The 144179-nt window shown below is 42.7% G+C and overlaps 1 protein-coding gene across 1 annotated transcript; it reads left to right on the top strand.

Annotated features, from left to right (window-relative positions):
* Positions 1–41353: 41353 nt before the first annotated feature.
* Positions 41354–132738, top strand: HS3ST3A1 (heparan sulfate-glucosamine 3-sulfotransferase 3A1; the record flags this gene model as incomplete). Its single annotated transcript, XM_080680901.1, has 2 exons — positions 41354–41946; positions 132106–132738. The coding sequence occupies 2 exons, from the start codon at positions 41354–41356 to the stop codon at positions 132725–132727; spliced, it is 1215 nt and encodes a 404-aa protein (XP_080537027.1). The 3' UTR covers positions 132728–132738.
* Between the last annotated feature and the right edge of the window lie 11441 nt (positions 132739–144179).

The following is a 144179-nucleotide window of genomic DNA, read 5'->3' as shown; positions in this document are numbered from 1 at the left end:
AATCCCTGAACTCTGGGAGCAGATGTGAAACATTTGGTTCTGTTCTTGCTCACTTGTAAAGAACTAATGCAACTTTTTAAAAGAGGGAAAGGGAGAGTTGGGCTGAGAGAGGGGTGAAGGTGAAGGGGTAGAGGGGAAGGAGGGCAACGGGGTGAATTCCAGAAAGAAAGAAAAATTTACTTGAAGGGCTTTCTTTCATGGTGGGCAAAGTACTGCATTTATGTGAACTCCAGTCAAACCAAATGAGACAGGAAATTTAAAGTAATGTTAAAATAGTGAAATACCTGCAACTTGCAAAACAGACAATACTTACAGAATGCAAAGGCATGAAGGAGTAGATGGTGTCTCTCCTCAGGGGCTTCCAGGAGTCTGTGCTCTGCCTCGTGCCAACGCTTCACCTTCTGGGACTAGCATATTCTATTTCAGTCCCCAAAAATTTGCTTGACAAACTTATGGCACACTTCAATCATTTTATATTTAGAATATCATTTGAGAACTGAAATAAGTTTAAGTCGACACAAGTCATTGTTAAAAGGAATTTACCTATATTTCTGTGTATTTCCATTTTTCTATGGATAGAAAAATATGTATCGATTTATGGAGAGAGAAACAGATAAATAACTTCCAAAGCTGTCAGGCATTTAATACTGCTATTCCTGAGTGGTTCATTTGACGAAAGTGCCGATATTATTGATTAAATTGTAAATCTATTAATGACAACATTGATTCGGTGAAATATCTAGGTCTGTTTCCTACACTGTCATCAAGAAAATTCTTAGGGGGGAAAGACTTATGATGCATTTACTGATGGCAGACTGTCCCTCTTGCCCAGGATTTGTGGCCTGTTTAATGCATGCCACAGACATAGCCTTGACATCTGCAAAGCATGCCAACTCGAAATTGTTGACAGCCCTCACCCAAATATCCTCTACGTGCCACCAGCTAGCATCACTCACTTTCACAGTGCTGCTGTGTCCATAGGCTCTGCATGCAAAGTGTCCAGGCTTCCACCTCCCACCCTTGCACTAGTATCCTTCTCGAAGTCTCTTCTATCACCATTGCCCACATCTCCCGAATGGCGAGAATACCCTGCAGTGCTTGTTAAAGAACTTCTGGGCCCCTCCTAGAGATTCTTACCCAGTAGTTGGGCAGTGTCTGTAACAGGCCTAACGAGCGTCCCAGGTGAGTCTGGCCAGCAGGCGAGTCTGGGTCTCGTGGACTGAGTGTTTGTGAGCAGCCTCTGGGCGAGCAGGGCTCTGACAAATACCTGGGGCCCTGCCTTCTGCCCCTTTTCCCATGGTGCTGTCAGCCCACCTTCACAGTTGAGGTGTTGGGGGCTGACTTGGACCTTTGCAACCTTGGGGTCCTGTTTTCATTTTGCTGCCCTTACCTGAATCCTTGGCTGCCTGGCTCCTGATGTCTGGCACTCAGTTCTCTTCCCTGTAGGTGAAAATTCAATATAATTCCTAGACAGAAGTCATCATACATAGATGAATAAAAAGAAAAATGAATTTAAGGACATCATACATGATGAAACATATAATTTTAATAATGGTATTTTCTGATATATTTTAGAGTGCCTTTGCTTGGCTCTTTAAAAAATTGAAAAGAAGACACACACACACACACACACACAAAGCATACTGGATCCCTGAAACTAAAGATAAGAATAGGAAAACAGGATCATAAACTGAGATTAAAAGGGGGCCTTTGTAGAACAAAACAGAAACAAAAGAGGGGCTTGATAATATAATCTTTAAAAAATAATTTAAAAATCTGAAAGTCATTAGAAACAGTAAAAACAAAATTTAGCCTCAAGAATATAGAATTGGGAGAGGAACTAAGATGGCAACATAGGTAAATGCCTGTACTTGCTGCCTCCCACAACCACATCAAAATTACAGCTAAAATACAGAACAACTATCATCCAGAACCACGGAAAAGCTGGCTGAGTGGAAGTACTACAGCTAGAGAGGTAAAGAAGGAAGTGCATTGAGACTGGTGGGAGGTGCAGAGGCACGAAACAGGCTGGTCCGGTACCTGGGTGTGCCGCTTTTTTAATCGAGATGGAGATTGCCTCTTTGGAGGCTGCCTGGAGGAGCAAGGAGTCCCAACCCCACATCAGACCCCCAACCTAGGGTCCCAGAGCTGGGGAAAGAAGTCCCTACGGGCAGTAAGAACTACAGACTGTAAAAACCAGTGCAGATTGGGGCTGAGTGACCCACAGGCTGCTAGGGACCCAGCTGCTCCATTTAAAAGGCCAGCACTGCAAACTGAATTACAGGCTCTGGCTTGCTCTGAGCTCCAGTGCTGGGCGAGGCTCTGGGGGACCCAGACACATACGGGGAGAAACTGGACTGTCTGGCACTGGGGCAGGAATGTGGGGGCAGCTTTCTTCCAGATGGAGATGCTTGCAGTGGTCATTGTTCCCGTGCTGGGACCTCCCCAGTGCAGGGCTGATTGGCAGACATTTCTGTTCATTCAGCCTTGGATATTCCCTGAGACCTCACTCCACCCATTTACAACCCCACCCAAACTGTGCACAGTGGCTTTTGCATATGAATGGCCTGTCCTTTCTCAGCCTAAAACCCGTCAAACAAGCTGCAGCTGGGTCAGGGAGCCCCAAAGCTATCAATAAAAGGCCCAAGGCCAGCACCAGCATCAGCCTGCCTTGCTTCACAGCTGGGCCTCATCTGGGCACTTCCAAACCCAATACAAAGAGGAGGAATCTTCTGATCTCTCTGTAGCTCCTGCTAGGTGGCCCCAGGCAGTGGCTGACTTTGCACCTCCTTGGAGATCCAAGAGCCAGTGTACCCAGTGGTCAGTATGAGACCATACCAAATTACAACTCTTCACATACATAGGTGACACACTCAAGGGGCAGACTCAGTGAGCACCAAAGCCCCACTGAAGAAAGTCCTGTCCCATTAGGGTGTCTCCTGCACAGCAGCTATCCCATTGTAGTCTCAGCTGATCCCCACAGCCAATTGGCCTGGAGTTCAATTCCTCCCTGTGATACCAACAGCAATCAAAGCTCAACTACAACAAGACTGTGCACACAGCCCACAAAGGGGTGTACCAAGAGTGTACACCTTAGGCGACTGGGGAGGCTGAGCCACTGGGCCCAATACTACACAAGCCCACTCTATCAACTCAAGGAGACTTAGCAGCTACCCAATACATAGAAACAAACACAGGGAAGTAGCCAAAATGTGGAGGAGACAAACAGACATGTCACAAATGAAAGAAATGGAAGAAAGCAAACTACTGGATATGGAGTTCACAACCACAGTTATAAGGTTACTCAAAAACCTTCTAGAAACCTCCAAGGAACTTAGTAAGACCTTCAAGGATCTTAGTGAGAATGCCAAAAAAATGGAAAAGGACCAGTCAGAAATTAAGCATACACTGACTGAAAGAAAGAATAATATACAGGGATTCAGCAGTAGACTAGAGGATCCTAAGAATCAAGTCAATGATTTGAAATACGAGGAAGCAAAAAAGCACCCAACCAGAAGAACAAAAAGAAAAAGAGAATCCAAAAACAGAAGATAGTGTAAGGAGCCTCTGGGACAACTTCAAGCATACATCCGAATTATGGGGGTGCCAGAAGAAAAGAGAGAGCAAGATACTGAAAACCTATTTAAAGAAATAATGACAGAAAACTTCCCCTACCTGGTGAAAGAAACAGACTTACAAGTCCAGGAAGCGCACAGAACCCCAAACAAGAGGAATCCAAAGAGGACCACACCAAGACACATCATAATTAAAATGCCAAGGGCAAAAGACAAAGAGAGAATCTTAAAAGCAGCAAGAAAAAAACAGTTAGTTACCTACAAGGGAGTATTCATATGACTGTCAGCTGATTTCTCAACAGAAACTATGCAGGCCAAAAGGGAGTGGCAAGAAATATTCAAAGTGATGAATAGCAAGAACCCACAACCAAGAATACTCTACCCAGCAAAGCTATCATTTAGAATTGAAGGTCAGATAAAGAGCTTCACAGATAAGAAAAAACTAAAGGAGTTCATCACCACCAAACCAGGATTATATGAAATGCTGAAGGGTATTCTCTAAGAAGAGAAAGAAAAAGGTAAAGATAAAAATTATGAACAACAAAGTGACAACAAATACATATCTATCAACAAGTGAATCTAAAAATCAAATGAATAAAAAATATGATGAACAGAATAAACTGGTGAATGGAATAGAATCAGGGGCATGGAAATGGAACAGACTGATGATTCTCAGAGGGAAGGGGGTGTGGGGGGTTGCGGGAAGAGATTAGACAAAGATCTTATGCATGTACGCAGTACCTATGGACATAGACAATAGGGTGGTAAGGGCCTGGAGTCGGGTGGGAACCGGGTGGAGGAGAGCTATAGAAGGAAAAAAGAGGGACATCTGTAATAATCTCAACAACAAAGATTTTTTAAAAATAATAAAAAGAAGACTATAGCATTGGAAAATGGGAAGTGAAGTCATTATTCCAGGTGGCAGGAAAAAAGGAAGATAATTTAAAATACGAGGTGCTAGAAATGGAGATCAAAGAATTAAAAGATTGACTATGTAACTCTTCCAGAGTCGATGTAAAATAGGTGAGAATTTACAGGCGGGCTCTCTGGAGCAGGCCCACACCTTCCCCCCATTTCTTTCTCAGGCGTGCCTTCCCCCGCTAAGTTCTAGGGGTCGCCAGGAGAATGCAACCAGGACAGCAATGGGCAGCAGCAGCTCGTCCCAGGCTTCCCCCTGAACCTGTCTCCAAGGACCCCTCACCTTTTAGTGAGGGGACAGCAGCCCTGGCTCACTCCCCTCACTGTGCCTTTTACTCCTTAGTGAGCCATCAGCAGCCCCACCATTGCTCATCGCTCACTTCTCTCCAGCAGCTTCTCTAGCAGCCAGAGCGCCCCAGGCTCTCCTGCTGCTTCTTCTATGCTAAGCCCTGCCTTGTTTCACTGTCTCCAGCGTTCATCAAAGTGCACTCAAAATAAAAATAAAATAAAATAAACACAGGAGGGCTTTCTTGTGTTGCACAAAGCTAAACAAACAAAAGTAAATCTTCAGATTAAAAGAAGTAACAGATACCAGACAAGATTAATAAGAAGAAAATACCTGGATAAGTCTGGTGGAAGAGCAAGGCTATTTAAACACAGTGAAAACTCAGTCTCAGGCCAACTTTAAATACCCATTCAACTTTAAATATTGCAACTTTAAATACTAACAAAAAGTGGAGGGACTTTTAACAAGTATGAAAGAAAAACTATTTTAAATGTTTAAAGTATTATAAAGCTTTTTCCTGCAGAAGAGAAATATAGTTTTTTATATTCAAGAATCCAGAAAACGTATTTATGAAAAAAATCCATTTGAATAAAAAGTAAAAAGTAAATAGGAACTTTTAAAAAATGACTGGAGTGAGTATTGAAAAATGACTATTAAAAAGAAAAAAATTATATGTGGTTTGTGGATTAAAAAAAGGGGGAGGTAGTTTCTACAGAAAGTAACCTCACAGGGTGATCTGCTCATAAATCCCTACCTGGGCAGGTCAGTGTGGGAAAAGGCTTATCTTTGCCTTAAGCAAGTCCTGTCCACTGGTTCTGTTCATCTAGATTAACACATCTCTGAGATAAGCAGTGACCACCCTCAAGAGAGCACATAATCGTAGTATTCTGTAATCTAATCCCTGTCTTGCCTTTTTCCTCCTTCGTGTAATCTTCCTTACATTCCCTCTTTAATCTCAAATGCATAACAAGAGCTGCAACACTGTTATTTTCTGGAGCATTTGAAAGATCTTGCTCCCCTACATTTGTCATCAGGTTGGTCAAATAAACTCATTAAAATTCTCTACAGGTTTGGACGTTTCTTATGTGAACAGGTTAGAGGATTAAGAGGTGCTATAAAAATATAATTTGAAACTTTCAAATAGGATTTGACATACGTAGTAATCTTGACAACAAATATTGAGAAGTTTCATATGTTTAATTTTAAATTTAGCCCTAGCTGGTTTGGCTCAGTGGATAGAGCATCGGCCTGCGAACTGAAAGATCCCAGGTTCGATTCTGGTCAAGGACACATGCCCAAATTGTGGGCTTGATCCCCAGGGGGGACTTGCAGGAGGCAGTCGATCCATGATTCTCTCTCAACATGGATGTTTCTATCTCTCCCTCTTCCTTCCTCTCTGAAATCAATAAAAATATATTTTAAAAAGTAAAATAAAATTTAAACAATTTTGGGTGGAACTCCCATATACAGAACTGTCTGAAATAAATGTTTTAAAAAAGCAAAGATCAAAATCGGAATGTTAGATTAGATCTGATATATCCAAGTTTATTTCTAGAACGGGCCTAGGATCAGAAATTCATCTGTGTATAAGTCCCAAAGATTTTTAAGAAAAATAACTTCACTGAATTAAGAGTGTCTACATTTGGTGACTGAGTATTACATATGACTTAACAAAAGTATAATTCAAACAAAAGTATAATTTATACCTACTTTTCTCATTATGCCCATTTGGTGATGTAAATTTAATGGAATAAAACTTCTATAGCTGGAAATTGTATGGGAGATGACAATGCATTTCAGTTATAATTGTTACCTGATTGAAGAGTGCTGGAGGTAGACCAGGCAAGGTTAGTTCTACAATAGGAGCAGTGTGCTGGTGGAAAGGCTTGCTGCTCAGTGAAGCCATTTGTACTGGCCAAATTGATAAAGAACATTTGCTGAGAAGTCTTCTGGGGCACGCCTTTCTCCCTCAGACCTTTGCAAGTGCATGAGTCCAGTGGAAAATGTGAAGACAGATCTGGAATACATCCCTATGTAGACCTGTTCAACTTTCTGAACCCAGTCCCGCATTTCTAAGATCCTACAGAAGAGCTGAAAGGTGTAGCACTGATATAGAAATAGCATCTAGCATACAGTGAATACCTACTGCATGTTTTAAGAAGTAATACTGTATATTAAAATTAATGCATCACAATGAATAATAATTAAAGGCAACAAAAGGCAGAATTTACGTAAATTTGAGATTTGAGTTATAGAATGTTAGATATGGATCCAGCTGCACCATCTTTCTAGGTAAGTGACTTTGGTCAAGTTATTTTAAATATCTACCTCTCAGGTGTGTTTTTTTAATCTATAAATTGAGAATAATATCAGGAGGAGTTGTGATGAAAATAATTAGAAAAATACTCTGGTGAAAAGAATTAAAAAATGTGTAGTGTCATTAGCTGAATGTGTGACATAGTAAATGCTCTATAAAGGAGATGGCCTCCTTGGTTATTATCCTATATAATAAAAGACTAATATGGAAATCAACCAAACGGGGGAGCAACCAGTTGCTATGATGCACACTAACCACCAGGGGGAAGACACTCAATGCAGGAGCTGCCCCCTGGTGGTCAGTGCACTCCCACAGGGGGCATGCCACTCAGTCAGAAGCTGGGCTTATCGCTGGTGAGTGCAGCGGTGGTGGCAGGAGCCTCTCCTGCCTCCCCAGCCGGCACACATCCCCCGAGGGGCCCCAGACTGTGAGAGAGTGAAGACCAGGCTGAGGCCCCTCCCCCTCAGTGCATGAATGTCGTGCACCGGGCCTCTAGTATCTTATATGCCTCTTCCCCTCCATCCCTGCATAGTATCTATCTATATATTTTTATTCGTAGCACCTATTCAGTATTTTAATTTATTTATTTCTTATATTGCTTTATGTCTTTCTTTACACCACCTCTTTGGTGATAGCCAGGGTTGGCCCTTGTTCATTACTCTATCTTTAGTACCTTGCACATGTAAGGCACATAACAGATGCTTGTTAAATGAACAAATTATTATTATTATTATTGATCTGAAATACAAGACTAAATGAGTCCCTCAGCTTTTCATATATTTTACCTTTTTTGTATTAAATTGATTTTTCAACATTTCCACAATGCTTAATATCCTAAGGATCTTACATGGTAGCAAAACATTTACATGCTCTTTTGCCAAAAGTTCAGCAATTCAAAATTCATGTATCATGCTGTCTTGTTAACATGAAATGGGTCTTGACCTTCTTATACCTCAGTTCTCTAATAATAATGCCTGACATTTAATAACTGGGTATTGATGACAAAGAGATTCATGCAGGGATAGTTAATCATGGTGATAGGTAGGCAGCATTGCTCTCAAGAGATTACTGGAGCAATTACTATAAATACCAAAAAACTTGAGCGGAGGCCTTTCTTGAAAGTCTGCTGACATCAGCACACCCACTGGGAGGAAAATAGGACCATGGGAAGGAGAAAGTGCCCATAGGAAAGAAAGGGAAGACGTTCCAATTTTAAAATTGTTCCCTGAAAAAAAATGTTCAGTGACAATTTGGCTATTTTTTTTGGTCTTATTATGCCCCAAATTTCTATAATGTCACATTAAGTTTGGTGATATGTGTTACCATGTTTTTTAAATTGGTTTTACCATTTTTCACTGCTTGATATCCACATGTGCCTCTGTTTCCTCCCACTCAGCTTAGATTCCATGGTGTTTAAACAGCCCAGCACATCCCTTAGCTCCCTTTTGTTTTTTGGCTTCATAGTTTTTGTTTAATAAATGCTACCTTGGTTGGTCCTAAATCTTGATCTATTTCAGCCTGCAGGCAAACTGCTGAGCCTAGTTCAAGAAAATGCAACTGTACTTATTTGTTATATGTTAAGTTCATGACCACACATGCCAAGTGGGCTATCTGTACTCTGTTTCCCAGTAATTTCACTCTTCTGCTCTTAGAGAATACATTTTCTCACCATCTTCCCCTACCTCAAGATTCCTCCATAAACCCCCTTACTCTGCCTTGAAGAAATAGAAGTGAGAAGTGACAAAATGGAAAGAGAACAATGTGTTGTATGTCCTGAAGAGACTAAAGAAAGATTGAAATGGGTTGACTTAGGTGAGTTTGCATTACAGAAAGTGGTGACAGCTCAAAGTATGCGATACTTATAAGAATGCAATGCTTTATCGTCTCACCACCAAACATTCGATTCATCTGTACCTGTGCCCATATATTCTGCCTTAATGTCTGCTTCTGCCCAAGGTCATTTCCTTCACTTGGGTACCAGATCTCCTCCTTTCTCACCTACCCAGGCACTTTCCTATGGACTGAGTCATTCTCATCAATATAAAATATAACATATCTCACCTTTCAAAAACTATCCCCCACTTTCTCCAGTTCATGGACCTTTTCTCTATTTCTTTTTGTTTGCCTCTCTCAAAGGTTATGTATGATTATCTTTCTCTCTATTAGATCAGTTCCACCAGGAAACAAACATGCTGCATCTGTATAATATTTCCCATCTGAAAAAGATGAAACCCTCCCTAGACCCTATCAATCTAATGAACCATTCTTGTTAAGCTAAAAAATATATATATATATCTGGCCAATTCTCACTCTTGATTCTACTTGATCAACAGCACCATTTGATCCAGTGGACTCACTTGATTCTTCTCAAAACAAGTTTTTCCTCCACTTTATCATGCTAAGCTCATTTTCCTCCAACCCCACTGGATGCTTTTTCTCATATTTCCTTTTTGATTTCTCTTTCTTTACCCAGTCTTTATTTATAGAATGCCTCACATCTCAGAACTTTGTCTTCTTCATTTTTCCATTTATGTTCTTTCCTCAGGCCATGATTAAATATATTTCCATGGTTTTAAATGCATTCAATAAGCTGGTAGCTCCCACATTCTATCCTTAGTTCCAATTTCTCCTTTGAGCTCCATATTTATATTTGTCTATTTGACATTTCCATGTGGATGTCTAATAAACATCTCAAACTTAGCATGAAACTGTACTCTTGATTACTGTTTGCAAACCATTATCTAACTGATTTCCCTAAATATTCCTCATTTATTTAAGTGGCCCAATCATTTTCTGAGTTGCTTAGACCAAAGACCTAGGAGCCATCCTTGTTTCCTCTTTTTCTTATACCTCACATTCAATCCATCAACTGATCCCATTAACTCTACTTAAAAAAATATATTTCAAATATCCCTTCTCACATTGCCATCACCAATAACACCCTATTTCAAGAGATCATGATTTCTCTTCTAGAAAACTATAATAGCCTCATCTCTGGTATTCCTGCTTGTTTTCTACCCCCCACACATTACTAGAGTGACCTTTTAAATATATAGATCATATCACATTACTCTTACTCAATATCTCTCGATGATTTTCTATCACAACTAGAAAGTTCTCCATATTTCTTTTTCTGTCTTAAAAGACTCTAAATGAACTAGACCATACCTCTTCAATGGAATCCTATATAATAAAAGCCTAATATGCTAAGTGTTTGATCGTCCATTCAACCAAAGTGTAATATGCTAATGATATGCTAAGGCTGCTCAACCGCTTGGTATGATGTGCACTGACCACCAGGGGGCAAACAGTTGACCAGTCGACCAGTCTCTATGACATTGACATGCACTGACCACCAGGGAGCAGACCCTCTGACCGGTAGGTTAGCTTGCTGCTGGGGTCTGGCTGATCAGGACTGAGCGAGATGGGCTGTACATGACCTGGAGCCCTCCTTTGGTCCCTCCCCAGCTGGCCAACCTCCCATGTCCCTCCCTGGCCCCGATTGTGCACTGGTGGGGTCCCTCAGTGTGGCCTGCTCCCTCTCACAATCCAGGACCCCTCAGGGGATGTCGGAGAGCTGGTTTAGGCCCGATCCCGCTCAACACAGGAGCTGCCCCCTGGTGATCAGAGCATTCCCACAGGGGGAGTGCAGCTCAGCCAGAAGCTGGGCTCATGGGTGGCGAGCACAGCAGCAGTGGTGGGATCCTCTCTTGCCTCTGCAGCAGAGCTCAGGATGTCTGACTGACAGCTTAGGCCGGCTCCCCACAGGACATCCCCCAAGGGCTTCCGGACTGTGAGAGGGTGCAGGCCGGGCTGAGGGTCCCTCCCTACTGAATGCAAGAATTTCATGCACCGGGCCTCTAGTGTTTTTAATAAATGAATAAATAAAAACAAAAAACAATAGAATTTATGATTATGAGCTTGGGATCTGATATCAGATTACCTGTGGTCATATTTCCATGCCACTAACAGTTATGGGATCTGGGGGATTCAACTTTCTAAGGACTCTTGATTTTAAGTTATAGAAATCATCTCAACTATCTGAAATAAAAATTCATTGGCTCAGTTAACCAGGACATTCAACAGGGTGATTCTGTTTTCAGGTATATTTGGTTGTAGGTGCTCAGATATTACTGGGAATTTGTCTTATTTCCTCCATAAATCAGCACAGGTTCCCTTGTATATTTTTCAATCTCAGGCCAACTCTCTCCACAATGGGGCAAAGTAATCTGTTTTATTTTATTATATAGCTAAAGATTCAATAGTAAAGAGTATTTTTTTTTTCTGAGAGTTTTAGCAAAAGTCTTATGAATGACTCTAATTGACTGGATTTGGGTCATTTGCCTGGTTGTGAACCAATTACTGTGGCTAAGTCATGGATCATGTGCCCACCCCTCTACTGGATCCATGCTTTCTAAACTACATGGGCTAAGAATGGGGAAATGCTAGCTCCCCAAAAAGATGTTTTGGGTCCTTGACATGTAAAATGAGAAAAAATAGTGTCTACTTGTGTATAAGGCTCACAACACAATGCCCAACATATAGCAAGTAATTATTAGTTATATAGAAACAGCACATAGAAAATGTTTGAAATATAGATAAAGTTATACTTAGATTTAAGAAAAATTATAACCCTAAAAATTGTATCACTGAAAAGGAAAAATTAAGAATAAATAAAATATGGTCTTCATTCTTCCTCAAAATTCTAGAACAGCACAACAAAATTTATCTAAAGAAAGAGAAGAAAGGAAATAATGAATCAGAAAATAGAAAATGAGAGTTGTACTTCTCAGTTGCTACTTTGAACAACATAAATAAATTCACACTGGTAAGCTTAATTTTTTAAAAAGGGAGGATGAACACAGTGCACTAAATAAGAATTAGAATTATGGTATAAACACAATATTTTAAAAATTATAATTGAGTATCATACACAATGTGAATACCTTGATGAATAGAATTATTTCAACATGCTTTTAATGTTTATTAAGCAAATATTACACAAATGAAACACGAACATATTGTCATAGAACAAAATCGAACAAGTATAGCAAAAACAAGAATGTCCCCTTTCCCATATTCCTTCCCTTACACTTTTCTTAAAAGTAGGCAATCTCAAGAGTTGGGTGTTCATCCCCCCTTGCCACTGATTCATTTACAAATTTGTGTATTCATGTCTTCCATGTCATATAGGAAAATCTACATGAGATATAGCACTGCCCATAATGCTCTTTAACTTACTTTTTCACTTAAGCAAATTAGTTGATGACATATGGACCCATCTCATCCAATTTTACAGCCTCAGAGTGTTCTTGAGGAAGGTAGACTTTAAATTACTTAACCACTTCTCTATTGATGGACATTTAAGATAGCAATTTTGCTATGACAAAACAACATAAAAACTGAGTATCTCTGATATACATCTTTAGGCACAAGTGCAAGTAATTCTTTAGCATAAATTCCTGAAAGAACTTACCATTTCTGTTTTGACAGAGGGTGGCAACTTGGCTTTCTAAAATGTAACAACAATATGGTTTTCACATAACTCGTTTAGCTTTTCTATTTTCAGCTCATTCTTGAAAATATTTTCTATTATCAATATTTTTACCTTGCCAATTGGATGAGTTCACCAGTAATTCATTTTATGTTTTCACTGCTCCCCAGAAGCAATTTCTACTTGTTGATTAAAGGGGTCAAACAATAAAGCTGCTATCTCAGTTTTCATCTCTCTAGACTTGGGAATATTCATAACAATTCTCAGGATTATGTCCATTTAAAAGAATGGTTTCTGGGGACTGAAAGCAGCCATAGGAACAGAATCAAGCCTTAACCCAGCTCTGCCCTATTATGTTTCCACTCTTTGTCTTTATTTACTGATGAATTTTAGAATGGGAGAGAATTAAAGTATTTTTTTCATTTTTACTCTTTTTTTTTTTTTTACAATCACTGTTATTCTGTATTAGTTTTGGGTGTACAGCATAGTGGTTAGATAACCACACACTTTATAAAGTGTTCCCTGGTATTTCCAGCACCCTCCTGGCACCATGCATAGTTATTACAATATTATTGACTGTATTCCCTATGCTCTACATCACTGTGACTGTTCTGTGCTTCACAATCCCTTCATCTTTTTTAAAATATATTTTTATTGATTTCAGAGAGGAAGGGAGAGGAAAAGAGAGATAGAAACATCAATGATGAGAGAGAATCATTGATCGGCTGCCTTCTGCACGCCCCCTACTGGGGATCAAGCCCACAACCCAGGCATGTGCCCTTGACCAGAATCAAACCCGGGACCCTTCAGTCCACAGGCCGAGGCTCCATTCACTGAACCAAACCGGCTAGGGCGTCCCTTCATCCTTTTTACCCAGTCCACTAACACCTCACCCCTCTGGAAACCATCAGTCTGCTTATTGTACTTTGAGTCCATTTCTGTTTTGTTTGTTTGTTTATATTGTTCTTTCTATTCCATATTATTTCACTTGGCATAATACCCTCTAGGTCCATTTATGCAGTCACAAATGGTGAGATTTCATTTTATTTTATGGTTGAGTAATGTTCATCTGTATAATCTTCTTCTTCACCCACTCTTCTATTGATGGGCACTCAGGTTTGTGTCCATATCTTGGCTATTGTGAATAGCACTGCAATGAACTTAGGGGTGTCCATATTCTTTTGAATTAGTGTTTGGGTTTCTCCAGATATATATCCACAAGGGGATATGCTGGTTCATAAAGACGTTCCATTTTTAATTTTTTGAGGGAACTACATACTGTTTCCCACAGTGGCTGCACCAGCCTGCAGTATCACTAACAGAACACGAGGGCTCTCTTTCCTCCACATCCTCTGCGACACTTGTTTGCTCATTTATTGCTGATAGCTATTATGGCAGGTGTGACCTGATATCTCATTGTAGTTTTAATTTGTAATTCAGTGATGATTAGTGATATTGAGCATCTTTTCATAAGTTTGTTTGCCATATGTATGTCCTCTTTGGATAAGTGTCTATTCAGATCCTTTGACCAGTTTTTAATTGAGTTGTTTTATTGGTGCTGAGTTGACTAAGTTCTTCATATATTTTGGTTTTTATTTTTATCGAATTTATTGGGGTTAACCCCTTATCAGATGTGTCATTGACAAATATGTTCTCCCATTCAGTGGGTTGCCTTTTCATTTTGTTAATGGTTACCTTTGCTTTGCAAAAAGTTTTTAGTTTAACGTAGTCACATTTGTTTATTTTTTCTGTTGTTTCCCTTGCCCAAGGAGATATATCAGAAAAATTATGCTAAGTTCTGAGATTTTACTAGCTATGTTTTCATCTAGGATTTTTATGGTTTTGAGTCTTACATTTTTAATCTTTAATCCATTTTTTGTTTATTCTTGTATATAGTGTAAGAAGATAGTCTAGTTTCATTTTTTGTATGTATTGTTCAGTTTTCCCCAAACCATTTATTGAATAAACTATTTTTACCCCATTGTATGTTTTTGCCTCCTATGTCAAATATTAATTGACTATAAAGATGTGGGTTTATTTCTGAGCTCTCTGTTCTGTTTCATTAATTTACATGTCTGTTTTTATGCCAGTACCATGCTGTTTTGATTATTATAGCCTTATAGTATAGGTTGATAGCATGACATCTCCAACTTTGTTCTTCTTTCTCAAGATAGCTGTGGCTATTCAAGGTCTTTTGTGGTTCCATATACATTTTTAGATTATTTGTTCAAATTCTGTGAAATACATCACTGGTATTTTGATATGAATTGCATAACATCTATAGTTTTCTTTGGGTAGTATGGACATTTTTAATTATGTTAATTCTTCCTACCCTTAAGCCTGGTATATCCTTCCACTTATTTGTATCGTCTTCAATTTCTTTCTTTAGTGTCTTACAATTTTTTAAGTACAGGTCTTAACTCATTCATTAAATTTATTCCTAGGTATTTTGTATTCTTTGATGTGATTGTAAATGGGATTGTTTTCTTAGTTTCCCTTTCTTAAGTTCATTATTTGTATATAGAAATGCAACTGATTTCTGAATATTAACTTTGTATTTTACTAGTTTACTGAATTCATTTATCAGTTTTAGTATTTCTTTGGTGAAATCATTAGGGTTCTCTATATATAGTACCATGTCCTCTGCAAATAATGACAGTTTTACTTCTTCCTTTCCAATTTGAATACTTTTTATTTCTTCTTCCTGTCTGATTGCTGTTTTACTCATTTCTTTAGGTATTGGGAAATATATTTCCTGTGAATAAATTTAAATCTTAAGGTAGAAGTCTAGTTTATTTTTTCTATAAATACAATATTATCTTGATCCTCACTGATGATATTAATCTTACTTATTGGAGTGTTTTTGCTGTTGTTATTTCCTCTGTTAGTCATTTTACCTATAGGTATTGTGTTTTCTCTTAATGCAATTAAATATCATTTTTTCTGGTGGTTCAAATCATGTTAAGCCAAATGTCATTATTGATGTTTGGCTATTTTGTAAGCTGCAAAAACAGCAGTTTCATATTTGGCAAGTCTTATAAGAATCTGTTTTTTCTGCCTGTGCTTTTCTCTGTAGTTTGGTCACTGATAGCAGTTGGGAGCTGTCTCCAGGTGGGGTAGGCTGGGCTTTATAAACCAGAGCTTTGAGGGCTTCCCACTTCGGGGGGCCACACAGCAAGGTGGTTAGTGGGAGGGGCAGAGGGAGAGTGCTGAGTGTCACTTCCCCTTTCATCACCTTGAGGAATTCCCCTCCACTTCCTGAACTCTCCCTTTTACTACAGCATTAGAACTGCATGGGGCTACTCTCTTTTTCTGCAACAGTTTTTCCTACAGTGTTTTGGACAGCATTTGCCTCCATATACCTAACCTATTCTTCTGTCTTGCTTTCCTGCATTCTGCAACATTTCTGATATACTTGTTACACTCTCTTCTCTGTGGATTCACCTTGAGTGAATGAAAACGTGGATGACTGTGCTCAGTTAACTATCTTGATGTCATTTCTCATGAATTATTTTAAGGAATAATTACTGATTCAGAAAATGGTAGAAAACCCTGAATATAACAATCATGAAAAAAATTTGTCAATGAGTAGCCTTCAATATTTGGGCTCCAGATCTAAATTATTGTATGCATAATTTTGAAAAGTATTTTTATTTATTTCAGAGAGGAAGGAAGAGGGGGAGAGAGATAGAAACATCAATGATGAGAGAGAATCATCAATCAGTTGCCTCCCACATGTTCCCCACTGGGGATTGAGCCCACAACCCAGGTACATGCTCTGACCAGAAATTAACCATGATCTCCTGGTTAATAGGTCGATGTTCTACCACTAAGCAATACTGGCTTGGCTGCCTAATTTTATATTACCTTTAAGAAATATCTTCCCATAAATTATTTATATTCTTATAGAGCATGAAGAATACAAAGAGTTCTCATGTAATCCTAGAGAGCTAGCTTTATCACACTTAAAAAAATGATAAAAATTGAACACCACAAAAGGCTGGACTTTTTAATGTATATAGATACAAGTATCCCCAATAAACCTTAGCAAAACACATAAAATAGCAAAATAAAATAATAATAACAATACCACATTGACAAGGTAGGAAATGTGAGTGCACTGCAACATTAAAACAAATTCATGTATCCTATATAATGAAGAGCTAATATGCAAATGGTTGTCACACCATAACAGATCAGACACTCAACACTGGGGAAAGAGGAATAGGGATCAGCCAGACATAATGAGCTCGTGAGAGAGAAATGGGGACCAGCCAGGCTGCGGCCCAGGAGAGGGACAAGTTGCCCTCCCTGCAGTCCAGGGCACCAGCAGCTGCACCTGTGGCCCGGGAGAGGAACAAGCCACCTGCCCCATGGTCCCAGGAGCCAGCAGCTGCATCTTCACCTGTGACCTGGGAGAGAGACAAGCCACCTGCCCCGTGGTCCCAGGTGCCAATGCCTGTGGCTGTGGCCCGGGCAAAGCCACCCACCTATGGCCCCCTGTGGCTATGCTGGCCTAAGCGAAGCTGGCCTGGGTCCTGGGTTCCTGCGGCCAGCCAGAGGACGGAATCCTGGGTCCTGGGTATGGGGCAAGGCAAAGGCAGTTAGGGGTGATCAGGCCAGCAGGGGAGCAGTTAGGGGTGATCAGGCCAGTAGGGGAGCAGTTAGGGGTGATCAGGCAGGCAGGCAGAGGTGGTTAGGGGCCATCAGGCAGGCAGAAGTGGTTAGGGGCAATCGGGCAGGCAGGCAGAGGGGTTAGGGAAAATCAGGCAGGCAGGCAGGCAAGTGGTTAGGAGCTAGTAGTCCTGGATTGCGAGAGGCAGTTGGACATCCCCCGAGGGGTCCCGGATTGGAGAGGGTGCAGGCCAGGCTGAGGGACTCTCCCCCCAGCCCCCCGCATGTGCACAAAATTTGTGCACCGGGCCTCTAGTATGTATTATATATAAACAGAAAAAAAGAGTAAAAAGCAATTGCCTCAGTATTTACAAAAGGCATTAAACAAAATCCAACAGCTATTTATAATTAATGTGTATTCTTAATATTAGAAATAAAGTTAGTGCTTTTTTAATAAGATGAAGAATCCATATTGGAAAAAAGAACAGATGTTATACTTAAAAGATCAAACTATAGAAGCATTCCATTAATAATAGAAACAGAAGAAGGCTATCTGACATCTTGCCATTATTTTTTATAGTTTTAATCAATGTAACATGGCAGGAATAATTAATGAGTTAGATATTTTGGAAAGAGGATTTAAAAATTTTATCAATTACAGATTAGTTGATTGCCTACTGAAAAACATTGAAACTAATAGGAGTGCCTAGAAAGTGTTCTAGTTAATGTATAAGAAGAAGTTAATAGCTTGCTTAGATAACAGGAAAACCATGAAAACTATCACAGGAAAATATTCATTCACAAAACAGTAATACATCTAAATCACTTAAGCATACATGGCAAACAATACAGAAATTTTAGGAAGACAATGAAATATTTTCTTGTGTCATACAATAGAATAATTATACCCAGTATATAACAAATTACATAATAAACCATACCATGTTCTCTAAAGGGATTATATTATCTATATTATAAAAGGCCTGTTGCCCTAATGCTGTAACGACCAAAGACTGGCAGCAGGTGGGTGGGGCTGTGTGATTTCGGGTGCTGGGCTTCTAGTAAATATATAAATTCCTCCTTGAGCTATCAATAAAGATAATGAATGTCTAATAAAAATGTAAAAAGAATTTTTTTGGTGATTTGGCCTCATAAGCCTAAAATTTCTAGAAAATAAATATGTGAGAATGGTGAAAAAAATTTGAAATAGTAGTTTAGAAATTGGAGACTTTTGATAAAAGTATATAATGAATACTATGATAATAATATGTGGTACTGATGAAAATGACAAATTAATAAAACATAATGTCCCAGGAATGGTTCAAGTATGTATCAATTTTTTCATTTTTTTATTTTGTTTTATGTTGACACTGTTACAGACGTTCCCCATTTTCCCCACCATTGCTTCCCTCTGCTCAACCCCTGCTGCCCACTTCCCTGGTCTTCACCTTACTGTTGTCTGTGTCCTTGAGTTATGAATATACGTTCTTTGGCTAATCTCTTTACCTTCTTTACAGTCCCCCCCACTGTCCTCCCCTCTGACATCAGTCAATCTGTTCCATGTATCCATGACTCTGATTCTATTTTGTTCACCAATTTATTTTGTTCATTAGATTCCATATATTAGTGAGATCATATGATATTTGTCTTTCTCTGACTGGCTTATTTTGCTTAGCACAATACTCTCTAGGTCCATGCCGACTCAAAAGGTAAGAGTCCCTTCTTTTTTATAGCCATGTAACATTCCATTGTGTAAATGTAGCACAGCATTTTTATCCATTCACCTACTGATAGGCACTTGGACACTTTCCAGATGTTGGCTATCTATAATAATAAAAGCATAATATGCTAATTAGACCTGACATTGGAACAACCTTCTGGATGTCATCTGGACGTCCGTCCCGATGAAGACGTGGTGACAGGGGCTGAGGCAGCGGCAGTTAAGGGCAATCAGGCAGGCAGGCAGAGGCAGTTAGTGGTGATCAGGCAGGGAGGTGAGCAGTTAGAGGTGATCAGGCAGGCAGGTGAGTGGTTAGGAGTGATCAGGCAGGCAGGTGAGTGGTTAGGGGCGATCAGGCAGGCAGGCAGGCAAGCAGTTAGGAGCCAGTGGTCCCGGATTGTGAGAGGGATGTCCGAATCCTCTGGGATCGGGTCTAAACCGGCAGTGGGACATCCCTTGAGGGGTCCCAGATTGCAAGAGGGTGCAGGCCAGGCTGAGGGACCTCCCCCCCATGCATGAATTTTGTGCACCAGGCCTCTAGTTGTAAATAAAGCAGCATAAACATAAGTGTGCATAAATTCTTTCTTTTTTAAAAAATATGTATCTATTACATTGATTAGGGTGATATTGGTCAACATGAATATATAGGTTTCAGGTATGGGTTTGTATGTAGCAAGATCTGTGTATTGCACCATGTGCCCACCACCCAAAGTCAAATCTTCTCCAGTCACCTTATATTAGAATCCCCTTCTCCCCCCATCCCCTTCCCTCTGGCAACCACAACACTGTTGTTTGTGTTCACAAATTTATGTGGCATATATTCTTTCTGATTGGTGTTTCAGGATTCTTAGGATAAATTCCCAGAAGTGGGATCACTGGGTCAAAAGGCAGTTCCATTTTATAAGTTTTTGAGGAAACTCCATACTGTTTTCCATAGTGGCTGAAGCAGTCTGCTTTCCCACCAACAGTGCAAGAGGGTCCCCTTTTCTCAACATCTTCACCAGCACTTGTTGTTTGTTGATGTATTGATTGTAGCCATTCTGGCAGGTGTGAGGTGAAATCTCATTGTAGTTTTAATTTGTATCTCTCTGATTATTAGTGATTTTGAACATTTTTGATATGTCTATTGGCCATCTGTATGTTCTCTTTGAAAACGTGTCTATTCAGGTTCTTTGCCCATTTTTTTAAATTGGATTGTTTGTCTTCCTGGTGTTGAGATATATAAATTCTTTATATGTTTTGGAAATTAACTCATTATCAGATGTGTCATTGGAAAATATGTTCTCCCATACAGTGGGTTCCCTTTTCATTTTGTTGATGGTTTATTTTGCTGTGTAGAAGCTTTTTATTTTGATGTAGTCCCATTTGTTTATTTTCTCCTTTGTTTCCTTGCCGAGATATATTGGCAAAAATATTGCTATGAGATGTCTAAAATTTTGCTAGTCTATGTTTTCTTTTAGGATTTTTATGATTTTGCAACTTACATTTATATACTTTATCCATTTTGAGTTTATTCCTGTGTATGGTGTAAGTTGGTGTTCTACGTTTGTTGTTGTTGTGTTGTTGTTGTTTTTTTCATGCATCTGTCCAATTTTTCCAACATTGTTTATTGAAGAAGCTGTCTTTACTCCATTATATGCTCTTGGCTCATTTGTCAAATATTAATTGACCGTAAAGGCGTGGGTTTATTTCTGGGCTCTCTATTCTGTCCCATTGATCTATATGCCTGTTATTGTGCCAGTACCAGTCTGTTTTGATTATAATGGCCTTGTAGGTTAGGATTAGGGTTAGGGTTAGGGTTAGTTTGATATCAGGTATTTTGATAGCTCCAACTTTGTTCTATTTCTCAAGATTGTTGTGGCTATTTGGGGTCTTTTTTGGTTCAATATCAATTTTTGGAATATGTGTTCTAGATCTGTGAAATATGCCATTGGTATTTTAATAGGAATTGTGTTGAATCTATAGATTGGTTTGGGTAGTATGAAAATTTTAACGATGTTAATTATTCCAATCCATGAACAAATATGCTTCCACTGTTTTCCTCTGTTTTTTTCTTCAGTGTCCTATAGTTTTCCAATTATAGGTCTTTTACCTCCTTGATTAAGTTTATTCCTAGGTAGTTTATTTTTTGTTGTTGCAATAGTAAATGAGATTGTTTTCTTAGTTTCTCTTTCTGATAGTTCATTATTGGTGTATAAAAATGCCACCAATTTCTGGATATTAATTTTGTATCCTGCTACTTTTGCCCAATTCATTTATTAGATCTAGTAGGGTTTTATTGTGGAGTCTTTTTTATGTACAACATCATATCATCTGTGAATAATGATAATTTTACCTCCTTTCTGATTTGGATATCTTTTATTTATTCTTATTATTTGATAAATGTGGCTAAGACTTCTAGTACTATCTTGAACATGAGTGGTGAAAGTGAATATCCCTTTCTTGTTTCTGATTTTAAGGAAAATACTTTTTGTTTTTTGCTCATTGAGTATGATATTGACTGTAGTTTTCTCATATATGGCCTTTATTAAGTTGAGGTATCATCCCTCCATTTCCACTTTGCTGAGAGTTCTTATCATAAATGGGTGCTGGATTTTATTGAATGCTTTTTCTGTATCTATTGACTTAATTATGTGATTTTTATCTTTCATTTTGTTTATGTGATGTATTCATTTATTGATTTGCGAATATTCTACCAACCTTGAATCCCTGGAATAATTCCTACTTAGTCATGGTATATGATATTTTTATTGTTAGGTCCCATTTTCTAGTATTTTTGTTGCAGATATTTGCATCTATATTCATCAGGGCTATTGGCACATAATTTTCTTTCTTTGTAGTGTCTTTATCTGGTTTTGGAATTAGGATAATGCTGGCTTCATAAAAAGAGATTAGAAGTCTTCCCTCTTGAATTTTTTGGAATAGATTAAGGAGCATAGGTGTTAGTTCTTCTTTGAATGTTTGGTAGAACTCACCTGTGAAGCCTACCTGGGCCAGGACTTTTGTTTGCTGGGAGATTTTTTTTTTAATTACTGCTTCAATTTTATTATTTGTTATTGGTCCATTCATGTTTCTAATTCTTCCTGATTCAGTTTTGGAAGACTGTATGTTTCTAGAAATTTTTTTTCATTTGTAAAAGTTGTGTAATTTGTCCATATACAGTTGTTCATACTATTTTCTTTCAATCATTTGCATTTCTGTGATATCATTTGATACTTCTTCTCTTTCATTTCTGCTATTATTATTTGGGTCCTCTTTGTTTCTTGATGAATCTCACTAAAGATTCATCAATCTTGTTTATCTTTTCAAAGAAATAGCTCTTGGTTTCATTGGTCTTTTGTATTTTTTTTAATCTCTGGCACTTATTTCAACTGTGATCTTTATTATTTCCTTCTTCTACTTTCTCTGTTTTTTTTTTCTTGTTGTTCTTTTGATAGTTCTTTTAGGTGTAGGGTTAGATGGCTTATTTGAGATTTTTCTTGCTTCATGAGGTAGGCCTGTAATGCCATGAACTTCCCTCTTAGGACTACTTTTGCTGAGTCCCACACATTTTGTTCATTTTCATTTGTTTCCAGGAAGTGTTTCCAGGAAGTTTATTTTTATTTCTTCCTGATTCATTGTTTAATAGCATGCTATTTGGCCTCCATGTGTTTGAATGTATTTTTTATTGTAATTGATTTATAATATCATGCTATTGTAATCTGAGAAGATGTATCATTTAAATATAAGTAAGGTAAATGTGTCATTTTAAATAAGCAAGGAAATAATAGCTATTAGGAAAACGAATGCATTATTTAATTTTAAAACAAGTTGGGTGATTACCTCACAGCACATAGATAATTTGATTAGGTAAGAAGCATAGGCAGAATATCTCTTTCTTGGTAACTTCCCCTCAACTTGCTCATGATCTTTTAGGATATTTAGTACATTAGCTTGAATTTTCTTGTCTATGAACAAAAAAGAGAACTAACTGCCAAAACCGGTTTGGCTCAGTGGATAGAGCGTCAGCCTGCGGACTGAAGGGTCCCAGGTTCGATTCCGGTCAAGGGCATGTAACTTGGTTGCGGGCACATCCCCAGTAGGAGGTGTGCAGGAGGCGGCTGATCGATGTTTCTCTCTCATCAATGTTTCTAGCTCTCTATCCCTCTTCCTTCCTCTCTGTAAAAAATCAATAAAATATATTTAAAAAAAAAAAGAGAACTAACTAATCATATACAAGCAAAGAAGGGACTATTTTTTAAATAACTGTTTTTGTCATGTATAAAAACCTTATTTTGTCTGGGTAAATGGTCCATAAAAATCACAATCTTTTATAATCTGGGACTTGAGTTATTCTAAGTCCTTTAAAAGAGTGAAACTTGTGTCAGAGGTCAAGTTGCAAAAAGCTTGGAAGTGAGCTTGGGCTTTAGTGTTTGATTAGTAAAGATAAGCATTATCTTTGCAGTCCTAGCTAATATTATTCCAGCAGTTAAAGGGCAGAATGCTAAAGAGAAGAGGTAGTCAGATGGATAAAATACTTCTTTACCACTAGAGAAGTGACATTAGCAAAAATAAGTCTCTCTCTCCTCTCATTTCTCATGGTGGAAAAACTGTAAGAATTATGGAGGTGATCAAGGTTGCAAGAATATCAATTCCAGGTCTTTCTAGGAAATGACAATGATTGACAATAAAACAGAATGAGCAGATGCTCCTAGAGAGGAAAGTTTGTAGGAGTTCCAACATCTGAAGGTAGTTCTATTTGTCCTACAGGTGTTAACAAGATACAGCAGGATGCTGCAAAGCAAACTGGAAATGTGAATTCTGCGATTTAAATAAAGAGTTCTGATAAATTGTGTTGAAAAAAAATCTTTAAGTATGTTGTTTCATTAGGAGATGTCCAGCCTTAATGGTTAAGAGCATTGGCTTTGGAATTAAACAGATATGTTAGAGCTGATCCTACTACTTATGAGCTGTGCAATTTGTTTTCTTTGAGCTGCAATTTCTTCATCTGTCAAATGGGGGTAATGAAATGTACTCTCAGGGGGACCATGTGAAAACTTGAACAAGATCATGTTTGCAAGGAACTTAACAGAGAGTAAGAGCTCATAAATGTTAGCTATTATTATTAAACCAATCACTTTGATACATGTTTATTGTGGTATGAATTGTCTCCTCCCAAAGATGTTCAAGTCCTAATTTTTAGTACCTGTGAATGTGATCTTATTTGGAAATGGGGTCTTTACAGGTGTAAATAATATTTAAGGTGAAATCATACTGGTTTGGTGGGAGGGAGCTCGTAAGAAACACGGTCACACAGAGGAAGATGGCCTTGTGAAGACAGAGCCAGAAGTTGGAGTGATGCACATATAAGTGAAGGAATGCTGAGGATTGCCGACATCCACCAGAAGCTGGAAAGAGGCAAGGAAAGGTCCTTCCCTAGAGCCTTTGGAGGGAGTATTGCTCTTTTGACACGTTGACTTTGAGAAAATAACTCTTAAAGCCATCCAATTTGTGGTAATTTGCTATGGCAGCCCTAACAATATAATACAATGTGCAGTAACTAATATTGTACATTTAGTTGCTTAATAATATGACTGAAAATCTATATTATTATGTAGAAAATAATAATTAGAACTAAAAATATGCATTTATTTTACTGTTGTACTACATGTGTTTTTATTTTTTAAAAAGATGCAGTCATCCCTGGCTGGTGTTGCTCAGTTGGTTGGCCACTGTCCTGGGCACTGAAAGTTGCTGGTTCAATTCCCAGTCAGGGCACATGCTCAGGTTGCTGGCTGGATCCCCAGTGGGAAGCATTCAGGAGGCAGCTGATCAATGTTCCTCTCTCACATAGATGTTTCTCTCTCTCCCTCTTCCTTTCTCTCTCTCTCTAGAAACCCATAAAAATCTATAATAATAAAAGCATAATATGCTAATTAGACCTGACATCCTTTCGGATGAAGCCAAGGCTGTGAGGGGAGCCCCTCCCAGGTGCCAGAGGGAAGCTGGTGTTGGCAGCCAGGGGAAGGAAGGCCTACTCTTGCCTCTTGTATGATAGGCCTTTCCTGCCAGCCTGATACATTTGTATATTTGAATGTGTATATTATCTATACTAATAAAAGCCTTGGGGGCAATCAGGCCAGCAGGGGAGGGCAATTGGGGGCAATCAGGCCTGCAAGGGAGCAGTTAGGCGTCAATCAGACCAGCAGGGGAGCAGTTAGGGGGTGATCAGGCTGGCAGGCAGAAGCAGTTAGGGGCAATCAGGCAGGCAGGTAGGTGAGTGGTTAGGAGGGTTAGGAGCCAGCAGTCCCCGATTGTGAGAGGGGTCCCAGATTGGAGAGGGTACAGACCAGGCTGAGGGACACAACCTCCCCCCCCCCCCCCGTGCATGAATTTTGTGCACTGGGCCTCTAGTCCTATATAATAAAAGGCTAATATGCAAATCGACCGAATGGCTGAACAACCAGTTGCTTTATGTGCACTGACCACCAGGGGGCAGATGCTCAATGCAGGAGCTGCCCCCTGGTGGTCAGTGCGCTCCCATGGGGGAGCGCCAGTCAGCCAGAAGCCCTGAGCCAGGCTCACGGCTGGCGAGCTCAGCGGTGGTGGTGGAAGCGTTAAGGATATCTAACTGACTGCTGTCTGACTGACAGCTGTCAGTTAGACATCCCCTGAGGGCTCCCAGACTGTAAGAGGGCACAGGCCTGGCTGAGGGACTCCACCCTCCCCCTCGAGTGCACAAATTTCCTACACTGGGCCTCTAGTATTTAAATAAAATAAAAGGATGCAATCATTTTGTTTCAGAAGTTTCAGTACAACTTTTAAAAAACTAGTAGATGAGAAAAGAGAGAAGATGGAATTAGTTTTCTAGGTTGGCATCATTTGGGTCTTCTCGGATTGTAATGATGGGATGAAGGAGAAAGCAGTAAAGAAGGGTGTGTTTGCAAATCACATTAGCATATATCTGACCTGGAACAGAAACCCCCGGGGACAGAGAATAAAACATGTCCTATTGCTAGCCACTGTCTGCCTCCTTTGTAGCCACCCAGCTCTGTAGTGTGTGTGTGTGTGTGTGTGTGTGTGTGTGTGTGTGTGTGTGTGATTTTGCAGGTAATGCAGTATTTTCTACCACCTATGAAATTTTATTTATTTCTCCCCATCACCCTGTATTTTACATGCTTTATGAACTTAAGTAAAAGGCAAATTTATGTAAGTGGTATATTGCATAGCCTGAGGAGCATCTGCAATGAGTATTCTATGTCCAGTTATTACTCCTGCTCAACTGGGTTAGTCATTTTTTTTTCTTTTTGTTTTTTAAAAATCAATCACTAGCAGGGTAAATGAGATGGGTCCTAAGAGAACAATCAATTTAAATCTCATCTTATAAATATGAAGCTATTTATGTTTTTGTGTCTGCATGTTTATGTATGATATGCACATGTCTTATCTAGTTATTCCAGGGAACAATGGAAAGGAGACTATTTGGGCAAAGAGAATAGAAGCGATTTCTCATTTTGAATTTAAAGTACCAAATCTTAAAAGCCTGGTGCACATTTATTAACTTGATCAAGTAAGACCTGTTTATACTCCAGGAGATCAAAACCATCCAAACTTTAAAACTGTAAGCACTTAACTTTGACTATGTTTTATTTTCTGTTCCCCCTGGTGCATAAAAAATCAGCAGTAATCTTGCACTCCTAATTGATGAATAATATGATTGAAAAAAGCTATATGATTAGGTTGAAATAATATCACAACCGAAAAGAAAAATTAAAATAGCATTTGTTAAAAGAAGTGGTATCTGTAGGTGTTTTAAGGCATGCCTTACGTTTTCATGAGTAAACTAAGCATAGGGGCTTATACCTACTTCCATGAGTGTGCAGGCACAAAAGTCTCAGGCTGGGAAATTAGGTGTACAAATATAACTCTTTTGTGCTTTTGAAGACTGACTTGAATTTCCATTTTGATTGTGAAAAATGTAACCTCAGCCCACTCTTGGTAACCTCAGGGTCTCCCTGGACTCTCCCTGTTCCCACACCTTTATTAGTTCCTCTGCTCTCACTCTATAGCTCCAATATGGCTTAGAGAATTCCAAGACATCACAGGGAATCTGGGCTTTGACCAATGCTCCCATCCATGGGCACCTGACGAGCTGCACTTTTCCCACCTGTTTATGGGCAGCAGCTCATGCTATTACAGATGTGTCAGGGCGTGTTCCTGGCCCCCAGCTTCTCCAGTCTGTGCTCAGTTCTCCAGACCGGCTCCCTCTGCATCTGTCTGGGCCCTTTTCCAATGCCTCTGGGGCCCCTGGGGGAGCTGTGGCTGGTGTTTTCTGCTAAGGAATACACAGCCCTTTCCTCTTCCGCCTGATGCCACTCTGAGGTGGGGGATCTCTTTGAGGCTTGCCCCTTCCCTAGGCCCTCCCTGAGGACTGGGGTACATGTCTCCTTTGTTCTCAGGCTTACCTGGGAGGTCTATGTCTCCCCTCCCATGCCTGGTGGGCATATGTCTTGGGAGTGGGAGTGTCAGGACACTGGCTCCTGCTCAGGAAACCCCAGACTATCTCTCACTTTCCCTCTGACTGGCCTCTCTCTTCTCTAGCACAATGAATGTTTTAGAAATTGCTAGAGGTGGTGAACCATGGAAACTCACTCAGACTCCCCTTATTTTTCACCTCTATTATTTATGCCCCATAATCTTCTAAAAGTCACCTAAAGATTAACTTATTTTGTCCGCTATGAAAAGTACGATATCTTAAAATAAAACAAGTTATCAGTATTATAATAAAACACAGAGAATTATGGACTCTGGTCTCTACTTTCAGAAAAGAAACTGAGAGGAGAAGAAATAAAATACCTAAACAACCCTCATTGAATCAACTTTAGCCTCAGGTTACTTATTTGAATAGGTTCCGGTTTTTTGTTTTTTGTTTTTGTTTTTGTTTTTTTAACCAACAGTTCATCTTTCTCCTGTTGCTTAATTTTTATTGTAACCATGAGATTTTGAAAACTGGATGGTCAGTGACTGAAAAAAAGTTTCTTGACCCTTTTGCATGTCAATTCATTTCTTGATGTGGTATTTTTCAAAACCTGTACCTATTTTTTTTTTAATCTGTCACAGAATCTAAAAGAATTGACTCAGGACAGAAGCAGGAAGCCTGATGAAATTTCTGTGTAATTACCAACCTTTCCCATTATTTTTGGCCAAATCAATAACTCACGAAAATTGCCATTTGTCAAGACATTATTTAAAATCCTATCCCTTGGGGAATGTTGGTCCCTGGAGAAATAACAGAACAAAAGAGAATCCCAGATCATCGGTGAAATGTCCCTGGCCTCAAGCTAAACCAAGGTCTCACCATGTGCAGCTGAGACCCCAGTAGGTTCTGCAAACATTAGTCCTCCGAGGTTCCTGGCAATAGCCAGTCCTATAAAACTCACTAGTAGGTTCTATTTCTTTACGTGTGTTCCTCAGAACAGTGAATGTTACTGGACAAGTCAGGGGTTAGAGGAGTCCATGGTCCCAAAAGCTTGGCAAACAGTATACTGAGCAAAGCTGAACTGGTTTCTTTACTGAAAAATCATCTCAGAGACTTCTATGGGGAATGCTACTGTTTATCAAGAATGCTCAAGAGGTAAAAATGGTTTCCCAAATTTACTTGGTTACAGGCTAGTTTGTTATGGAGAATTTCTCAGGACTAGGGTTATATTGAGGGAAACTCTGGCCTCTTCCAACATTAGAAATTACAGGAAAAGACCTGCCCATCCATTCAGGCTAAGACCTGCTGCCCAGCACACTGGCATCAGTAAACATCAGCCCCTGCTCAGTCTCTCTCCCTCATCACCTTTTCTTGTCCAAGCTACAAAGCGTTTTGCTCACTATTGTTGATGAAAACACTCCCGAATGTTGCCTTGTCTAACTTTCTGTTTTCTTTTGTTTTTCAACCTGGAACAACCATCTTGCTCATCTTCATCTGCAAAAATCTTACTCCTTCTTCAACAAGGTTTTTCTTAAATTTCACTTACTTTGGGAACTCTTAGTGATATTTCTATTTTATTTGAATTCTCAATAACCCATAGTTTAGCAATTAACATATTTTTAATCATCATGTCACTTGAGATTGAGAAAATAATTTTGCCCTCAACATGCGATGAATAAGAATCATGTATGTTTTAGACAAAAAAGTCACTGTAATCAAATAGTCACCATGATTTCATTTTAAGCCAGATCCAGCTTTGAGGAGCTCTGGCTTGTCACCAAGGCAGTGCAGGTCCTTCTGGTAGTGACTGGACCCAGCTTCCAATCCCAGGTGGCCACTTGACTGCTACTCATTGAACTCATCTCTCCAGTCCTACTGGAAGGTCCCCATCCCCAAGTCCACCTAGAGCAGTGGTTCTCAACCTGTGGGTCGTGACCCCTTTGGGGGTCGAACGACCCTTTCACAGGGGTCACCTAAGACCATCGGAAAACACATATTTCCGATGGTCTTAGGAACCGAGACACCGCTCCCCTATTTGTCTCCAGGCGGGTCTGCCCACATGCAGATACGCCCACATATGAATACCCGGCGTGATGACATCATAGTGCCAACCCATCACATACACCCCGTACAAATACAGGTGTATGTGACAGGGTTGGCGCCATAATGTACTTATGGGGACCAGTCACACATGTTGTAGAGAGCAGCTACTCTGTAGAGAGCAGCTACTGTGTAGAAAGCAGTTGCTGTGTTGAAAGCAGCTACTCTGTTAAAAGCAGCTACTGTGTTGAAAGCAGCAGTATTGGAGGTAAAACGACACTTCATGAATTATAATTACTGGGTAAATGTAAAATCATGTACTGTAAAATCATCAACTACTGCAAAAAAAAAAAAGAAATCTGTACCATGGGAACTTAATCTGGATGCTGATCAGTATTTTATATTCAGCTGTGGTTGATGTGAATACTGCCCCCTTGTGATCATAACAGGTATGTAAAAAAAACAACACAGGAAACTTTAATGAACTGTATTGACTGAACTATGCCATGTATCATCTTTTGTATTATTAAAGCTACTGTTATATATTATTTTCATTAGCAAACCATCCCATGACAATGGATCATGTAGAGAAAAACGTTAAGAAAAGAAAATATAGTGAGGATATTTTACAGTATGGTTTTATCTCAATAATTACAGCAGGAATTGAGAAACCACAATGTGTTATTTGTTGTGAAGTTCTATCAGCTGAATCTATGAAGCCGAACAAACTAAAATGCCATTTTGATAGCAAGCATCTGAGCTTTGCTGGCAAGGATACCAACTATTTTAGAAGCAAAGCTGATGGACTCAAGAAAGCCAGACTTGACACTGGTGGCAAGTACCACAAACAAAACGTAGCAGCCGTTGAAACTTCATATTTGGTGGCATTCAGAATCGCCAGAGCTATGAAACCTCACAACATTGCTGAGGATTTACTGTTACCAGTGGCCAAAGACATTGTTCGAGTTATGATTGGAGATGAATTTGTTACAAAATTGAGTGCAATTTCCTTATCTAATGACACCGTCCACAGAAGAATAGATGGCATGTCTGCTGATATTCTTGATCAGGTAATCCAGGAAATTAAATCTGCTCCACTTCCAATATTTAGTATCCAGCTTGATGAATCTACAGACATTGCAAACTGTTCACAGTTACTGGTTTACATGAGGTATATTAATGATGGAGACTTTAAAGATGAGTTTCTTTTTTGCAAACCTCTTGAAACAACAACTACTGCACATGATGTATTTGACACAGTTGGTTCATTTCTGAAAGATTGTAAGATCTCTTGGGGAAAGGTTTGTGGTGTTTGCACAGGTGGTGCTCCAGCTACGCTAGGATGTCGATCTGGATTTCAACGTTTGGTACTGAATGAGTCACCAAAAGTCATCGGAACTCACTGTATGACTCATCGGCAAATATTAGCAATGAAGATGCTGCCACAAGAGTTACAAGAAGTAATGAAAAGTGTCATAAGTTCTGTCAATTTTGTAAAGGCGAGCACTTTAAACAGTCAACTGTTTTTGCAACTGTTCAACGAGTTGGATGCGCCGAACAATGCTCTGCTATTTCACACTGAAGTGAGATGGTTGTTGAGAGGAAAAGTTTTAAAACGTGTTTTTGAGCTTCGTGATGAACTCAAAACGCTTTTTAATCAGAAAGCAAGACCGCAGTTCAAAGCACTTTTCAGCGATAAAAGTGAACTGCAGAAAATAGCTTACTTGGTTGACATCTTTGCCATCTTGAATGAGTTAAATTTATCACGGCAAGGACCAAATGCAACATGCCTCGATTTGTCTGAAAAGATCCAATCATTGCAAATGAAACTTCAGCTTTGGCAAAAAAAAAAAAGAAATGGATGAAAATAAAATTCACATGTTGCCTACTTTATCTGCTTTCTTTGAGGAACATGACATTGAACCAGACAAAAGGATCATCATGATAATTCCTGTGAAAGAATGCTTGCAGACGAAATTTCATCATACTTTCCAAATCTACCTGACACCCCATTTGCACTTGCCAGAAGCCCATTCACAGTCAAAGTTGAAGATGTTCCTGAGACAGCACAAGAGGAGTTCATTGAACTTATTAACAGTGATGCAGTGAGAACTGATTTTCTACAATGCCAGTTACAAAATTCTGGATCAAGTGTTTGCAGTCATATCCTGTTCTGTCTGAGACTGTGTTTCGCCTTCTTCTTCCATTTCCAACAACATATCTTTGTGAAACAGGGTTTTCCAGCTTGTTGGTTATCAAGTCTAAATACAGAAGTAGACTTGTTGTGGAAGATAATCTTCGTTGTGTTTTTGCAAAGACTGCCCCGAGAATTTCTGATCTCGTGAGAAAGAAGCAACCTCAACCTTCGCACTGACGTTGGCTTTTTATGCATACTGCTGCAAAATGTAGCAATGTAGTTTACTGTTGTTATATTAAGACTGTTACCCATGCTACATCATGCTTCAAGACAAAATTTCATTTATTTGTAATTAGAAATAAATATTTCACAATATATAATTACATATTGTTTTTGTGATTAATCACTATGCTTTAATTATGTTCAATTTGTAACAATGAAAATACATCCTGCATATCAGATATTTACATTACGATTCATAACAGTAGCAAAATTACTGTTATGAAGTAGCAACAAAAATAATTTTATGGTTGGGGGTCACCACAACATAAGGAACTGTATTAAAGGGTCGCAGCATTGGGAAGATTGAGAACCACTGACCTAGAGCAAGGCACCAGCATCCTGACTGTACACACAGAGAAATAAAAACCAGCTATAGACCAATACAAGGCCAGTTGTGGAAGGACCAATTCAGTAGGAGCACTTGGAGTGGCTTTTGACTCTTACTTTCCCTTCCTCTGCTCTATCTACTCTATCACGGGGTTTTATGTTTCTTTCTCTGTAAGGTATTTTAGATTCTCTCTTTTTGTTTGTGCCCTCTGTCAACACTGCCATTGGCATTCTGTTATTTCATGGCCAGCATCTAACTCCAGCCTCTCTATTGGGTTGTCTCCTGTAAACTTTCCTGATCTGTATAGCATTCTGTTTTCAAAACAATTTTCCAAAATGATGCTTTCATAATTTCTGGGAATGAGAACAAGAAATCGGCGCTTAAATTTAAAATCTGAAGATCCTGGACCCCAATTTTTGTCTCTTTGTTTTGGTTTATTTTAATCATAAAGAGTTTATGGTATCAGGTATATCCCAAGCAGTGGTGAATCAACCTTTTATTCTCCTACTAGTGTTGTGATTGAAATAAGTTGAGAGAGGCAAAGATTTCCAATCATGAATAATAAATCCTTTAAAAATGGTATTGGAATGATGTGTACATATTGTTGAAAGCAGTATGTATATCTGTTTTATAAGAGTCAGGAATTGAATTTTGAAGCAAATATTCTTTATTTATAGTAAAAAAAATTAGTAATATGTTAAACCTCCCATAAGGTTAATAAAAAGACAATTTAAATGTCAGGATTAACTTGCTGCCTTTGAGCTGGTCTAGAGTCAGGCGAGGTGACCACAGCGTAGGTCTGTCTGATGTTCTGGGGGCAGGAGAACAGGTACAATCAGACAGGTGAGAGCAGGTAGTTCCTGGGAGATCTAAGCTGGTGAGCATGAGCGATGTAGGCTGGGGGCATTGATAAGACAGGGAGGCATTACTTGACCCGGGCACAAGACTGTTTGGGGGAGCAGAGAAGCAGACGTGATGAAATCAAGGAGACATGCTACTCTAAAATCCCAATAAACACTGAAGATTACAACAGCAGAATGTACTCCAGGGCATGAATGAATCTGAGGTCAGACCAAGTTTCCTGGAATCTACCTCTGTTTCCTGTGTTGAGTTCATCCCCAGGTAGGTTTTGCTCCAGAGAGGAAAGTATGGCCGCCAGAAGCTAGGGTTTATATCCCACAAGCTGGGCAAACCTAGGGCAAAGGACAAGATTTTCCAGTAACTCCAGCAGTGTCCTGCCTCGGAACCTTTGGGGCTGGCTTGATTTACTTGCATTCTCTATACAGACCCTGTGCACTGGAACATGGACCACTGTGACAGCGAAAGCCAGGAGTTGAGCATAGCTGTCTCCAGATTTTATGGTATGAGTATAAGGAGAAGTGTTGGCCAGAGCAAAGTCCAGGTGCTGCTATTAGAAGAAGAGCAGGCAAAGTATGGCTATTCACCAGAATATGTATGGGAGCTTCCTGTCTCTAGTCTGGCTTCTTGGTGTTTATGGTAGAAAGCACCTCTTCCCAGGACGTGCCATAGGCAAACTTATTCCAGAGTTTCAGCATCCCTGTGAGTTCTCTTGACAAAGAGAAAGATGCTTATTTTTAGCCCTACCCAATTTGGCTCAGCCAATAGAGTGTTGGCCTATGGACTGAAGGGTCCCGGGGCAACTAAGGTACATGCAAGCTCCTGGCCCTGGTCAGGGGCGTGTGAGAGGCAACCAGTCAATGTGTCTCTCTCACATCAATGTTTCTCTCTGTCTCTCCCGCTCCCTTCCACTCTCTCTAAAAATCAATGGGAAAAAATGTCCTCAAGTGAGGATTTTAAAAAAGAAGAAAAAAGAGAAAAAGATGCTTCTTTTTCAAAATGCTGTCTTGCCACCTCACAGAAACTGTCACTGTAAGTTACAAATTGCCATGACTCCCATGCGAGTGTCTCTGGGATGAATGAAGGGGACCGAGACTGGGATCTGTGGGTCCTCACATTCCCCTTCAGATAAACAGGGGCATTTTTGTGAGGTTCCTCGGTCATTTCTTGACCACATTTGATCCTTTTGGGTCTTCAAGGTATTTGTGGCAACATGATGTGTGAGGCAAGTCTTTAGACAGAGAGAACTGGCCGGAGCAGGCATGCTGGGTGGACACTGAGGACAGGAGAACGTGGCTTCTTACCTGGAGTAACATAACCCAGAGAAAAGACAAGGTGCCTAGCCAGACAGACACTACAGTATCGTGGAGAAGCCGAGGCAGTTCCCAAAGGCTGCGAAAATCACACTTCCGCTTCTAGGAAACCTTCCTACATTAACAGATAATTGAAACACGTCCCAGGCTGAAAAGAGGATAAAGGGAGATGTGGTCACAGCTCACGATCTGCATTCATTGACTTCCTCTCTCGACTGCGGCATTGGTGCTTAGCACTGGTGACCCAAAACATCACGCCCCTCAACCAATTCCTCAAGAGTCATCTTAAATCCACCGCCTCCGCTAAACCTCCCTCCTAATTGCAGGCTAATTATCGATTATCACATTTTCTCTGTTCTACCAAAAACTGGAATCTTGCCCTCTAGTCTTGACAAATGCTAGGAGAAAGCTTTTTTAAAAATGTATCTTTATTTTTAAAAGTATTACAGATGTCCCCCCCTTTTTTTTCCCATTGACCCTTCCACCCCACACTCATCCCCCTTCCCCCAGGCCTTCCCCACACTATTGTCTGTGTCCATGGGTTATGCATGTATGCATACAAGTTCTTTGGTTAATCTCTACCCTCCTACCACCAACCACACCTGCCCTCTGAGATTCGTCAATCTGTTCCATGTTTCTATGTCTCTGGATCTATTTTGTTCATCAGTTTATTTTGTTCATTAGATTCCATATATGAGTGAGATCATGTGATACCTGTCTTACTCTTATTGGCTTATGCTTAGCATAATGCTTTCCAGGTCCCTCCATGCTGTCTCAAAGGGTAACTACATATATAGATATAGATATAGATATAGATATAGATATAGATATAGATATAGATATAGATATAGATATAGATATAGATATATTATAATATATCTATTGATCACACAGCCCAAGTGTCTATCAGTAGATGAGTGGATAAATAAAGCTGTGGTACATTTACACCATGGAATCCTATGCAGCTGTAAAAAAAGGGACAGCTTTTTTTAGGAGAAACTTTGCTCAGAAAATCATACAGGGCCCTCAGGATCTCGCTCCTGTTTCTTCTCCATTCTCATTTTTATGCTACTTCTGGCTCCTTTCAATGCTTCCCCCAAGGCGACCCACACTTTATTCACAGTGAAGCACAAGCAGCTGACAGCACACAGGCCCTCTCTTGTCCCTGGCTTTTCTGTGTGCTCTCAGGCTGAATGCCCAGCCCCCAACTCTTCTAGGATCATAGGTCATCAACAAATCTTACCGGTTGCCTTGCGCCACGTGATAAGGTAGGTGTTCCAGGTGAATTATTGAGTTGTCTCGGGCTCTGTGGAGTGCTTGTGTGGTCTAAAAGGGAAGCCTAGACATCACCACACAACTATAACATTACAAACCCTCATAAAGTTTGTAGGGAGAACTTCTGGGAACTTTGAGAATCTGTACCAGGAGACTAGATCAAACCAGGGCCAGGGGATGGATAAGAAGACATCCTTGAAGATGCGTTTTGAGCTGATACTTGAAGGATGAAGGGGATTTGAACTCTAGGTAGAAACACCATGTGCTTTGGGACAGGAAGTACTGGGCACATCTGAAACTACATGTGAATCAGTTGAATGCAATGCGATCTTGCATTCCAAGGAATGGGTGCATGTTTTGTCTCATTAAGATTATAGGCTCCAAAAACCTGTGTTTCCCCACATGCAGAACATAATTTGTTTGCTCCCCCAGAACCATGTTACCCCCTGACCTGCTTTAGGAGGCTGACCTGGATACATGACGTCCTTGGGCCCCCAAGTTCTCTGGCTTCCATGGTGGCTTGGCCAGTCGGGTGCCCAGGCAGAATGTGGAGGTGGAGATGAGCATGAGACACAGAGAGGAAAGGAAAGAAACCAGGCAGTGGATGGCCATAGGATTGTTTCTTAGAAATGCTGGGCTCCTGGGGCAATGGAGGGTAAAGATCCAGTGAAGTACCCTAAGTCCACATGCATCAATTATTCTCATTATTTCCGGTGGCCAAAGGATGCTCTCCACATTGTTAGAAAGTCTTAGTCTTTCAAAAACTAGCTATCTTTACATCTACCTATAGATGGATATATATAATTCATATGTATAATTTTATATAGGTTTATATATACATTATGTTATAAATAATTACAGATAAATTATTATATTATATAATAAATCATATACCCATACAATATATAATAGTACATATTATTTTATGTATAAATTATATAAATATATTTTGTGTTATATAATTATTATATATAATTATTGTAGCACTATATATTATAATATATCTATATCTATATATGTAGTTGAACTTTGAACAGCACAAGTTTGAACTGCACAGGTCTGCCTATATGCTGATCTTTTTTATCATTACCCATACTGTTTTCATTTGCCAGTCGGAGTCTGTGGATAAGGAGGGCTGACTGCATGCATTGTTCCAGATGGTTTTATACTGGGGACTGGAGCATCTGCAGATTTTGGTATCCATGGTGCCCCAACCCCTGCATTGTTCAAAGTCCACTGCATGCATATATATATGAAACTAATCAATATATTAATCACAGTCATCTCTAGGCAATGAAATTTTGAGTGTGCTTTGTTTTATTTTGTTCTTTCTATTTCATTGTATATTAAGTGTTTTAAATAAATACGAATTACTGATGCTAGAAGAAAGTCATTGAAATTATATTTCTTTTTTATATATATTTTTATTGATTTCAAACAGCAAGGGAGAAGGAGAGAGAGATAGAAACATCAATGATGAGAGAGAATTATTGAATAGATGCTCCCTGCATGCCCTGTACTGGGGATCAAGCCTGCAACACGAGCATGTGCCCAGACTGGGAATTGAACCATGACCTCCTGGTTCGTAGGTCAATTTTCAACAATTGAGCCATGCCAGCTGGGCTGGAATTATATTTCTAAGTTTAAAATGTAAACACCCTGGGTAGGGATGAAGGAAGGTAAGTGATCTTTGGCACAGTAGAGTGGATGGGTCTATAAGATCCAGGGCTAAGAAGGGCCCGTGCGTAGGAGGCCTTGGAGGATTGTGAAGTGGGCACCCACCAAGGGGAGACAAGGATGCAGAGAAGGAAGCTGGAAGGCACTGAACATCACCCTCACTTACCTCCCCACTGAGCACAGAGTAGCTTTCCTGGCAGAACCTGTGAGCAGTGGCTGTGCGCGTTACCATGGCACCACAAAGAGCAAGGGAGAGACAAGAAGGCTATGCGGCAACGCCCACAGCGCGTCTTGGCATTTTGGTCGCCGAATTTCTCCCTCCAGAGTTCCGTAATAATGGTTAGCTGTGACTGGCTTCATTCTAACAGATGCCCCTGAGTGAATGGAAAGAAGCTGTTTCTAATAGTAAAGGGTTGTGGTGTGACTGTAACTAATGTTATCATGGGAATTCATGGGACTTTAATCAGTCTCCTCATGATTAGACATATGCCACATATCTGTCCCCTATTGTTTTGTTGTTGTTGGTGGTGGTTTTTTCTTTTCTTTTCTTGTCTTTTTTGTTTTTGTTTTCTTTGTTTGTTTTTGTCAAAAATCTTTCTCTCCCCCAGACCCTTTGCTGAGAACTTGCTGTGCGTGGGCTGAGCTCCTGTTCCTCTCAAGGGCCTCCTTAGATGGCCTTTTCCTTCTGGTTGTGATAACCTCTCTTTTCCTTCATTCCTGCGACTGAAGTGTGGTAACAACCCAACGCTGCTGGCCCAGGGTGTTGCATTGTACCCTCATAGTTGCCTTTCCTACTACTTTGTAAAGAAATCTTTTGTAAATAAGCCCTCCAAGAATTACCCTAATTTGAATGTGCTACCTGTTTTCTGTTGAGACTCAGAGATAAACCCTTCTCACCCATCTGTACTGTCCAATGTGGGAGTCACTAGCCACATGTGGTGTTGAGCACTGAAATGTGGCTAGTCCCAACAAAGAAGTGCTGGAAGGCCAGTTTGGCTAAGTGGATAGAGCATCGGCAGGTGGACTGAAGGGTCCCAGGTTCGATTCCAGTCAAGGGCATGTACCTTGGTTGCTGGCTCGATCCCCAGTGGGGGGTGTGCAGGAGGCAGCTGATTGATGTTTCTCTCTCGTTGATGTTTTTAATTCTCTATCCTTCTTCCTTCCTCTCTGTAAAATTCAATAAAATTTTTTTAAAAGAAGTGCTGGAAGCATGATGTTGAAGACTTGGTATGAAAAGAAAGAATGTAAATGACCTCAATTATTTTTATATAGACTACATATAAGAACCACACTTTTAGGTGTAGTAGATATATTACTAAATTTAATTTCACATGCTTCTCTTTACCTTTTTAAAGGTGGGTTAGATATAACATAACTGCCTCCTGCACACCCCCTACTGGGTATGGAGCCCGAAACACAGGCATGTGCCCTGACCTGGAATCCAACCCTGACCTCCTGGTTTATAGGTCTATGCTCAACCACCCAGCACACACCCACCGGGCTGTGGCTTATATTTATTTCTAATGTACAGCGAGGCCCTGGATGACCAGTGAGTGGTCTCCCGAACGAACATCTCTCCTATATAATGTGTATTTCTAACACCCACATGGAGGAATCTCCTGTGCTGGAAATGTGAAAGCAGAAACACACAATATCCCACCAGGTGGGAGCTGGGAGGGAGCTTGGAAGCCATCGTTTTCAGGAGGAGAAAATCGAGGCATGTTTGTAAGCACTTATTGGGCTGCAAATGCTTCAGAATAACTTTAAAATGCTCTGATTTTTTTTTGTTGTTGTTGTTCGTTTTTCTTCTGGAACGCAGACTGAAATACCTAGAGAAAAACTTTAAAATACACTAAATCTCAAGTTAGTATTAAACCTCAACTGGTTTGTCGATATCCAATTTTAGCACACAACGAGGCATTAAAACTTGGCAGGATTTGTTTGTTATCCTTGTAAAAGCCCATTGCTTTATGGCATCAGAATGTAATAAGCTCTTCGCTGGCTTGTAGAAGAGGCTGGGATTGGTGCTTCATAAACATAAAGCCACGTCCGCACTGCGCATTTATCTATCCAGCGGGCACACGCCTCCACTTTCGCGGGCACACGGCTCCACTTGCCCCAGCACAGCTAGAACCACTCGGGTCCCTTTGGAAGGTTACAAAGGACTTTCCTGACTGCCACTTTCAAGGCCAAACAGAGCTCAGCAGAGGGGAAGGACGCACAGTCCCAACACTGGGCAGCAGGAATCCCCCAAGTTTCCTGCCACACTGACACGCGCCCACTGCGGGCCCTGGTCAGCACCCAGGGCGGGCCCAGGCTGCCTCAGCCAGGCTACCGCGCACATTGGGGGGCGTCCTGCTGAGAGGAGGAAGCCAAGAAATCAGGAACAAATCGATTGGAATAAAAACCTGCCTCATGCAGGTTCCACGGCCCACCTCCCTCCATTAAACTGCAAGGCGATTTGTATCCCTTCCTGACCTGATCTCCCAGGGGCGCAAGGAGAGGATGTGGGGTCAGAGGAGGCAAGAGAGGGGAAATCGCCATTTATGAAAGGACATTTAACTCCTTTACACACACACACACACACACACACACACACACACACACACACACACACACCATTTAAAAAAATCCGTCATCAAAAACTGGGCATATGGATTTGGAATCGAAGTTGACTTAATTTTTTTTTAATCTTAATTTCTCTTCTTGATTTATTGGCTTCTCTCCTAAGAGGTCGGGGTGGGGGGGGGGACTCCTGATCATCCTAAATTAATAGAAGGGAGAACAATCAAAAGGAAAAACAAGTACAAACACTGCCGCGGGGAGACCAGCCTCCCTCCAGGGCCTCCCCGCCGAAGAGGTGCGCGCGGAGCCGCCGCGGAGGGATCCCGCCCACCCGGGACACACACGGGGCTTAGCGCGCAACAGCGCTGAGACTGCGCCGCAAAACTTCGGAGGGTTCAGGGAGGAGCGGCGGGGCGCGGGAGGACAACGCGACCAGGCGGGAGGGGAGAGGGGCGCCGGGGACTCGGACCGGGTCAGTGCTGCGAAGGGCTGAGCCGAGCCTGAGCCGTTGGGAACCCCTAATTCAGGGAGTGTCCACCGGGTGGAAGTCAGGCCCGGAGGATCTGGCGGCTCTGGCTGTCAGTCAGACGCCCCGGGGGCCGCCGCCTCCAGCTCCAAGGATAGGGGCGCGGCCGCCTGCGGGGGAGGGAGGGACAGCGGCTAGGAGAAGGGGCGTCTCCTTGGCCGCCCCCGCCCTCTCCGATGTCATTGGGCCGCGGCTGCGGGGTCCGCGCCACCTTTTCTCCATCCCACCCGGCTGGTCTCGGGGCTGGTCGGGCCCACCGTTGACGTCATCTCCAAGTTTGCTGCCCTGGGCACCCCACGTGTGGCGGCAGCGGCGGCCCGGGAGGCAGGAGGGAGCGCCTGCGAGCAGCGGCCGCGGCGCGGACAGGTCCTTCGCAGCCCGACCGGCCGCGCGGCTCCCAGGTAGGGTGCCCGCGCCGTTGGGAGCAGCCAGGCGCTCGCCGAGAGGGGCGGACTGCGGGGTGCGGGCCTCCTGGCTCCCTCTCGGGCAGTGGAACTCAGGGGACCTCGCACCAGGGCCCTAGGAAGCGGAGCCCAGGAAGCGGGGCCGGGAAGCACTGTCGCTACCGCTGTCTGGAGCGCACGGAGCTCAGCGGCACAGCAGCAGCGCGTCCCCAAGGGACAGAGCGAGGGATGCCCGGCCGCTGAGCGGAGATCGGGGCCGAGTGCCGCTCGGGCCGGGCTAAGACGCGCGCCCTCGCCACCGCCGCGGAGACCCCCCTTTTCCGCGACTCTGAGAACTGGGCGCCGAAACCTGCCACCAGGCACCGGACTTGGAGAGTCTAAGACGATGGTTTCTTAAGCACGGCATCGCGTCTCCCGTCCCGCCCCCGACCTGAGGCAGGGCTCCCGCGCCGGCTCCCGGGGCCCGGCTCCCCAGCAGGGGGGCAGCTCCTGGAGGATGTCCTGGCACCCGGAGGAGTCCCGGCCTAGCATGGCCCGCGCGCTCCCCGACGTCGCCTCCGGCTAGGATGGCCCCTCAGGGCCCGGCTGGCGCGCACCCCGCCCTGGCCGAGCCGCTGTCCCGCAGCATCTTCAGGAAGTTCTTGCTGATGCTCTGCTCCCTGCTCACGTCCCTGTACGTCTTCTACTGTCTGGCCGAACGCTGCCGGACCCTGTCGGGCCCTGTCGTGGGGCTGTCGGGCGGCGAGGAGGTGCGCGCCCCGGGTCGCGGCGCCTTGGCCGGAGGCCCCCGGGAGCTGGCGGCGTGGCCCGCGGCGCAGAGAAAGAGCCTTTGGCAGCTGCGGCGGTGGAGGAGGCGCCGGCGGCCTCCGGGGCGCGACGGCGGAGAAGAGGCGGCCTGGGAGGAGGAGACCCCCAGCCTGGCCGGGGGTCCCGGGGGCTCCGGGGCCGGGAGCAGCGTGGCCGAACCCCCGCCAGGGACCCTGGCGCTGCTGCTGGACGAGGGCAGCAAGCAGCTGCCGCAGGCCATCATCATTGGCGTGAAGAAGGGCGGCACGAGGGCCCTGCTCGAGTTCCTGCGTGTGCACCCCGACGTGCGCGCTGTGGGCGCCGAGCCTCACTTCTTTGACCGCAGCTACGACAAGGGCCTCGCCTGGTACCGGTGAGCTGGCGTGGGGCACTGACGGGGCGGCAGAGCGCTGGTGTGTTTGGGGAGGCAGTAGAGGGAGGGCTCTAAAGAGCCCATGTTGACCCCCAATTCACCTCCCTCCCTATTTCAGGAAGAAGGCAACAGGTCCTCAGCGACTGTCCTTAACTCGCGGGGCGCCTTCCTTTTACCAGGATATTGGGTGATATCCACTTTGCAGGTGGGTGGGTGGGAAATTTGGGCCTTCAAGATTTTTTCTTTAGTCCTCAGGATGCCCTTTCCCCCAAATAGCCAATCTCATCTTTTCCTCCTGCTCTGTGAGAGGATCTTTGTTAGCCAAAGAAAAAAAGAAATCTCACCCAAGCTAGAACCTGTTTGTCAATTATTGGGTGGACACCCCTCTCCTGAGCCTGTTTCTACCCCTTTCCCTCCTGGGCAATTCCCTGTGCTAAATGCAGTGTTGGCCACCATGTATTTATTCTCCTTGACCCCCAGATAATTGTTCTAGGTGGTAATATAGAAACTTCGTAAAAGTGTCAAGAATCAGAGTCTAGGAAGTTGGGAAAAATATGTTGGAGCAAGTGCCAGCAACAGGTCACTGTGCTTCAAAGAAGGCTTCCTTGGTAATAACTTTTGTTTGGGGCGAGGAATGAGTTTTTCACGGTACTATCTATATTTATAAGGGAAAGTAAGTACCTTTTGTTTCTGGCGTGGCAGAAACTTTTCCAAAGCGCTTCAAACAATTCTTTCTTAGAAATTAGGTAGTCAATTTAAAGAAAAAAAGAAAGAAAAGGAAGAAAAGGGCAAAATATACGGACTCTGGTTACATGGTGAAAAACCTTCCTAATACAGTTTAGGAAACAAGTCTGATTTAGATCTTAATCTTAAATTTAGCAGTCCTCTCAGATTCAGCCCACTTTTAATAATAGAATCAGCCAAACTCTAATAAATCCTAGTGTCACCTGGACTTTGTTTGCCATAAAATATCTGCCTTTTTCTTTACTCCGAGAACAAGGAAAAATCATGTAGCCAGGACTTTCCATTTCACAGTGTTAACTTGTTCATTAAATGTGCTGTCTCCTTGTCATTTTAACAGAAACAATATTACAAAAGTTACAACACATTTTAAATATATATCAAAAGCTCACTAAATCAACCATGGGTCCCCCAAACAGAAATGGACATGATTTGACAAGTTTATTTACATGAGGGGTCAAACACATCTCAGATAGCTTTCGGGAGCTGAATTTACAGTAACCCAACTCATGAGAAAACATTGGGTCCTAAAAGTCAAATTCAAACATTAAATACTTTAAAAACAGTAACTTTTCATTGGTTGGAAAGAAAAACAAACAACCTTTCCTTAATATGGAATATATATCATTTAAAATCATCAGTCTCTTAAAAAATCCCCTTGTGTTTCTGTCATTTATGTTGTATCCTCTGGGAAGTTCTTATAAAAATGACCTGTTGAATCTGAAAACAACAGGTCCTTCTTTTTAGCACAAAGGCAGCTCTGTTTTTTCCATCAAGGACACAAGAAAGAAGTGATTAAAGACCCCTAAAACTCTTATCTGTAGCAGTTCCCATTCAATTCGGCCTCGTACAGTGTATAAGTGAACGCATTGCAAGCTGACTGCCCTGAATATCTGAGACAGTATTTGGCTCTGAGGTGCTATTGTATATGGTGAAATGTTTAGTACTAAAACCCTTTATTTAAATTTTACCTTTTAGACTTTATTTCCACAAAGTAGGATTGTTTCTTCGTATTCCAGAAATGAGTGTTTGAGGGCCCAGTACATGTAGAGACCTGGAGACCTGGATCTTATTTTCTGTGGCACTTTCTGAGCTTGTGAGAGAGAAGGAAGGCTTCAAGGTAACTAGAAACACAAGTATTGAGAGAGAGAGAGAGAGAGAGAGAGAGAGAGAGAGAGAGAGAGAGAATGGGAAAAGTCATAAACATTTAGAATGCTCTCTATTTGGAAACTGGATGCATGTTGTAAAGTAAATCTTTCTTTGGATTGTTTACTCCAGCAGAGGAGTTCTATAAAGCAATTTATGGTGGTTACAAAAATAACTGCACAGTAGACTTCATGGTTTGGTGAATTTAATTTTCCAAGTGTTGGAGCAATGTCTTTGTTTTGCCATTTGCAATGGGTTTTTATTGGATGCATAAATTTAAGTTTAACTCAATTACATAGGAAACTCATTAAAAAAAAAAAGATCCAAGCTGTGGAGCCTGGATTATGTGATTATTTAATGAAATTTTGCCACAGTTCCCTTTCATTTGGCCCTGAAGTTAGAGTTTGATGATTGTGAGAAAGACTGAAGACTTCACCTTGAAAAAAAAAATCTCCCACACAGAATGCCACTTAACTATTAAGCGCGTTTTAATTTTTTGTTTGTTTATTGATTTTTAGATAGACAGAGAGAGAGGAAGGGGGAGGGAGAGAAACATTGACTTGTTGGTCCATTAATATCGATGTATTCATTGGTTGCTTCTTGTATGTGCCCTGATCAGCCATGGACCCTGCAACCCTGGCGTATCCGGTGGACACTCTAACCAACTACCCTGCCAGGGGTTAACTGTTAAGTGCCTTTCAGCTGCTTGTATTTAGCCAGTATTTTATAATAAGGGGTTCAGTTAGACTTTCTTGAGTTAGACCAAAATTTGTAATATAGCACTTCTAATACACACTTATGACCACATGTGTGTGCACACACACACAAACAGGAAGTCCTAGTATTTGCACCCTGCTGTGAATTGTGGAAGAGAAAAATCTGTGTAATCGCTTTTAGATGCTCAATGATATGGGAGAATCATACATACATGTCTAGCCCTGTTTTTCTGCCCATAATAGTTTGTTGTGGCAGTGCCCCCTACTGTCCAGACAAAGGGAGAAATCTGTTGCTGTTAGGAAGTTGGAGAGAATCCCTTGGGGAATGAGTTTGAGAGTTAGAAATGCCTTGCTGGGATATTTCAATATATTTATCATGCTGGGGGAAAATAAAGTACTTTATAAACTGCATCTGAAGAATAGTGTAATCAACAGTTTCTTTGAACAAATTGGTAGTGAAGGCAAAGAAAATTAACTTATTTAAAATATTTAAAAAGGATTTTTTCTAATTAATTTAAAATGTCCTAACATTATTCTAAAATAAATGAAACAAAAGCAAATTTTAATGTTCTAGGAGATTTGTCAGTGATAATTCAGGCTGCTTCAGTGTAGTTTTCTGGATATGAAACTCCACACGGATGGGTTTAAAATAGCAGACATGATATCAGTACAACAAATGTCTGTGGCTTGCACGTCCCGGGAAAGCAATCCTTTGCAATGAATAGTCTCCATTTCCATTGTCTGGGTGATGGGTTCATAAAGGAGAGCAGGGAGTTGCTTCATTGGCTTCTAGGCATTCAGATCTTTTCTGGAAGTCAAGACCACATGCCTTTATGGGGTTCGAGAGCAATGAGTTTAGGATTGGATAGGAGGGCCTCCCTCTCTCTTGCACCAACCAGAAGGTGTGCTTTTTTCTCTGAAGACAAGACATACCTACTCATGAAGGATTTAAAGATGTGTGTATTTATATATATGGGAGTCTCTCTCTATATATGAATATATATACACATACACGTTTATATGTGTGTATGCACATAAATGTTTGGTTTCTGTAGCACTTTAGTTTCAAATTTAGGACAGGATAGTAAGTATTTATTATCCAATCTTTTATGCTGGCACATCTATTTCCTATGTTTTGATTTGCTTCCTTTAGTGAGACTGGACAGTTTCAGTGGAGATTGGTATCACCTAAATTGCTTTACTCCGAAGCATTCAGGAAGATCAAAGATTGCTGCGCTTGGTATTTGGGAGTTAGTTCTCCCCCGACCGAAGTTTTCTGGCCTCACTGATCGCTGCCTTGTTTTTCAAGTCCAGGGCGGGACAGGCTGAGCGGAGGAGCTGTGGTTCCTCTCGGGGCAGTCGGCGTTTGGCAGCAGCTGGGAGCAGCTGCAGAGGACCTCCGTGTGCAGTTTCCCACCCTCCTGAGCCGCAGGCCCTTCTGCATGGAGGCTTGGAAACGAAATGTGAGCCAAGGGAGCTGCAGGACTGGCCACCCGGGCTCGGTCACATGGACGAAGTCTGGAGAGGTCTCTCTGTCCCTAGGGCCGAGTTAAGAACATGGGGAAGGGACTAGAGTAGGAGGAAGTGGGACGAAGTTGCTCTGGACTCTGAGTCTAAGGCACATGTCTACAGGGGGGGACAGTACAATTTCTCTCATACATACATTCCCAGGAGCTCTCGGTGATGGCCCATCCCTGAGAGGTGGCACACTGGCCCATGGAGAAGCCACAGTGCTGCCACTTGTTTGCTGAGCATCTGCCCTGGGCACCTCCTCCTGCCCTGGGCACCTTCTGCCCAGCAAACAAGTCAGATAGCCTCATTCTGTGTGTCTGTGGATTGCATACCCACACGCACTTGGTGCAAGACCAGACACCTACAGGAGGAGAAAGGGATGGAATTGATAACAGGAAAGTTATGAAGTGGTTAGGAAACTTCTGAACAATATCAGTTACCCCGCTATGGGACAGGCTTTGGGACTAATGAGTCCAGGCCCTAAAAGCAATAATAACAACAAAGCCACATTCAACTTGGTCTTGGAATACCTCATGTGAGCAAATATCTCTTCATAACAACGAGATTTATAATGTGCTGTTATGTTTTATGTCAAATGCATAGCCATCTATGAGTAAAAATCCTCCACAATATTAAAATTTTCTGCCTTCCCCTTAAAGGAAAACACTCTGGCAAAGTAGCTGTCTCGTATAAATGTGTTGGTTGGTTAGGAAATATGTGTCAAATCTGTATTTTTGGAGGGGTCATGGGAATGCCCTGAGCCAGTGCCGTTAGTGACAATGGGGCTAACCTTCCACAGACCGATGCTCCATCCTGAGGAGGGAGTCACAGACAACCAGGCCCGCCAGGTGTAAACCACAGCGCGCCTCACATCTCCAAGAGACGCATCTGAACGATCACAAATAGCAGTTACCACCAGTCAAATGGCTGGGCCAAGTTGGGAATTTTATATACTTAGCACGTTTCCTTAGGGGGATGTCTTTCTCCACCAAGTAATAGTAACCTGGCTGCTAAAAGTACCATTTCTTGGTGTGTTTCCCAGGTATATTGATAGACTCCAAGCTTTTAGAAATGTGTTTCTGCTTTTAAGTGATGAGTGAACATTGTGACATTGAGGTTTCTTATTAAATATATGTTTTTAATGTGTAATAAGAGGAAATTACACCTAAGTATTATTTTAGCTTCCTCGGCTTTGCATTGTAAAACTGTCTTAAAAATGCTTGCCAGCACTTTAAATGTGATGCAGCTTAAAAATGTCTGCAGGGGATATTGATATAGTTAATAAATAAAATTATGTGAACAGAACTTAGAAACTGAGGAAATGCCTAGTTCAGTGGATTGAAGCATCTTCCCAGTTTTTTGCCTCCAATGATAGAAACTTCTGCTTTTTGCATTATTCACGTGTTCCCTCTCATGCCTCTAACATTGACATTCATCTTATGAACATGTTAGGAAGGGATTTCAGAAGTTCAAATTAGGCTTGATTCAGAAGTTGTCAGATGACAGCAAATGTAAAAAGAAAAGGGGAAGTGTTTATTAAGAATGAAGTACTTGACATTAAGCTTGTGGTATTCTTGAAAAAAAATTTTTTAATCTATTCACTGACTCCTGAGAGCAGCTTACTTTGAATGTGACCTGTAGCGCCACCTAGTGGAAGGGAGAGTCAGCAAGGAACCGAAATGGCTAAAGTTTGAAAACATTATCATCAGAATATAAATTCATTCTCAACTGAAAAAGGGGGAGGGATGGGGTTGTGTTAGGGAGCACTTACAGCAAGTACGATCTGCTAGTGTGGCTGAGCTGCCTTGACTCTCTGCCTGAGCTTGCTGCTTTTAGGTAAGGAGTTTATTCTTTGGAGAGGAATAAAAGAGACTTGCCTTCACAATAAATCTGAAAAACAAGATATAAATGATTAGGAGATTTATATTAGAAATGCACATGACTGAAAAGAACGCCATATGCCCCAGATTAGCTTTGTTAGTGTGTTTTGCCTCTGTTTCTGAAAGCCAGCCTCAAATGAAAATACTTCCAGATGATTTTATTTCAGCAGGCAGCCTTATTCCTCCCTGTGTTGTACAGGCTCTGGAGGAAGGTCCTGTGATTCCTAACAGGGAGCACACAGAAGTCTCTTTAACCCTTCATGTCCCATGATGCACAGCAAAGGCCATGCTCACCAGGATGCTGTATGGGAAATGCTTCTAGAGTTCCAGGAGGCCTTCCTGGGACCACAGCTCAGTGCCCAGTCAGGGCTGCATCGGGGGGAGGGGATTAGGGTAAAAGTAATGCAGGAGGGAAGGGAAAAATAGGAATGTTACAGTGGAGAAACCTGGCAGACACCACCCTAATCAAGTGGTAAGGTTAACCTTGCCTTGTTATCATGTGGCTGTCCCCTCTCCTCCCAATTCCATAATCTCACTCTAATCATGAGAAGACATTTGACCAACCAAATGGAGGGGCATCTACAAAATTCCTGACCAGTATTCTTGAAAAATGTCCAGATGATGTAAGACTGATAAACTATCCCAGTTGGGAGGAGGCAAGCGAGACTGATCGCTAATGAGTAAATAAAGGTGATACTCTTGACTGGATCCTGGAATGGAAAAAGGCCGTTCATGGGAAAGGGGAAATGTGAGTAATGTGAGTGCTCTAGTCCAGCGGTCGCCAACCTTTCGGACCTCATGGACCGACATTGGTCCATGGACCACCGGTTGGTGACCACCCATAGTATTCTACCGAGGTTCATTTCCGGGTTTCGTTCATTGCACTAGGGTTATGTAAGATAACAAGCTTAGGAGAATTAAGGCAGAGTTGCATATGAGAATTCATTCTACTGTTTATTTCTTTCACGAGTTTAATATCTAAAATTATTCTAAAACAAAAGGAAAAACAGCTCCAACAACAGAGATGGTAGGAGATGTGTCAACACAGAGGGACAGGGTTCGTGCTGGCATGTCCTGCTGGCAGCTCCCTCGTGTCCGGGGTCCTCTCTCCTCTCTGAAGGCCTCAGCGCAGGCTTCCCAGCCACCCCAGCACCTGTCGTTTCAGACATGCTCAGCCTCCCTCAGCTGATTTCATGTGAAAATCGGCTCATGGCTACCCTCCTACTCTCTTATCCCTGAATCCAGCACAGAGATAGTTTTGTTTTTCTTTCTTTTTCTGGCAAATGTAAAGTGAGGAAGGTCTAAGAAGTTGCCCACCCCGACTGCATCCCTCTCCTGCTGGAGAGCAAAACCTCTGATGTAAATGACAGGTCCCTGGGGACACAGAAAACTGAGGTAGGGGTCAGAGGAAAGTCAGACGTGGGCATCTGGCTCTTTTGCTACAAATACAGGAGGAGCAGTTGCCAGGGGTGAAGAGATGGGCTTAGGGCTGTGGACACGCCTTGTGGCTAAGGCAACAGCACAGCCTAGATTTCCTGGGCCAGCTCAGACATTCTACCCACTTACTAGTACTGTGCGCTTTTCACCTTTGGTTTAGGCCCGAGGTTAGGAGGTCAGCCACAGGAGCAAGCAGATCTGGAGCAATCGCAGGGCTAAAGGACCAGGGGGCACAGAAGCTCTGACCCCCAGAGCACAGGAGGGCCAGGCCTGGGCATCCGGGCGGTTCTTCCTGCTGGAGCTGCCAAACCAGAGGCTAGTCATCAGGCTCAAAGTCCCTAACAAGGGGCACGCGGGCATTCTCTGCTTCTGTCTTTAAACACACAGTGTGCAACGGAGAGTCCAACTCGATAGAGGAATGAAAATCTGACTTGAAGCATTTTCTTTGACATTTTTCACAACTGTCATTACATGTTTACGTAAGCAAAACAAAACCGCACATAAGCTATATCTTAAAATCAGAGAATTTAACGGTATTTCCCATTAACCATTGAGTCACTTATCTTTATTGGATCTGTTTTATGAACCTGTTTCCTGCAAAAGACAGGCTACTTATGCTTATGTAGGTAAAGTGAATTTCTGTGATTTAATGCCATTCCCAACTTCTTGTTTGCTATTTTTCTATCTTAGTTGGTATACACTTTTCTGTGTGCATTTTGAACCATTTTTTAATTAGCAAAACACTTGAACCCTGCAATCACATTTGATAAAAATCTATCATTTTAGTCTGGTTTCATTTATTTCCACTGTTGTTGTTTTTTGTTAATTCCTTTCTTCTACTAACTTTCAGCTTAGTTGTTTCTTCTTTTTCTGGTTTCTTAAAAGGTAAAGCCAGGTTGTTTGAGAGCTTCCTTTTCTCTTGACATATCGCATTTATCGCTGTAAACCTCCCTCTACAAGCTGCTTTTGCTGCTGTCATAAATTGTACTTCCCTATTCAGTTGTCTCAGAATTTTTTATTTTATTTTCCATTTTGATTTCTTCTTTGACTTGTTGTCCAGGAATGGATCGTTCAATCTCTACATATGTATGAGTTTTCCTGTTACTGATTTCTAGTTTTGTACCGTTGTATTCGAGAAGATACGTGCTATGAGTTTAGTCTTCTTACATTTGTTCAGACTTGTCTGCGGCCCCACCTATGATCCCTCCTGGAGAATGTTCTGTGTGCTGGAGAGGAATGTGCGTTCTCCTGTTGGCCGGACTGTTATGTGTGTCTGTTAGATCCATCTGCTCTAAAGTGCAGTTCAAGCCCGTGTTTCCGTCCTGATTCCTTCCTGGATGATTCATCTATCATTGTAGACGTGCCAGAATGGCTACATTTGCTGGGCCCTCACTGTGTGCTGGATGCTGCTGTGTGCCCTGCTGCATGGTCTGGAGACTTGATGGATATGATTAGTATTATTAAGTAGGTGCAATTATCGATCAGGAAACAGAGGCTCAAAGGAACTTGCCCGAACTCATACAGCCAAATAGTAGGACTGGCACTGGGCCCAGCATGCCCGTGCTCCACCACGCGACATTCTCCATGTTCTCGGACAGCTGCTCATGTGTGGCTGCTGCCCACACAACAGGCCTCGGTAGCTTGGCGATGGCAGGGACGGAAGGACTGGCCCATGTAGCAGAATGACTTGGAATGTTTGATTCTGGGTCCTGAATCTTCCATTAAAAAACAAAGCAACATATCAACATGTGGTTGAAAAGTGAATTTTTAAAGTAGTTGATAAATATCTTTGCACGCTCACTGGCCTGTATAGAATAATGGAGGCTGCCTCTGCTTTTGGTGTAATTCTTTTTTTTTAAGAAGTAATCTGATCACAGGACTCATCCTTCTGAGCATAACAGAAATCCTGGGTCATTCAATTTATTTTTTCCTCACCCATTAAAATATCACAATAACCTTGAAAAAAATCCAACTCGTCATTGGTCCAAATGAGCAAGCTTCTTCCTTCTAAACAGCTGCATCAGAAAACAAAAATATGATCAGAGTTATAATCGGATAGTTGCTTGCTGCTCCTGTAATCGTGGCCAGGTGAGTTGGTGGCCATGCCCCTTGGCTGCTATCATCAGTAACGCCTGCTCCTATAGACGATAGGAATCCCCCCACAGCCCCTTCACCGCCCTCCCCTTACCCCCCGAATGGGGCTGAGTCATTGCCTAAGTCCATCTTTCTCACTTATTTCTGTATTTGCACTTTTTGACTGATACTTTTTTTATTCTTTAGATATATTAATACTCCCAATGAGGGCAGGGCCCATTTGTTACCTCCACACACTATTCTGTCTATCTTCATTATTGTTATTAGTAACTTTCATCTAATTAATGTCTGGCCAGTATAGTGGCCAGGTCATTGCCACATCAGACGTGGCTCTAGTCAGATAGAATGGTAAGTTATAAAGGATGTTGGAATTAAAAGCCACTTAGAGTCTTCTTTGTATGAAGAAACTGAGGTGCCTTGCCCAGGGTTAAGCCAAACCATAGGAGCTTGAGGCTCCTGATGGCAGGGAATAATTCTGGAGAATACAACTGGGAAACAATTACAGGCTCTGAATTACATAAGTGTAATTTTGGAAGATTTGCACCAATGACAAAAAATATTCCAGAGAATGGAACAAGTTATAGCATTGTATTTTTCTCCTCGCAGAACTAGTGAATTAAAGCACTGAATTGAATTGAGTCAGTGATGCTTAGAGATTTTAGAGGCCCGCTAGCACGACTGGCCTATGGATCCTTGTAAGTAATTTGTGTTTTATGCTTGTTGCCTGCTTGTAAAAGATTAGTGGGAGAAATCCGAGCACAGGCAGGAAAAAGTTTGCTTTTTCTCTCTTGAGTGTTCAGGGTAGGAAGTAATCAATCAAATTATGGGGATAAAATTCTGTTTCCCTTTTACAGAGTTCTTACTTGGATTAGCCCTCTCTTTTCAATAGAAAATATCAAAGTTGCCAGGCTGGTTTGAATGACAAAGTCAGAAATGATGTGTTTGTTACGGTCATAAATCTTGGCAGAGTCTCATTAAGTTCAGGTATTTAAAAAGGGAACTGGATTAAGCAGCAACTAAAGTTCCATTCCCAGAGCCCACTGCTCCCCTTGGCACCTTTCTTAACTGAAGCCACATTCTCCCCAACTCGCTGTTTTGAAAAGTCTGGTAGGAAAACGCTGCAGCCACCAGTGATTTCATTTCACAAACAACGCTTTTCAGTAAACAAAAACGGGCATCTCTTTTTTTTTTTAATTTCCTGGTGGACTCTAATTATTTTTGTAGTTTCTTTCATCTAATGTTGTGGGTGTGTGTTTTCTTGCTTTTTCTTTTCTTTCTTTCTTTTTTTTTTTTTTTTAAAGAAATAAAGGCCACTTGTTTTTCTTTCTAATGAGACCTTACTCTTTCTTCTCGGTGTAGGAGGACCTGGATTCCAACAATATCTGTTAAAACGGCTTTCCCCAAAGCCAGAGGGCCTACTCAAAGTCCTGCCAGATTTAACGATGGAAAGAAAACAAATTGGATCTGTTTTATATTTATATGGGGGGGAAGTCATAGGGAGTTAATGCTTGTGATAAAAATTCTTGGGATTTTCAGGTGCATTTTTCCTGTGGTGAAGGCTGGCAGGTTGGAAGCAAATGTTGGACTAAAGACTTCCCAGCTCCAGCTGGTGGTGACCAAGTAAGAAAGTGGACTCCTGACTGCCATGCCCTCTGATTTTTTAAATACTCTTGGAACACTAAAAAAAGAAACATATTGGGGAACATGTTTTTTAAAAAAAACATATTGGGAAATAATTCATATATTTAGAACCAAAACCAAATCTAAAACAAAACAAAATTCTGCCTGAATGAAGCAGATCATTCTTATCTGAGGGGAATAGTTGCTAGTTTGTAAACTGTGGCTTCTCGGGAAGACCAGAGCTGGACAATAAAAAGCTGGTGAACCAAGAGTCTTCAAAAACTGAGTCACAAGACATTCGTGTATAACAAAATCAAACGATTTAATGGAAGGGGCTACAATAGGATACACTAGAAGAGTGAATCCAGGTAGCTAGCAATCCATGCATCTTGACAAATATGGTTCAGTTGTGTGTGTGTGTGTGTGTGTGTGTGTGTGTGTGTGTGTGTTTGTGTGTGTGCAGAAAGGATTAGGCATAAAATGTACTTGCTATAGTGGATCTCAATGGAAAAATAGTTTAGGAAACTCTGGCTGGTGTGAGCAGGAGTCCTGTGTGAAGAGACTAAGGTGAATATGCTGCATTCTGTGCTGGGGATCTAAATCTTGTATCTCCAGGACCTGGAACTGTACCTGCCATGTAATAGATTCACTATTTGTTTAATGAAAAAAAATTGAAAATGACCTTTAAGGCAGAGGTCAGTATTTTTTTTCTGGGAAGGGCCAGGTAGCAAATATTTTAGGCTTTGTGAGCCATATGGTCGCCATCAATTATTCAGCTGTGCTTTTAGAGCAGGAAAACAGCCTTCGACAATACGTAAGTGAATGGGCATTGTGATGGCCCAATAAAACTGTATTTATTGGAGAGCGGGACGTCTGGCTTGTGAGTGGGAACCACCGTGTCATGCGTGCCTAACGAGTCATTTAAAAATGGGTGATATTGAGAAGGGCAGGAATATTTTTGTTCAGAAGTATGCCCAGTGCCATACTGTGGAGAAGGGAGGCAAGCACAAGACTGGGCCAAATCTCCATGGTCTGTTTGGGCAAAAGACAGGTCAGGCCCCTGGATTTTCTTACATAAATGCCAACAAGAACAAAGGTATCACCTGGGGTGAGGCTACTCTGATGGAGTATTTGAAGAATCCCAAGGAGTATGTCCCTAGAACAAAAACGCTCTTCGCTGGCATTGAGAAGAGTGCAGAAAGGGCAGACTTGATAGCTTATCTCAAAAAAGCTATCATGAGGAATAGTTGGCCACGGCCTTGTTTATTACCAGTGTCTCATGACTTTTTTATGTGTACCATATTTACCATGTATAATTGATCTCCTATACCAGAATTCAGATCATGAATGGCTAACAGAGCATGTCTTTCGGGCAGTCCTGATTTAAGTAAGATAGGCTTGTGGTTAAATGAATATGGTCAGCTTCTTGAGCTTTGATGATGATTTGGGTTCAGCAAGTGCTGTCACTGTCCTCCCTTCTAAAAACACGATTGAACTTGATTCCTGGTGTTCAACTTTTCACAGAGGTGGCACGTGCCATCTCAAAATGGCAGGAGATTGGTTTACATGTAGATTTATAGAACTGGTTGTGTTAATATGTTTAAATTCTGAGGAAAACCCTTCACTGTCTCTTAGACCTGCAAGACTTGCTCAGGTTTCAAGTTGTGTTCATCAGCCTGTTAAAAGGCAAGGGCTGCAGGTACGCTGGCAGTGACCATTTTATCTTTTTGGTCCCAACTATGCCAATTTAATAAAATTCCCTGTCTCTAAGCTGTTGCCTTTTACTGAATGAAAGGCATTTTAGTGTGGTTTATGTATAATATTAAATAAAGAGTATTTAACACTTCTAAAAAAAACTGCATTTACCAACACAAGCCTTCAGCTCACTGGTCATAGTGAGCAGACTTCTAGGGAGGCTAAAGGTGGTTCCTTCTTTACTTACCTTATCACTCTCAGGTGAGTACCCACCATCCAATTCATGGGAGGTGTGAGTGCCTGATGTAGGTGAGAAGTGATATAGCTCAGAAATGACGGAGCTCCTTGCAGCTGTGTGAGGAGGGGACAGTCCATCCAGATCTGCAGGGCAGTGACCTGGGGAACTTTCTGAAATCGTTGAAGTTGTTTGGGGTGATGGCACTTCATGTAAAGTGATTATATGCTCCACTACAAGCATTCTGTTTTAGAAAAGGCACCACATAAGCACAAATCAAAGCAGTCTTGGGTCATTTTTTAAAAGCCTAATAACTCATCGATATTTCCTTGACTTTGTGCTTTAATACATGTATAATTTACAGATCTTTCCCTTCTTTCCCATTTTCCCTTTTGTCTTTGGGATGGTGATAGAGGACACCATGAGGGAATAGCTCATCTGACCTCCGTTCTGAGAAATGGTCCCACCAGGTGGTTTAATTCAAACACCTGCCTCGGCAAGTGAGGAGCGAGACACTGGGAAAGATCATTGAGGATTATTAAAAGCCATGTTTTGGGAGTCTGGACCTTATTCTCGATCAGCATTGTCTAATAGAAATGTAACAGGAGCCACATATGCCATTTAAAATTTTCTAGTAGCTACCTTAAAAAAAGTAAGAATGAAGAGGTGAAATTCATTTTAATAATATTTTTACGAAAGCTGATATGTCTGAAATATTAACATTTCAATATGTAAACAAAAATAAAGCATTATCAATGAGATATTTTGCCCTTTCATACAAGATATGACAGGCCTAGTGCGGGTTTTATGTGACCAGCCACATCTCAAGGGTTTACTAGCCCCAGGAGGCCAGTGGCTACCGTGCTGGACAGCACAGCTCTGTCTGGGGGCAGGGCCTGGGAGTGCGTGTTGAAGACTTTCAGCAGAGGACCAACTCTTCCAATCTTCTCCGGTTCTGCTGTGGAGCCTAAGCCTCTGAAAGTTTGAGGATACTGAGCAGGTGACAGTTAAAGGACCTAAAAGGAAGACGATGGAGGCTTGAGCTAGAGCGGTGCAGTAGGCATGGGGCTGGGGGGATGATTTGCTAGACATTTCGGTAATAGGAATTGTAAAGCTTTTTGTGGAATGCTAGCAATGGGGAAAGGGGGAGAAACTGGAGAATATTTCCAGCTCAGGTGTGTTTAGTAGTAACTGTGACTCTGATAGGGAACAGATAGGAATAACAGTTGTCAAGGAGAACAAACAGCTTTCTTTTAGACCGGGAAGAGGAAAGTGCATTGGGGTGAGCTGCAGCTCATGAATGAGGTCAGGCTAGGGAGCCATCAAAGGGCATGACTGCTGAGGTTGTGCCAGCAGTGACCATGGCCACAACGTGCAAGTGTGTAGCAGAACACAAGGAGGGGGTGGAAGGGGCGCAGGACCAGGAAAACGTGTGTATTCTTCCCCAAAGGGAGACAGTTTCTGTAGGTTATGCCATGAAGGCAGAAGTGTTTAGAGGGAACTGTACTAATGTCCATAATTTACTTTGAAATGCATTAAAAATGACAACATGGATAGATGGATGAATAGATATATGATAATAAAAATATAGAAAGTATGATAATAAAAATATGTATTTAGAATTTAGTTAGTGGGTAGATGGTGCTTGTTGTACAAGTCTCTCCTACTGTGGCTGTGGTTCAAGTTTTCATAATACAGGGTTGGAGGTGGGGGTGGGGGAGATGATTTCAAGGTCAGTGGTATCGAGTGCTAAGGAAGGGGAAGGAGGTCTGGAATGAAAGGATGTGTGTCTCTTCAGTTAGGAAGGGATTGGCGACCCTGCGACCAGATGGGCTGTTGTGGTGTGACAGAGCCAGCCGGCAGTGGGAGAATGGAAATGCTTCAGAGAGACGGGAGTGTAAGGGTGTCTGCTCTATGCCGTCTCCTTATTTGCTAGACTGGAGTTGGCCAGTGAGTTTCTTATCCTTGTTTTAGGACCATCATTGCTAATCATCCAGGTATAAAATTCCCTATAGGGAAGGAGGCTTTAGAATGTATTTAGTGTGTCTTTGTCCTGGTTACTGCCTTTGTGCGTAATGTTTTCTGTACTGACATGGTTACATATGCATGGTGACTGGATCAATGGCCTTTTTTTATCAGAATTTTCTAGCCAGATTTTTTTTTTAATTGCAGATTGTGCTCTTTGGATGGACACTAAGGTTTCAGTATTAATTATTGAACACAAGTAGTGTCTGCTATGCCTGTTTAATGTTCTTGAAAATTTTGGGAAAAGCATAGTGGCTCTGTTTTAAGGTGTGCTGCAGTAGCCTATGCTAAACTGTATTGTGGGAGTGGAAGGAACATAAACTTGTTATAAGAATCTCCATCTACCCTGACTGTCATTTTCAGCGGTTAGAGCATCGGCCTGTGCACCAGAGGTCACAGGTTCAATTCTAGGTCAAGGGCACATACCTGGGTTGAAGGGCCAATCTCCCCTCCCCTTTTGGTGTATGTGTGGGAGGCAACCAATAGTGTCTCTGTCACATGGATATTTTTCTCTCTCCTCCCTCCCCACTCCCTTCCACTCTCTCTAAAATCAATGGAAAAAGTATCCCCATTCCTTGGGTGAGGATTAAAAACATTATTTAAAAAAAGAATCTCCATCTTTTTAACCTCACTTGAAATCCCCATGAGAGAATGAAGAAATTTAAATGCTTTGTATTTTCTCTCACCCACACTGAAATTTTTTAGAAAGTTTCAACTATTGAATATTTTTTAATCAGTGACACATTCTTATTTTTCCTGTATGAATGCCAAATATCAAACATTCTTTGTTATGTTCCTGATGCTTTCTCTTCTTGGGAAACTTTAGTGATGATGAGAATACACTAAAAAAAAGAGAGAGAGAGAGAAGAAGAAGAAAACCTTGAGAAAACCAAATCAATTTATTTCTTAACTGTCTGACTCACAAATTGATTGCTCATGGAAAAACTGTAGTGTTTCATTTGTCATTTAGTTGATGGTGATAATTTCTCTCCAATTCATATAAACTTCTAGAGAAAGGACTTGGAAGACATTTCAAGGTGAGAGTTGCTTAAACAAGGGGACTTGCTGCATCTAAAGTCAGGAATGCTTTCCATGGCGTCTCTCTAGATTTGGTGCTGGAATATTGCAGTAAGGAATCCATTGCACCAGCCTGTGATTCCAGTGCACCCAGAGACGCAAAGTGGGCCCTCAGCAGCAAGCAGCACTTCAGGGGATCCATTTGGAAAGGATGAGGGAGGAGAGCAAAGGGAGAGTGTGTGAAGTCCAGAGAACTGGAGAATTAAAAAGCTAGTGGGCTTATGTTTATACAGCTGACTGCATTTTCACTCTATTCATCTACTATCCCTTCTGAGATAAAGCAGCTGCCATGCTACCCTCTGTGTATGTGTGAGAGGACTTTGAAAGGTTGAACTGCATGACTAGAACGTGCCATAATTGCAGCAGGGGAGAAAGTAGAAAACAGCACTGAACAAATACATGCTCGGAGGGTCACCAGTGAAGGGCCAAGGAGACCCACGTGCATTGGAGTGGGATGCGGAAGCAGTTTCTGAGATCGTTCATGGTCAGCCTTGATACTTCCAGTGGGTACCCCCAGAGACTTTTGTGAGTTCTGAAATTCTTAGATGTGGAAATGTTCATTGTCCCTGCTTCCCCATGTCTGTTTTCCTGGTCATCCTTTCTACACCCTGCCTTGGGTTTCTGGTAAATTTCCTCAGGCCCTAAATTTATTGCTTTTTCAGTTTCTACCATAATTTTGTTCACTTGATCTTTTTTTTTTTTTTATAAGTAACATTTCCCGATGTTTGTGGAGATGAAGACCTGTACCGTCTTTACAGGAATGCCAGTCATCTGTCTCCACAAAATTAACAATGACAGGATCTCATGAACTGCTCAGTCTGCTTACACATCATCAAAGTCACTGCCGGGGGCCACTCTGTATGACAATGCTGGTTGAAAAGTAAGGCATTCAGAGAGATATGACAGTATTTCAAATATGGTTTCTTATAAGAGGTTATTAACTTTTCAGGCAGGGGAAGCATGAAAATCATTAATTAAGTGATCTAATTATGTATGGGCAGTACTGTGCAAACACAGAAGGTGACTATTACGAAATGCTTAGAAATCCATTGGCCATTCATTGTCTCGTTCCATGTGCAAACCCCTTAATTGTCTAGCAAAGTATGCCAATGGATGGGTTATATTTCAGCTGTCTTCTTGCAAGCATGTTTCCCTCATTTATAAAAAAGTAAATAAGTTAATAGTTCATTGGTTATTAATTGGCTTGAATATATGACTTATGTATATCTATTATTATAATACTAGAGGCCTGGTGCACGAATACTAGAGGATTCGTGCACTGGTGGGGTCCCTCAGTGGGCCTTCGGGGGCTTGGCTGAAACTGGCAGTCCAACATCCCCCGAGGGATATAGCAGTGCACAAAGTGGCAGGTGGCCGGGGAGGAGCCTGAGCCCAGGCCGGGTGCACCACTCCCGCTCATCCTGGCCCAGCTGCACCTGCCAGTGCCACCACTTGGTAGGCTTGCTGCCGCTCTGCTGTGGTCTCCGCATCCGTCCTAGGGCAATACCAGCTGCCCATGACTAAGAAGCAGCTGTGGGCTCACGCCCAGTTAGTCCAGATGCTGGTCCCAATTCTGGTCCTAGTCCGGATGGGGGAGGGGCGTGCTAGGGGTGTGTCTGCGGGAGAGGCCGCTGCAGCTGCGCTTGCCAGCCGTGAGCCCGGCATTGGTCAGCTGAGTGGCGCTCTCACTGTGGAAGTGCACTGACCACCAGAGGGCAGCTCCTGCGTTGAGCATCTGCCCCCTGGTGGTCAGTCAGTGCGTGTCATAGAGCGACCAGTCAAATGGTCAAACGGTTGCTTAGGCTTTTATGTATATAGATGCCAGCACAGTTGTAAAGTTTGGGTGACATCATTGTCCTTCAAAATAGGAAGTTCTCACAATCAGATAATAATTAGATATGTAAGCAATTTCAATATATTGATTTATGAGTGCCTATGATCGGAATGTTGTAGAATATACTAGCTCAGTTTGGAAAGCTTGGGCAAAATCATTTGCCTTGAAAACAGAAAGTTCTTTTTCTTCCTCCCCATGGCCTCTGAAAATCTGAACTATTGAACTCCGATTTGAGTAATGATGTACTCTGCTTTGCCAAATGAGTCGTTTCCCCTTTTATAACATCCATCAGAAAAAAAGGGAAGTGTTCATTTGAACAAACTGTTTCCCAGGAAAAGCCTTTTCTTGTGTTTGTTTAAGTCACAGTGATTTTAAAATAGAGGAAAACTTCCTATTGTTCTTGAGTGACATTTAGGGAATAAAAAAGTTTGAGTCTCTGGGTTGTATTCTGTTGGCATAGAGATGCTAAGACAGTAGTTAAACAAGTGCCTTCCATTGTCAGAGGAACGTTACTTGGACTGCTTAACAGCATATGTTCATATAAAAATGGCAGAAATAAGAGATGGTCCAAATATTTGCAGTTTTCTTAGACACACAACAAAATGTAGAATGTACTTTAAACATATTTTTATAAATTTGAAATATTTAGGCTCAGAATGGTGTGACTGGATTTACTTTCATTGCATTCGATTCCTGTTTGAAATTCATGGAGTACTAGATCCCAGCCCACTGGGAACTGAACTTGTTTACTCTTATCCAAAATAAAGTGCCTTATTAATAAGAAAAAAGCCCACTATCGTCAAATCTCATTATCAGTATTGGAAATGGCCTCCAGGCCATTTAGTCCAACACTTACCTGATAGACCAGAGTTTGTTTAAACAGCTCATAGCTCTTCTAGTCATCAAGTAATGCTTCTGAGATATGTCTTCACAACAGTGATATAACGTGTTTGAAGAGTAAAATATTTAGTCAGCCCATTGCTTCCTTTGCCTACTGGTTGACAAGCAGGTTCATATGTCTTTATTCTTTACTCATGTGGCTAGTGATTTTGAGATAGTACAGCGTGTGTAGACAACTGTAAAAGTATGCCTTTACTAGCCGGTATCAAAGTTATTTATTAGGAAGACAGGACAGGCAGTTCTGCTCTAATGCTTGTTTTAATCAAGTGAATCTGTTCCTGGAAATGAGGATATTAGGGGATAATTTGAGCATGAAGTGAATTTTGCATTTGTTTATGTGCATTTTCATCCACAAGAAAGACTAAAGGAATGCAGAAAACTGTACCCAGCTGAACCCAGCCATGCAAGAAAACACACACACACACACACACACACAGCCCTCAGCTCACCAGACATTACGGGGCACACACGTGTGTGGTGTCCAGCTTTAGGTACCACTTCACAGTAACTGACAAGCTGCGGCCTTCCAGTGCCCACTTTCACAAGAAAACTTTAGGGTGTTTTCCAGGTTAAGTGCCATGTTTATTGTAGTATTTATGAATTTCATAACCATTTAAGGTGTGTAAAACTGTGCTACTATTATTATTAGGTTCCCACCTATTTTTACGGTGCTACTGGTGAAGTTTCTGAGTGTTGTACCCTAACTCTATTTTCCCCATAAGCCCTGTAACTTTTACTGCGTGGTTTTATGCAGTGTGATGATTTTAGGACTGCATATGTTGGAGTTCTTCGCACATGCTCTGCATAGCTGACCCATGACAGAAAATGTAGCAAATACAGCAAAGACAACCCTTGCAACCTACTGGATGCACTTCCTCCCAGGCATTCTACTATGTATCACTCATTTATTAAAAACATTTTAACCTAATGAGGCTCAGGGCATATATACGATGTACAGTCATTTTATCATTTAGGAGAATAGTATAAACCTTTCTAAGTTTACTGATAGGCCTTTTATAAATATTGTATTGACTTCTAAATCCCATTTTAAGAATATATCATAATTTACTTATTTAGCCTTTAGGTACTTTTTAAATTTGGGACTATTATAAGTGGTACCTTGCTGGATATCTTTGTAATGTTATTTGTTATATTGAGTACAAGTTGTATAGAATGTGTTCCTAGAAATAGAATCATAAGGTCAAAGGCTATGAACATTCATACACACTGCTAAATTGATTTGAAACAACAAAGAGAAAATTTCATTTGAATGCCAAAATGTGGCCAATTACACAAATGCTTTAATAAAAAAAAAGATGCACAGTGCTGGGCATCAGATATTTAAATATATAGTTGAGTGATGTGGTCAGAGAATCTCCAGCTTACCTAATAGTAAAATGCTTTCTTAGGTACTTTGACATCAGACAGCTAGCTACATGTTATTCATACATTTTGTACAATTAATATAAATAGAGAATTTGGGGATCATAATAATGGAAAGTCAATGCTATTTTTAATACATGAAGTAATTCAAACTTCAATAATCACCATACTTGCAAATAATTATTGTTATTGACATGGTATTTGTAATTTCTCTTACCCGAGTATGACTTTGTTATTAAGGCACTTTGGTGTCACGGTAAGAATAGTTGTTATTTCCTCATTTCCTCATTCATTAACTATTCCAGGTCCCTTTCCCACGAGAGCACTGTGCTGGAACTGGGTCTCCGTGGGAGGAGATCTGTGGGGCCCAGGCCCCAGACTGGATGAAGGCCATGAGTGAGGAAAGCACAGCTCTCCAAACACTACTGCAAAACCCCTGCCCTTAAAGATACTTAATGTAGCAGAGATTCTGTTGTCTGGCTGTGCCCTGAGGCGCTTAAGAACTCCTTACCGTTCAAGTCCAGCATTTCACTACTAGAAGCCCCGTGCACGAAATTTGTTCACGGGGGGTGTGTGTCCCTCAGCCCAGCCTGCACCCTCTCCAATCTGGGACTGCTCGAGGGATGTCCAACTGCCCATTTAGGCCTGATCCTAAACGGGCAGTCAAACATCCCTCTCACAATCCAGGACTGCTGGCTCCCAACCTCTCACCTGCCTGCCTACCTGATTGCCCCTAACTGCTTCTGCCTGCCAGCCTGATCTTCCTTAATCACTCCCCTGCCAGCCTGATTGACACCTAACTGCTCCCCTGCTGGCCCGATTGCCCCTAATTGCCCTCCCCTGCTGGCCTGGTCACCCCTAACTGCCCTCCCCTGTAGGCCTAGTTCTCCCCAGCTGCCCTCCCCTGCAGGCCTGGTCCCTCTTCCAACTGCCCTCCCCTGCTGGCCATCTTGTGGTGGCCAGCTTGTGTCCACATGGGGGTGGCCATCTTGTGTGTTGGAGTGATGGTCAATTTGCATATTACCTCTTTATTAGATAGGATGACAAACAAAACTGAAGTGGGCTCCTTGGAACAGATCTTGAGTGTTCACCCCTGGTTATTTTTTAGGGTGACTTCTTGGGAGAAAAATGGTTGGGTCAAATGGCAGGCACATTTTTTAAGGCTTTCGGTAGACACTGCAAAATTGCCCTTTGGAAATGCTGTTTTCAAATGCTCCCACTGGTGGTGTGAGCAAGTTCATTCGATAGCATTCTAGATGACAGCTACCCTGAGCAATCTTTTCCTTATGAATAACAGCACTGCTGTCAGCCCTGCCTGGGGTCCTGCCGTAGCCATGGGCACAAACATGGAGTGGAAGCCTGAGCTGATGCCAACGGCAGTCATGTGGACGGTTGTGGAAAAGCCTGGAATTTGGGCCTGGCTTCCTCACTAATTAGTGAACTTATACCACACTCTAGACTTCCTCGTGACTGAGGTTTTTCATCTGCAAAGCAGGAATGTGTAAGTGATTTCTGTTGGTTCCCACTGAGCCAGAAAGTGCACCGTTCTCCATGTTGTATGTCCTGGTGTACAGATGTGGACCACGGAAGCCTGGCTTTCCCGTCGTTGTGAACAGTCCTGCTCTCATTCCTCCTCTCACCCAGGAGGCCAGTTGGCTTCACTGGTCACTCCACAGACAGATCTAAAGGCTCTTTGGGGCGGAAGGTGGTGGAGAAGGTAGGCGTAGGCCCTCTGTGGTGAGCAGCTGGGAAGCGACTCCATGGGCCCGTTGTCAGCGGAATGTCCATACGGCTTAGAGGATTCTGCACTGGCCAGCTCTCATCTCATGCCAGCCAAGCAGTATATCTAGGAATAAACAAGTGATTATTAGGATGGTGTGCTGGGGAGATTTTATTTTTTTGAATTGCAAAATGATCATCACAATAAGTCTAGCTAACATCCGTCACCATACATAGCCACACATTTTTTTTTCTTGTGATGAGAACTTTTAAGATCTGCTCTCTGAGAAACTCTTAAATATATTAGATTATTAACTATAGCCACCAAGCTATACAGTACATCCTCATGATGTATGTATTTTATAACTGCAACATCCTAATTAAAATGGGATGATTTAGCTGCTCTGTGCTCGGGGTTTGTGGACATCTCCGACACTGCCATCCTGGTGGCTTAGAAGCTGTGCCCACAGATTCTGTGATACCCCTTCTTTCAGGGGCTGGACTTAACCCTCTCCTCCCAGTGTGGGCTGGGTCTAGCCACTCATACCAAATTGAGTGTGGCAAAAGTGATAGAATGCTACTCTCGGGTTCTGTTGTAAAAAGACTACTTTCCGACATGGGTGTGTTCTTTGTCTTGGATGACTTGAATGGGGAAGTCAGCAGCCCTTAGAGAGGCCCACAGGAAAGGGCCAGAAGTCTGCCAACAGCCAGGCAGTATTAGTGTGTCTATAATGGATCCTCCAGCCTCTTCAAGCCTGCCTGTGACCACAATCCTCCCTGACCACAGGCCTGTAATCTCAGGGGACACCTGAGCAGGAACTGCCCAGATATGCTGCTCCAGGATTTCTGACCCTCAGGAGCTGAGATAACCTGTCTGTTATTTAAGTTACTGAGCTCTGGATCATTTGTTACACAGCAGTTGCTGACACACCACCAGCACAGTCTGTCTGCTGAGGCCTGCTGCACCAACTGACCTGGGTGTCAGAATCTTCTGGGAGCTCATTTACACACAGTTTTGGGCCCAGCTGGTGAGAATCTGATGCAGGAGGCTTCCTGTGAGGTTGAGAATGGGCGCTTCTCACAAGTGCTCAAATGTTGCCGAAGCTGCTGGCTTGGAGGCCATCCTTTAAATGGGAAGGCCTTCACCAGCTCCCAGAGAACCTCACTGTCCCCATGGCCACAGCAGAGCAAGATTCTCCGTGGTGCTGTCCTGGGAGAACTTTCTAGCCTCCCAGCCACTTGCTGCCTCCCCTTGCTGCCCAGCATTGGAGCTGGAATGAAGCTTAATAATTACAATGGGAGCTTTGGAGGCTTCGCAGCCTGCTGGTCTGCTGGTAGCCATTCCAGCAGTGAGTCTGTTTTCAGTTCACTCTTTCCCAATACAATTTCCCTCCTTTCTTAGTTTCTGTGTGCAGACCCTTGGTAATGCTTAGTATGGTCTTGCGTTATCTGGGAATCTCAACAAATGTGGAAGAAGCTAAAATCTCTGAGTAATGTTTAGAATAAGCTGGAAGCTGAAATTGTGGGAGTTGAAGGTTAACAATGGTTTTTCTGTTGTTGGGACTGGGTGTCGACTGCATGCAGACTCAAGCTTGTGAATGTGGTTCTTTCTTTAACGCACACACCCACCTTTACCTGAGCTGTGCAGTGTCACATACAAATGCCTTATGAACTGGAAAATTATGAAATCAAAATGCAGCCTAAACCTGTTTGGCTCAGTGGATAGAGCGTCGGCCTGCAGACTCAAGGGTCCCAGGTTCGATTCCGGTCAAGGGCATGTACCTTGGTTGCGGGCACATCCCCAGTGGGAGGTGTGCAGGAGGCAGCTGATCGATGTTTCTCTCTCATCGATGTTTCTAGCTCTCTATCCCTCTCCCTTCCTCTCTGTGAAATATCAATAAAATACATTAAAAAAAAAAGAAATCAAAATGCAGGCTGGGCATTTCCTTGCTTTATGACTTCAACCATTATTACCCAACTTTTTTGAGCCAGTAAAAGATACTTTCCCTTAGTGCTGGAGCTTGCCGTTCGGTTGGGGAATCTGGAAAAAGCTGCCCTATCGGGTAGCGTGTGCAGTGCCACGTGAGGGTGTGCAGATGATAAGCATCAGGACATTTCAGAGCGGATAGCGCAGTAGAGACCTGCGTGTGCTGGGACAATGGAGGAAACCTCCAGGAGGAGATGGGGTCTCAGAAATGAATAGACTTTGATAAACAGGGAGACCTGGAGGAGAAAGTGCAGGGAGGGCAACTGCAAAGTGGGGGAGAGAGTGCCGTGTGGGGTGGTGGAAGGTGGGCCACTTTAACCGGAGCAGATAGTGTCCTGAGATATGATGAGAAAGAAAAACTAGAACCTTCCTGTGGGGGATCCTGAAAGTTAGTTTAAAAGTTTAGAATGTTTTCCCTGTGGAAATAGGAAAAGGTTTTGAGCAAGGCAGTGGTGTGGGCCCTTAAATGCTTTCAGGAGCTAGATAGGTTGACTGAATTAGGTTGGTGTTCAGTGTGGGGTGCTACTGCGGGTGGGAACTCACCGAGGCACCGCCTGAGGTCATTGGGCCACAGCTAATGAAGACCTGAGCCGGGTGAGAGTGGAGGGGAGAAGCATCACATTGTGGTGTCTGGTTGGTTTGGGAGAAGGGAAAGGAATTAAAAATGACTCTCCCCAAATGTTGAGTCTGGAAATCCATGAGGCTGAGTATGGCTGAAGGGTGTGGATCTGAATGCACAGAGGTCGGGGGGGGAGGCAGAGGTGTAACACAACCAATGTGGACGTGGAATGCTCTTATCAATGAGAGGAGAAACCAGAGGTGGACTGAGCTTTTAAAAGACCAAGGGCAGGAGGCTCGGAGGAAGCCTTGCTTGGGTCCCTGGGCTATGGGAGAATATTTTAAAGTGCATTCCGAGAGGTCAGATGAGACGCAGGGCAACAGAAAGGCCATGGTGGCCAGGAGAGTGTCATCTTAAATGCAGACAGGAAGGAGGCTGGGGGCAGCCGAGACCTCCGCAGATCGAGTAGGTTTGGCACTTAGCAGGTCAGGGTGAGCATTCGCAGGGACATGCATATTTTGACTGCAATCCAGGTGTAAGGGGAAAGCTTTAATGGAGTGTGTTGTACAGTTTCTGTAGGACCTTCTGAACTCCAGGCCTTTGCATAATCCTTTCTGCTCATGGGGGTCAAGGTGTTCATTAAGTGTGGCCTATGGTAGAAAAGGGTCATCACTTTTCTGCAGTTCAGTACATAAAATTTTCACTTACTCCTTTGCTCTCCCAGGTCCCTAATAGGATCGTGATCTCCTTGTATCTGTGTTTTGCTCATTTTAAAAAATTTTTCCTGATGTTTCTGGCCCAGTATTTCACACTTGGTAGAAGCTCCAAAATGGCTGTTGAATTTCCATCTTCTAAATCCTTTCAAATGAGAGAATGGGTCTAAAGGTCAGCAGGTGAAGTGACCTCAGCAGATTAAAACACAGCTGGACATCTGTCCAGGGAGCCAGCTTCTAGGAACAGAAGCCAAAGGTCAGTTGTGAGTCCTGTCTCAACCGCAGCATCCAATCACAGACGCTCTCGCGTCCCTTCTGCTCCCTCGAGGGCTGTCCTTAACACCCTAACTTCTTTTAAACCTCCTCTGAAAGTTTCCAAATGCACCAGCTTCCTAGTCCTTCCAGGTGAAGGTTCACAAGGAAGAGATCCAGCTCTCCACCCCGAGGGAGACGTGTGTGGGGACGCCGTGTAAGCTGGGAGACGGGACCTGCGTTCTGCTCCAACCCCCCTGTGGTTACTTGATTTGGGACCTTAATCCCCTCTTTAGGAATCAGTTTTGTTCTCTCAAAAATGGGTTTGAGCCCTGGCCCGTGTGGCTCAGTTGCTTGGGCGTTGTCTGGTTCACCAAAGGGCCGCTGGTTCCATTCTCAGTCAGGGCCCATGCCCGGGTTTTGGGGCTGGATACCTGGTAGGGGGGGTGCAGGAGGCAGGCAATCAATGTTTCTCATTGATGTTACTCTCTCTCTCTTCCTCTCCATTCCTCTCTCTCTCTCTAAAATCAATAAAAATGTTTTTTAAATAAATGGGTTTGACTCACTATTTTCTGATCACATTTGGTTACCTTTAGAGGAATGTTTTCAAGCAGTTCATAGAAGTACTAGTAAAAAGGACACGTGAGAGGGTGAGGTGAAGAGAGAAGAAAATCTATGCAGGAGCAGTTTGTCATTTAGGAAACCATTTCTCTGTGAAGTCTCTGTCTTGTCTTGTTTTGTGGTTAAAGAGCATTTTATTATGAGAAATTTCAGTACGTAGCAAAGCTAAAATGAGTTTACAGTGAACACGCCAACTGCTCACCCTAGAGCTCATTCTTCACATCCTACTACACTTGTTTTATCACATATCTTTCCACCCATTTCTTCTCGCTCCTGTGTGGATCCTCCTGTTTTCATGATTCCTCAGGGCCCGTGACTCCTCGGACTCCCTCCCAGGGCTGTGGGAGAGGGAGGGACGGTTGCTAATTACCATCCAGACAAACAGGAGTTGGCACGTGGACAGCCCTCGCCATTGTGGATGCCCTCTGAGGGAGCTGTTCTTCCTGCAGTCGCAGAGCAGAAAAGTTGCTGAGCTAATATCCTGCTCTGCAATGGAAAACCTGAAGCTAAGGAGACGGCGGTGTGGGGGGGGGGGGGGCGGGGGGGAGGGGGGGTTGGCGTTAGGGGAGAGGTTGCAGATCCCATTGAGCAGGTTCACCAGCGAGTCCAGCATGAGGCTGCTGCCTGCCCCGTGCTGCCCTCCCACAGGTTTTGGGGGATTCTTTCCTTTGGAATTCCCTTTGGAACTAAATGTCTCCCAGGAAAGCTGGTTTCATTGCTTTTTGGGAGGCAGACACTGTAATGAATGATTAGACATGTAATTGCTGCTCTCCAAGCCACCCCAGTCCCCTCGCTCCCTGCAGCTCCCCCAGCCTCTCCTCACTGCCCAGGAGCCCATGGCGGCCCAGCAGGTGAGTCCCCTGGGCTTGTGGACACCCACAAAGAGCCTGAGAACAACCGCTCTCCATGTCTCCGTGTCACGCCCAGCAACTCGCCAACAAATGCCTGCACCTCGGTTTCCTTTTCTGTAAAATTCGGCCAAGAAATTTTGGTTTGCTCTGGTTAGAGGTTGTTAGATGACAAAAAAAGCAAGATGTTTGGAACCCAAAACCTTCTTAAAGGCATTAAAAATACATGGGGCACTATGATTTTAACTGTTTAAATAAAAGTCCTAAGGCAAAAAATAGACTGAGAAGAAATACATTAAGATGTGTGTGTGGGCTAGAATTAAGGATGAGTGACTAGCCCTCACCAGTTTGGCTCAGTGGGTAGAGCGTCGGCCTGGGGACCGAAGGGTCCCAGGTTCGATTCTGGTCAAGGGCACATACGTTGTCTGCAGGCTCCTCCCTGGCTCAGGCCCTGGTCAGGGTGTGTGCAGGAGGCAACCAGTCATTGTGTTTCTCTCACATCGATATTTCTGTCTGTCTTTCCCTCTCTCTTCCATTCTCTCTAAAAATTAATGGAAAAATATCCTCAGGTGAGGATTAAAAAATAAATAATAAGGATGAGTGATGATTTCCCTTCTTGTTTCCAAAATTGTTGATAAGGTGTTATTACTGTTATCATGAAAATGGGGATTAAGACTAAACATCTGTGTTCTTATCATTTTAGAACAGAAAGCAAGAAACAATTTTTGTGGTAGATAGTACGTAAAGGAAACAACCAGTCATTTGAGAGAGAAATGGAAATATCATAGCGATGAACACTTTTTGCCCAATGTGGTACTGACTGTTGATTTATACCTTCTAATAGAGGCCCAGTGCATGAATTTGTGCATGGGCGGGGTCCAGCTGGCCCTCCCTGATCAGGGTGGGCGGGCTGATCAGTGGTGGGGACAACCAGGGGTAGGAGCCACAGATGGTTGTTCGGCCGGCCCTGCCCCCTGGTGGAACTCCCCGTCGAACTCCCAGTCGAGGGGACAATTTGCATATTAGCCTTTTATTATATAGGATATCATAAGAGTATCTTTTATTTTGCATTCCTGGGTAACAGCTGGAATCTCCCAAATGTGCTGAAAATATTCAAATGTCAATAATTCTGGACTATTTAATCAGTTTTGAGCTATAAGAAAGCTTTGGGAGGCCAGAGGAACTGCTGGGTAACCTGCTCTCTCCTAGCTTTTGCACTGTGCTGAGGTCCAGCTGGATTAGTGGCGACTCCCAGAATAGAATTTCCCATCTACCCGTGTAGGACACAGCTTGCTGCACAGGAAGGTGGGAGGAGTGTGGAATGGCTAGAGACCCGTTTTAGATTATAGAACAGAGCATGTGAAGACCAGGAGGCTAAAGGGGGAGGCAGCAATGAGATTCCTTAGGTGTGCTATCCAAGACTTCTATTTTAACTTTTATCCCCCGCTACCTTCCCCAAGGGAATGAATGTACATCAGATTTTACTTCCAGACTACTCCCCTGAATGAAAGTTTCACAAGTTGATAGTTTTGAAAAATGAGCATCTTAGAAACCATTAATGGTTGTGCAGACAGATGAAAATGGAAAGAGCTGGCAGGCATGCCTGAGGACATGAGCAGCAAGTGATCCGATTCACTGTGTCACCTCGGGGTATCCAGGTGTGTGTACCTGGTACCAGCCAGCACCCCCAGCAGTCCCCACTGGAAGGCTCAGGCTGGTGCATCTGTGAGCGTTCCAGCAACGCAGTGGATGTGGGGTGGTTAGCTTCTCGCTCATGAGATGTGGTACCAATATAGCCTCATAATTAAAACCTTTCATTATCTCAGCAACACTTCCAGCAACGAGATGGACTGAGCGGAGGAAAGATGTGATCTAATTCCTGCCCTTCCGCCCACTAACAACACATAGGAATGTTGCATAAATATAACCACCACAACAAAAGCAAGTTCACCATTCTGAAGTTCAAAGAAAGGAAATTCTGCCGGAGCAGTAAGTAGAGGCTGAGCTGCAGGAACCCACAGAGGGTAAGCGGGAGAGAGGAGCTGGAATTCAGCTCCTGCAGGCGGGAGCCCAGGGCTGGAATTCGGTCTTGTGTTTGTCAAGAGAAACAAAACTGTGCTCCCTCCAGAATGTCCAATGCCCAGACCCCATGCTCTTGACCTTATGGGTTAGAAAACCTCAGCTCCCAGGACCAGAACACAGTGCTGAAGAGACAGGATTTTGGACAAAGTTTTAAAATCGACCATAGGGAGTGAAAACCACAGTCTGAGCTATATGTTTGCATGTGGTCTGAGTTCATACTTCCTGTGAAGTGTGAGAACCACAGCTCAGACGTCAACAGAAGGACTGGTCTCAGGACCATTGACACCCTGGTATCTTTGGCAGAAGGAAAACTGAAATCTGTCCCATGATTTTTCATAACTTGGTTCCCAGGAGACTTCCCCACAATCAGCAACCACAATTGAGGACAAGTGCACAGTTAGCAATTTAGGAAAGAAATCAACCATGAGGGGGAGGCAGCAGACACAACAAACCCCAAGACAGACCTCAAAAATATATACTCTGAAAGTTACTTACATGCTTGTTTCAAATTATTAAAGAAAAGAAAATATAAAAATCATAATGAAAAGGTTGAACAGCATAAAGATTTGGAAAAGAACCAAATAGAATGTGAAATGAAAAATAGAGTTGAAATTAAAAACTCAGTGAAAATAAAATAGCAGAAAAACATAATAATGAAAATATCGACTTGATAAACAGGAGAGCAAAACAGCCATGTAATATTAATCACTGAAATATTTGATAAAGTTACCAAAGAGATGGGGGACTACCAAAAGGTCATCTATAGAGACAGAGAATAGAATAACTAGGTCCAATATATGTTTAATAAGACAGAACTTGGAGAACTTTCAGATAAATAAAAAGAGTTAACCACACACAGACTTCCCCTGAAATAATGACTAAATGACATACTTTAGCCAGAAAGACTGAATCCAGAGGAAACCATGATGTAATAAATGCAATGTTAAGCCAAGAAATTGGTAAACATGCTAGTGCATCTAAATGAGCAAAGACTAGAAGATTAATAAAAGTAAGAAATTGGTTGAATCACTAATGAGAATGAGAGGAAGGTGAAGTGGGGGCAGCGTTCAAGTATTTTAAAGTCTGTGTTGACAGGACTTAGAATAGAGATACCAGCTTTAGATTTTCTTAAGTCAATTGTCATGCAAAACATTTCAATGTAACCACTAAAAGAATAAAAATAACTTCAACTGGAGAGATGCTAAGCCAAACTACAACTAAACTTGACCAATCCAATAAGATGATAGAAAACAAGGCCAAATTTATAAGTAATGAAAATAAATGTAAACCTGGAGAGATTCTCTGATTGGATAATTTTCTCAGAAATATGGATCTCCATCAAGAAGAGTCTGGGTCTTTGGGGAAATGTCACTCTCTCTTCCAGCTTCCTCAATGCACTTCCCACCCGTATCTTCACCAAGGGATAAAAATACATGCTGCTGTGCAGAGAACAGAGATCTGTATATAGAAACGTATTATTAACACATGACCCGAGGTGCTGCTGATGCAAGAATTGCTTTTCTTGGATTAACATTAGAAACTTCCTAAAACCAATGCTAAACTCTAGCTTCCTACAGAGCAGTGGCGATGCAGATTTTGGTCAATGGGATGAGTCCAAATGTTTCACTGTGTAATAATAGATCGGACCATTCATTCACTGATAATTCAGAAAAACTTTATTCCTGGCACCAGTGCTAAAAGTTGCAATTTTGTGATTTTAAATTGCTCTCACAGTTAATTATAAGCATTTACAAAGTTCAGAAGCATAGGCTGAGGGAAGGAAGGGCTGCAGCTGTGTTTGCTTGGGACAGATTTTCCAGCCAGAGAGCGCAGCAGCCTCTGGCCAGCGTCAGGACCTGTGCCTGGAGGTTGGGCTGTTTCGTAATGCCTTTGCTGGGCTGACACCTCTGGACTCCGTCCACTTAGTCAGTCCTGGCAGCAGAGCTGGTCAGAGCTGGTAGGAACCTTCCGAATATCAACCTGTCAATCTGCTGCAGAGATGAAGGGAGCGAAATCCCCCCCTCACAAAATAGGTGGGCGTCCTCACCTTTCTCAGTTTGGCTGGATTCCCACTTTCAGATGCCCTACAAAATCCCTGCTCCCATTGAACGGTCCAGCCAACACCAAGTCCTCCTGCACAATGACCGAGTGAGACATAACAAGGTCCTGGGTCTCAGTTTCCCCCCACTTCCTGTGCTCCAGGCCTCAGTTTCCCCCCACTTCCTGTGCTCCAGGCCTCAGTTTCCCCCCACTTCCTGTGCTCCAGGCCTCAGTTTCCCCCCACTTCCTGAGCTCCAGGCCTCAGTTTCCCCCCACTTCCTGTGCTCCAGGCCTTAGTTTCCCCCCACTTCCTGTGCTCCAGGCCTTAGTTTCTCCCCACTTCCTGTGCTCCAGTCTCAGTTCCTTTCGGTACTGCAGCCACCCTGCACGATGACATGTAGTCTCTCTTCCCTGGGCTCTGGGTTCAGTTGCAGCCATCAGTGACTTCCCCTCTCCCGTGGGACCCTGCCCCCTGCAGGAGTGGGAGCTGGCGTGTGGGTGAAGTGGGCTCCCTTCCTTGCCTTCCCCAAAGCATGTGCAGATCAGGCATGCATTTTCTTACTTGCAGGGCACCCCGAGGGCCTGTGGGGTCGTTAGGTCCCCTTTAGGTCTGACTTGCTCCTTTACCCCAACAAAGTGAGCAAACAACAGCTGCTGACCTGTCTTTTCAGGTCCCGTGTCCGCTCCTGCTGCACAGTCCCCTGTAAAAGCAGCTGGGGCCTGCAGGCAAGGCAAGTCAGACGAGAACCGTCTTATGAGCGTGCGCACTGCCCTGTCATCGTAAACATAAGACGGTTTATGGTCACAGGCTTGTGGACTGGCTTCATGAACCGCTCTCTGGAGCTCAGCTGGGTGCCAGGACATTTGACTCTTGGGCTGAGTGTGGCCCAGTGGATGTGTTTGTCAGTGATTTTTATTCATGTAGGGAAATGGGACCCCACAGCCACTGACTGTCTCCTGGCCAGGGGGGGGATATGGTGGGCTTCAGGAGCAGGGCCTGAGGTGGAGGGTGGAGGATGCTGAAGGGCCTCATCAGGGTAAGGTTTCTGAACCTGACTTTTATGCTGGACATTTTTATGGGGCCATTCAATCCCAGGATGTAGGGAGATCAGAGTGGGTGGGAGGGGCTGCAGTGTCAGGAATTGGATAGGGTTACTGCCCCGGCCACCACCTTGGTGATAGGATTTGCCTTGTTCATAGAATGGCCTGGGTGTCTGTCTGTCAGAGGCAGACTTGGTGGTTGCTGCCTTCTGCAGAGTGAGTTACCCTGGACGTACTGCCTGGCCACCCGGGTGTCTGACTCATACCCTGGCAGGTGGCAGGCTGTGGCTCCCCTCTCCCAGAGATGAGCCTGAGTTACTACTTGCCTGTCCCCCAAAGACAGGGTGGTAATGGCCACCCATCCTGTTCCCATTTGTAGGTATTTTGAGACAGTACCAGCACCAGCCTTTGAGGATCCGGCTGCCCACAGTGGCCTCTGCCTGTGCTGTGTCAGCTACGGCTTTCTCTGTGGCTGCGCTCGCTGCCCAGCCAAGATGCCAGCATCACCGAGGATGGGCCTTCAGCCCCAGCCAGACCAGCACACCGCATGGCATCCTCACTTTGCTCTTGGCTCCTTCTCTCCTCGCCTATGTTTGGGGCATCTGTGCTGGTGAAACACACCGTTGTCTTTTGGATGCTTGTGTGAGCATAAGTGCTGCCATTGGCCACTGTGTCTGCCTCCTGCTAGAATCCCTGGTGTCTCCGGCCTGGTGGGAGGGCTGTGGCCAGTGAGTTTAGGAAGGGCTGTGGCCTGGCAGTTTCTTAGGGTGAATGCTGGCCAGAAAATTAGCAGCAGGGAGAGAAAAATGCTGTCTGGTGTTCCTCCTAAGGCGAGAGACACTGGCTGGAGGTGGACAGACATACCCAGCTGCAGCCAATGTCTGGGCTCCCACTGCTCCGGGCATGGGGCCCCACGCTGGCGGTGAGAGTCACCTGGGGAGCTCGCAAACACTGGTGCCCTGGTTCTGCCAAGAGAATCCTGGTTAATTGGCCCCGGGGCTACAAAGGCATCTGTGTGTCCTTTAAGAGGTCCCAGGGTGCTTCTGCTGGGCACCAGGGCGGCGCCCTCGCTCAGATGTGTGAGTAGAAACTAGGCCACAGAAGCAGCTCCTTTCTGCTCTGAGTGGCTCCCCCGCCCCCAGAGGGTAAGCATTTCGCAGCTCTGTGCTGGGCTGGGTGACATTGCTGGAATTAGTCTGAATTACACCAAGGGGTAGCTCAGGAATGCCACTTTAAGTTCCTAAACTTTGGTGTCTTTATCTTCGTAAAAGAAGGAAACATTTTAAATGGTTTTCCTGGAGCACTAAGCACTCTAGTTCAATGTCAGGTTCTTTACTAGGCACCTCGCTGGGTTGCACTTGTCCTCTGAGTAAAACAGAACGACAATATTATGTTGAGGTATTTGTCCATAATACAGAGTGACGGAGCCTGCAGTGTTTTGCGCTGAAAGAGGTCCGATCACTTTAGCCTGGGCATCATCAGGCTAAACCTAAACATAGACAAATGCTGCAACCAGAAATAAAATAAAGTAAAGGTCTCAATGTGAACTATCCTGAGGGTGATAATTGCATTAGGATTCCTTAGGAGCATTGTTTGTTCTCAGAAGATATACCCAGGGTATTTACACGTGAGATGTCACAATGCCTGCAACCATATTATGGTTCAGCAAAGGAACATATGTGTTTGCACACACACAGAGGCAAGTGTGGCAAAAAACAAGTAAACACAGTCAATCAGTATGTCAAGAGTATATGGACAATTCACTCTCACTATGGTTGTGACTCTCCTGTAAGTTTGAAATATTTAAAAATAAAAATTTTCAGAATCAAGACATTGATTTAAAAAGATGGTGGCCCAGCTATAATTTAAACTCTTTGAAAAATGAATGCAGTTGTTTGTACAATCTGAGCAAAGTAAATAAGTAAATAAAAATCTGTATTTGTGTGCCGTTTGCCAACCTCCTGAGTGACATCAAGGTTGGTGTGTGCTTACACTCTGTGCCCAGAATGTGAGGAAGAAGTGCTAGTTGCTGTCAGCTGCCTGTTAGCTGAGGCTATCTACTAGCAATGAGCTCATTTCTAGAATTTCAGAAGGGAACGGTATCATAGAGATAATAAATTGCTTAAAACCTTTATATATGTATAACATATAGCTATCTTACCTAATAATAGACAAACATGTAAATTGACTGTACCTCTGCTATGCCCACAGCCAATCAGGATTGAGTATGCAAATCAACCCAAAAAAGATGGAGGGTTAATTTGCATATTCAGGTGCAGAGCGGCCAGGAGGGGCAGGGCGCCTGCTATAAGGGGGAGGGGTGTGGCGAAGGGAGCTACAGGAGCGGTGCTCCGGCCGGGAGCAAGGCCTTGCAGGCTCCTGGGCTGCAGGGAGTGAAGCTAGGGGACGGAATATTGTGCAATGGGCCTCTAGTACAGTCGTGGGCAAACTACGGCCCGCGGGCCGGATCCGGCCCGTTCGGCTGTTCTATCTGGCCCGCGGAGCCGAAAGATCGGAGGGTTCTCTTGCTCTCCCCTCCGCTCCTTTACTTTGAATTTATATTAGTTCACACAAACACTCCATCCATGCTTTTGTTCCAGCCCTCCAGTCCAGTTTAAGAACCCATTGTGGCCCTCGAGTCAAAAAGTTTGCCCACCCGTATGGTATATAATACATTTGTCCCTTAGTACCCCCAGGGGATTGGTTTCAGGACATCCCCACAGATACCAAAATCTCAAGTCTCTTATGTAAAATGATGCAATATTTGCGTGGAACCTATGCACTTGTTCTGTATGCTGTACATCATCTCTGGGTTACTTACAATACTTAATACAATGAAATGCTATGTAGAGACTTGTGCGCTGTATTGCTTAGGGGCTATTACAAGAAAAAAGATCTGTACGTGTTCAGTACGGACACATCACAGGCCTGACGACATAGTATGTGTCAGCAACAATGTAACTATTTTAGAATATTTTCAATCCGTGTATTCAGAACCCACAGATATGGAGGGCTGACCGTGTGTGTGATATACATTTAATCTCCCTCCTAGTTGTAAATGTAATCTGGAACTAGAGTTTCACCTGTGAATGTTTGAGTTCCTAGATGTTTGGGGAGGTACTTACTGTCTTTATGTGAAATAGTCTCCCTCGGGTCCCTCTGCAAGAGTGCCCAGCACAGGGCCAGGCACTGAGGCGATGTTCGTGGCCACACCCAGCAACCTGGCGCAGGGCCGCCCAGTGATAAGGTCCTTTTTCAAATTTGCATCAAGGTTCTATATGGGCAACCAAGGGTTTTCATTTTTACCATTATTTAGGTCATTTATCCATAAACTCAGACTTATTTGGTGTTTCTCTTATGCTTAAATTGTTGATTAATTTTTGCTTGTTCAACTTCTTTGCCTTTTACTTTATTTTGACTTGCCTTAGGTAACTCATTGTACTCTTTGTTTGTTCTTAAAATTTTGAAGCATTTACCAGGGCATCCTGTGTTTGTCCCCTTTCAGGAATTTTCCTGTCAGAGGTAGACCTTCCTGGCTGCAGATCTGACCATGAGGACTGTGCCGGCACAGCCCACGGCCGAAGCTCTGCTCCCGGCTCTATGGGTCTATGTCTGCCCTTCTCCCGCCTCTTCTCATCTCTGCCTAGGGTTTGTCTGCACTTTAAGGGGAGATGGCTTCATTTGGCCTCCACAGTGATCATTCACTTTTTACTTGTGTGTTTCTTTTAATTACTTTCCTTATCCCCTTTCCATTTCTCTTTACCTCTCAGGTAGCGTCTTCATAGCTGGTCTTATCTTTAGTATTTCATATTTTTTTCTGGTTTTAGAAGGTCTATATTTAAGTTTTGTGAGCATATTGGTAGGGAGCCCTTAAACTTCAGGTTTTGTTTGTTATACATCCTCATTTTTTTTCCTTCCAAAATGTACCTTTGTAGTCTCTCCTTATTTAGGGATTTTTTTCCTTTCTTTTAATTTTGCGGCTGCTCTTTCAGAACTGATGTCATTTGTCCTCTTTTGACTCATAGTTGACTGTTCAAGGTTTTATTCAGGTCTTTAATTTGCTTACAAAATAGGATGCATGACTCACCTCCGATACACAGGACGTCCAGCTAATGACGTGACTCAGCAACAGAGAGGAGGGAAGAGGCTATGCCTCAGCACCCACCAGGGACATTCCTGGCCGCCCCCACCCTCCTCATTGTTGTAAATGTGCGGGGCTGAGCGGCCGCTCTCCGCGTGGCTTTTGTTTACTAGCAGTGTTTCGTCTGTTTGTTTCGATCTGGTGGCTGAGCCTTCTCTCTGTGTCAGTGACCGGGCTGGGTCTGCCCTGCTCCCTGTGCTGCTACCTGTCTTCTCAGTGAGCTTTCCACTGGGTCCGGCCCGTTGCCATTGTGTCTCCGAGTGGGTCTCCATTTATTTTGTGATGTCTCCCGAGATTCAAGGAGCCCTTCGTGGGGCGCCCCTACTTACTACTCACCATACAGCCTACCTTTCTAGGAAAGATGCCCAGGTACGATGGCCATAGGTACCGTTTCTTAACTTGGCTTGTCTGTGTCTGCATGCCGAGGTCACCTTACTAGGTGTTAGCCCCAGGGGAGGGATTTCCACACATTCACCTTCCTCTGTTCATTTTGTCTAAGCCTGGGGAAGGATGTGAGGGGCAGGCGTGTTAATGCAGCCTCAGGTATCTTTTACCTTCAGGATTTGTTCCTCTGCTTTCGTGCTTAGAAAGCACTTCTCCAGGAGTGACTGCATATCTTCAGTTCTATATATCCAACTACACGTGGAACTCTTAACACTTGGAATTTACTGTGTGTGTGATTTGAGGTGCAGATAGAACTTCATATCTTGTCTCAAATAGTTAGTTCACCTTCTGATGAGTGTAAACACCTTTCTTATGTTCATTATTTCATGAAAAATGGGCCACATTCATATCAAAGGGGGATCGTCTCATCTGGATGTTAACTTAAACTCCACATGGAAGGTAAATTCTCATAGAGTCATTTACCTGAGGAATCTGGAGTCAAGTGTAGCGTGCTGCGTGTCGAGGGCTCTGCAGGGTCCCAGGGAAGCAGCGAGCAGGGACCATTCCTTCTTTCTCAGGCATATGTGCCCGGCGAAGGCCAGGGCGAGTCCCCTGCATTGTTTCAGATGTGTGCCCTCCGTGGCCACGCTGACCCTGTGTAAGTGAAATGGGTGTCAATGTGACGCCCCTTTAAACAATGGTGGTTGCACTTCTCCATCTGGCTGCCCTCCTTTGCGTCCACTTGAGCCACATGGTGGGTTTATAAGAGCAAGGCTTTGGGGATGCTTCCCAGAGTGCACCGCAGTGGGTGAGCTCCCAGCAGGCAGCTCAGAGGAGGCATGAAACCTAGGTCTGTGTTCAGGCAGCCTTGGGTGTCCCAGGTCACAGAAATGTGGGTCTCAGGCTGGGGAGGAGCGGGTGGTGACGCTAAACAGGCAGGAGATCTGGGGGCAACTGTGACTTCCAGACTAAGATGTCCATTCATAATGTGCTGATCAGCCAGGTGCCACTGAGTTATTTCCAGTGACATCATCGTCAGGGGCTTGCGGAAGAGTAGGCAGCACGGAGGTTCAGGGTGGAATCTGATGGTGGGCAGTCTGCCTGCAGGGGGTAGTTGCAGGATAAGAAGGCAGAGTGGAGTGGGGGATGGACGGTGGTGAAGGGAGGTGGCGTGTTACAGCCTCAAGGATGGTATCTTACCCACCTGGCAGGGTTTGAAAATCTGGAGGAACTTGACTCTTCCTGTTTGAAAACAAACCTTTGCCTTGTCTCTTTGGAAGGACGGCTGAGCGTCCTCTACCTTGACTGCCCTTGTGGGTTGGAGACTCAACAGTTGCTAAGGCACCAGCGCCCAGTGAGGGAGGCAGTGACCAGCTGCCTGGTCAGGGCGTGCACGGATGCTGAGCGTCCCCAGGGCCTGTGTCCAGGGATATCCGCTCCCCGTGGGGCCTCGTGCTGTCAGGTGGTGGCTCTGGCAACAACTGTGTCTTCCTGGACTTGCCATTCCCCTGGTGAACACTTGCATTCCCCATTTTTAGTTGCTTCTCTGAGTGCTGTGAGTTTCCTGATACTTTCCTTCATCGGCAGAAGGCTCCGAGCTGCTCACATCACAGGACTTGGGCCGCGGGCTCTGCAGCTGGGCAGGTAGACGCTCTGAGCCTGGGTCATAGGCTTGCTACTCAACAGGAACTCTTAGAAACAGAGCAGAAGGAAACTAACCCACAAGAGAACCAAAAGGAGTAAGCCTACGATCAGTCAAATGAGTAAGATGTCCTGTCTCTGCAGCAGAAGTCCCCAACTCTGGTTAATGCACCAGGAATGTCCTTTTCCCTTGGGATCTCTGATTTTTGTTGATGTCTCCAGCCTCCGTACTTGCTGGCAAGCACGTGAGGGGCATCGTTCCCTTATCTTGATGCCTAATTTCCTTTGCAGATTGCTGCCTAGAGTATTCATAGGGAAATTATCAGATTATCCATTGCTCTAAAGTCACTCTCTATAAAGGGTATCAAAGAAATACAATTTCTTCTGAACACCATTTTAAGGGATGCTTGCTAAAGATGGATAGTTAGGCCAAGAGCCTACTTACACTTTTAGAAAGAAAAACTGGGATGATGAACATAACATTTTTTTAAAAGAAATCAGTACTATTTCAAGTGCCTTGGAAGAACTCCAGGAGCACTCAGAAAGCTGTATATCAGCTGGCCAGGGGCAGCTCAGAAGAAAAATCTTTAAAGCAAAGAGGGCTGTGGATGGGGACTTGGTTCCTGAGGACAATCTCAGAGATATTCAGGGAGATCTGAGCTATGTTTTAGAATTTTGGTACATGGACAAGTGTTGAGAACCCTGAGGGAACCACAGGTAGAGAATAGCTTAGTTTTTGCAGCTAAGAGGAAGGCACAGCGTCATCATGGCAGGCATCCTCTTCACTACCCTTGTCCATCTGCAATGATGGCTAGTGATGGGTGGCCCGGAGTTCCCCTCCCTTCCTCAGCAGCCTCTCTTGCACAGGGCCTGGGAGATGCCCTTCTTGGTCATCCCCCGGTTGCACCTGTCAGGCCAGGCAGCACCACATTTCCTGTCCTGTGCAACCACAGTCCCCCACTGAGAAGCTGAAGGGAGGTACTAGCTCCAACTCTACACTCAGACTTGGAGACATCATCTGATCTTGTGCTGATTGGGTTCTGCATTTTGTTCTCAGTTTGGGCCACAGCAGTTCTTGCTTCTTGTGCACACTCTGTCCCATGACCAAGAAACAGCCATAGGAGTTGAAGTTAGTTGATCATGGAAAACCAGGAAGCCTTAGGCCTAGGGATCCACAGGCCAGCTGACAATCCTCCTCCCTGCTAAAGGGGAGCAGTGTTGGTCAGTGACCAGAGGGGAGAACTCCTCATCGGGGTGTAGTCAAGGTCCAGGTGACTTGCTTGGGTGGGAGAGGTAAGGCCTGGGAAGGCCCACCCTCATCTGCTGCTTCCATTTCCCTTGGGCACAGGGGCTGCTGATGAAGACATTGTAGCTGTACCATTTTTGTTTTAATTTGCCTTTGAAAAAGTTTCCCAGGCCCACCTGAAGTGTTCATAACAAGTGCAGCTCTGAGTAATAGTGAAGGCAGATATGGCACCGTCCCTTCAGCTAGCAGGCAGGGTTCTGGGTGAAAAACACATTTCAGTGCAGATGGGAATCTTCTGTAAATAAATTTCAAATAAGATGATAGGGTATAAGCCAGCCACCTAAGAAGAGGCAGAAGGAGCATCCACCGCTCCCCCCCCCAACGCTGCCCCCATCCCCTGCACAGATCCACTTCCCATGCTGCCCTTGATGAGAATGCCTTTATGAGGAAGTTGTATTGATCAGTGCCTCCGTCATCTTTTCCCCTGACATGCCTGGCTCTGGGATCATACCCCCATGGTCAGCCAGGGAAAATGAAAGTGTTCAGGAACCACATATAGCAGTGGCCAGACAGACAGCCATAAACTCGGGTCTAAATCAGATCAGTAAGTGCCGTCAATTGATGTCTCTGTGTGTGGGGATAAAAAGAAGATGAAGACAGGGTCTTACTTCGGGAAATCTGCTGCTTCCTTGGGTAGAATAGATGCTGACCTAAAATGTTAAATTGTAATTCTTGAGTTAGATAATATATGAAAAACATAAATGAGGAAAAGGACATGCCACAAGGCAAAGAGATCACTATGATAAAGGCACGTGAAGGAGATAGTGGAACCTTAATGGGGAAGGGTGGGGCATGATGAAGAAGGCAGAGAATGGAAATGTAAGAGTGGGAACTGTTGAAGCATAGCATAGAGACAGAAGCGAATACAATTTATTCAAAATAGAGATTGAAAATTACTTCTTTTTCTCAGAGAATGAGATTCATTTAGCAAGGACAATATTTCGGAGCCTGAAAGTAAGGGCTCTGCTAAGCAGGTCAGCGTCACCCAGGAGCCCTTTGGATGGGGCCGATGTGACCACAGTGGTGTGTGATTCCCAGGCTGCTGTGCGCATGTACAAAGCTCTGTGAAGTAGGAAAGCGTGGCCGCTGAAGCAGGTAAATGGTGATCCTGTCATCATCCTATATAATAATCCTATATAATAAAAGGCTAATATGCAAATCAACTGAACGGTGGAACGACGAGTCACTATGATGTGCACTGACCACCAGGGGGCATACGCTCAATGTAGGAGCTGCCCCTGGTGGTCAGTACGCTCTTACAGGGGGAGCGCCTCTCAGCCAGAAGCCCTGAGCCAGGCTCACAGCTGGCAAGCGCAGCAGCGGTGGTGGGAGCCTCTCCCGCCTCTGTAGCATCACTAAAGATGTTTGACTGCCAGCTTAGGCCACGGGGAGCGGGCCTAAGCTGTCAGTTGGACATCCCCCAAGGGCTCTCAGACTGCGAGAGGGCGCAGGCCAGGCTGAGGACCCTCCCCACCCCACCCCTACCCCCTGAGTGCACGAATTCCGTGCACTGAGCCTCTAGTTTAAAATATTGACAATATGTTCCTGATGGATTTTTTTCATCAATTTTGATTTTTTAAAAAAATATTGCGTTAGAATCTTGCTCATCTTGATGCCTGAATTTTTGGTGCCCCCTTAAATTTTGTACCTGAGGAAAATATCTCAGTCATCTCACCCTAGCCATGGCCCTGAATAAATCCTCAAGTTTGAGCATCTACAGAAAAGTGTACTTGTCACTCAGGTAACCGACAGTGCAGGTGTTTTTGGTCAGGTGACTCTGCTGCAAGTGGTGATTCTGACATACACATACCGCCCGGCTTGCTCTGGGGTTACCTCTGGTCCAGCAGTTGGAAGTGGGACAGAACAGAGAGGGCTGTGGAGGGGAGGTCTGCACAGACCAGGTTTGGAGGTGGTGTAGTCAGCTCTGCTCTTGGACCATCGGCTGAAGCTCAGCACCTGCCACCCTTGGTGGGCAGTGGGTGGTCAATAAGGTGTAGCTGTGTTCTCAGGAAGAAAAGGAAATAGGTTGGGTGAACAGCTAGCCGGACCCCTCTGTCACAAGTCCTGCAAAAAAATTTTAAACTTATGCTAAAAGTTTGGTCTTGATCAGCTGCCTCCCACATGCCCCTTACTGGGGATAGAGCCTGCAACCTAGACATGTGCCCTGACTGGGAATCCAACCAGCAACCTTTTGGTGCATGGAACAATGCCCAAGCCACTGAGCAACACCGGCCAGGGTGGATAAATGAAACTTTAATTTAACCTTATGCTCCCCAAACATAGGTAGCCATGGAATCTTCTTTTCCTAGAATATCTGTCAATCTCCTGTGAGCACCTTGGGGAATGGTGTCTAGAGGAAAGGGAAGTCTTGAGATAATAAGAAATGAATAAAAGGTCATCTTAGTACCATTAGCCATTAACGGGTTCAGTTGTTTCAGTTGGCAAGAATTTATGGTGAACTAAGGATAGCTTTGTGACTTTTCCTAGTACCTTTCCTTGAGGCTACAAGGGAAAAAGCCTATGGCTCGGGAGTTCCAAGTGTGACAACAGGTACAACGGATTAAGTCCACATGGTGGTTGGAGGGGCATGTGTGAGTAAGTGTGAGGAATGTGTCGGACTCAGAGTCCAGCAGAGTGAGGTGCGGCTACTGTCAGAGGAAGCCAGATGGATCTGGTTCACTGGCAGGGATCAGTGTTGGGGAAATTTCCCTGCGCTCAGAGAATCATTAAACAGCGGTGAGCAGGGAAACATAGCAAGAGAAAATGTGCATGTAGAAAGCAAGGAAGTTTGGAGAACTCGGAGACTGCGTGCTGCAATAGCTGAATGTGCGCCCCGTTTGTGGCTGACAAATGCAGCGTGGAGACTTATCAGTGAAGTCTTTGAGGAGGATGGATGGCAGGTCAAGGTTATAGATGGGTCCTTAGCCTGACTAGTATCTAGGATGCTAAGAGACATGGTGGATATATGCTTTGGATTGAATATCCATACCCCCTTCCCCATTTATATGTGATGATGTTTGAAGGTGGGGGCCTTTGGGAGGTGATTGCATTCAGGTGAAGGCATGATAGAGGAGCCCTCGTTCTGGGATCAGTGCCCTACCTGCCAGTGTGGATGCAGCAAGGCGGTAATGTCTGCCAACTAAGAGCTCTCACCATGCACCGTATCTGCTGGCACCTTGATGTTGGACCTTCCAGCCTTCAGAACTTTCTGTTGTTTAAACCACCCAGCCTCCGGTATTTTGTATAGCAGCCTGAACTGATTAAGGCAATATATAAAAGCAATGCAGCCAGAAAATCATTAAAGACCAAGGAAATGGCTACTGGGAAGCATTAGAGTATGAAATGAGACTTGGACTGCTAGTGTACTTAAATAATGGGGACTTAAAAAGGTGAGGCACAGTGCTAGATGCAGAGCGATTGAGTCGAAGACTCCTTTTCTTCCTTGGAGATGATGCGAGTGATAGGTGAGTCTCAATGTGAGATAGTTGGTCATAGAATTTAATAGGTTATGAATATTTAACAGAATAGGAAAGTCGGTAATCATTGAGTCTGATGTGTGTTTTGGGAGGGCTTCCTAGGCAATCCACACATGCACCCGACAGTTCAATGTGTTTGCTAAGTGTCGCAGACCATGTGATCCTGGAGTTTCACAGTGCCTACTAGCACTCAGAGGGTGTGAAAGCTCCTAAAGATTAAACACACTTATCTCAACTCTTCCCGAAGTTATTTGTCTGTGAAATCCATCTTTTTCATGGTACATATAATTTATGTATTCAACACATATTTATTGAGCGTTTACTACTTGGGACTGTGCTATGAAAGGTTGGTGACCCAGAGAATGCAACTGAGAAATGCTGATCTTGTCCAACCTCTTTATTTTTCAGAAGAGGAAGTTAAGCCTGTGAATAGTCAGATTTCAGTAAAAAGAGGAGGTAAAGAGAGAGGCTGAGGAGGTGGTTAATTTCCATACGGGTGTCAGTGCGGGAAAGTCCACGCAGGATCTTGGAACTGAGCGAGTGGTGTGGGGAACGATATTGGGGGGCAGGCACATTTTTCTCAGGTGGCATATGGAAAAGGAATATGCACAGTCATCATGGTGAGGAGAGGGTCTACCAGTAGACAGTCAGTTTTATGATATTGGAGAGGAAGGAGTGGAAATTAAGCAGAGAAATACACATATGTAACACCCTGCTCAAGCGCTCCCCAAATGACAGAGTCTGGGAAGTGAAGATTCACTGAGTTTCTGAGTTTCAGGCTAGATGCTCTGGGTGATGCAGACATGAGGAAGAGAGCGTCCCTTCCATAAACTCATGGAGAGGTGGCATAGCCTCAGACCTGGGTCTGCAACAGGTCTCATCCCAAGCACAGCCTGGTCCTTTGGAAGTCACATGACCACAGCTTCTACGGCAGAAAATATAAAACCTCTTCCACGCAGAGAGATGCTTAACTCCCAGGTCCAGGGAGAGGGAAGGGAAGGTTGCTCAGATGGCGAAGGCAAACCATGAGAGAGAAACACGCAGAATGAAAGCTCCTCCCCTGAGGACAGACAGACGCTGGGAGGAGTCACCCACAGACGTGCTCCCTGTGGAACGAAGAGCTCTGATTTCTCCATTCATTGTGCACGTCCCCCTCACCCTGCTCATTACTTGAACACTATCTGGTGTCATTAAGATATCAGTGTTATTTAGGGGTATCTGCATTGGCAGTTTAATTATGTCTGGGTAAGGCTGGGCATTTGTTCAGGGTGGGCTGGGACTTGTCAGACGGCAGTGCCTGAGGAATGCTAATGCTCCTGAGTGCGCACTGACACACACGTGCCCGTTATTACCAAACTGATGACTTCAATCATTAGCAATGCATACATCAGCCTCCTTCACCCAGGACTGCCACACACGTTCATCTTTTCATAAACAATTATCTGACAAGGGCACTGAGAATGGATGTTCTGTGGGGAATTGGCTAACTCGGGTCAGCCACGAGATGTGGCAAGCTGACACCCTGTTAGCATCATCATTTCATTAATCAGATTAGGACAATCACCCGGGAGTGAGCACCACATCCATAAACAATCACCAGTCAGAATGCCTTTGTGTTGCCCTCGGCGGTGGCTTAATCTCTCTTTAGAGGATGCTGCTTCGAAGGTCCCCTTGGAAAACCTGCATCTTTGCTCATCCTATCACCCTCCCATTTATAATAATTACTGTTGTTCAAAGGTTTGGGGCATGCAGAGGGACTCTGGGGCTGTGGAGGCACCATCTGCTCCTTATTGCTCACCTGAGTCAGAGCCCTCTGGTCACTTCTCCACAGCCATGTGAGTCAAACCACACAAGTGAAGAGGGTGGGGCTGTGCCAGATGTTGCAGGGCCTGACGGTGGTGAAGGAAAGCGATGGGACACAGCAGAGCTGCTCCCAGCAGACAAGCCTTTCCTTCAAAGGGTGACCATAGAAAAGGCAGCTCTGCCCCATTCCCAAGGTCAGCATATCCTTTTAATGACCCTTTTAAGTTGTCTCTCTACAGGCACAGCTTGTTCTGATTGCATCTCAACCATATTGGAAAGGAGACCATCCGTCCAATCTCACCTAGACTTTTTCTTCTTCTGATGAATACAAAGTTTCAGAGTCTAGATGATTGCCTTTCCAGTAAATAAACATTTCTATTTTTAAGCAATCCACAGGGAACAAAGAGCTTTGTCCTTGGAGTGGTTTCATTTGGCGGCACCTGCGACATGATGGTGATGGTGCTGATGCTTTCCGTCCATGTAATGCTTCACCAGCGCAGTCCTTTTAGAAACAAGTTGGACTTGTTTCCTTTTAGAAACAAGTTGGACTTGTTTCTAAAAAGATTTTGGGAACAGAGGTTAAGAGACCTTATGCAGCTTGCCCAAGATCATGAGTTGGTTAGTGGTGACCCCTTATGAGAGGTGTCCTCTCTCTTAGCTTTACCACCTTAAAAGCATCCTGGAGTCGCAGCAGCCAACATTCTATGTGATGCTTCAATCCTGGCGAATGCTTATTCACTCCCTTTTGGTGTCTAGCTCATTCTTCTTTTGAAAAACTTTAAAAATTACAAATTCTTTTTTTGTAATTGGGCCAAATTCTTTATCATTTCCAGCTGATTCTAGATTTCGTCCAAGGTGTACATAGGACAAATGTGATTCCCTACACAGGAGCCTCTCAGACCATTAAAGACAGCCACGCCATCTTCCAGAAACTTTCCTTCCAAAGGCCAATGCCCGGGATGGAGGTTAAGTGGTACTGCACTCATCTTCTAAGGATCCACCACAAAATACTAAACATGGGATAGTTTCTACAACAGAAATTTATTTTCTCATAATTCTGGAGGCTGAAAGTCCAAGATCAAAATGTCAGCCAGGATAGTTTTTCCTGAAGCTTCATTCCTGGGCCTTCTTGCATATCCCTGATGACTCTATTCTTATAAGGACGCCAGTTTTATTAGATTAAATAAAGCTCAGCCTTATGACCTCATTTAACCTTAATTACCTCTTTAAGTGTCTTATCTCCAAATATAGTCACACCAGGGCTTAAGGCTTTAACAGACAACTACAGCAGGGGGTCGGGGAACAACTCAGATCATACCAGGTACAATTAGGTGAAGGCCTCCTTTTCTTTAGCATACTTTGCTGTTCAGGAAACAGAGAAAGCCAGTACCTTTCACAAGTGGAGGGGGTGTCTGGAGCTGTGTGAAGGACCCGACCTCTGTCTTCTTCAAGAAGCCTTCAGATGTTGTTTTCCTGAAAGTGCGATGTAAAGGGCCAACAGATGGTCCTCCAGCCATGATGCTCAAAGACTCAACCTACGTTCATATTGAAATGATCAAGCCCAAGGCAAGAGATATGATTCCATAAAGGAAGAGAATTCTCAAGGTTCTCAGGTTTCTTGGAACTGGTTGTTTTGTAGCACAGGGTGGAAAATTGGAAGGTCACCCGCTCCAATCTCAAAGAAACCAGACTCAGGCTTTGTTTTCTTATTATTCGTTGGAGAAGGTGGAGAGGGTAATTATATAACGGACTCTTCCACTCCCAATATGTATACTAAGGGTGAGTGAGACAGTGATGAATTACCCAGGATGAGGTTAGAATAATTTAATAAAAAGAAGTGGAAATGGGGTCTTTCACTCCTAACCTTTGGTGCAGTGGCTCAAATCCATTACTAGAACATGGATTAAGAAGTCCAGAGTAAGATTACTCAGCATTGCCCACCAGTGAATCACTCTGGCACTTGGGTCAGAATTAACATATGAGAATTCTTTAAAACTTCATGACTGGGATTTTTTTTTTCTGTTTTGACTTCTTTTGTAGTCTTAGACTCTTTATCTAGTGAGATAGAAAATGTTTGGCATCCATTCAGAACTCATTCAAACTACAGGGCAGAACTATAAAAGAGGTTTTGGGGAGTATGCAGGGTCAGTCTGAATAGCTTATATCATAGCTTTCAGTAAAAAAAAAATAGTATTTTACAGTATCAGTAGGGAGATTTATATCACAATATGTAAGTAGAGTTAGCAAGATTTACAAAGCTACATGTGTTCCCTTAAGCAGTAGTTTTCAAACATTTGATGATCTTAGAACTCTGAATTCAAATGAAATTTTTCATTGAAGTAAAATTCTGTTTAAATAAGAATGTGTGGTCTCAAGGACCCCCACCACTCCATTTCACTCTTGTGGGTAGATCTTAATGAGAAGGAATGCCATGATTTTTCAAGAAGATAGATTAAATGCCTTTTCTCTGGGAGATTCTTATTCTACAGTGAATTTCTCCAGTAAAGCACAGAACATATGTGAGCAAAGCTGATCATTAAGTAGTAAGTCACACTTCTTATGTTTTGAAAAACATTTTAAATTTTATGGTTTGTCTTCCAAAATAAATGTAGAGGTTAAGGAAATTAGATTTCCCTCATAGCAGGAACATTTAAAATTCTTTGTTTAAAGCAAACTGCTGAAAGCAGGTATATTTCATCAATTGGGCATGCATTTTTAATCCATCAAATCATACAATGGTGAAAATGAAAGGGACCCTAGAAATTGAAATCAAATGAGGTAATTAGATAAAAGTGCTTTCTAACCTAGAAAACATTCTGCAAGGATAAGCATTCATGATGATGATGTCTACCCCCTTCCTTTAACTTTAATATCCCTTTGATCTTTAACCCCTGGGCCTTTAACTGGAGCTCAGAGAAGGGTAAAAACATCTTGCTCAGTGTCAGTGATGTAGAGGACACTAGAACATTATTGATTGCTGCTTGAGGACATTTCGATCAGTGGTATAAACCTAGTAATCAAAGGTCAACAGGAAATTTAAAATCAACCATTTGCTTTCTCTTGTGCAGAAATGTATTTCATCTATACCTGAGATAAATGCCAAGGAACTGCTTTTGGTTGGAACACAAAAGATAAGTCTATCAGCCTGGAACACAAGTCTAAATAAATCATGTTCATGGAAGGATTTTAGGCTCATTTACCTAAGCCCCGCTGAGGGGCAGAGGGGCACCCTCGCTATAGCTCTGCACTGGCAAGTTTGGGACGTACAGAGTGGGCTCCCATCTTACATGGTTGGTGGTGAGCTTCTAAAATCAGTGTAAAAGGTAAAGATCCTACAAAATCAAAATCACCTCTGAGAATCCTTCAGGCTCCTAGAAGCTCAAAGACAAGTTCTGTATTTTGTCTCTGGAGAATTGGCTGATATATTACTTTTCCTGTGATGTTGGAAGCCAAGGTCATTTTTCACCTGAGCAAGGCAGCATAACTATGTTATATGCTTGTTTTTTTTTTGAGCTTCATTGGTTGACTGTGTTGAGGAGTTGCCCTTGATCTGACTCCACTATACAAGTGTCCCACTTCACCCACAAATTGACTCTTGGTGAAAGGACTGACTTGTAACTCAAATAAATTTAAAATGAGGATGTAGTAACAAATATGCAGTGATGCTTAATGGAAAAGGTGTTCTTTGGCAATGTTTCTAAACTGTGAAGAGAAATTATGGAAGGTGACTGCAAACTTCCTCAGATGACCTTTAGTACCCTCCCCTGAGCCTGGATCTGGGTTTAGAAGAACATTGGTATTGTCTCCGATGGTGGCCATCAGGAATTCTTCCCATTCATATTTGTGCATTCCACTCCTTCCATCAAGAGGGGGAATCCAATTTCCTCTCCCCTTGGATCTGAGCTGGCTTTATGACTTGCAGTGGCCAATTGAATGAAGGGATGCTGTGCCAGTTCCAGGCTTAGCCATGTAGAGGCCTGACAGCTTCGGTTTTTGCTCCCTTGGACCCCTGAGCCACCATATAAGAAGGCCAGTCACCCTGGTGGAGGGAGAGGCCAGCCAGCCCCAACTCTTCAGCCACCACAGTGGAGGACCCAGCCACATGAATGGAGCCATCTTGATCATTGTAGCTGAGCTCCTGGATGAATGAAGCTGTGTGAGTTCTACTGACATCATATAGAGCAGAAGAACCATGTAGCCAAGCCCTTCCTAAAATGCAGAACCATGAGCAACTAAATGCTTTGTGTTGTCTTAAGCATGGGATTTTGTTGCTTTGTTAGGCAACAGTGAATGACAGTAGAAAACAGTAGATATCTCTGCCCTGATACTTTTCCTTCCTCCAGTAGAGTCTTCTGCTTTTGTGTGTTCCAAAGCTGCCCAGATTCTTGGTGAGAAAAAGCAAAACAGAAACAAAGCCTCAGGGACTTCCTCAGTGGTGGGCCCTGCACAACCTTCCATTTCATCCGAATGGGTGATTGGGCTGGGGGACATGGCCACAGTGTTTGCCTGTGGCTCTCAGCTGGGTAGGAGAGGTCACTAATGCATATTTTATACATTTCATATTTATACATTCCATATTATTTTATTCCATATTTTACTTTGCTTGGTTTTCAGCTCCAATTGCAAAGGAAGATAGTGACAGTTGGCACACAATTACTTCCTAAAGGATTTAAAACCTAGGGAGAAGGAGGCAGTGATAAGGATCAGAAGTGAGAAATTAGACAATGATAGGGGAAGGGTGGCAAATGAATTCCAGGAAAAGAAAGTGCTACCACAAAAATATCCAGAATCCACTCCAGTGACTTGCAAAATGACAATTCCACCAGGGGAGGTGGAGTCTGCGAAGTGGCGGATCCGAGGGCTGGGGGTTGATCATTCACTGAGCCATGCCATCTAAGTCAACTGTGAAAGAAAGTTGTCTGGGAAAAAGTGGAATCCCCCTGTCCTAGTAAACACAAAGGTGGCTTGCTCATGCAGTAACACCGCGAGCTTCACTCCGGGAAACACAGAGGCTGGACTCCTGACCATTAAGCAGTAAGCCATGTCCCTTTTGTTGGATCGAAAACACTATAAAATTGATGTATCACTTAAAATACACAAATGCTGCACTTCCATATCAAATACATATTTCTTGATAGAAAACACCTTTTAAAACCTTGGCAGGGCAAAGCAATCTGCTAAAGAATGTGTATTGTATTAGTTGAAACTCAGTTAAATTGAGCAATGTTGTCACTTAGGAAAACACCGAAACCCAGATTTTAACCTTACAGAAGTATTGACGCCCACAGTGGGGGCTGATGAAATAAAGGATTCTTGTTACTGTCACTGCCTTGGAATGACCTCTGGCTGTAAAGTACAGGGTACTGCTTTCCCACCACCAACTCTGCACCCCTCCCCCCACTTCTGTCCTGTATAAGAGACAACTCTACCCTCAGTTGACAAGTGTCTGGTAGAAATTTTATAAGAGTTTTCAGTGAGGCATCAGTTGTCTTTACTACTTGAGAGAAAATGGAAAGGAAAGATTCAATTACTCTTGTGAAAAATGAACCTTCTCCGAAGGTTTGGCCACTGCTGCTGTGCTTGTTTTAAAGCTGAATTATAGGTGCAATACATTTTCCAGAGACACCGGCATTAATTCTTCTCAGACCATTCAAGATTGGTAGGACAGAGTGGGAGGGAGCAGAGAGAAAATAAGATAATAAGAGTTTCACGTTGATTTATTCACCTTTATGCAATGTACGGGGACAGGAGGGAGGCCGCTTCAGGAGCCCAAGGAGACAAGGAGCTGCCGAGGAAGGGATGCAGGGAAGCCTGCCAAATAGAGAGGTTGTTGTTCTTAGATGATAGAAGATCACTTCATTTCTCTAGTTACTTTATGAAAATACATATGCATAAAATATGCCACTTGATGCTGCTCGAGTGACTGGAGGCCATGGTGTTTGTCCAGGAAGCAGTGTGTTCCTAACTTGCCTGACTGTTAGCTCATTCTTTTCATTCAGATAAAAGGGGTCTGTGCAGAGCAGAGCCCAGGCGCTGGTCCCAGAGTGTGTGAGTCTGGTAGTGCGAGAGATTGGCTCCTAGCCACCCTAGTGAATGGATGGGTTCGGAGGCATGAAGTTGACGCCACACAGAAGTGTCTGCGACCTGTCTTGCAGACCTTGTAGGACCACTTAGAGTAGATGGGAAGCACTGGACTAGGAATCCGTAGTCCTCCCTCAGTAATTGGCTCCAGGCAAGACCAGGTTCATAATGTGTGGGCAGTGTGCAAAATGAACATGGAGGGCTCCTTGTTTAAAAAGTTTTGAGAATTTTTGGCTGCAACATCAAAGCACTAAACAGAGGGCAGAGCCTTTCTCAGCGTGGACCCTGCGAGACTGCACGGGCTTCATGCCCGTCAGGCCATCCGGGCTCCATGACTTTGTAACAAGAAGCTTCTCGTTGGAGTTGTCAATTTCCATGTATTTAAAATGCACTGATGAGACGTGATTAGCAACGTTAACCTCAGGGGTCGGGGTGAAACATGGATGGAGTCAGCAACATTATTAATGGAATTCAAGTTTTACTTCCAAAAACCCATCCTGTTCTTCAAACCATGGATTTGTACAGGGAGATCCATGGATTCTCTCAGGTACCCAAGAGGTGGGGTGTAGAAAGCTTGTGGCCATTGTCTCATAAAGCAAAAAAAGAAATTAAAAAATTAAGAGAATATTTTCTCAAATCCTATATAATTCCTATATAATAAAGAGCTAATATGCTAATTAGACCAGATGTGGAACGACCTTCCAGAACAACCTTCCGGAATGACCAGTGGGTGGGGGGTGGGGCCGTGAGGCAGCCGGGTTGCGAGGGCCGAGGCAGCCGGGGCTGTGAAGGCCTACTCTTGCATGAATTCTATGCATCGGGCCTCTAGTCTATAAAATAAAATCAAGTCCATTCAGTTGCATTGAAAATTAGCCTTTGCCTTTCTTCTAAAACAACTTAAACCTCTTTTGGTTCCCAACAGAGATTTTAAAAACAGCACATGCTCATTTATCTCGGACCTGACTCTTTAGGCCACGCTGTCAGGTTTATCTGTTTGAAAAGAGACCTTGAAACCCAAGTGCCTTCTGTAAAGCTTGGACTCTGAGATTGAACTTCTGGGAGATGACAAATGAGAATGGGATGAAGGCTCACTTTTCTTGCTGTGACCATAACAGGATCACTAACCCTGAGCACCGAGGTTTCAATTGTGAGTCCTGAGAAACATCACTCTCTGTCTGGCAGCTGCGAAATGAGTAACTCTGGTTCTCCAGGTCATTTAGGGAAGGTTCTGGAGTCGCCAGGAAAACATGCCGATGCTTCAGTTTCTGGTTGTCATGAAAGAAGCTAATATAATTCTGCAGATCTGCTCTTTTTACCCCTCAGGACCCAGGGCATAGATAGTGGGACAGTCAAGCTATTCACTAGTACAGGGAAAATGATTTAACATCGACTTGCCATTTTGGGTGTGTTTCTGACCAATTCATGTTTTGCTTTCTTTTATTTATTTATTTGTTGTCTTGTAAAAGGGGAAAGCCTGATTTGGAAAAATTCTTGCAATACATTGGTATACTTTTACAGGTTTTCAATTCATCCACTTAGCAAGTACAGTTGACCTTTGTTATTCATAGATTTGTATTTGTGAATTTGTCTACTTCCTAAAATTTATTTGTAATCCCAAAATTAATACTTGCAGCACATTCGCAGTCATTGGTGGGCATGTACAGAGCAACAAAACATTCGAGTAAAGGGCACATGTGTTCCCAGCAGAGGTCAAACAAGGACACACTCTGCTTCTCGTTTTAGCCCTTGTACTGCAAACAAGTGTCCTTTTTCTGGTCTATTTAATGCCATGAGGGTGCTTTTTTTTTTTTTTTTTTTTTTTTTTTTTTTTTGCAATTTCTCTGTTTAAGTGGCCCCCAAGTGTAATGCTAAAGTGCTGTCTAGTGTCCCTAAGCTCAGGGAAGCTGTGATATATCCCACAGAGAAAGTATGTGTGTTAGATCAACTTTGTTCAGGCATGAGTTATAGTGCAGTGGACTGTGAGCTCAATGTTATGAATCAACAATATATATATTAAAAAAGGTGTCTTTAAACAGAAACAGACATAAAACAAGGTTATTAGGTATTGATTGGTTGATGAAGTGCTGCGACCAGAGGCTCTTGGGAACCTAACCCTGGGTTTCCCTTAGGACAGTGGTCGGCAAACTCATTAGTCAACAGAGCCAAATATCAACAGTACAACGATTGAAATTTCTTTTGAGAGCCAAATTTTTTAAACTTAAACTTCTTCTAGCACCACTTCTTCAAAGTAGACTTGCCCAGGCCATGGTATTTTGTGGAAGAGCCACACTCAAGGGGCCAAAGAGCAGCATGTGGCTCACGAGCCGCAGTTTGCCAACCACAGCCTTAGGAACAGCAGGTCAGTATTTGCTGATTTAGTGATCACTTTATAGGACATAACTACACTAAATAATGAGAATCCATTGTGTATGTTGAGAACCCACCTTGTTCAACTGTCCTGAAGCTGCAAAGTGCAATAGAAGAGGCCATCCCGTCCTCAGGGCGTGTGTTGAATCATAGTGTGACCATTTCTTACTACCATTTATTCCAAGCACCTTATACAGTACTAGGGGCCCAGTGCATGAATTTGTGCACCTTGAAAGGAACTGTGGGCTGTAAGGCTGCAGTAGGCACAGGGGCAGGTCTTGGCCCATCCTCTATGCCCCTGCCTGCCCCATCCACTTCAGTCCTCGGTCCCCTGTCTGCTGGCAACCCCGCTCCCCCCACCACCACTCCCACATGCTGACAGTGCCGGCCCCGCTTGCAACCTTTAAAGGTGAGGAGTGATTGGGGCTGGTGCCAGCAGCAGGTGTGAGCAGGGCCAGCACCATCAGTGGGTGCAAGCAGCAGTTGCTTCCCTGATCACCCCTCAGGAGCAGGGTGAGGTGAAGAAGCCCTGAGGGGTGATTGGGGCTGGCAGCTGCTACTCGCACCCACTGATGGTGCCAAGTGATCAGGACCTGCGCCAGGCACTGGCAGCAGGTACAATCAGTGGCTCCAGCGCCAGCTGCAGGTGCTAGTGGGGCCATTGCTGGCAGTGGGTGCAAGAGGCGGCTGCCGGCCCCGATCTCCCCTCAGGAACAAGGGGAAGTGGAGAAGCCCTGAGGGGCGATTGGGGCTGGGCAGCCGCCGCTCACACCTGCTGATGGCGCTGAGTGATTGGGGCCAGTGCCGGGTGATGGCAGTGGGTGCAAGCAGGCGGGACCGTGGCATGCAGGAGCAAAGAATTCTCAGTAACCACCAGAGGCTCCCCCCAAGGACAGCGACTGGTGCTGCACCTTGGTCTGGCACCCCCACTCACCTGCTTCACCATCCCGCCTCTGCCAATGCCCGCCATGTTCTGCGCACACCCCCTGGTGGTCAGCTTACATCATAGCGACCATTTGTTCTGTTGTTCAGTTGTTCCACCATTTGGTCTATTTGCATATTAGCCTTTTATTATATAGGATATTCTTTAATTCTCCAAATAATCCTGTAAGTTTTGCATTTAACCATTTGTTGGAACTAAGACTCAAGTTGGCACAGCTCCTAAGTGGCACAGCCAGGAACTGGACCCGAATCATTGACTTCCCAAATCATGCATTCATCCTCTCAAACTCTGCTGTCTAGTCAAGGAGAAGGAAACATGCACGATGCCACTATGAGAATGAGAAAAAGAAGGTACCAAATAGATATTTCTGGTTTGTTTCTTCAAAACCATCAAGTTCATCTTACTTTATCCCTCTAGCTTGCTTTGAGATATTTATAAAAATCTTCTCAGAGAAGCTCTTGTAAAATTTATAGTTCTTCATATCAGTCCGTTTTTCCTGAGTTGTTAGATTAAATATACCACTGGAATTTTAAACAAGCAAGAAAACAACTTTAACTCAAGACTATGATCCTTTACTACAATAAATATTTAATTTTGGGGTTATTGTTGTCCTCTTTTATCAATTTATAGATTGTATCCAAAGTTTTAGGAAACTGTCTCCATGAAAGTAACATCTTTTTACCCCCAAACAATAAGATTCTTCCAATTGTATTATTTTTTAACTTAAACCCTTTGCAGTAAATTAATCAAACTCAAGGACAGGTATACATGGAGTGGTTTAATCCTTCCTTAAAAATGAATGTAATAGTTTGCCAATTTCTTGTCCTGTCTTCCCTTTAAAGGTTTGGGGACTCTTTTAAAGCAGGTTCTATGTCCAGGACTTTCCCATCCAATCAGGACTTAATGACATTTTTGTCCTGTTCCTTCAAGGTTGCTATAAGGATAAAGGAAGTAACATAAAAATCACATTCAGTGGCAACTGGTTATAGCAGGACTCATTAAATATTAGTTTATTTTCTACTCCCTTTACTAAGCAGCTTAATCTCTGGTTAGCAGTCGAGGCCACTTGTAAAGCTAGTGTGTAAATAAGAAAACCCAATTTGTACATATTGCTATGTAGAATTCTCTACAGTTTACAGAGCCCCTCCCATCTCCTGCACATATTTTATTCAATTTAATCCTCACAGTGTTAGCAGTCCCCACTAGTTACTAGTGGAAGTGGGAGTCTTGGGGTGCCACTGGAGTAAGAATTTCCAGAGGGTCCCATGAGAGAATGAGGCATCATGGAAAGCTTTATTTCTGTGAATGAAACCCCTGAGTTTCCAAGGTCCCCTCTTCCTTCACCCTGCCAAGGAAAAGTTCCCATTTCATCTTCAGTAGAGCTAAGATAAAAGCCATGGCCCCCAGTTTCCATTCCACATGAGGCACAGTCCAGCCAGCTAGTGTGGCTTGTGTCCCCAGCTGCAGCCCATTGTGTGCAGGGCCTATAGGCGGTGCGGCTTCTAGGGCCATGTGGCTAACATGGGAGCAAGGGAGCAGGAGTGAAACAAGACGAACAAGAGACAGAATTCCTTTGGGGATTTTGCATTCCCAAAGTTTCACTGGCTTGCATTGGGGTTCACCCTCCTAGCCATTGTTTGTCCCAGGTTAGACTGACAGACAAGCACCTTCCCTGCACCACCCAGCTTTTACTGCACCTGCATCCAATGTCCTTTTTGTTGGACCCCTTCCCCCAGTGATCTGTGGAGAGTGGACCCGTGGTTCCCTGGGGAGTGTGAAGTTGCAGCTTCCTGGTGAAGCTGCCCAGATGGTCATGCTTACAATGTCTGCCCCCCAGCCTTTGCTTTCTTCCTATTATTAATATTAATAACTAGCTAGTTACACCAACCTTGAAAAAAGGACAAAGCAGGTGTCATTGCCTTCTTTAGTAAGATGATGACATGGGGGTCTACAGAGGATGAGAGCACTCAGGAAAAGATCACACATGTCACTGGAAGGAAACTGTTCTACTTCCTCCATGTTCATCATAAGTCAAAGCATAAGTCACCATATTGCTTTAGTAAGCAAATGCTTCTTAAAAATGGTCAAAACCACCAAGATTGTAAAACCAGCAGAACCTGACTTAAAGAAGCTGCTTTGTGATCCTCTGGTCTTCTGCCCAGACATCCCTATTCACACTTGGCCTCAGGACTTCCAGAGAATGGTTGTTTCCCCCCATCTTGGGTATCTTATCAACAGATACCAACGAAATTCTTAACTCTCTCTTACTTTCTGAGTATCCAGATTCCTTCTCTGTGTTATCTCCACTTTGTTCCCCTTGGTTTTGACCCTCAGGCTTTGGATTCTCTTGGAATACTCATTCCCTCCCCAGATTCCCCTGTCTCCTTGTGGTCAGGTCTTCCATGGCTTGTTCCTCAAGCGCTGGCCTTTAGTTCCAGAGTTCTGGAACCTTGGCTGCTGCTTCTTTTTCTTCCTGCCTTAGGATCACTCATTTGCCAGTTTGCACTTCCTGGTGGTTTGCTCCCGGCCGTCCCGTCCCCGTGTTCCTCTGCTGCACAGGAGAGTCTGCCTCTGGTGCCCATGTCACATAATAACCAGGTCTTTAGTAAATGCACTTTTGATGGCACAGGTGTGCAGGGAGGGTTTGCCAGTGCACGAGAGATCTCTGTGTGTGCAGGAAACCACCTAGGTTCCAGTTCAGCAATCCCCACTCCAGCGCAGCAGCAATTGCCAGACAAGTCACTGGTGAGCCCTGCCCACAGCTTCTTGGACTCAAAATGGGCTGTTTCAACTCATCTGGCTGATTGTGCTGCAAAGAGGCTTGGTTTTCAACTCTAATTACAGCGCTGATTCAGGCCTGGCCTTCTGGTCATTCATCTTGAAGTGTTCAGCTCTGACTCCCATTTGGTCCCCTGTCCCGTCTTTCCTACCACCTCCCCTTGATGTGGCCAGAATAGTGAACTGAGACAATTAGTAAATGCTGAATCATTGAGTCACTGAATGAGGCGAGTGTCTGTGAGGTATACAACTTCCTGAGGGGGCTTCATGGAAGCCTAAAGAGATTTTTCACAGATTCATGGGTTTTCAAAGGAGAAATTTGCATATTAATAAGAAGCTGTTCAGACTGATTCGCTTAATGTGTTTGGAGTGAGTATAATTAAATGTCAAGGGAGATATATCATGAAGTAATGAAGCTGAAGCCAATTTATCAAAAATAAGGTCCAGGGAGACATTTCAAATAATAAACAGTCCTCTAACCTTCCTTTTTAAGGTGCTTTGCTTAGTCTGGGCCCAGATTTACATGTTTTTTTGAGACTCAGTTCAAACAAAGCTGCTGGGAACAGAGTGGGGGTTGGGAAGGAGAAGAGACATTTTTCTTATTCAGGTTTATAACATTAACAGAGGTCTTTCCTGTCTGAAGCACTTTTAAAGGGGACTAATCTGTTTAGTCTTCCTTTCTCCGATATTGGGTTGTGACTAGGATCGGACCCCCGCTGCACCCCAACACACACAGCTGTTCTCCAGGATTGCACCTATAACAAAAATCATTGAAAACAATCCTGGCTTCTGGATTTTGAAGAATAAGCTATTTATTAATACGCATGTCTAAGGAGTTGGCTATTCTTCAGACAAATTCAATCCATGCTTGGCTTTGAATTCCTTTAGAAGCGAAGTAATGATAACATTACACAGCCATCTATTTATACTTTATCCCCTCCATGTTTGATTCAATTAATCAAGACACTCAGGCTCTAGTAATAGATGGGTTCTCTGGAATTCCAGATGACACTAAAGTGCCCTCGGAAGAGTTGCTTGGCTGGGTCACATGGAGACACTCAGTAGCATCCTGATTCTGTTTATGGGTGCGTGAGAGCAGTGGGCTCACTCCTAGGTGGACAGCAGGGAACAGCCCTCACTGGCCCTCCTCAAAGAGGTCTCAGGGGTGGAGGAGAGACTTGGGGTGCTCTAAAGCCACGGCAGAAGAAAGGAAGTGCGTACCTTGTACTCGCTTACCACACTAGGAAAATGAAAAGGCACATATACAAAATGGGGAGACTGAGGAGTTTCCACCTACAATGACTGCGTCGGACTGACTTGGGCCACTGGATGGAGTGAGCAAAGAAAGGCCATGATTCAGGGGTTTAAGCTTCTGAAGCTTGTAGCACTTAAATCTGGGTGACAGCAGATTACCCTAAGTTCCGCAAAGCAAGCTAACCTTAGAAGCTTTGAAAACAATCTAGTTTGTCCCATATCTGAACAGATAATGCTGTCGTAAGAGCACTGCCTTTGAAACCTGCCTGCCTGGGCTTCAAGCCCTAGCACTCATCCTCTGGGTATCTGTGAACAGTTGCTTAGCTTGTCCACACTTTAGTTTTGCCACCTGGAAAGGTAGAGATGATTTATGCCTTGGTTGGCTTGTGGAGGAGTAGAGGTGGTGCATGTGAGCCGTCTTGTTACTGTTGTGATTTTGATCACTTGACCCATGACCTCAGGAAGCCATATTTTGGGGCCCATCATTGGTGGACATCCTTTACACTTAAAGCGATTGGAGACATTGGGCCCTGCAGTTTTCTCTTAAGTTTCAAGGGTAGCAATGAGAATGTATTTTAGATGGGACTGTGGCTGTCTGACCAGGAGAATCCCTTGGGAACTCTGTATTGCCTCTATTCAGAGACTGAAAAGGGAGGCATTTCTTTCCCCACAATCAAGCCCCTGGTCATCCGCCTTATCCTAATGACAGACTTACCTTCCACTGTGTGTGTGTGTGTGTGTGTGTGTGTGTGTAGATAGATTATAGTTTACAGTTGTGGTTTCAAATGATTGTACCCTTAGGACTCATCCTTAAAAAAAAAAAGTGGCCAACTCCTACCATATCATAGAACCTGTGCTGATTGACTGAGAGAGGGAGCGTGTCTGGCACCCACCTGCTTAGCCCACTTTCTCACTTTATAGGGCAATACCTTCAAACTTTATCAAGCAGCCTTTAGGGTTGCTTTCAGCCTAGTTTGAATGCATAGCTAAATGGCTTGCATTGTCTCTGTGTTGTTCAGGTTTGCATCATTGTTTTAGTAATGCACAACTTTTACCACATCACTGAAACTTCAAATGAAGTCAAGAATATTAAACTGTGGTCACAAACACTAAGACAGACTTACACAAATATTCCCTAAATTAGCAGAATTGGAGGTTCTTTCCATAGATGATTGGCAATCCAGCAAACCATAGGCTTTGAACTTCTTATTTATACCTTTAAACTGTGTTTCCAGCTGTAAGCTGCTCTCTTTCTACACAGAAAGAGCACATTGACTATTCCCCAGTCCCACTGCCACAGGACCCTCCACATGTGACCAGTGAGGACCATCCACATACCAGGCTAGGAACAAACCTTCTCTAACTTTATTCTGAGTCCAGGGGCAGCACATTCAGGAATAAGAGATGAAACTTTATGAAACTAGATGACAATTCTTTTGTTTACTATGATTACATTTTGATATAAAATGTTTATGGATTCCTCAAAGTCAGCCTGCAAAATATATTCACCTGTAATGTCACTTCCATGATGTTATGAAAGTAGGAGGATTTTGTGGTCAAATGTGAATGGAAAATGAATTAAAATGGATTTTTTTTATTGTGGACTTATTTTTATAGAATACAAGGTCTTTTTAAAAATATATTTTTATTGATTTCAGAGAGAGATAGAAACATCAATGATGAGAGAGAATCATTGATTGCGTGCCTCCTGCATGCCCACACTGGGGATCAAGCCCACAACCTGGGCATGTACCCTGATCTGGAATCAAACCGTGACCTCCTGGTTCTTAGGTCCATACTCAACCACTGATCCATGCCAGCTGGGCTACAGTGGACTTTTAAGAGTTGTGTTTCTAAGACTCACTGTGACAAGTCAAATGGGTTTTGTCATTTGCAGTGTTTCTGACAATGGAAAATGTTTGTAATGAAAATCCACAGCACTATGTGTTCCTTGGAACACAGTTTGGGAAATGTTGTGTTTTCTTTAATTATAGCAAATTGTGACTTATAATATGAAAACTTTGCTAGGATAGATGAATTTTGTTGTTATAATTTGATAATGGTCTCAAGGAAATTATTCTGGATCCCATGATAGGTCATTTTCTCCTCCTGAGGAAGTAGATGGCGATGAGAATATTAACTGCCAATTTCTTTCCTGGAAACCTGGTTTTAGAGACTGATTTTTACATGAGAGATTGGTGTTACAATATGATTGATTTTGCTGTAGCATGGGACAAGCAGTTTGTTTTCTCCCTAACAAATAGCAGGTGCTATTCGTTCAAGGAAACCACCTACGTAGAATAAAACATTTTTTTTAATTCTGTCAAAAGTTCTGTGCTATGGAATTTTCCACATTTCATTGCTGTAGGTCACTCATTATTCTCCAAGGATTACCATTTTCCTTATCAGAGTCTACAAACGAACAAGGCTACATATGTAGAGCATTTGTGACAGCTGTATATCCTGGATCCCACATTTTCCAGCGTTATCTTCCAAGTCCTCCTCCTGCCCCCACCACTGCACACTCTTCCTGCCCAGTACCCTGACCCACATCCTTCCTCTTCATACAGTGGTGCCTCTGAGCCTGTGTCCTTCTCTTTGCTGGAAATGCCTGTTTTCTTCTTTTCTGCCCATTAAAGCTTTGCTGATTCTTCAAAGGTAAAGTCCAGTTCCTGTGCTACTTTGCTTTTCCCAGTGTCTCCTTTGTGGTTGGACTTACCATACCCTTTTCTGAGTTGTATGCCAAGTTGGCTACAGCCCATTCTCTGTCATTCTTTGGGTTTTCCAGATAGCAGATCCAGAGAAGGCATTATGAATACAAAGGTGTTAGGAGAGGGCCACCTGTAGAGAGAAAGAAAAGGGAGCCGATGGGGCAGACCTGTGGGCAGTGCCAGCCACCAGGAGATCTGGAGCCAAGATCGCTCATCAGAGAAGCTGCAACCAGAGCAGACTGGGCTACGCTCCTGTGTCACCTCCGTTCAACCACTGACCAAAAGCCACCTGTGCAAAGTCTGTGCCAATAGCTGAAATGACCCTAAGGATTCTAATAGCTGGAACCTGTCAGCTGACCGCGCTTCACACAGCTGGGCCGCAGTCCTCCGGTGAGGGAGACCAGAGTGGCTCAGCTGGTTGCCTTCCATCTTTGTCCCCTTGTCAGTTCATTCCCTCTCCCATGTGCCCAGGGTGTTAGAACCAGAGGGACTTTTGAGGTCATGCAGTGGAGCCTCCACATTTTACAGACATGGAGACAGAAACACTTGTCAGCCACATTGCATAGGATTGCCTTCATTGTATGATCCACACTGAATTGAATCCCAAATCAGAATCTACTAGATCAATCCATCCATCCCATTCCTACTCCCTCATTCCAATGACATTCAAGGATCTATTTATCTGGCCACACAGGAGGCGCTGCCTTTTCCTGGGGTCAAGAGGAATGGATGTTGGAGGATGTTGGGTAAAAAAAGGGAGGAAATTTTTAGATCTGCAGAGAACATCGTAGTTCAATTGCACATTTAACAAAAACAGTACTGGCACTCTGAATATTCGGCTTTGTGTCTTGAAGTCCCCAGACAATTACAGACAATGAAGGGGACTGGAGCCCAGAGCCAGGGCACTGCAGCCGCAGGCAGAGCCTGTGAACAAGGCTTTGTCTGTGGAAATTAGATGGCCAGTGAGCAGGAGGGGAGCAAATCCTGGCGTGGCTGAGTGTTTGCCCTCCCCTGGTGGTCCGTAGCTCCTCTAGAACCTGCTTAACGCCAAGGCTGCCTTAGACACACTTCCTGCGACAAGCATCAGGGCTCTTGGCACCGTGGATATCTCCCCAGGGCCACCCTCCCTCGCTGGGACAGCCGACGCCTTAATTACCAGACCCAGAGCAGGTGAGGTCTGTCTTCTGGGGCCTGGGTGCGCTTGATTACTCATCTCCCTCCAAGGAAACACTCTCCGCATCAATAATTGAGCAGAGCAATTAGGGGGATACAAAATGTATAATTGGACAGAACCACCTCTGTGTCCTGTGAGCATTCTGCCTCTTTCCTCTTTCACGCTCTAGTCCCTCCTTTCCTTCCCGAAAGCGTCACTGTGGACATGGAGTGGGACGTGCAGGAGGAAGCCATGGTCTGCGCTTCTAAAACCGGGCAGAAAGGGGGAGAGTCATCAGAAAGGAACAGGCGGAGGGTGGGGGAAGTGCCCTTCTCTCCGCTCAGTAGAGCCGCCAGCGAGGCACGGACACAGCACTGCCGCGGGGCTGGCACGTGCCGCTGTGCAGGCCTCTGGAACCTGGGTCCCTGTCGCCTGCACAGCCCGGTGGCCCCCTGAGGCCCCACAGGAGGTGACCTCTGCCAGAGTCCACTTCCCTCGCTGAGACACCCAGGGTCCTTGGGTGAAGAGAATCCCACCTTTTTCTACTTTGAGGGCATGAACATCAATCACGGGCTAGCCAGAGAACAAGAGAATTGAGATGTATTCCAGTTCACTGTGGTAGCAGGCACCTTGGCATGTAAGTCTCCCCTTTTCCCAAATCCCCAGTGAAATGGCCAAAGAAATCGTCTCAATAAGAAGAAAGCAGTACCAGCAATGAAACAAGTCACTTCCACATGCCAAAGAAACTTCTCGCAGAGATAAAGCAGGGGAATCTGGACTGAGGAGGGGTGGTCACGCCAGGAGGAGGGGAGGAAGGCCAGGGACCATCAGGAAGCCCCAGAGAGGGTGCGGAGCAGCGCAGAGACTGAGCGGAGATCTTGAGTTGACTCTGGGAAATACCAAGTGCCAGGATGAACATTGGCACCACACCTGCCTTGGCGGGGCCGGGCCTGGAGATGCCCTGCCTCCAGGGACAGTGGGGTACAGGTGGGGCTCAGCACAGCTGGCTTCAGGTCTCAGCCCAGGCACAGCAACTCCTGTGTTCACCCCTACCTCCTCCCCTAGCCAGGCTATTTATTTCACTTTTAATTTGACAAAGTAAATCCCAGAAAATACCTGACATTTCTCTTCTCCCTCTTCTGGCCCTGACAGATTGCAGTAGGAACTGGAAACAATAAGTCATTTCAGCCTACATGTGGGCAAATATAGATTCACCCTTGGTGACCTGTAGGGTCAGCAGGCAGAAACAGGATCAAACCTAAGCGCTGGCTGGTCAAAAGAACATAGCCGATGGGAAGAATCAGAAAGAACACCCTCTCCTCCAGCCCTCCCTGATGCAGAGCTTCAGTATGAAATAGAAAACCAAAGAAAGCTCTCATGTGTTTCCTCAACAAGGTTTCAGTCTCCAGTTGAAAAGATTAACTGAATACCATGCAAAAGTGATGAAAATGAACTAAATGTATCCTGACTCCAAAGAGGAAAGTTTGATCAAAGGATGAAAGGGGGAGAGGGGACAAAACAAAATGCTCCAATCATCCAAATGACAAAAACAGTTTCCTCAAAGGAAGAAAACTGAAGTTGGCATTAGATGTCTTCCTCAAAAATTATATTTCAGAAAACTTTAGCCTCTGAGTAGAGAGTTTTGAAGGGAAATTTTTGTGACTTAAGAATTTTTAACCATCCAAATGATCTCAAATGGCTAAGGTACAGAAAGTTAAGACATCACAAAAAATGAGTGAGCTGAAATTATATAGTACAACACAGAATTAATCTACGATGGGAATTTATTGTTTACAAAAGGAGTACAAAAGCAATATAAAATAATATTTAGAAGTATAAGAATGGTCAAAGCTAACACACACACACACACACACACACACACGAACTGAGAAAAAGAAATAAAAGTAAACAAGCTGGAGTGACAACATCTATATGAGTCAATAAAAAATTCAACACAAAGACTAAATGAAATAAAAGATCTGTTTTTAATAATCAAGAGTACAACCTTTAGCTTAGTTTCTGAGATGACATAACCATTTAGCATCAAAATATATGAAGTGAAAGCTGTTAGAAATACAAACGGGTTTTTACTTTATTTTATTTTTTCACCGTTTATTTTGAAATCATTTATAGATTTATAGTATTGCAAATGAGTGTACAGAAGTTCCTGTGTACCATTCACCCAGCTTTCCTCAGTTTTAACATCTTGTGTAATTATAGTATAACTAGAGGCCCAGTGCATGAAGTTCTTGCACAGGTAGGGTCCCTAGGCCTGACAGGCCAATCTGTGGGGTGACCAGCAGGGCGATCAGGGGAGGGGGAGGCCACTGGCACCTGCGTTGGCCAGCCTGGCACCGCCCGCTTGCCAGCCCCACCCCCTGCTGCCACCGCCAGTCGCCTCCCTCTCTGTGGTGACCAATGGAGCGATCGGAGGGAGGGGGGTTGGGCCCACTTGCACCCACCTTGGTTGGCCTGGGGTCTGTGGGCTGGGGACAGGTCCAGCATTCAGCGTCTGCCCCCTGGTGGTCAGTGTGCATCATAGCAACCAGTCATTCCAGTGGCCATTCGGTCGATTTGCATATTAGGCTTTTATTATATAGGCTATCAAAACCAGGAAATTGACATGGATATAATCCACAGAACAAGCAGAGATTGTTTTAAAACATCAGAACTTGATGAGCCGAAACCGGTTTGGCTCAGTGGAAAGAGCGTCGGCCTGCGGACTGAAAGGTCCCAGGTTCGATTCCGGTCAAGGGCATGTACCTTGGTTGCGGGCACATCCTCAGTGGGGGGTGTGCAGGAGGCAGCTGGTCGATGTTTCTCTCTCATTGATGTTTCTAGCTCTCTATCCCTCTCCCTTCCTCTCTGTGAAATATCAATAAAATATAAAAAAAAAGAACTTGATGAAATATTCTCATATACTCATTTGAATCTTTGTCACAGCAATTAAAAAAATAAACATATGAAACTCTCAAAAATAAACTTAATTTTAATTTAATAAATAGGTATAAGAAGGCTACCTATACTACAAACAGAAAATCGGAAGTCTTTTCAAAAGTCCGAAGAACATTTATAAAAGTGTTTATATGCATGACCACAAAAAGCATAATAAGTTTCCTGAAAGTTTAAGATTAAACTCACACTTTGAGTACAAATGAAAATTTAACAGAGGGCATCATAAAATTTATAAAATTACTACAAGGTTAAAAGGTATTTTCTTTAAAACCCTTGAATTACCAGGAAATGAAATCTGCACTTAGGTAAGAATCAAATGATAACACTACATACCTGTTATTATTGTAAAGTCAGTGATATAAGTAAAATGAATCCAGTCCTCATATATTTTAATATCAAGCTAGAAAGAATGAAAATGAGTAATGTTGGCATTCAAATCCCCTTCCCCCCCCAAAAAAAAAAAAAACAGAAAAAAGAGCTAGAAATAATAAAACAATGAGAATAGATATAGCTAAAAATGTCAAAGAAATTAGAAAACATCACTCTGTAAGAGTGAATTCAAAGAATTTCTGAAATAATTTATAATCTATAGAAAGACAAAAATCGCCAAAACTATAGCAAACAAAGGGGACATCAGTTGTTGAAAGACAATCCAAATTAAATCAAAAGCAACCAAACAAAAGCAGACAAAAACTTGCAGAGAGAAACCATCAGGGATTTCTCCTTGTCAAGCTCGCTCTCATCTGTCATCTGAAGCACAAGGAAACCTGCCCCACATGGAGACACACGTTCTAGGGAAACGGTTCTCTCTGAGGGCAGTGGCAGTGCACTGTGCTGCCCAGTCTGTCATCCTCTCCATCTTTACTCATATCTTTGTAGCATTTGATACTTGACACAGTGGATTTGACCACTTTATAAGGCCTTGTCCTGTATCCCCTGGTTTCACTTCCCATTGACACCACCCTCCTCTTTCATTGCCTTTTCTTTCTGATTTTACCCCATGTGGGCCCCCAAAGGTCCAGGCTTTGTCCTACAAATTGTTATGTCCTTTGTCTTTATTAATTGATCCTGTTTCCTACTCAAGAAATTGATTGGTCAGGTCACATTTGTTGTCTTTTTCTTATTCCACCCACTTTCTGCACAACTACATGGCCAGGTCTTGAAATCCCGTTTTTCTGGAAAGGAAATATGTAAGCGGAAACATGGACAAAGTTTCACTTGTTCTTTTGCTTGATTCTAGTCTGAGATGCTGGAACCTTGAGACCTAGCTCTTCATCTCTTCTTTGTGAACCTCCTTGCTTGTAAAACTTCTCACTTTTGACTATACCTCCTGCCTCTGCTTCCTATTTTTACCCACCTCTGTTTCATTCTCACACACTCATCATTTCTAGTTCACCACATTTTTTTCCAACTTGAGAACTTGCTCTACTACTGCTTATAAAACTTCACTTCTGTTTTCTATGGTAATATGGCCAAAACTAAGAGCATATCCTCTGTACTCTGTGTGTGTGTGTGTGTGTGTGTGTGTGTGTGTGTGTGTGTGTGTGGTTTGTGAAGCTTGACTTGAAACTGAAGCTTTGGTGTTGTTAGACATTATTTTACCATTATATACTTGTTTCAGTCTCTATATGTGCATGTTATATGTCCCTCACTAAGAAGATACCATTTCTTGTATGACTTGATATTCATCAACTAACTCTGTGATCTGACTATAAAGTAAGACCTAAAGAGACCTTGTTGAATAGATCATCCCCTGAAGTAGATGATAGCACTGAGAGGGCAAGGTTTTATTCCCACATTTTCCTGCAGCACACAGCAGACTCACTAGTCTGCTGGATGATTAGTGATGTTCTATTTTGATAATTTTGTATCATCTGATAGATAAACCACAATTGCCGTAATTAGGTAGAAAACAAAGTGCCTATTAGTTGTTGAAATGAAACCACATTAAATTAAAAACAATCAAACAAAAGCATGCAATAAATTACTGAGACAAAAATAGAGATTTCTAAGTGGGAGACAATACCCTTCTCCTAGCAATAGTGCAGATAAATAATTGGTTTTTGAGAATCAAGATACTCTATCAGTGTTTTTCACACTTTTTTTTTTACCATGATCCACATTATTTCTATGCATGTACATACAAACAAATATGAAATATGAGTTCATAAAGAATACTTTTCTTACCTTACGTGATTTTGTCTGATATTTTCTATCCTATCATATTTTATTCTCTTCTATATTTTTAATGAAGATTGGGATCTCCTAAAGCATTAGGTCTCAACAGGGGTGTTTTCCCCACAAGGGACTTTAGACAATGTCTGGAGACATTTTTGGTTGTTGTCATGCCTTAGGGATCTGGGGAGGATTCTTCTAGTGGGTAGAGGCCAGGCATGCTGTTCATATCCTACAATACACAAAATAGTTCTCATAACAGAGAATTAGTCACCCCAAAATGTCAATAGTGTTGAGGTTGAGAAATCCTGATCTAAAGGGTTGTGCCCACAGATCTCAAATTACATTCATTCTACATTTACCAAAAAGGAAAGAACATTGTCTATAATAATATGCCAAAGTTTTTCCAAGAGGAATGATAAGAACAATTTTTGTCATTTGGCGCCTTTACAAAGTGGACCCATTTTTTCTTATTATAGTGTTTGGTGTACACTTTCTTCAAGTTTACATCAACTTTTGAGACTTGGGTCTTGGGGCCGAACAGGGCACTGTGAGGTTAAAACGTTAATGAAGGCCTCCTTAAGTGTCCCTGAAAGCTGAATCAGCACTCAAGGCGATTAGCAGTGTTGGGTTGGAACTAATGAGCTTTGGGTGCCAGTAGCTAGTATTAGAGATCAGTGAGGCATTGAGACCCAACAGCACTCACCTTCTTTCTGACCTGCTTGGGCTTCTATTACTTTAAAACCCAGTAGTGAGAAAACTGCTGAACTGGCTGTTTATTCCCCATCAGGCTAATTACTTATTTTCCCAAGATCAAGACTGTATTTTGGAAGGGCTTTGACATCTGAAAGCAGAGAACATCCTGCCTACCGGGGCAGGGGAGTTCAGGGAGTTTTTGTGCCTCTGAAAGATCGAGGCAATTAGCAAAGAATCTGAAAGCAGATCACCAAGTGGAGGGACTTCTAATGTAGTCTGTGGACCAGCCCGGCCAAGAAGCTGGCTGTGACCAGAACTCAGAAGCATGGGTTTGGGAGGCGTGCCACCGTGGACAGCTGCTGCTGTGGAGCCAGAAAGGGTGGCAGTGGGACTAGGAAAGCTCAATGAAATTCATATAACAGTAGAGAATTTGGAAGGGGGCATGTGAAGTTGCTTTTGATTGGAAGCTTGAGGTTGTCACAGCAAGTGCTCATCAAACTTGACATGTAAGGATGATATTTTGGTTTTCCTATGAATAAGCAATACATTTTTATCTAAACAGAAATATTTTGCATATTCTTCAACATTCTTAGCCATAATCACTATGCATTAGTTCTATAGACATACAGTAGTTGGGAAATGTTTTAGAGGTCACCCTGACCTGGAGGTGGGGTCCTAGCTTTTTGTTCGTATTTGATTGGTGTAATGTTAGGTAAATTACTTTGTCTCCTAGCCAGGCTCTTGTAATATCTAAACGTGTGTTTGGACTGCTGTTATTGCTAAAGGCCTGTTTCCCCTTGAACATACTATGGATGTAAGAGGACGGAATTTTAAAGTACAGCAGCTCCTGTTTCACATCACTAATCTAGCAGACATTAGAAAACGGAGGCATATTGGAGGAAGAGAAGTCAGGAGTCAAAATGTTTTGGTTATAAGGAATATAGAGAATTTCAATAGCAATAGCATATCAGTTCTTCACTGATCCTTTGCCAGGCTTCTTACTAATTTGATGGAAGGGTAGAAGTAGAGAGATGGTGGCAAATGACTTAATTTGATTTTTATAACAAAGCTACCTTGATTATTTCTATTGAATGGATGAGGAAACTGAGTCAGATAAATTAAAACACTTATGGGTCACTGTTATTAGGAAATGGAACCAGATACTTATAGTCACCAAACCTGACCAATTTTCTTACTATTTTTTCATTCCATTCCCTCTAAGTTCCAAGCTTCACACCAGGGGGTGAACCTCTGGCATTTCAGATTTCTACAGTTATTTTAAATGTATTTCAGGCAGTTAACAGTATTTGTTGAAGCTTAATGTGGGAATAACAATCCAACTAAATCAATAATAGTTTGTAATTATTTTCTTTTTTCTAGACTTGATAAAGATGAAACAATAATCATATCTTCTCCCAGATAATTGGCATGATTGAATTAAGTAACTAGATACTTCAATATCTAGTTATTTATAAAGTATCTCATGTATTTTAATCATCTGAAAGTCCAAAGTAGATCCACTGCAAGATGTTTAGAGATTATACAGCAGTTGGCTGTCACTGTGCATAAAAATAAATGCATCATCATCATCTCCATCTCCACACTAAGCACTTACAGCTTCTTTGCTCGTTTGTACAGCATTTCAGATAGTTTTAACAGTTTCTCACCATGGCTTTCCTGTTCATAGTAGAAACAATTATTGTCTTGATGACTCCACTCCAACAAGAGCCACTTGCATCTGTATAAAAGAAAAATTGGCTAAAATAGGGGTTAAGGGGCTTGTTCACTAATTTCAGACCAGCCATATGGCAGACAAGAACAAAAACCAACCATTCTAAAAGTCAGTAGTATAACCATTTAGACTTAATCTTAAGACCCTAGGCAGCTACTGGAAGTAGGACTATTTTTTTTGTCTAATCTATTTTGACGTTTTAAGAACAAGTTAAGGAAAGAAAATGGATCAAATCAGAAATAGCAACTCTATTTCTTAGAGAGTATAGCAATACTTTCAAGTGTTTGGAAATACAATGTTAACCAATAATTCCATTCCCTAGAGGTAACCACTGTTAATCATTTGGTGTGCAACTGTCCAGATTTTTGGCAAGTCTATATTATATACAAATACTGCTTTATAACATTACCTCAAAACCTCAGAAATATACAATAATAGTTTTTTTACAAGTCTAAAGTGTTCGGCGGATCCAGGCTAGTTTGAGATCTCAGCTGGCCTTGCTCATGTGCCTGTGGTCAGTTGTGAGTCAACCACATGTCTCTGTTGATCTTGGCTGGGTCTGCTCACATGTCTGGGGAATCAGCTGGCTCAAGACAGAACTAGGGTGTTCTTCGCTGGGATAACTTGGGTGGTTCAAGCATTTGTTTTTCATCCTCCAGAGGCTTGTCCAGGCATGTCCTCACAGTGATGGCCAGACACAGGAGCGTGCACTGGACATATAAGAAGTTTTTCAAGCCTCTTCTTGTATCACAACTGCTAGTGTCCATTGGCCAAAGCAAGTCACATGGCTGAACTCAATATCAAGGATTGGAAAGATAGATTGTACTCAAGATGAATCATTTTCAAAATCTATGGTTAAGGGTAAAAATAGAGAGGGATGAAGAATTGGGGCCATCAATACACTCAACCTAATAATCACTGAAACACATTAATGCACAAGCATTCTTTTTTTTTTTTAAATATATATTTTATTGATTTTTTACAGAGAGGAAGGAAGAGTGATAGATAGTCAGAAACATCCATCAGCTGCCTCTTGCACACCCCCCACTGGGGATGTGCCCGCAACCAAGGTACATGCCCTTGACCGGAATCGAACCTGGGACCCTTCAGTCCGCAGGCCGACGCTCTATCCACTGAGCCAAACCGGTTTTGGCGCAAGCATTCTTTTTTATTGCCTGTTCTTTAAAATGTGGGATAATATCCTATCATTGTATAGCTTATACTATTTTGAAGATTTTTTAAAATGTGAAACAAATGTAAGTCAATGTTTTTAACTTGTTCCAAGATGTTCCATTATATGGATATACTGCACCAGAAGTTTTTATCCAGTCCCCTATTGATTGACATTTGTTTCTTGTTTTGGAGGCTTTTGTAAAAGTACTATAGTGGACTCTCATTTACAGAAATATTTGTATTTCTCTCTATTGAACCTGCAGAAATAGGTCTGTGGGCTCCTTCATACTTTGTCCTCCAGGAAAACAGCCATTTGTAGTTCTCTGAACATGCCTCAAATGCCAATGCTTCCATGTTTCCAAATACTTATCCCCTAGAATTCTCTCCTTTGACCCTCCTAAACTACAGTGATAAAGTGAGTCTATATGTAACATGATTGGTGATTGGCCCCAAGCTTCCATATCAGACTCACTCTGAAACATCTCAACTTTACAGTATATGCAATTGAACTGTTTGGGAAGCCATTAATAGCTCTATCCTCATAGACATTCTAGTCTTCACTCAAGCACCACTGTATTTGTGAAGCCGTCCCTAAATTCCTTTAGCAGATCAGGTGTTCCTTTTCTGAACCTGATAAATACTCCTATTATAGTAATTCTCCCATTGAAATACATTGGCTATTATGTCTATATGCCCCCTAGATGGTAAGGTCTTTATGGACAGGAACATCATCTTTTTGTCCATGCAATTCAATTTTTTAATAGGGTGCTTAGACAAAGTTGGCACTCAATAAATGTTTGCTAAATAAAAATTTTATAATTGAGGTCAAAACCTAAAGGTAGCCACATAATAATAATTCAATAAATGTTTATTTGTTCGTTCATTCAACAAATATGTATTGAATATGTACAGTGAATTGGACATGTTTGAAATGAGAGGATGGAGAGAATGTGAATGTACCTTCTTGAAATGGAATGGTCTCTCAAGAACATCTGATGAAATTTCAGGCTCTTCTCTCAGAAAAACGCATGCATGCTCTTGTTCACGTTTTTACACGCACTTCCAGTGAGCTCACTACTTCCTGATATTCATTCTTTGGGACTCAGATTAAGAACCTCTGCCTTCAGTTGATAAGAGCATGGCCCTGTGTTAGACTTAGCTACACCACAGACAGATTTGGGGACCCTGAGCTTAGACCCACCCATCAAAGTCTTCATTCTTTACGCATGACAATTGTACAAGTTGCCAGAATAAGGAGTCTGTCATATCTATACCTTTATCTACATTGTAGATATCTTTCCTACTCCTAAAATAGTTTTAGAGACACCCATATTATTTTAGGCTACTGATAATGCCATAGATGCAAATGTAAACCTCTCCCACATGTATGCCTCATGACTTATTTGACACAACTTAACCATAACTCTATGCAAATACATAGATGTTTGATTTATTCGAAGAAAAACATCACCAGATAGAAAGTATGATCTCAGCATTTTAAAAACATTTTAAGCTACATACAGTTTAAATGTAACATCAGGGTCACATTCAAAGTAGCCTGTAAAAAGTTTTACTGACGCTTCCTGACCTGGGGTTGGGCAAATAGTTTTTAGACATGATTAAGAGCACAATCCATAAAATTGGATAAATTGAGCTTCATAAAAATTTTAAGAAATATTGCTCAGTTATAGACTGAGCAATATGTTTTTTTATTTTTTAAAAGACAGATACTTCATGGTGTCAGTTATATGTGGAATCTTAAAAAAAAAAAAAAAAAAAAAAAAAAAAAAAAAAAACAAGAAAAAAAAACACACATCAAACTCAGAAACAGTAAAAAACTGGTTGCCAGGAGCTGGGTATGGGGGAGGTAGGGAGAGGTTGGTAAAAGGGTTCAAACTCTCATTTATATAATGAATAAGTCTAAAGATCTCATGTCTAACAGGATGCCTATAGTTGATAACACTGTATTGTATAATTAAAATTTACTAAGAGAGTAGAACTAAATATTCTCACACACACACACACACACACAAAAAAAAAAAAAAAAAAAAAAAAAAAAAAAACAGAAAAAAAGAAGTCCAAAATTTAATTGTTAATGTTGCCTAATATTCATTTAAAAAAAAAACACAATGATAAGACAAACTACAGACTGGGAAAATATTTCCAAATCCTATATCCAACAAAGGACTTCTAGTTACAATATATAAAGAACTTTAAAACTCAACAGTTGAAAATAAACCACCCAGTTTTTAAAATGGGCAAAAGTCTTTAACAAACATTCAACCAAGAGGCAATTAAGCAAATGAGAAGATGTTCACCACCATTAGCCATTGGGCACTGTAAGTTAAAAACCATGGTGAGAGACCACAGTATAACTGTTAGAAAGGCTACAAAACGAGGCAAAGATTATATCACATGCTGACAAGGATGTGGAACAAATGGAACCATCATACATTGTTTTGAAGAATGCAAATGGCACAGCTACTCTTTAAAATAATTTGGCAGTTTCTTATAAAGTTAAACAAAATTACTTATCAAATTATTCAGCAATTCCACTTCTTGCTTGTCAGGAATCAGGGAAGACTATAAAGTGGTAGCACATTGTTGGAGTGATGGAACTGTTTTATATTCTGATTGTGGTTGGGTTTCACAAATCTATACAGATAATGAATGGCATATACTTGTACTCCAAAAAAGTCAATTTTACTACATATTAATTTAAATATAAAATAAAGGCTTTAGTAAGGAGTATTAAAGAAAATTTGTATAAATGAAAGCCATATCAGATTTATAAACCCAATATAGAAAAATGCCATTTCTTCCTAAAAGTGTACTCTATATTTTATGAAATCCCAATTCCAATGGGAGAAGGTAGAGGATTTGATACAAACATTTTATAATTGTTCAGATCATTTGAAAGAGAACACATTTAATAAAAATATTCAAGGATAGAATAGATAGGCAATTTCATGTTAGATTTAAGACATATTAGGACATTACAATAATTAAAAGAGTGTTCTAGTAGTGCCAAAATAAACAGAGTACACAATCTAAAAACTTAATACACAAACAGCATATAGAATCTTGACATACAAAATGCAGGTTACATAGGAATTTACTATAAGAAATGGGTAGATATCAGTATTGGAATTTATTTTAGATAATTGATGAGGTTGAATTTTAAATACTTTTCTTTTTAAAGACTGATAGATAATGAATTCCAAAATAAATAAAATTAAGATGGATATTTATTTATATTATATTAAAGTAAGAAAGAGCTTATTTAGACATCATAAAAGAAATGCAAAAGTCATAAAGAAAAAGACTGACTGATTTAAAAACAAAAAAATTAAAGGCCACAAAAATGGAAATGAGAAATTATAAACTAGAATAGATGCTGCATAAAAGAAAAGGAATAAATGTAATTAATATAGAGGAAATACTTAAGATCTAAGAAAAAAGTCATTCAGTAGAAAATAATAGGCAAAAAATAATACATAACCAGGAAATGTCTTTAAAATTTATATTTCTAATAGTATATGAGATAATGCTCACTAGTTTAAAACAGTTATTAAAATGTTGAAAATCATTTTTCTTTGTTTATTGGCAGTAATTGTGCAATATAACACAGTATTAATGAGTACATGAGAAAACATATACTTTAATATATTGAACTAGAAATAAAATATTAAAAATAATATATTAAAATTCAAAAGACAAAATTTAAATGCCTTCACAGAAGGTAGTTTGTAATATGATTCTTTAAAGGATGCCTTTAAACATGCATTCCTTCATTTTCCCTTCCAGGAAATAATTAAACATATGAATAAATTGTTTAACTTTGGAAACAACCTAAGTGTCCAACACTACGAGATTCACTAAACTCTTTATCACAGTTCACCTAGGTCCTAGTTAATACTGCACCATCATTTAAAATGAAGTTGACATGTATTTAACACCAGGAATGATGTTTCCAATTTATTCCTAAGTGCAAAAAGCATTTCAAACACCCTATGTACAAAATGATCTATTTTATAAATAATTTATAAAGATCAGAATAGAATGGTTTGGATGGATATAGTTCACAATGCTACATCTGCATGCTAGGTTGGTGACTTTACTTTTTAGAATTTTGTGTTTCTTTGAATTTTTCTATAATGAATCTTTGTCATTTGTGTAATTTTTAAGTTTTGAAACATTTAATTGTAAAAAAGTCCATTTGGAAAGCAACTATTGTCTCCGTGGTCTTCCCTTGGAGCCTGTGGTGTTTTGTCTTCTGTGCTGAAAAAGAGAAACTTGTTTAATCACATAAATGCCGGAGCCGTCTGTGGCATCTGCTGTGAAGAATACCTAGTCCCTGGGGATTGCTTCATGGCAAAGACCAGCTCCTGAAGCCCTCAGCTGGCTGGGAACCAGAGCCTCGTTTTCTGCCACCCTTTCCTTTATGACTTCTCTGAGCCCTGGCACATTCTCCCCAGGCCCACCCTTCACCCTGTCGGGTCGCTGGACAAGAGTACAAATGGAGGCCCCACATCTCACATGTCTAAGCATTTAAAAAGTGATAAATTAAGTTAATAAACTGTTAAGTGAAATATACTCTATTCTCCTATTTTGACAACTATTCCTTCATAACAACAAAGCAGAAAAATATGTTTAAATCTACTGTTTTTATATGTCTGAAAGTTTTGGAAAACTACCAAAGATGACTCGATTTAATTATTATGGCTCAGCAGGGTATTCTGTTGATGGGCCAGCAATGTTTGGATGAGTAATAAAGATCTACACAAATCATGAGCTCATATATTTATGCAGTGCAACTTGCTTTTCATGCTCCATTTCAACAAAATACTAATTATGTTACAATCAAGATTTTCTATTAATTTTCTTCTATTGACAATAACGATCCAAAGCAAGAATTGACAAACTTTCTGAAACAGTCACGATAGTAAATATTTTAGACCATCTGGTCTCTGTCACAACTGCTCACTCTGCTGTTGCTGCTCAGAGGCAGCCATAGACAATACGTAAGCAGGTAGGCCTGGCTCTGTTTCCATAAAACTTTCCAATAAAAATAGTTGGATTTGGCCTGTGGGCCACAGTTTAGCAACTCTTGGCCTAAAGGATTTTTAAAGGACAGTGTACAAATTCAAATGTATCTTTATCCAAACTGTAAATCCAAGTAAGTACAAAAGTTACAATTATTTTCATCTTTTTAAAAGTCATTTTTTCTTCTGAAGTATTCCAAGGTATCTATCAACATCCAAAGACAAAAATATAAATTATAATTAATAAATAGCAAAATTTGAAATCAGAATTAAAGTTGAATTTTATTCATTTTTAAAATTGTAAATTTTAGATAGGTTCTTTGTTGATTATATTTATTCCTTTTCTTATTAAAGATTTTCATAAAATTAGGACTGTTTTCAGTTCTAAGCTGAAATGCCCATCGAGTTGCCAATTCATGCCCCACCTGGTTCACCTTGACCTACATGTTTACAAGTTTTCGAGTAGCATGATCGGTTTAATAATACAAATTGTCCCTTCCCCTCCAGGGGCTATACATTGGAATAGGAGCAGTCAGTAATTCTAGCAAATGATACTTTTAACAAGAAGCCACCCCATGCTCTTTGATATGAAGATTTGGTAAGTTACTTACTTGTCTTTTCTCTCTGCTAACTCCTTCCCTCACTTTACTCCTCCTGCAGCAGAGAGATGCCCAGGTTCAATGTTGGCAGCGTCTCAAACCCACCCCATTCTCAGCATCCTGATGCTTTGTTTTGAAAACACGGGGCAAGAGGCTGAGAGAAGCATTTCCTGGTGCCTGAGCAGTGTCCGTCACCAGAGTGGGTATTGGGCTTGGGGGTTGCACTGTGCAGCGCTGGAGTGACGGTCTCTGGAATAAATTTGTGTGTTGTGTGGCTTTCCACGCTGTGGGACGCGGAGCTGGGGCCCGTCTTGTCCTACTGGAGTGATGGTTTTCTCCTTCATGGAGGCACGTGGTACAGCCATGCTGATGGACTGTCTAATGGGCACGCACTGATTTGCTTCCAGGAGTCTGTTTTCTCTGCAGGCCTCATTTCATAAAGATGTTATTATTTTGAAAAGTTGTTTTATGCCAAAGGAGTGAGATTATTTGGGAAGTTTCGCTTTGATGTTAGTGAGACAGACTGTCGTTTTCTACTGTTGAAAATCGTGGAGGCTGCTGTCAGGGTACTGGTAGCCAATTTCAGGAAGAACATGGAGGCAGGCCATGGTCCCAGATCATGCAAAATCATGGTTTAGGATGGCTATTCCTGTTTTAAACTCAGAATATATATTGATTTAGCACTTACTCTGTGTCCAGAACCTAATAAACAAACAAACAAAAATTAATAAAAGGAGCCCTGGCTGGTGTGGCTCAATTGGTTGAGAGTCATCACTTGCACTGAGAGGTCACCGGTTGGATTCCTGGTCAGGGCACATGTCTAGGTTTCAGGCTCGATACCCAGTAGGGGGCATGCAGGAGGCAGTAGATTGATATGTCTTATCCATGTTTCTCTCCCTCTCCCCTCCTTTGTCTCTCAAATCAATAAAAGCATATTAAAAAAAACTTTTAAAAAATCAAGGAAACAAAAAAACTAATGAAAAACCCATTATTGCCAAAATGTAACAAATAACCTATCTAAAATTTTAGGTTTTTCCCTCAACATGTTTCTGTCTCGCTTGCCCTTAGATTGTTGATTTCCAGGCCAGGAAAGCAGCTCTTCCCGTATCTCCAGCAGCACATGTGAGAAGACCTGATAACTCTGGCTGGTGGGAGACTGGGCTGAGGCCTCTGTCCATAGCATCACGGCTGGTGGGAGACTGGGCTGAGGCCTCTGTCCACAGCATCACACAGCTGATAGCCCACCTCCCAAACCCATCATGTAGAAAACCCCTGTCAGGAGCCCGGAGGAGTCCTTAGGCCGGGCGGGGCGTTTGCTGGGCCATCCCACGGAGCTGGGAGGTGTCTATCCTTGGCCCACGCTTTGGGCACTTGGAGAATTCCGAGTTCCTCTTCCAGACTGTGGGTTGTAAAGTGGTTCACGGTGTCCATGTGATGTTTCCCCCTTCATCCGGGCTCATGGTGAAGGGCACTCATCTCCTTCAGGAGCACTTCAAGGGAGTTTTTCCTCACCAGATGAATTTTATTTTTCAGGGATCTGGAACGTCAAGGTGGTTGAACCCTGCACATATTTTATTTCGAGAAATCTGGCTGCATGAGAAGAGGATGGATTAGGAGATTTCTGTGATTCCTCGCAGGTCTAATGCTTAGGAGGACACAGCCCTCCACTTCTTTCTTCCGCACATTCTCTTTCCTCTGCCTTCTTGGTCTCCTTTGTATCTCAGTAATCAGTCTCTCTCTCTGACTGCTTTTAAGGGTTTGTAAATATCAGGCTTTAGATCCTGACTAGTTTAATTTTAGTTATTTCTGCTCTTTACTTATGGCCATTTTTTATAACTAGATTTGGAATCATTCTTGGACTTACTTGTATTCCACCTGATTTTAGATTTCCTTCATTCTTGAGCTCTGTCCAATTGAAATGAAACTCGAGTGTTTGCTTTTCTCATGTAGATGCTAGCTAAGCATCCCTGAGTGCTAAGATTTTTGACTCATTGCTTCTCTGGAAAAGTCCTTCTGAGACTACTTCAAATGAAGTAAAACTTAGCTGAGTACAAAGGTCTTTTTTCCTTTAATCTTTCACCGCCGTTGAGCACTTCTTAGGCCAAACTCCCCCTCCCCACGTGTCAGTAGCCTAGTTATTGTGTTATTTTGTTTGTTTTCTGCATGAATGCCTAGGAAATACTTTCTTTATTCTGAACTCTAAAAAATGTGCTAATATTTTTCAAGGTGCGGCTCCCTGCCACACTAGAGTAAGGAGTGAGGTGAGGCACCAGCAGCACAGATTTAAGGAACTGCTCACACTGAGAGTCCTGCACACCTCTCAGAGTGTTGAGCTCTGCACACGAAGTAACAGAAGAATCGCCACTTCTTAGACATCATTTTCCACTTTAAATATGTGTAAAGACTGTTTTAAATCCAGAGACACTGTGCAGGGGTGGGGCATGTCCCTATCTTTATCCAGGTGCTTTCTTAGGCTCTGATTGGCTTACATATTCTGACATTATTAGGTTTATCTGTGAATTTTAGTTTTTAATGTTATTTTTTTCCTGGATATTCTTTGATACAACACTGGGAGAAGCACATGGGTTCCCAAGAGCCAGGCAGAGTTTGGGATCATGTCTACAGGGTTAGAGATTATAATTATGTCTATGAATGTGTGAGCTCCTCAGTCAAGTAAACTGAGAAGGAGGAAAGCAGAGGGTGCAGCAGTGAGCCTGTATTCCCTAAGAGTCAGTGCAGGAGCTAACGCGGGGATTGCTTGGAAAACAGTAAGGTCCTACACAAACAGAAAACATTGTTGCTGGAATTGATGGCCCAGGATAACTCGTACCCCTTCCATTTCAGAACTCTTCTTTCTGACCTGGATGCAGAGATATGTTCTGTCCTTTAATGAGGTTCCCCAAAATTATCAGCCCAGAATCCCTGACCTTCCTCTCCTCTCCTGGAGTGCCAAGGCCATGGCGTTGCTTTCTTGGAATAAACTTTCTTCCTATTTGATAGTTCAGAGATTGAGAAGGAGTCTGTTATCATCGGCACTGGGAGGTGTGCCAACTGTCAGGTTTACCATGTGACTTATCTAGACAGTGGTTTGATGACTAGAATTACACATCTTCCTTCAGTCAGTGTGGAGTTGGTTTAGCAACATACGTCTTCTTCTTCCACAGAAGCCAAGTCAAACAACAACTAGAGGGAGGCTTCTTTCCAGCTTGACAAGTCACGTTTTGAGTGGGATTGCACATAGCAACAGCAGGAAAAGGAATATTGATGTGGTCAGGCCTGGCCCGAGGGACGTGGGCTGACAGCTCCGGGGTTTGCAGCAGCTTCCTCCGCTCCAGCCTCATGCCACTGGGGACCCACGGGAATGACCTTCATGTGATGGCCATGAAAAGAGCGTGTTTTCCTAGAAGGTTCTGCTGCCAAAGGCTTCACAGAAAGCTCTTAAAAGCAGACACATGGTTCTGTTTGGTTGAGTAGACTAGAAAAATGTTAAGTGTCCATGCCAGATTTATTTGTTCCTCAAGGTGAATTGCCTCTGCGTTAGTTACAGCTCAGGGACTTCCCTGGTGGCATGTCCTTCTACTGCAGAAGCAGCTGCTGAAAAAACATGCGATGGTTTTACCTCCTCGCAGCATTCCAGGCGGGCGATTTGCCCTCTGAGATGAACAGTGAACTTTGCCTTCAACATTCACATGTTTTGACAAAATGCCAAAGACGGCCAATAGCAGCAACCAGAAGAGTGCCACTGATGTTTCCTGGGTGTCTGCAAGGTTGACAGGATATGTGCTGTAGAGCTGTCCCTTTCACTCATCCCTGTGTTTCTTGGGCAAGTCACATGACCTCTCTGAGCCTACTTACTCATCTGAGAAATTCTGATAATCCTAGCTTTTCACTGTTCTGAGAGGCAGGAAATAATGCACCAGGTCTTTGTCTATAGTAAATACTTAATAAGTATCCATTTGCTCTGCCTTCACCATGTTCTATCTAAGGCACCGAACTTGAATTCTTGGCTGCCCTATATCTGTTATTCTTAACTTAGTCTTATCCGTGAACTTCATCTTCTCGCTATGACATCTTTTATGTTTCAGGCACAGAGGGAGCAGGGGACAGAGATGGGTTTTCTTAGTCACTGTCTTATCAGATGCAGTGAGATCGCTCAACTCGTGGGCTGCCTGGTCTTTCCTTCCCTCCACGTGCTAGGGAGGTGCCAGGCGAGCCTCCATTTGAACTAACCTCAGTGCTTTCTCTTGGCAGCCACTGTATAAGCTGCATTCTTTTAAACCTCAGTGATTTTGAAATCCATTCTGTTGATGCAGAATTGCCTTGTCTGATGATTTACACAAAATTATTTCTTTGATTGGTGAAGTCTCCCTTCGGCCCAGAGCAGGGTGAGGCTGTGCGGAGCTTTCCATTTGACACATGAATAATTAATTAGTGGGTGGAAAGGCTTTGGAGACACGGAGGACAATAGTCTTATTCGTCTTGTGAAGAAAACAAGGCCCAGAAAACTGAAATGGTTTGTTTAAGATCACCCAGACTGAACAATCAAGACTGAATCCCCATTCTTGTTCCCAGATTTGAGCTTCCAATGAAACTGTTGTCCTCATGGAGATGTCTGTCTGTGCCATGTTTTAGGATAAAACTAATAATGTTTTATCTTCATTAGAATTCTTAGGCAGAAATCCTAACTTTGGAGAATGAGTCTTGACTCTACTGAAAGAGAAACTTACGTTTCTTTCCTTTTTTAGTTACTTCAATAACTGTTTTGTTGTTGTTTGTTTTAGTACAATTGCCATCATTTTCCACTTTAAAGTGTTGGGATCTCCTTCTGCTTTGCTGCCTTCATGAATCAGCTGTCCAGCCACATTGGCTCTCCCTTCAGTACCTTTCATGCTCTCACCACCCCTCTCTCCAACTCTTATCCCTCTAATGCAGTTTGTTAGCTACCAAGCTGGGGTTATCCTGGAAGAGCTTCCTAAAGGATTTCACTACCTGCTCTAAGCCAGCTTCTGCATGTTATTTTCCTATCCTCTTTGCTGACTTTCTCTTACCCAACGCAACAGAAGTAACCTGGCGTAGGCTTTGGGAAGACCATCCATTGCCTTCCATACATAGACTGTGGGAACTTGCCCACGCCACATGGCCTCTCTGCATCTCAGCTTTCTCATCAGAAAACTTGGAGAGCATATCTACTTTATCCCTCCTATGTCTGTGTAAAGATTAAGTGAGAAAGTAATTGCTAAACTGTTGTGCAGATACAATATGTTCTTCAGCTATCTCTGTACTCGTGTCCACACTCTAGAGACACATCCTCTATGATTCTGTGAACACTGTGCTTATAGCACCATGACAATCAGTGGCCCATGAGTGGGACAGAGGCTCAGCAGCACCTGTTCTGATAACTTACCTGGGATGAGTGAGATGTGGCCACTAAGATCTCCACTGACTCCTAAGTATGGGAGCTCAACTGCCATTCCTTTATAATCTGGGTGTCCACAAAGTGGAGGTATAGTTGGTTTGGCAAATGCAGTTTTCTGAAATGAATGTTTTTCTTGGAGGATATAAAATTTGGGCCCATTTATTTTTTTATACGTGTTGTAAACGTTTGTTTAAGTATAACAAAATTCAGAAAATAATACAAATTCTGGGGTACAGCTCAATGACTTTTCACAAGTTGGTGCACTGTGTAACCAGCACCCAGATCATGGCCAGGGACAATTCCATCTCTCCAGATCTCTTTTTTTAAAAAAATGTATTTTATTGATTTTTTTACAGAGAGGAAGGGGGAGGGATAGAGAGTTAGAAATGTCGATGAGAGAGAAACATCGATCAGCTGCCTCCTGCACACCTCCTACTGAGGATGTGCCCGCAACCAAGGTACATGCCCTTGACCGGAATCGAACCTGGGACCTTTTAGTCCACTGGCTGATGCTCTATCCACTAAGCCAAACCAGTTAGGGCTCTCCAGATCTCTTTAATGTCCCCTCCAGTCACTACCTCCTCTATGGGTGTCCACTGTCCCAACATATAACACTTTGGTGAGTTTTTGCTTGTTTTTGAACTTTTTATAAGGAAAAGTATACAGTATATACATTTTTATGACTGGCTGTGTCTGCTAACATTGGGTGTATGAGAGTCACAGATTTGAGTCATTCATGCCAATTCTGTATATAAACATATATACATTTATAAATAAACATATATGTGTGTATATATATATATATATATATATATATATATATATATATCATACAAATAGAAGGATATTCATGTTTCGTTAGCTTGCATTTGGGGCTGTCATGATTAACTCTGAACATTCATGAACATGTCTTGGTGAACATGTTGTGGTGATGAGTATATCCTTGGCAGTGAAATTGCTGGGCCATAGTACATGCATATGTTCAACTTTGGTAGACAGTGCCAAACAGTTTGCTAAAGTCATGTTATTTACACTCCTACCAATAAAGTGTCAGCTGTTCCCCATCCTCCCCACACTCAGATTGCTCTGTGATTTTTATATTAGCAACTCAGGAAGGGGTGTCATCGTATGGCATTCATTGTGTTTGAATTTGGGTTTCCCTGAGGACTAATAAAGTTCAGCATCTTTTCATACTTGTATTGACCATTTGGAGTCTGTCTTTTGCATTCAGTATACATTCAAGAAATTTTAGAAATCTTTACCCCCACTAAAAATTATTAAGATATCTCTTGGTTTCCTTCCAAACTTTTTAAAATTTTTTATCATTTTTATTTATATCTTCATGCCATTTGGAATTGATCTTTGCATATGGTAAGAGATTAAGATTTATTTTTCTATGTAATTAGCCAATTGACCGAACACTGTTTATTAAAAGTACAATGGGGAAGGATGTGGTTTTTAGGAAGAAGTGCCTCTAGAGAGAGCCAGTAGCAGTTCCAGTGGATGGTGGGGGAACAAGGAGATAATAGAAGTGCAGTGAGGATTTAGGGGAAATGACCCAAACATATAAGGGGAAGCACGTGAGGTGGGTTCCTTTTCCGTACTTTCCTGATGTGTCATATGCACAATGAACATGATGTTGAATGCCAACGAGGACTGCCTCTGGGGTGATTCTCCTGACCACCGAGGTGGTGGTGGTGCAGACAGCGCTAATGTGATGGGCCATTTTCTCTCAAAGGAGGCCTTGCCCCCATAACTGTCAATGGGGCATAGCCCTGGAGGCAGGTCTGTCGAATCAGCAGCGCAGTTCGAGTAGAAAAAAACAAACTACTTACCAGGATATATTACCAAAATAAAATCCCCAAGACACTGCAGTGGTACAGCGTCTGGAATCAGATGGGAGTGTTACCAAACACTTTCCCTCTTGGCACAACTGTACCACACCTCCTGGGGAAAAGTTGATTCCCCTTAAAAACTGAACTCACCTCTCTCACATCACAACAGGCCAGCCTGTGTCCTTCCACAGAACTTGGCTTTGCCAGCTCCTGGCTCTCAAATCAGGTGTCTTCACTCTCTGCATGTTGTACATAGGCCTCAAAGGGCAGGTGTGTGTATGCCCGAGGGCCATGCTGGAGGGCTCCCACTCCTCTGGGCCCTGGAACCTGGGGATTCTGAACAGCAGCAGGCATCACTTTCCTGAGAGCAGTGTTTGGTATAATCCCTGTATTAATGGCTGTGCCAGCATTCCGTGTACAACCCAGATTTCCCAAACCTTGGCTTGATACTTCTGGTGAGGTGAGTTACCTGAGATTAATGAGGTTAAGTGACTAGCTTGTGGTCACCCAACTGGGAATGGGCAGAGACAGGCCACAGACCTCAATTTCTAATTTCATATAGTTCCACAAAAATCTTATAAATTATTCTATTCCTCTTTGGTTCAGCAAGAGAAAAGCAAAACCACAGCCTCCTTGAGCACCTTGTGCTAATGTTTAACTATCTTCAAGGCCAAAACGATACCCTTGTTTAATTAAATTCTATGGATACAATTGGAATCCTTGTCTTCTTGGGGAGTTCTTTTTAAAATAAAGTATGGTAAAATAGACATAACCTAAAATTTACCATCTTAACCATTTTTAAGGGTATAGTTCAGTGTTAAACAGTCACTCTCCAAAACTCTTTCATCTCAAAAAACTAAAACTCTATACTCACTAAGCAACTGCTGATTCCCTTCCCACAGCCCTTGAAGCTGCCATCCTACTTTCTGTGGGTGTGAATTTGGCTCCTCTAGTTCCTCATGTCCATGTCTCTCTGTGGTTGGCTTGTTTCACTTAGCATGACCTCTTTAGGGCTCACCAATGTTGTAGCACATGCCAAGTACTATTCCACTGTGTGTGCACATCACATTTATGTTACTTATCCATTCATCCACATGTGGACATTTGGGTAGCTTCTACCTTTTGGTTATTGTCAATTCTCATGTTTTTTAGGGACAAAGAGCAAACGTGTGCCACCCACCTTGTAGTAATCCTCAATTTGCTTGTGAAATCCCTTCTTGTCTTCTTCAGGAGAAAACAAAGAAGCTTCTCTAGTTTTCTTTGTAATTTTGGTTTCTACCCATTTATGCATCTCCATACTTATTATAAATGTCTTCAAATCCCTTTTATTATTTGAGGTGAAATTGGAATAGCCTACACCAAGCATGTCAAACTCAAAGGCTAACTGGCCAAATAAGCAAGGCATGTGGCCCGAGGGCCACAAGTTTGATGTGCTTGGCCTAGAAGCTAAGGCCTCCACGGGTCTATCCTTTTCATTGTCCAGTTGAATTTCTCACTCCCACCCCAATGTTTTCTGTCTTCAGTCGAACAGACCTTTCTGCCCCACAGCCTGCCTCATAGTTCTACAAAGCTCTGGCCATGGAGGGGCTGGTTCAATCACTGCCCATCTCGGCCACGCCCTGGCACCGAGCTGGCCACGGCACATACTTCACTCGGGTAGGGAAAGACAGTTCCATTCCTTCCAAACACTTTGAGATATGGTACTCGAAAGCACACATGCATTCCATCTAATGTGAGAGATGAGCCCTCTTCTGAATACTAAAATTCAAATTGTAATAAGACAATGAATGAGGAAATTAAAAGGGACATTGCTAGTTTAAGAAAACTGTCCTGAGTCCTTTTACAAAGCAACCATTCTCTACACTGTACACTAAATTAAGGATCTGTTTAGTCCAGTGGTTCTCAACCTTTCTAATGCCGCGTCCCTTTCGTTGCTACTTCATAACTGTAATTTTGCTACTGTTAATGAGTCTTAATGTAAATATCTGTGTTTTCCGATGGTCTTAGGTGACCCTGCTAGCAAAATTACAGTTATGAAGTAGCAACAAAAATAATTTTATGGTTGGGGATCACCACAACATGAGGAACTGTATTAAAGGGTCACGGCATTAGGAAGGTTGAGAACCATTGATTTAGTCTATCACTCCATCCTTTTTGGAAAAAGTAGCTTGCAGTCAGTTTATGGTTAACCTGGCCTCCCACCCCACCCCATGCTAACCCAGCGACTTTTCTCATCCTGTGGATGACAGTAATTAATGTGTTTTTCTTCTGAAATTCTATTTTAGCTTTTCCTCTTCTAACTCCCCCTCTTTGGGATAGCGTTTTCCCTACTCTGTTGAGATAACTTAAAATATGGTTTCTTTTTTCAGAGATATTAGTAGTATTTCCTCTGGCCCAGCCCAATCTGCAGCTTTAATCTCTGCTGACAGGCTGCTGGGGACCGGCCTCCCCCTGCGACCCAGGGAAGGAAAGCTGAGACCGCCAGCCAGTAGCTCCAAAGTGAAGGATGTTATCTCTATTTCACAGGCCAAAATAGGAGGTCGAGTAGTTAAAAGTCAGAGATTCCAGGAAAGGAGGCAAGAATGCTGCCTTTTTTTAAATCAACGTGTGTGTTTTTTAAATCGTTCTTATCACTTTAGTGATATTTGATGTTTGCTTTTACAGCCCAAACTTTTTCACACATCTGATCAAATTTCCTTCACTGAGATATTCCCACAATTTCTGGATAGATCTCCTGCCTTACCTGATGAAAGTGTAACCTAAGCTTCCAGGGTGGGTTGGCCCTAGCCAATTTCTTGAGTCCATTGAAGGGAGGTGCGCAGTGACAAAACCTGTGAAAGTGTCTCCCAGTGGCACCGGCGTAGCTCAGAGAGGAATGGCAGCCTGCAGCTCCCTGTGCACTATTTGGTTACCATTACCCAGATCTTAGGATAGTTAAGAAATGGAGAATATGGCACATTAAAAGTCCATTTGAAAAGGGAATTGCAGATTTCTTAAAAAAGAAACACACACACACACAAAACAGCTATCAGACATCTAATAAAAAAATTAAAGATAACCTGACTGCAATATCAAAGAAATCAAAAATGGAGGAAACCTGCATCATTCAACTGAGGCACTGTCAGGCCACGAATTGCCACAAGGTTGGAGACTCTGTGCCAGATCCAATGCAATGTTTAAGAACCAATCGTGATCTCTGAGCTAGGCTTCCGGGGAATCCTCTTGGGGTCTTGGGGAAGTAGAAATGGAAAGCTATGAATGAAATCAAACTGGCCACTAGTGATCACTTCTCAAACCTGGATGTAGGGCACTGAGATTTATGTTATAATTCTTTGTATTTTTGTGTATGTTTGAAATTTTTCACAATATACAGCTAGGAAATAGTAGAGGTGAGAAAAATTACAGGAAGTCAACAAAAGCAAACTCACATATCATAAGTACATTCTTTTCTTACAAAGGCGAAGTAGAAATTAACAAAATTACCACACACAAAAAAAAACATCAAATCAACCGTTAGAGTTAAAAATAAAAATAATCAATCCTAGATAATGCCTGGACCATAATGGAAATAACAAGTGCAAAATGCGATTCCTAAGTAATCATGAAGTTATGAAAATTACAACTGTACATATAAAAACTTGTGGAATTTGCCCTAGTCAGAACGTTGGCCCTTGGACTGAAGGGTCCAGGGTCTCATTCCAGTCAAGTGCACATACCTGGGTTGTAGGCTCACTCCTTGGCCCTGGTCGGGGCACATGTGGGAGGCAACCAATTGATGTGTCTCTCTCACATTGATGTTTCTCTCTCTCTCTGTCTCTCCTCTCTTTTTCACTCTCTCTAAAAATCTGGAAAAATATCCTTGGGTGAGGATTAAAAAAAAAAAAACAACTTGTGGAATTTGACTAAGTCTGTACTTAAAGGGAAATTAGAATCCTCAAAACGCTGTTATTGAGAAAGGAGATTGAAAATAAATGAACTAAACAGTCAATTACATAAACTAGAAGAATAACAAAGCATAACTAGAAAAAGTATAGAGGGGCATTAAAGAGCTAAAAGGGAAATCAGTGAATTAAAGAAGATAGCCTAATAGAGAAAGCAGAAAGATAGGCAGAAAATGTTAAATCTACTCCTCACTCCTCAACTGGGTGATTTTTAGAAAAATATTTATTGCTAAAATTTACACAATATGAGGCAGAGTATTACAAAAACAAACAAACAAACCGGTAACCAGGAAACTGAAAAGAGATTTTAAGACCCTAGTTCCTTTGCTACCCTCACTCTAAAAGTGCCAGGATTAGATGGCTGTGTATGTGACATGCATCAAATTTTGAAAGAATAGAAAATTATTTTGCTACTTAACATTTTCTAGGATATATAATAAGATGAAACATTTCTGGACTCATTTTGTTTGTAGAATAATTCATATTTTAACAATTGATTAAGCTATTAATCAAAGGAAAACTGCAGCAACATCTCATTAATGAATATAGATAAAAAATCCAAAACAAAGTAAAGATTATTCAAATGCAGGACTATATTAAAAGAATAATATACTATGATCAAAAAGAATATATTCCAGGAATAAAAGTTAATCCAATATAAGGATATTTATAAGTTTGATTTTTCTTATTGATGAATAAAAGGACAAAACACATTCAGTCATTGTAAATCCCAAAAATACAGTTATTTTAATATTGATTTGAGGAACATCTATTTCTTGTAAAACTTGAAACTGGAAAAACAATGCCTTAATATATACATATTTAATATGTATTTTTTTTCTAATAACTAGTGGGTTTAATGACAGTACACTTAAATTGGAAGAGTAAATAGGGTTTCTCTGGCTCATAAGTTTTGACTGGCCCTGAGAACCATCCATTCTTGGGAGGAAAGCATGCTTGAACTGGGTGGCAGTATCCACTCTACGGGGAGTCCCTTGGGCTCTGGCTGGGTGGCTCAGTTGGTTGGAGTGTCATCCAGTTCACCCAAGAGGTGGTGGATTTGACTCCCTGTCAGGACACATACCCCTTTCCTCTTTAAAAAAAAAAAAAAAAAATTTCCAGTGGGATGTGTGTGTGTGTGTGTGTGTGTGTGTGTGTGACGAAGTGATTCTAACATTCATCAGGAAGAATAGACTCGCCAAAAACATTTTGAATAGAGTCAGAATTTACTTTGGTGTACGTAAAAATATACTCTAATATGATAATAACCCTATAATTGGGCCAATGAGGAGAGGAAGCAAGATATTTAGAATATTGTAATAATGACATTTCAAATTATTAGATAAAAGATGGACTATTTAATGTCTTGTTTGTTGTAGGAAAACTCCAGAATTATAAAGAGAAGTACTTTGTGTAATATGCTATGGTATGATATTAAATACTAGGGGCCCAGTGCACAAATTTGTGTACCTTAAAAGGAACTGTGGGCCGAAAGGCTGCAGTAGGCACAGGGGTGGGTCTCAGCCCACCCTCTACACCCCCACCCAGCCTCAGTCCTCTGTCTGCTGGCAGCCCTGCTCCTGCCACCACTCCCAGGTGCTGATGGTGCTGGCCTGGCTCGCACCCGCTAATAGCACCTAGTGATCAGGACTGGTGCAGGGCATCAACAGCGGGTTTGATCGGCGGACAGGACCGCAGTGTATGGGAGCAAAGAATTTCCAGTAACCACCAGAGGCTTGCCCCGATGACAGCGACGGGCACTCACCTTGGTCTGGCAGCCCCGCTCACTTGTTCCACCATCCCACCATGGCCAACACCTGCCATGTTCCTCGCATGCCCTCTGGTGGCTAGTGAATGTCATAGCAAATGGTTGTTCTGATTCTTCTGCTGTTTGGTCTATTTGCATATTAGCCTTCTATTATATAGGATTATATAGGATAATGGCTTTGTTTTTAAGAAAATTACAGAAAGTATTCAGGGTAGTTTAATACCATCTCATAGCAGTGTGATTGTGTTTATTACAATATTCTAATTCACATAAAGAATTTGATCAAGCTTATTTTCTACAGCATTGTGGGCTGGTAATAATAAAAAATAAAAATCAGATAGCATGTATTCTGTGCCAGGCATTTCTCTAAGCTATTGAGGTACATTAACTCATTTAATCATCACAATAATCATCTGAGATGATGATGATTATTATTATTATTATTATTTCCCATTAAATACACAGGCACCTGAGGTACCACAGTCACACATCTAGCAGATGGGAGAGCTGGGATCGGGCGGCAGTCCGGCTCTGAGTATATACTCACCTCCTCCCCTTGGAATGAGCTCTCTGTGTAAACCAGGGGCAGTCGCTGGGTTTCAGGCTCACGTGCCTTTTTCTTTCCTCAGGGACCTGATGCCCAGAACCCTGGACGGGCAGATCACCATGGAGAAGACGCCCAGTTACTTCGTCACCCGGGAGGCCCCCGCACGCATCTCGGCCATGTCCAAGGACACCAAGCTCATCGTGGTGGTGCGCGACCCGGTGACCAGGGCCATCTCGGACTACACGCAGACGCTCTCCAAGCGGCCCGACATCCCCACCTTCGAGAGCTTGACGTTCAAAAACAGGAGCACGGGCCTCATCGACACGTCGTGGAGCGCCATCCAGATCGGCATCTACGCCAAGCACCTGGAGCACTGGCTGCGCCACTTCCCGCGCGGCCAGATGCTCTTCGTGAGCGGCGAGCGGCTCATCAGCGACCCGGCCGGCGAGCTGGGCCGCGTGCAGGACTTCCTGGGCCTCAAGAGGATCATCACCGACAAGCACTTCTACTTCAACAAGACCAAGGGCTTCCCCTGCCTGAAGAAGGCCGAGGGCAGCAGCAAGCCCCACTGCCTGGGCAAGACCAAGGGCAGGACCCACCCCGACATCGACCCCGAGGTGGTGCGGAGGCTGCGCGAGTTCTACCGGCCCTTCAACCGCAAGTTCTACCAGATGACCGGGCAGGACTTCGGCTGGGATGGATAACAATATAATTTAAAAAGAAAAAAAAAAGAATCAAATATAATATATTTTTTTACCAATCAGTAGAGAAAAGGCAGTTTAATATTTGTGCTGAAAATATTTCTTTCAGTAGTTTTTTCAATGAATGTTAAGAGGTTGTTCTCACCTCTGACCCCAGCTTCATGTGTTTAACTTACACCAAACATTTGGATCAACAAAAAAGGAAAACTTTACTCATCTAAATACTTTCCATTTTTAACTTTTATTTTATGTTTTGTATACATAATTATGAAGTAAGAGCATCAGTTGCCATTAAACCTTTTAAGAGAACTCTGAGGGGAAATCAGTCTCTCTCTCTGGCTTACAAGGCCCAGACAGAATCCATATCTAGCCTTGTGTATTTCTCCCTTTAAGTTTTTCTTCTCCTGTGCCACTTTTTCTAAAACTATTTCCCAATTAATAATACTGTATGGATTTACACCACTTCAGTTATCACAGTGTTTTTAAAACAAAACATTTTTTGATCCTTATACTACTGTGTGGTACAAGAACATGATACACAGAGATTATGATCCCCACTTTACAGATAAGGAAACTTGAGTCTCAGGGAGGTTAAATAACTTATCTTAGGGCCAGATGGTGACTCCTGGACAACCCTTCTATCACTTGTTCTTTATTACATGCCACTTTTCCCAGGAGAATTGGAAATTAAACATCTGTACCTTTAAAATTAGTTAGCCAGATTGGACATGGGCTCGATGGGACGGAGAGGGTTTTCTCTGGCTTTCTCAGCGCCAGGCCTGCCCTCGGCCCTCGGTCAAACCACAGTACACTCCATGAGAACATCAGACCTGGGGACAAATTCTGTTAAGAGCCAATCTCGGTTTGAATGAAGCTGAGAGAAATTACTGGATTCTTGTATTGAGAACAAGGGGGACAGTCACACTGGCAACAAGACAAGGTATGGTAGGAGCACAACTTACCTATTTGTTCTTTTGGCCTGACTGTCCTATTTTTTTAATTAAGAAAAAGCCATTTCTCTAAGAGCTTACAGTATGAACCTCATTTTTATTTATCCCCTTTCTTAACAGAGAAAATGTGCTTCTGTTTGTAATATCTCATTTCTAACCTTGGAGCTAGCACTAAACATGTATCAATAAACATCTGTTACCATACCCTTATTTTTCATGGTGGAGGACTGTCAACTTTGACACTTTATTTTCCCCCACTTCCTATTCATACCTAGTCTAACCTAATATTCACTGATATTTGGAAAATAGTCTCAGAAATGCAGATGGGTAAAAATGGTGGTTTTTCCTCCTCTCCCATCTGTTTCTTCCCATCCCCCATTTAAATATTGCAAATAAATCAATTGTTTATTAAAAGGATTCCTTTCCTCTCTGAGTGGGCATTAACAAGATTAGCATTAATGGGAATTAAATTGGTTTAGAGAGGAACGCATATGCATGAAATGTATAAAACATGTATAATTAGCCTGTCGGCAACATTCTATTACAGGTTTAAACCCAAGAGGAAAATGTTTCCTGTCTCATGGAACTTTCCTGTATCTGCCAGAATTTAAAGGACAAACACTAGTATTCTAAAAGCACATTCTTTTTCTTCTCCGGTGTTGTCAATCAAAAGAAACTAAAGTTGTTTTGAATATGCAATACAATTTCTCATTTGCTGCAGAGGTTGCAACAGGAAGGAAGTATTTCTTGAGAAGCCTAACACAGGATTAAAAGGAGGGGGAAATCACTTAAGTTTCTAGATATTTCATGATCACTCCTAGTCTTTGGCTCTATTTTTTAATTCCCACCTTTAGGAATTCAGTAAGCCCCAAATCCAGGTCCCTTTTTCAAGGTGACTTCCTTCCCCTCCGCACCCTCAGCTTTCCAGGGCCACAGCCTGTCTCTGTTCCACTAGAATTGCCATTACCAGCAACAAGATACTCATTTTGAACTCTTTATCTGTTTTTCTTAACTTGTTTTGTTTGTGCTTCTGATCCTTTTATAAACATTTGTTTGACATAATGCAAAAGTAGCTTGCACAAGGAAACAATTGTATTCAGCAATCTTCATCTTTGTTTGTGTTAAGAAACAATAATAAAAAACCAGAATTGGGTGCAAATAATCTCTTCTTGCATGTAGATTTTTTTGTTCATATTATTTTTTTTAATGAATGACTAAACAGGACTCTAGGAAAACCTGACTTCTAAGATTTCATGATGCTGTTAGAAGTTATAGATTCCAGACCCCCGCCCCCCCCAAAAAAAAATGTGCAAAGATCTAGAATCAGTGTACTCTGTTTCCTCCAGAAAAGGACTTTTCCATATCTGCTTCTCTGTGGTACTTACACTTGCTGTGCATGGACGTGGGCTCAGATTTCTCTGTCCATTTAGCCACACCAAACAGTAGGTTTTGCTGCTTCCACCTGGCTGTCTGCTCCACAGCCTTGCCCGCTGACCTCCTTAACTCTTCCTAAAAGTGAAGAATTGTCTCCAGAACAGCCAGAGGTTCACAGCTTCTTTCTCAGTAGTTTTCTTATGAGGTGATATCTACTGTGTATAAATTCTCCAGATAACTTAGAAACTTTTAAGGAAAATTAATTTTATTCTAATAACCTGGGATTAATGAGCTTCTAGAGAATGGATGTTAAGTAATCTAGGAGTATTAATCCCACTCCAATTTCCCTATTTCCAAAAATCCTTAAAGTTAGAATAAACCTCAAGGATCCTTTAGATCACATCCCCATTTGACATTGTACTCTTTCTTGAACTATAAATTCTTAACTCTTGGCTTTGCAGTTGTTAAGAGGATAAATTTCCTCTCGCACATTGATCCTGCTCTGTCAGCTGAGACCTGCCAAATCTGTTATCCATGAAAATACTTAAATTTAATGTGTGAACAAATAAATATGTCTGTAAGTAATAACACCTTATAGTCACGTAGCAGCATTTCACCTTAAGCCACCAGCAGCTCTCCACTCTCATTGGCTCCACCTTACTGTTGAGGAAACGAATCCTAAGACAGTGATTCTCAACAAAAGCTGCTTTTGCATCCCAAGGCCATGTCTGGAGGAGATATTTGGGTTTTCCCAAAGGTGGGGCATGCAGAGTGCTTCTGGTGGGTGAGTGCCAGGGATGCTGTTAAACATCTCACAATGCAGAGACGAGTCCCCATCACAGAGTCACCCACCCAACAGCCAGTGGTGCTGAGGCTCTGGTGGAAGAAGTAAACCTGTTGCAGGTAGTGAGTGTCTGAACCATGTCTACAAACCAGGTTCTAGTGAATGCTTGACTGGTAACTCTTCCACTCACTTCTTGGGTTTTTCTCCTGAAAATCCTTCTCTCTGTAACTCTGCACGTGACTGCACCATAATAACAGACAGGCATTTACTGTTGCACTTTGCCAGGAGGAGGACCAAAGAGAAACAGCAAGGAACTGAGCATTTACAGAGATACAGGAGCAGCTTGTAATGAGCAGATAGTTACGTTTCTGTGAAGTGGAATCAGTTGGTTTCAGTTGGAAAATGACCTTCCAAGAAGACATTCCCAAAGGCCTTTTCAAGTTCAAGTCGCTCAGTTTCGATTTGCCTCCATGACATGCTGTGACAGTATTTCTTGTCACCAGACACAACTAAGTGGCAAGAGCTGGGCTCCTCTTCTTTTTTTTTTTTTTTTTAAGTTTTTTTTTTTTAATATATTTTATTGATTTTCACAGAGAGGAAGGGAGAGGGATAGAGAGCCAGAAACATCGATGAGAGAGAAACATCGATCAGCTGCCTCCTGCACACCTCCTACTGGGGATGTGCCCGCAACCAAGGTACATGCCCTTGACCGGAATCGAACCTGGGACCTTTCAGTCCGCAGGCCGACGCTCTATCCACTGAGCCAAACCGGTTTCGGCTGGGCTCCTCTTCTGCTAAGCAGCTGTTTTCAGATGGATGTGCTATGGCTTACAAATGCCCTGAGCTGCTGAGTAATAGCAAAGGATGGAGAATTCTTACTGGGACACATTTTCTAGAAACCTGGGACCTTAGTATCTAATTACCATAGAATCAGGAGAGAGAAGAGCTTCTGGTTCCCAAACATAGACATGTGGGGCTGAGATTCAATGCAAGTCTTGGTGCAGAATAAAGGACCCGACCTATCCTCCTCTTGCATCTCGGGGTCACTGAGGAAGAATCTGACTTCAATAACCCAAACATCAAGCCCTGGTAGGGAAGCATCGGCATGACTGTAGAATATGTGGTCCTTAAAATACCTTCATCAGCAGGAAAACAGCTCTGCATTCAGAATCTCAAGTACAGTTATGTAGGTGGAAAACATGGATGGTGAAAGTTTCACCTTTTTGCCATGGAGTTTGAGAATGGGAGGCCTTTCCTCTTAAAAAGAGGTGAATTTTGGGAAATTACAAAGCAGCACCTTCATACAAAGAATAGTAAAATAATGAATTTTTAATTATGCCAGGAGGAAATAAAACTGAAAATAGAAATCGCTTCTAATATATGGATCCACTGTGGTGTATTTAGGATATTTAGTTAGTATGTTTCAGGCTATCACCCTAATTTTCTAGTTTAATTTCCAACTGTTGGTTGTTTTGTTTTAATCGCTATATGTTCCACAACCTACTTTCCTCTAGTTTTACCGTCAGATAAAAGGTAACAATAAATTGGGAGCCTACTTTCATCCCCAAATTCTTAGGTATGCTAACCTTAAGTGCATTCAAAGGATCCGATATGAGAAGTGGCATCTTTGATTGGCTCTGCTGGCTGGGACATGATAGGCTAGATTTCTAACTGGGTGTAAGCTGGTAATTCCTAAGAGAGCTTTCAAGTTCCTGTCTGGTCCCCACAGTGACAAACGAAGTCTGCTTGTTCTGGTCTCTCCCAAAGTCACTCATAGTAAACCTGGAGTGTTCACTGTCTCACTTTCATGGCAAAGGGGAGGGATGTGTCTGTCTCCCTCCCACCTCCCATCTCCTGCTTCTTCCACCTTGTAGTGCCTTCTCTGCCTGCTGTGTCCAAGGATGCCCAGTACCCCAGCCTCTTCTAGCCTAAGTTCTGCCCTCTCTTCAAATGCACCAAACCCAATGTGTCCACTTCCTACTTCAGGTTCCTGGGGAAAACCTTGCAGTCCACTTGGGCCACAGCTCTCACCTTCAGCCCTAGGGAAAGCCGTCCAAGTTTTTGATGCATATCCCCAAACCAAAGAAGGTCAGATGGGCTTATCTTTCCCCAAGAGTATTACACTAGGAAATGGGGGCCCAAATGGAGAGGGATGAAGCAGAGTAGGAAAGCATGGGGCCTGTTTTTGACAGGAGATGGAGGTGCTGTTGGAAGGTCACTTACCAGCTTCCATACTCCACCCCTCACCACTGACCTGAGGAACCAGGGTCAGCCACATTGCATTTCACTTCTGAAAGGTTGTCTGCCTCAGGTCTGGGCAGTGACATTTTCCCCACCTGTTTTCCCATAAACCCTTATCTAAGCTCAGGTTTCTTTATTGCAGGCCTGCAACAGCTGGTCAAGCAGAGGACAGGAGGAAGCAAGACAATTGTACAGTCATTTTACTGCAAGTTTTCAAAGGGAACATGAGAAGCCTCATTCTTATTTCAAATGACTTGCTCTTATACCAGATCAGATGCTCTTTGTCATGAAAAGTCCAATTCAGTATCCTATAATAATAATAATAATCTTACCTTTAGATGGAATGACTCAAAGCACTTTATACCCCACTTAGGTTTGAATAGTTTTTTCCTTTTTTCTTTCTTCCTAGATACAAAGTGTCAAAGTGTGTACGTCTGCTACAGCTCCTTCCCACTCCAGCACCACTACACTTCCTCTCACCTGAGTTACTGACAAACATCTTTCAGCCTCGCCCCTCCACGTCATTCTTACTCCCATGCCATTTCTCTTCTGAGTGAATTTTTTCCCCTCAGTATTTTCCTGTATCCAAATCTTTATGCCAAAATGTCATCTTGCAGCTTTAATTTTTTTTTAAATTCCTTCTTTCTTTTCAATGTGACTCTTGTTACTTCTTCCCTTTTTGTAACCATCTGGCCCCAGAATGACACCTTATTTTTTATTTCAAAACTCAGCCTTTTGTCTACGTTCCCTTCCCTCCTTTCCCTTTCCTTAGATTGTGCCCTTACCTCATAGGAACCGTTCTCTCTGCAGAAAGTCCCTTCCCCTGGCCTCCGGCATGTGCCTCTGACCCCCCTGCCCACTGAAATGCAGATGTGCTCCGTGGCATCGGCTCCCACTGTGAGGTGACTCCACATGCATTGAACTTGTCTGCTCTGCTTCCATCGAGTGGTAAACAATGAGCTCTTTTTCAGACTCTTTGGCCCTTGCTATTTGATGAGGTCATTAATAAAAAGTTCTGTATCAACAAATAAGCTCTATTACCCAGAGCCATATAGAATGAATACACAGAAAAACTGGAAGCAGAACTGCTTTTCCCAACCCCACCTTGTCCTCTAACTCAGGCAGCAAGTTCCCCATGTGGTAACAAAGCCCAGATTCCATTTCCCTCATCCTTCCATGCTGTTTTCTATGGTTCTCACCAGTGTGTTCTCTGCTTTCTCATGCCCATTCATTCCAACGATGCTTTCACTATTTAATTGACTCACAGTGCCAATTTCTCCAGCCTGAGCGTCATCATTTTTACAATTGCCTTCCTTACTTCTGTTATCGCCACAATGCTGTTTTCTGGTGTCTGCGTCTGTCTTTCCCTGACACCTACCATCTTCATAAGCAGCCCTTCTTTATTTCCTACATCATTTAAAACTCTTCTCTACTCACTGTTTGAGGCCAGTGATATAGCTCTATTGATACATAATATGATTACACAGTCATTAGATTTACCCACCCCCCTGTGTGTGTGTGTGTGTGTGTGTGTGTGTGTGTGTGTGTTCTGAAAGGAAACCATAGTTTTTACATCCATTTTCTTGACTCTACCTTCCATTTTTAAATGACATTTGTTCCCCTCATCAGCTCTTTCTGTGCTTTAATGACAAAAAGTCATATTTTGTGGGTAATTTTGTGAATAGTCCTGATTTGACTGGAAATAATGAGGTCTTGCATGAATCATTTGGTACCAATGAACCTCAGTTTTCTCATTCATTGAAAAAATGCAGAGGACAAACTATGCTGGCAGCCTCATGCCAGCGGAAATGTCTGCAAACATTGCATGCTTGGGGCTGTCACAATCATTATTTTTTTCTGTCTCTTAAAATGATTATCATTAATCAATCACTTTTGTTATTTCCCACGAGGCACTGAAAACTCTTAACAAAAATGTGCTTTTATTAATAAGAATCAGTGCTGGCAGCCCTCAGACTTCCCTCCCCCTGCACGCAGCCACATTGCCAAGGCTGAGGCATGGCACCTGCGCTCACCCCGGGCTCCTTCCTGCTCCTGCAGCCCTGCTCCCTCACTCTGGGCCATCATTCCTTTTCTGGATTCTGAAAAAATTTAGTCAAAAAAAGGTCCTTAATAACAGTTTCTAAATCGGGGCTATCTTAATCCATCCATTTTGAGCCCTTTAATTTACAGACTACTCCCCACCTTGAGCAGTAAAATAGAGCTATAAAAAAGCGCCTTCATTCTTGTGCTAAGCATTGCTTTCATCATCACTTTGATCTGGTCCAGACAGACCGTGCTTTCCTTTGGATTTTTATACTCGCTTTTTCCACCTTCTGGACCACTTCCTCCTCTAAAAAGAAGGTTGAATCCGAGTGTTTGAATCCTAATACTGAGAGAAGGCAGCCTGTGTCATCTTTTGGAAATAGGGACAGTGCTCCTTGCCTCTTTATCAATCATACACTTGTACTCTAAGCCTCGGGTTCGCCAAGATGGTCATCAAGTGACCAAAAAATGAATATGCTTGCTTGAGTCCAGGTCTGTGGTGCTTGCAATTAAATCCATTCTGCTTTGGTTCCTGAGAATTTACTTGGTTTTCAAGGTGTCTCTTGAAGTCCGTGTGGTAAAATACACATAACATAAATTTTACCATGTCAGCCATTAAGCTTATGATTCAGTGCCATTAAGTACATTCACATTGTTGTGCAACCATCAGTACTATTTACCTCCTGAACTTTTTCATCATCCCAAACAGAAACCCAGTATTCATCAAACACGAACTCCCACTCCTTCTCCGCCAGCCCCAGGGAGTCTATTTTACTTTCTGCCTCCAGGAACTTAGTCCTCTAGGTACCCCATGTAATGGAATTACGTAATACCTGTCCTTCTGCATCTGGATTCTTTCACTTACAATGTCTTTTAGGATCATCCACATTGTGTGTTTAGATTGTCTTCATTTTTAAGGCTGAATACTATTTCATTGTGTGTGTGTTGTATATCCAACAATGGACACCTGGCTGTTGTGAATAATGCTGCTATGGACATGGGTGTGCACATATCTGCCCCAGGCTCTGCTTTCAGTTCTAGGGAACATACCTCAGAGCAGAATCCTGGATCAGGTGGTAGTTCTGAGCTTAACTTTTTGAGAAACTGCCAAAACGTTTCCACAGTGGCTGTACTCTATATTCCCACCAGCAAAGCATGAAGCGCCCATGTCTCCACATCCTCTTCAACACTGTTGTTTCTGGCTTCTTTCTTCACTTTATTTTTTACTAGAGGCCCAATGCACAAAGATTCATGCAACAATGGGCCTTCTTTCCCCTGGCTGTTGGCACCGCCTTTGCTCCTGCCCGGAGCCGCCTTTCTGCCTTCTCACGCTGCCCAGAGGCCCAGAGCAGCTGGGGAGGTGCAGAACTGGCCACTCAGTGCCTGTGTATGCAAATTAACCCGCCATCTTTGTTGGGTTAATTTGCATACTCACTCCTGATTAGCTGGTGGGCGTCTCGAAGGTACTGTCAATTTGCATCTTTCTCTTTTATTAGTGTAGATAATAGCCATCCTAACAGGCATTGAAGAAAAAGGACACTGTGTCCTGTTCTTATTCTTTAACTCCAAGTCGTTATTTCTGGCTGCCCTGTACATTTTTTTGTCCTTTTCATCATCCTTCTAAGGTGCTTTTAAATTGTTATTTCTTCTTAAGTACACAGACTCCTTTTTCATTTCCTTCCCTTTCTTGTCTTTCTTCCCCCTCTCTGTCCCTGAATTTTCCCCTTTTCTTTCCACAACAGGAACTGAGTAACCCTCCACCTTCTTCACTGCTTCCTCTGCCTTCCTTTAAAACCCCCAGGCCATAGCAGCCTCCTGACCATCCACCCTGAGAGCAAGCGGGGGCTCCCCTGGATGGAGCTGAGCCACCCAGCCAGGCGGTCTCTCCACCGGGGCCCTTGCAGCTGAACAACTTGTACCTTTTTTCTTCCTGTCCCAGGAAGCACATGGACAGGGCACCCACAATCACTAGCCCAGGGGTGGGCAAACTTTTTGACTTGAGGGCCACAATGGGTTTTTAAACTGGATGGGAGGGCCGGAACAAAAGCATGGATGGAGTGTTTGTGTGAACTAATATAAATTCAAAGTAAACATCATTACATAAAAGGGTACGGTCTTTTTTTTTTTATTTCAATAGTTTTATTCATTTCAAACATTTTAACAAGAAGAATGTAAACACTAATTATTATAATTTGAAACTTCAAAAAATGGAGGAATCATAGCACAATAACATACCTTATATTGAAGATGGCAAAGGCAAAATAAAATTGCCTAACAAAAGAAAGGTACAAAAGCCTTTCAAATTAAACTTAAATATAATAAAATAGCCAAAACCGGTTTGGCTCAGTGGATAGAGCGTCAGCCTGCGGACTGAAGGGTCCCAGGTTCGATTCCGGTCAAGGGCATGTAACTTGGTTGTGGGCACATCCCCAGTGGGAGGTGTGCAGGAGGCAGCTGATAGATGTTTCTCTCTCATCGATGTTTCTGACTATCTATCACTCTTCCTTCCTCTCTGTAAAAAATCAATAAAAATATATTTAAGAAAAAATATATATATATATAATAAAATAATTTAAAACTAAAACAAATAGAAAAGAACAAAATGTGTAAACAGTAAATTAAACATTTTCTTTAGTGCAACTTCCAAATTATGCCCGGGACGTAGATGTAGATGGCAATGTAGACTGGGTTGAAAGGTTTTTGGTCTTTAAAACATCAACTTCAGTGGGAACAGTGTTGTTGGTCTTTTTAGCTAATGCTCTGATACTGTGCTCTCCAGGGGCGTGTCTCCCTACATCACCACGATAACATGTCTATGCATTCCTGGGGTGATGTCGGGGGACGAGTCCGTGGGCATTACAAAGAGCCTCTGGAAGATTGAGAGGTTGTTCCTTCTACTGAATGGGTGGATATAAATCCGCCCACTCAGAAGAAGGAGCTGCGGCCGTGTTTCCCCACGTTGCCATGTTAACACTGCTGCTGGTGAAGGAGCGGAGGGGAGAGCAAGAGAACCCTCCGCTCTTTCGGCTCCGTGGGCCGGATAGAACAGCCGAACAGGCTGGATCTGGCCCGCAGGCCGTAGTTTGCCCACGGCTGCACTAGCCTCACCCACACTCGAAACCCAAGTGTTCATTGTCCTTCCCCAAGGACTGCGTTTAAGTTTAATCTCACCCTGACCTGAGATTGCCAGATGCTTGTTTTGCACACTGGTGACACTTTTTCAATGGTATTAACACTCAGGTGACCCTGTTACCCACTCCAGACTTGGAGTAAATGGTCTAGGTCAGTGGTCGGGCAAACTCATTAGACAACAGAGCCAAATACCAACAGTACAATGATTGAAATTTCTTTTGAGAGCCAAATTTTTTAAACTTAAACTTCTTCTAACACCACTTCTTCAAAATAGACTCACCCAGGCCATGGTATTTTGTGGAAGAGCCACACTCAAGGGGCCAAAGAGCCGCATGTGGCTCGCGAGCCGCAGTTTGCCGACCACTGGTCTAGGTCTCTCACTACCAGCCATAAACACACAAGTTCCAAATAGCAGACCCCATTGTCCACAGGCCACATTCCTTTCTCACATAATATATTCATCAATGACTTGTCAACCTGTAAGCACAGCTCAGGGCTTCTCTACTCAGTCACAGTTTCTTTCTTTTTTTAATTTAAATTCTTTATTGTTTAAAGTATTACATATGTTTCCTTTTCCCCCTTGACCTCTCCCCACCTGCCCCCACCCCCAGTGCATGCCCTCACCTCCCCAACCCCATCTATGTCCATTGATTATGCTCATATGCATGCATACAAAGTCACAAGTTCTTTCTTACCCTGAAGGAATGTACAAAATTTAACTGGAGCCTACTTACTAAGATTACTATTAACCGCTGAAACCGGTTTGGCTCAGTGGATAGAGCGTCAGCCTGCGGACTGAAGGGTCCCAGGTTCAATTCCGGTCAAGGGCATGTACCTTGGTTGCGGGCACATTCCCAGTGGGAGGTGTGCAGGAGGCAGCTGATCAATGTTTCTCTCTCATCGATGTTTCTAGCTCTCTATCCCTCTCCCT

The sequence above is a fragment of the Plecotus auritus genome (assembly GCF_963455305.1).
Source record: "Plecotus auritus genome assembly, chromosome: 7".
In the NCBI taxonomy this organism is placed as follows: Eukaryota; Metazoa; Chordata; class Mammalia; order Chiroptera; family Vespertilionidae; genus Plecotus; species Plecotus auritus.
The sequence above is the reverse complement of the archived record's forward strand: the minus strand, read 5'-3'. Positions and strand labels throughout refer to the sequence as shown.